The 121896-nt window shown below is 54.0% G+C and overlaps 3 protein-coding genes across 5 annotated transcripts; all 3 read right to left on the bottom strand.

Moving 5' to 3' along the window:
- Positions 1-1604: 1604 nt before the first annotated feature.
- Positions 1605-11214, bottom strand: EXOSC2 (exosome component 2). Its single transcript, XM_047831094.1, has 9 exons — positions 11058-11214; positions 9670-9771; positions 7940-7985; positions 7627-7716; positions 6247-6312; positions 5690-5758; positions 4168-4344; positions 3169-3297; positions 1605-2630 (listed from the first exon to the last, which is right to left on the bottom strand). Exons 1-9 carry the CDS (start codon positions 11177-11179, stop codon positions 2550-2552), a joined length of 882 nt encoding a protein of 293 aa, XP_047687050.1. The 5' UTR covers positions 11180-11214; the 3' UTR covers positions 1605-2549.
- Positions 11215-18997: 7783 nt separating this feature from the next.
- On the bottom strand, positions 18998-33157 carry PRDM12 (PR/SET domain 12). The gene is made up of 5 exons (XM_047831483.1): positions 32935-33157; positions 30878-31068; positions 29359-29514; positions 20766-20877; positions 18998-19407 (listed from the first exon to the last, which is right to left on the bottom strand). The coding sequence occupies exons 1-5, from the start codon at positions 33155-33157 to the stop codon at positions 18998-19000; spliced, it is 1092 nt and encodes a 363-aa protein (XP_047687439.1).
- A 15554-nt stretch (positions 33158-48711) lies between these two features.
- On the bottom strand, positions 48712-99783 carry FUBP3 (far upstream element binding protein 3). 3 transcript variants are annotated; one of them, XM_047829449.1, is made up of 19 exons: positions 99632-99783; positions 87019-87124; positions 75342-75375; positions 72873-72922; positions 72420-72491; positions 71114-71171; positions 68766-68928; positions 67519-67617; positions 64391-64495; positions 63237-63339; positions 62291-62391; positions 60070-60211; positions 56332-56492; positions 55456-55529; positions 55113-55193; positions 54862-54938; positions 52421-52492; positions 51001-51128; positions 48712-50076 (listed from the first exon to the last, which is right to left on the bottom strand). In XM_047829449.1, the coding sequence occupies exons 1-19, from the start codon at positions 99713-99715 to the stop codon at positions 50068-50070; spliced, it is 1719 nt and encodes a 572-aa protein (XP_047685405.1). In that variant the 5' UTR covers positions 99716-99783; the 3' UTR covers positions 48712-50067. The 3 variants fall into 3 exon arrangements, with proteins under 3 accessions (XP_047685405.1, XP_047685403.1, XP_047685404.1); XM_047829447.1 differs by having other exon boundaries at positions 55145-55193; XM_047829448.1 differs by having other exon boundaries at positions 55145-55193; positions 75342-75372.
- Between the last annotated feature and the right edge of the window lie 22113 nt (positions 99784-121896).

Here is a 121896-nt window from a genome sequence, read left to right as displayed (position 1 = left end):
ACCCCTAAAATTTTCTAATACGCGTCTCTTGAACTAATTCATTCAACAAGCATTTGAGTCCCCTGTGTGCCAAGCACTGCTCTAGTTGCTGGCATGCAATGGGGGGCAGGGGGACACTCATCTGTGTCCAGAGGAGCATACCTAGAGGGAGGGACAGGCAGTGAGCAAAACGGTAGCTCAAGGGATTGGTCTCAGGGCTGGAAATAAAGTTTCTGGACCTACATTCTTTCACGAACAGTCCAAGCCACTCTCTATAGATTATTATTCTTTTTCTTTCATTTGAGAGCGAGCATGCCTACGAGCAGAGAGAGGGGCAGGGGGAGCGGGAGTAAGCAGGCCCCATGCGGGGCTCCTTCCCACAACCCTGGCATCATGACCTGAGCCACCCAGGTGCCCCAGTCCAACCCATTCTCTAAAAGGCTGCTTTCCCTCTAAAGCTTCAGCCTATTCCTGATCCATAGGTCCTCCTGAGCTTAATCAAGCCATTTTCTCTGAACTACTTTCTTCACTGGTTAAGTGAGGATCACATCTGCTGGCTGTCAAGAGATCTTGTTTGGTCTTCCACAGGGTGAGATTATGCTGCAGGGGTCAGTGTGGAGGCCACCTGCACCTGATCTAAATGCGTATCCAATCTCCATTTTCCACCGACCCACCTTCTGGTGGTGAACCCCAAGCCTAGACTACAATATTTTCTAGAGACGCACTATGCTCTTTTCTCCCTGTAGAACATTGTAGAATGATACTTTTGAGGACTTAAAACTAAAATCCAGAGCCCAGCAAATGCCTGATAGTCAGAAACCAATGTTGCCAAACACTGAATAAATCCCTTCAGGTTCAAATATTCATTAAAAGTAATTCAGTTCAGTCTAATTTTGTCCTCACTTTTATAAAGCAAAATCAACCCGTGAGTTGCTACAGGAACTAAGTACCAGTGTAAAAATTTCAGCTTATTCCATTTTCTTAAAAACACGCAGTGGAATTAACACTCAACAAGGGCGCCCTCTAGTGGGCCACGGACGGTAGATCAGCCCGAAAAGGTGCTTTCAGACCTTCACCCTATTCCCATCGGGCAGATAATTGCCATTCTGTATATACCGAAGTACAGCATAGGCTGGCAGGCTGGGAGAGACCAAGGGAGACCAAACTTTCAAAGAGCTTACAAACGATCCCCGCCCAAACTCAAAACCAAACCAGGGACTTCGGCTTCCCCCACCCCCTCCCTTCCACAAAGAGGCATCCAGCCTGGCATGTGTTCTGAACAAGATGCCAAGTGAGCAAAACTAAAGTTACAACACAGCCTATGGAACATTCAGTTGTCTGCAAACTCCTCGAACAGATGATACACTCTGGAAAGCCAAAAAAGAGGTAAAATGACACCCCTGAGTCACGTGACAAGGACAAGAAACATACTGTTACTCAAGAGCTGAGCTATAGTTCATAACCGTCAAAGGCAGTGTTCAGTCACTACCGCTGAAACTGTCCTGGGTTTACATTTTCCTAGGCGGCCCAAATAGAGTATTGAAGGCCTCTGTCAGAATCTGTATCTGCTAAACCCTCCTTCAACTGGACTCAGCTCTCGTTACGCAGGACACGAGACCAGAAAGTGATGTTAACACATTTATAAATATATAAAAATAGTTCACTACATATGTGAAATAAAATAGCACTTTATAAAGAGAGGGCTTTTAAAAAAAGTTTCCCCAAACCTGAATCAAAGTACCCTCTTTAGATAGTCATTAGGAAAACCGATGCGTGGGAATTCTAGCATTCCTCAGTGAGAATTCCAGCCTCGTTTTTCGCCCTGAATTATGCCAAAGTTAACGCATCACTACTTCAGCTACAGGATGAAGACAGCTTTTCTTTTCCCACCTGCATTTGTTTCCGTGTTCCTCACGGTACCCAGAGCATTCATTCCATTATCGATAATTCGACTTCTTACAAATCACCCTAAAGGCAGGACAGATTAAGGCAGCCTGCTAGAGATGTACTCGCATCTATCCCCGGAAGCATCATGCAATGGGAAATAACACTCCAGCCAGGCAAAAGGCTGCCTGGTTAACCTTATTCTTCTATTCGACTGCCGGGTTGGCGTCACTAACTATATCCTTCAATGTCGTACTTGTGCTGCAGAGGTGGAAATAGAGGCCAAAACGGACAATCTGGGGGTCAGGGAGGCTGTGTCGTTTATAGGGGCAGTTTCATGGGGGCTTTGTGCCTTGTGAACTGATGGTGAGTAGAAGACAAAAGATTCTCCATTTTATTCCAGGATGGGAGGCCACTTGGCTGGAACACCACGTGCTTTTAAAGGCTCGAAACCACCCCTAGTGCCGGACTCTGCAGGCAACCTAAGGGACTGGCAGTACATTCCCCAGGCTTTGCCTTAGAACAAGAGAGAGCAGCCCTTTGGGCCGGAGGCGGCCCAGTGTGGGTTAAGGAATGAGTTTCACGGTTCTCCGCTGAGCCACACTTGGGGACCACAAATCAGCTTCTTCGGTTTCAAGAACTGCTCCACTCAGGTACACGCAGTCCTGTCCTTCACAGGCCTCTCTTCATCCCTCCTGTTCTAAAAGCCTCTGGCGCGTTTCCATCACTACTTCCTCCATTATTTCTGGCTTTAAGATGTCTTTGATCTAAAGAAGAGAAGGTATTTGCTCAGAAAAGAAATCAACCATAAGCAGCCATAAGCCAATCCAAACGCAGAAACCAAGCATGGCTACCATAAACCCTCTGTACTCCTTTCATCTGTCAGAGGCTAAGTACTGCGAGACAGGATCTGCTACAACCAGCTTAACAAGTCATCAAGAATCCATGGTATACAGTGACAGGAGCAGGGACATTCTCCCGGCATTCACTAACAAGCTACAATTTGGGATGGGCAAGACGAAGTCCTGACAGCTGATGTCATACACTAGTCCCCCCAGGGGCCCCCACCCCGCCCCCCCAAATCCTCAGACTGACACTAGACGTTGAGGACGTTACAAGCATCTTGGGGAAACATCTACCGGCCACCCGGGAGGGCCGTCCGCCAGATCGGGTTCGTACCGACGGACACGGTAAAGGCATCTGGGAGACGTGCTTGCTATCACTGAGGAGACAAGGGAGCAGACGACAGACACGCGACGCCGACTCACAGACCGATGGGGAAAAGGGAAGGCCCGGGCGGAGTACCTGATGCGGAAGGGATGCCTCATAGCAATACAGGATACTGGTATCGTACAACATCATCCTCTGAGTGACCAGCGAGACGATGCAGTTCCGAAGCCGGGAGATCACCTCTCGGTCAGCGAGGGAGACAGGCTACCAGCGGACGCAAAGGGAAAATAGAATCAGAACGACAGTAAGAGGACAGTCCCAGCAAGTCACAGAAATCACTTCTGATTTAAACAGTATCAACTCTGGGACTCCCAACCAACCAAACGGCTAGCTCCGAGGGAGACGAAGACAGATGACCCTTCAGTTGCTGTTACCCTGTAACTTGCTACCTCTGGCGACAAAGATCAAACCCGTTCCGTTCCATCTCTTGAGAAAAAGAACGCATGGGGCGCCTGGATGGCTCAGTCCGTTAAGCATCAACTTCGACTCAAGTCATAATCTTGCGGTTTGTGAGTTCAAGCCCCACGTTGGGGTCTCTGCTGTCAGAGCCCGCTCCGGATTTTCTGTCCCTTTTTCTCTCTGGCCTTCCCCACTGGTTCTCTCCCTCTCCCTCCCTTCCTCCCTCCCTCCCTCTCTCTCTGGCTCAAGATAAACAAACTTAAAAAAATAAAAAGAAAAGGGGTGACTGGGTGGCTCCGTTGGTTAAGTGTCTGACTTCAGCTCAGGTCATGATCTCACGGTTCGTGGGTTCGAGCCCTGCCTCGGGCTCTGCGCTGACAGCTCAGAGCCCGGAACCTGCTTCGGATTCTGTGCCCCCCCTCTCTCTCTGCCCCTCCCCTGTTTGTGCTCTCTCTCTCTCAAAAGTTAGGTAGTTTTTTAACGTTTTTCTTTTTAAATAAATAAAAAGACAAAGAGAAGGCAACAGTGTTCATGAAGACATCTCGACGGAGACCCACACTAACGCGGATGACAGCAACCATATGGTTTAGAAACAGCCAGCCCGCCTGTCCCAGAAGCACAGCGAAGACTGAGCACCGCTCCGCCACGAGGGCAGCAGCAGCAGCGTTTCCTCACCTCCAGGTTTGCAGTGAGGCCCCCTGCATCCTCTTCTTTGTGGCCAGGCGTCGGGTAGATCCAGATGAAGCCATTGGTGCCCAGAATCACCGACGCGCCACACGGCAGGTCATGGAAGTGAGTCTTCTGCCGCTTCACCAGGGAGGGGGACACCTGGACCAGAACCCCCTGACCTAGCTGGAGGAACACAGCACACGCGAAGTCATAGCAGGGTCACCCGCGCAATGCGGGAAGAGCGGACCACAGGACGCGCGTCCTCGCTACGGCAGAAGCAGGGCCGCTCCTATCAGCAGCCTCAGTCACGGTCACTGGACGCACACACACCGGAAACATTCCCGGAGAGAAGGGGACTTTCCATACTCTCCTCCCACCTTCCCGTCATCCCAGGGTCGCCGCGCCAGCAGTCAGAGCAGCCGGAGCTAACGAGGACGCGAGCCCGTGCCTGTTTCGGGCCAAGGCGCACTGTCCCGTTCCACCTCGATCCCAACCACCTACCTTGCCCGTGAGGTGCGTGCCGCCGGGCAAGAGGACTGGCCAAGGGCGGGGTGCAAATCCACCGCGGGTCCTGGCAGGACCGCTCCAAGCCCCCATCCCGCTGAGGGAGGGTCTGCAGGACCCAGTCCCGTGAAGGTCGGCACACGCGGTGCGGCAATTCTACCCACTTCAAGGCTGTGAGCGTGGCTGACCGTGGCCGCTCCACCAGGGAACAGTCTTCTGTTCCACTCAGGAAATGAAAAGGTTCACCCAGATGAAGCCAAGAGACTAGCGAGTCGTAATTTGTTTTAGAAAGTATGCTGTCGGGGCGCCTGGGTGGCTCAGTCGGTTGAGCGACCAACTCGGCCTCGCGTCATGATCTTGCAGTCAGTGGGTTTGAGCCCCGTGTCCGGCTCTGGGCTGGCAGCTCAGAGCCTGGAGCCTGCTTTGGATTCTGTGTCTCCCTCAATCTCTACCCCTCCCTCGCTCATGCTCTGTTACCTCTCTCTCTCAAAAATAAATATTAATAAAATAAAAAATAAAGAAACTATGCTATCGTTAAAAAAAATAACAGCCTCAGTAACGTAACCTCATACAACACCTACAGGAAAAGCAGTGACATTTCATTTAGAGGCTCAGGTGGCAAACCAGCCCTTCCTAATAATGAATGATACCCATTTTATTGACTGGACATTTGTCTGGAGCCAAGGCCATCAGGTTTCAATGCACCACCTCCCCTCGCTCCCAGGACAGCCTCTACCCCTGGCCCCTGCGTAAAGCGGCAGTTCCCCCGGGAGGGAACAGACACAGCAGGGCCTCCGGGCCCACGGTCACAAGAGCTCTCCTGCCGCAACATCGCCTCAGTAGCAGGAGAAGTAAAAGCTGTCGTCCGTTATACTACTGACCCACAAACCAGCCAGTGTGTGGGATGCCAGCCTGTAACGCTTAACTTCTGGGGTTCTTCAGGGCCGAAATCCAGAGCCTTGGGGATTCAGAAAAGGATTTGAAGTCTCAGCTAGCATACAGGAACAGCAAGAGTCCAACTTACTTTTCCGTATTTCAGACTCCTTGTGTGCAGAGACACCGCTCCATCAGAGAACACTGCCTGGACTTCCGCCTGGCCAGGGTGATAAAGGAACACACACTTTCACGTCACCTGCCTTCCCTGTGTCCCTGATCCTTCCTCTCCTCCTTCCCTCCCATCCCCAACAGTCCCACTCGCAGCCTTAGACAGACCCAGAGGACATCAATGGGACCTAATCTCTCTCCTCCTTGGTTCTCGTGAATATCTTGACACGAACAACACCTTTTCTACTCCCCGGATCAAAGCTAACGTGGCCATGAAAAGTGGAGTCTAGCTTAAGGCACGGGCCACCGCAAGTTACAAAACCCACAGAAAGGACTTGAGGCAGCAGGTCTGAATAAGAGCCGGAGAGTCCGGTTGGGTTAAGGAGGTGGAGAAAGACTGCAGCGGAGCCCCTGGCCTTGAGCTAGGATTCAGATCCCCGCCAGGACATGTTTCTCCTGGTGGAGACATAAAATTTAAGCCCCATTTCCCAGTTCCATGTGAAACATAAAGATGCTGTCATGCAAGGTGCAGGATACACTGATAAGGTCCCCTTCCTGCAAGAAACCTCTCATGGCCAGCTCATCTTCCGCAGATCTTCTCCTCTGAAATACACAAAGAGATGACATTGCTTAAGTCAGACAGATCCTGCAGAAAGATCTCTCTCCACCTACTTTCTCTTTCACTTCCTCGTGAGATCTCTGGAACCACAGTATTCAAACACTAGAGTAGGTAACCAGTGTCACTCAAGGAAAACCAGAGCGATCGCCACTACTTCCTGTCTCACGGACCTTCCCACGGCTCCTCTTCCCCTCTCCCGCCCTCCTCTGGATAATATCCCAAGTCCTTCCGCGCTACTGAAAACGCTCCCAATCGTGCCCAGCCCACTTTTCCACACTCACCTTCCGTGGCGGCCCTCCATGCTCCAGTAGGCCCAGACTACCTCCTGCCTGACTTATCTTTACTCACACGTTTCCCATTAGCTCAGATTCCCTGTGAAATTCTATCCATCCTTCAAAGATCAACTCCAGCGCCCCGCTTTCCGATGAGCGTGCATTCCTTTTGTACGAGCGCACGCCTGTTTATCCTTCCGACTGCCGGATATTTAGATCACTTATTTCGTTTCCCCTACTCATCTGTACACTCTTTCAGGAACTCGGCCATGCCTCCTTTATCTTACGTTCTCCGGAGAAACTAGCACAGTGAGCCTCTTTGCAATACATGCTGGACTGAAGAGAAAGGCAAACCGTGGCATTTTACAAAAGGCTGCCCCTCAGGTACTGCAGTTGCCTGGAATAACCAAATGCCATTCAATTCATGAAAAGCTAATCTAAGCACAACTTTCCAAGGCACACATTCACTGTGCAAAGCTGATCCACCCAGGAAAGGAAAATGGGCAGCAAGCATCTGAGAGCTTCTCTTTTGGGATCGCTCCCCATGGCTGTTCCAGATCCTACCACATACCAATTGCTGCTTATTTGGGGAGGCCCGGGCCAAGTAAAAAGCCTATGTGTGGGGCGCGTGGGTGGTTCAGTCAGTTAAGCGTCCGGCATCGGCTCAGGTCATTCTCTCCTCCTGGCTCATGAGTTCAAGCCCCCCATCGGGCTCTGTGCTGACAGCTTGGAGCCTGAAGCCTGCTTCGGATTCTGTGTCTCTCTGCCTCTCGGCCCCTCCCTGGCTCGTGCTCTCTCTCTCTCTCTCTCTCTCTCTCTCTCTCAAAAATAAACAAACATTAAAAAAAAAATTTTTTTAATCTTGTAACTGTAAAAAAAAAAAAAAAAAAACGTGTAATCTACGTGTAATCTAGACAGCAAACAAGACTAAAAGAGGCAACCTCACTAAAAGCAAAGTTCTCTAGTGGAGGAACAGACCCCAGCATTCTTGCTAGCAAACTACAGTACCGGCCTGGAGACCCTTACCAGCTCTCCTCCAGGAAGGTTCATAGAGGAGAGAAGCAAGACTGAATCCAGCCTAGAGTTGGTCTCTACCTTCCACCTCTTCTGTTGAACCTGCAGAGAAATTTCACAGTTGGACAGACTTCAGGGGCAAGAGCTCATATCATAAGCAACCAATAATCCCTACTACAACAAGCCAACTGTTTACCTCAAAGGGCACAAAGAGTCCAATGCAATTAATGCCCACTGGCATCACTACATAGGGAATGACTATCCCAGCCATTCAGTCACCAGCTTGCTTTTATTTTGTAAAAAAACCATCTGGTATCGACTTTACCTCTGTGATTCTCCCCACTACAATGTCTCCTACTTCACCATTATATCTGAAAGATAAAACAAAAGGTCGTCCATCAGTAAAAAGACCTCATCACCAGACCAAGCATCATTCGTGATTTCGGTTAAACAGGATGAGGGCCTTAATTACATACCACATTGAAATATGGTAAATTCATATAACTATGCTTTTTAAATTTATTTTCCCGGAACTGATAACTTCAAACATTCCTACATGTATAAAGTCTTCGTTACTTATTCTTAGACAAACCATTTATTCCAAATAGTTCATTAAGCCTGTAACCCCTACTTTGTTAATTACATGCCACCGATAAGCATGGAATATTTCCTGCTGGGCTCTGGAACACAGATGGCTTCTGCATCAGCAAAGGAGGAGGAGACTGAGATAGGACCCCACCCCTACCAGTCTATACTGTCTCCTTCACCCACAAGGTGCTCACCTCTGGCCCCTGTGTTAGTTCCCTATCCCAATTCTAATGATGAGGTGTTCCATGCTGAAGGCTCCGGCTGTGGACCTCTTCTCTCTTAACCCACATTCACCTCTTGGTGAGCTCATCCAACCGAATGGCTTGAAATACAACCAATGACTATTCCGTCCCGAATTCCAGACTCTACTCAACTGCTGGCTACACAGCATCTCTATTTACGTGACTTAGAGGCATTTCCACATGTCACCAACCTAAAAGCAAAGCTTTCCAACGGCCCCCTCCCCAGCTCCCGTCAGAAACTGGTCCCCTCCCAGTGATCACAGTCTCAGTAAATGGCAACGCCATCCCTACAGTTGCTCAAGTCAAAAAGCTTGGGAGTCCTTGGAAGATCCCTTGATTTCTCTCTCTCTCTCTCTCTCTCTCTCTCTCTCTCTCTCTCTCCCCCTCTCCCTCTCCCTCTCCCTCTCATGCTCTGGGACAAGTCCAGCAGCTGATCCTACTGGCTCTACCTTCAAAATATACACGGAAATAAAAGGCATCCCAATTGGAAAAGAAGTGACACTATCTCTGTTCACAGACATGGTCCTACATATGGCAAATCCCAAAGAATACAAAACCCAACACTGTTACGGGATGAAAAAAACAAACTCAGGACACAAAACCTATGCAGAATCAACCACTACTCCTCACTCCTACCGCCATCTTAGTCCAAGCCGCCATCGCTTCAGATGATGAAAACAGTCCATTAATGTGTCTCTCTAAGCCTGCCCCTGACCCCCTCTCAACACTCCTCCAGAGTCAAGAGAAGTCAGACCAGGCCCCTCTTCTGCTCCACCCCTTCCAGGGGCTTCCCAGATTATACATAGAGTGGAAGATAAAATGCTTACTGTGGCTACAAAGCAGGCTGTCTGCCCACCTCGTCTGCCCCTACGCTCTCCCTTGCTCGCTCTGTTCCAACCCTACTGGCTTCCTTTCGGGAGCTAACCTTTATGGAGCCCTTCTCGGTAGTGCACCCTGCACTAAGTACTTTACATGTCCTATTTGAATGAATTCCAATGAAAATCCTACAAGGTAGGTCATGCTATTATCCTCATTTGCAGAGGAGGCGACCGAGGTTTGGAGAGGTCAAGTAATGTGGGGAAACCTTTGAAGCCCCCACTCACCTATAGTCATCTATACCCCTTTCCACCGTCATGTTCAAAATCGCAGACCTACTGAACCGCAGACCTAAGGCGGGCGGGAATGAGGGGAATGACACAAGAGAATACACACCTTTTGTTCTCACCTGGTTTTCAAGGCTTTCACACAGATCAACTTGTTTACCCTCTCCACGGAGCCAGCCACAGATGCAATGAGCTTCTCTTCCCCCATGTAAGTTCCATGGCCCCTGTTACAAGAGTAGGATACAAAGAGTACGCTTGAGATGACCTCTCCTTCCAAGAACAAGGGTATTCCTAACAGGATCCTCCCACTGTAAAGCCTGGCTTCTCTCTCTGCCCACAACACTCCTTCTTTAGAGAGCTTCACGGACATCTCCTTCGTCTTACTCCTGTCTACTCAAATGACACTTTCTCCATTAGGCCCACCTTGACTATCCCATTTAAAGTAGTCCCCCCACCATGCTGCCACCACCCCCACCATATCTCCAACCACATTCCACTGATGCTGCTCAACTTTTCATTTCCCCCACTGCAGTTATCGCCAAACATACCAACTCATTTGTTGGGTTCATTGCTTATTATCTGTCTCTGTTGAGAGATAAATTCCACTAGGACAGAAGTTTCCACTCTGATCACAGTTGTACCCCAACCACACGTAATTCAAATATATGCTGAATTCAGGAAGGAAGGACTGACACTTCAGATTCCCTAGGTTCCAATAGCCTCAAACTAAAGGGTTAAAGCGCAATGCTATAAATGCTGTACTCCCCTCCTCTCCAAAAAGTCCTACACACCACTGGTGTTTATCTCTGACGGTGACAGAATGGTGAGTTTTGCTTCTTTTCTTAATTATCGCCTCATCTAATCCTCGCTTCCCTATCAAACAGTTACTGTTATTATCACCATTTTACAGATGAGAAATCTGACGATGGAGAGAGAATACAACCAATAATATGTGATGGCGCAGGGCTGGAACCTCAACTGTCTGGGTCAAGAGCCTGCTCTCTTAACTACACATATTGTACTGCCCTCGGATTCGAAATGTATATTTGGGTGCGTGCGGCACAATATATTTCTATGCCCTGAGCCCAAACAACTGCTGATTCCAAAACCGAGCACCTGGCGAAGCGATGTCGCTGAGAGAAGAGGAGACCAAGTCAGAAATGCCCACAGTCCCCTCAATCTGAAAACTGGAAAGAGGTCTCTGCTCCTAACCCCCACCCCCAGGGTTGCAGGTCTCCAACGAAGAAGAAGAGGAAGTCTCAGAGATCAGGGTCTCAGGCAGAGCACCCAAGAGTCCTTGATACCAGAGCTCAGGACAGAAGAGCCTCCAAGGGCTGAGGCAAACGCAGATGGGGACTATTTCCGAGCCCAAGGACTCAGAAACAAGGGGACTGCGATGCTCAGATGTGCCCTGCGTCAGGCGGGTACTTAGGTGCAAGGGAACAGAGGCCACGTGCAGAGAGCCCAGCAGCCGCCCTGTGGGGCCCCGAGTCCCCAAATCCCCACGTACCGCATGAATCCCGTGTCCGTGGTGATCGTGTCCCCCGGAACCACCAGGTGTTTCTTAGTATCGCGGTCCAAGCTCTCGCTAAGGGGCTTGCGAGCGACGGGAAGCCTCATCTCCATCGCCATCTTGGCGCCAAAGAATGGCGCAAGCGCAGTCCGGCCGGGAACCGCGACGTCCGGCTCCGCGATTCCTTGCGGTCGCTTGGAGGGGCGGGGCGGGGCGGGCCTCGGAGGAGCCGCCAATGGGAACGCACAGCCTGGTGGCCATGTTGACTATTGGCAACCATTAGGCTAACATGAAGGGAATGAGGGAGCCGAGTTTCCATTTTTACTATTGGCAGGGCTTCACCTGTGGAACTCTAAAAGCTCAGGTTGGATGGCGTTTGATTTACCAAAAATCTCTCATAATCATCATCCCGTTTATTGTTTACCAGGTAGATAATTGAGAAATGGGCCTGTGAGTTTCCTTCCAACTCTAAGTTGCTAAAATGTGATTCTTGATTCTTTGGTATGAGAGAGCTTAGTAGGATGGGGAGTTGGGACCTCCAGAAAACACTAGCTGGACAGAAAAACGAGGCCCTTTTCATACTGTTCCTCGTAGCCCGGTATTCTACGTTACCGCCTCCTCGTGGGTGCTGGTTCAACACCAACCATCCGCATCTACACACAAACGGTGCTCCAGATGCCAGTTCTGTTCTTTCTTGACTTCTTTTGAGTGAGCTGGGTTACTCTGACTTAAAAGGAAAACCGCCTAAGAAACCTTGCAAGGCAGATATATTTTGCAGGGAGGGCAAGTACATAATATAAAGATCTTGGCTTATATTTTCTCACACAACAAATTGAGCCCTCTCTGGGTGCCAGGAGCTGTTCTAAGGATCCAGTGGTGGACAGAGGGATGTATATGTGGCTTTATCTCGGCGTCTGGTTTCCCAGGAGTGTTTCCCTCCTCCCTTCTCCCTGCCTCCCACCACCCTCTCCCTCTCCCCTGCCCTACATGGTTTATAGCATCCACAGCCTCAGGGAATTGGAGCTGATGATGCTTTATGCACAGGGACCCTAAAGGGGATTAAATGAAATAACTTGCACCAGCCTCGCACACTGCGTTGGGTAAATCAGATCCATTGTCTCCTGAAGAACCCTCAGACCAGTTGTTTGATAAATCTCCGAAAAGACATTTCTTTCTGAGCAAAGCTCACAACTACATCTGTCAAGAAAGCCAATCCTGCAAGGTGGTCAAGGATATACATTCCAGGGCTCGGTGAGTCATCTGCCAAGCGGGCAGGCCACACACGCGCCCTTCTTTCTGGCAGAGGAGTAGAGCTACAGTAGTGGGAGAAGGGTCCATCTGTTGAACCTGGCCTCAGCCATAAGAGGGCAGTGGTGTCCTTTGAACCGGGGTAACTCAGCTAGGGAGCTGGACCTGGGAGTGCCCCTAGGCCAAGAGCAGGGTGCTCTCGACAGCGTCCACTTTCAGGCCAGAAAGGACAGTCGTAACCTCAGTCCCTCCTGTTGTCACATTGTGCTCACACATTCAGCCAGAGCGAGCTTTTAAAAGCGCACCGGGTTAGGGGTGCCCAGGTGGTTCTGTCGGTTAAGCGTCCGACTTCAGCTCAGGTCATGATCTCACGGTTCCTGGGTTCGAGCCCCGCGTTGGGCTCTGTGCTGACAGCTCAGAGCCTGGAGCCTGCTTTGGATGCTCTCTCTCTCTCTCTCGCTGCGCCTCACACTCTGTCTCTCTCTCAAAAATAAATAAATATATTTTTTTAATTTTAAAAGAAAAGAAACAACACGTCAGGTTAACCCACTTGCCTGCTCAGAATACTTCTGGCAGCTTCCCTTTACATCAAGAATAAAATCCAAACTCATCTTCCCCGGGCCCTGTCTCTGATCCCCCCCCCCCCCCCCCGCCCTCCTCCCATCCCGCTTCCTTACTCACTCCACTGAGGCCAGACGTGCTGGTCTCATCTGAGTTCCACACCCACCACACTGGTGGCCCTGCCGAGCCCGGTATGCTTTGGGTGCTCTCTGCGTGGAATTCTCTTCCCTTCAGTCTTTGTGTGACTGGCTGCTTCTCCTCATTCAGACCTCAGTTCAAATATCACCTCCTCAGAGAAGTCTTCCCTGACCACCTTATCTGGAATAATGCTCTGTCGCCTTTTTATCACTCGATCCTTGTCTCATTTCGGGTCACTGCATATCCTTGTTTGTTTACTGCAGACTTCCTCCCCTAGAATGTGAATACTCCCAGAACCAGAACCAAGGACTTGAGGTTTTGTTCACTGTGTATCAGTGCTCGGAACTGAGGCCCCTCCCAAGGTTAGCCGTGGCCTAGAGATAGTGCCCCAAGGGTGTGCCTTTTAAACGTAAACCGACCAATCCGGAGCCCAACCTCTCAATCACCTCCTTTCCAGGGCTCACTCTGGGCCACTACCCACCTGCCCTATACCCCAGGATCAGGTACCAGACAAGTAGGGACAGGCTCTATGTCCCCAGAGCCCGCTGAAAATATTCAAACCAGCCCCCCCTAAGCCTGCCTGTCCTGCCACACCCATCCCTTTCCCTGGAAACTGTAGTAAAGGCCCCTTCCCACACCTTCTCCTTGCTTCCTCTGCCTCCTGATCCACCCCTGTGGACTGTGCCCTGCCTCCGGGTTCCGGGGAATTGTGAGAATAGCAAGCTTCTTCCTTGGTGACAGTCGCTTCCTTGTTTGCGTGTCTTGCTGTGCCCGATCAAAACCAATCCCGCGCGCCCCTGGAATAGCATGCAGTAAATATTTGGTGCGGAAGCGAATAAACAAGCACTGGCTGTTGCCAGCACCGCAGTGCGTGGCAGGGGCTACGGAGCCAGCTGCGTGGCTGCCCCAGCCATCGAGGCGCTCAGCCGGGAGTTCAGGGCGGAGCGGGGCTGGGATTTGAGCCCAGAAAAGAAGCGTTGGACACTTGTGCCCGTTGCGCGGAGGGCCCAGGTGAAGTGAAAGTGAAGTCACCAACAAGGACATCTTGAAGAATGTGACAGCAGAGGCAGCAGGGACTCTGGCCTGGAGCCCACTGGCCACCCCCGGGGCTTCACCCTGTGTTCTATTGCAACGGGAAAAGCAACCGCAGAAACTTTCTGGTCAGAGATGCGCACAAAGATTTCTGCACGAGGATGCCCATCGAAGTATCACTTCTCCTGAAAACGTCAGAAACAGCCTCAATGTCTGCAGCGGTTTCCCTTTTTTTTTTTTTTAATTTATTAATTTATTTTGAGAGGGAGGGAGAGAGAGACAGCACGAGTGGGGGCGGGGGGACAGAGAGAGAGGGAGAGAATCCCAAGCAGCCTCCGCAGAACCCGTCGCGGGGCTCGAACTCACGAAGCCGAGAGACAGCATGAGCTGAGCTGAAACTAAGGGTCGGAAGCCTAACCGACTGAGCCACCCTGGCGCCCCTCCGTGGCGCTAAGCTCGTCCACGAATTTTTCGATGCTTCTTCTGCCCCCTTGTATCTGGGCAGGCTTGAGACTGCTCAGACTGACAGCATATGTCGTCAGTGCCTCTGTGTCACTCTGGGGATGGGTCGGAATAGACCCTGCAGCTGCCAAGGGTTCTCTTGGAGCCCTTGTCTTTGAAGCCCTGAGCCCACGTGCAAGAAGCGTGACTTCCCCAAGGCAGCCACGCTGCAGGAAGCAGTCAGAAGGGGTGCTAACTGTCCACCATCCATAACTCTCGCCACTTTCCGCAGACACGCATCCCAGCAAGCCAGCTCTGAGGTGGGAAGGCAGCTGAAACTTCAGGACAGCTGTTCCTGTTTCAAGATATCCAAGGACAATGGACATAGCAAAGGGTAGGAGTAGAGTGCGTGGACAGCTGTCTCAGATGCCCTCTGCAGGATGCCCAAAGGAGCCACAACCCTTCTCACCCAGCAAAGGCATCCCTGTATTAACAACAGCTTCCGTTTATTTTTTTATTAATGTTTTAATATTTATTTTTGAGAGAGAGAGAAAGGGACAGAGGACCTGAAGCGGGCTCCAGGCCGACAGCACAGAGCCCGACGCGGGGCTCAAACTCACAAACCGTGAGATCATGACCTGAGCCGAAGTCGGAGACCCAACAGACTGAGCCACCCAGGCGCTCCAACAACTTCCGTTTATGGAGCCCTTACTCTGTGCCGGGGACCAAGCCTCATTCATTTACCTGCATCATCCCACGGGATCCTCACGACACCCTTTCCCATCTGAGGAAACCGAGACACAGAGACACTAATTGACTTGCCCTAGGTCACACAGCTAGTGACGGGAGGAGCAGGGTTTCAAACCCAGGCTGGGTGGCCTCTATCTAGAGCCCTCTACTCCTGGAGTTCCTGAACCATGCAACAAGATGAGAAAAAGACAGAAAGGGCATCTTGATTGCAAAGAAAGAAGTAAAACTGTCTTTATTCATAGACAACACGATCGTGTAAATAGTAGTCCTCAGGCATCTACAAAAAAGCATAAAATGAGTAAGCGGGTTTTGCAAGGTTGAAGGACACGAGGTCCATATACAGTGCTGGTCTACACTGCATCCCTGTGGGATAAGCAGAAAGCCCTTTGGACCGACTCCGTGGGTTGCCTGGGCAGCAGTTGGCCTACTGGTCCTCATGAGCATGGTTTCTAGGGTCAGCCGCCCTGGCGAAACGTGCTCTGCCAGTCGTGGCTGGGTGACATGGGCAAATGACTTCTCTTCTAGCTCAGTTTTCTCCTGCATCAAATGGATATTAATAGAGCATCACGGAGGGAAAAAAAAAAGAACATCAGCTTCGTGGGAGGATTCCCGGAATAAATGCATTTAGATCCCTAAGGCCAGAAATTTCTGTGGCTGTGTTTGCAGGCTTTGCGGGGAGGACGGGGTGTGCACTCTGTGGAAAGGGGCCGGAGGCACCTCCTGCAAATGCCAGCACGCTTCATTCAGTACAAGGTCAGCAGCAGGCGTAGCAAATGTGCTGTAGTCTGCAATTACAGCCTGCTGCCACCAGGTGGGTTCCGGAGCCCGGGCTGTGGACCCTGGGATCTATCTGAAGCAGGGACTTCACAGAAGGGAATTAATTGTCTATAGGGAGTGATATCGATTTTTGATCGAGGGCCCCACTGACTTCTCTGAGGTCTGACTTCCCACGCTCCTTCTTTGGGAAGCCAACATTACTCTCTGGGAGGCATGGCATATGGGTCAGGAGGGTGTTTAACTGCATCAGCATCCACAGGAAAGGGGATTCAGCTTTTTTTCGTGGAAACGAGGCTTCTGGGGTCTACAGCGGGAGGAGGGTAATACCGGGGGCCACTGGAAGGATCAGAAGTTTGGTGGTGAGGTTTCAAAGGAGAGGCGAGGTTGGTGACAGGGGGAGAGGAGTACCAAGGGTGACTTTCCCCATTTAGCCGAGGGGAGGACACCCCAGATGGGATGTACATCCCTACCCATGCCCCCATCTACCAGGATACAAGACCAGTCCCCCAGAGTATGGGAGTCTTTCGGAGTACCCGAAACTCCAAATGGGGATGGCCTGAAGATAAAAGTGTGAATTCAAGGGGCGCCTGGGTGGCTCAGTCGGTTAAGCATCTGACTTCAGCTCAGGTCATGATCTCACGATCATGGGGTTCGAGCCCCACGTCGGGCTCTGTGCTGACGGCTCGGAGCCTGGAGCCTGCTTCGGATTCTGCGTCTTCCTCTCTGCACCTCCCCCATTCACACTCTGTCTCCCAAAAATAAGTAAACGCTAAAAAAAAAAATTTTTTTTTTTTTAAGTGTGAATTCAGGGCCGCCTGGGTGGCTCAGTTGGTTGAGTGTCCGACTTGATTTCAGCTCAGGTCATGATCTCATGGTTCATGGGTTGGGGCCCCGCATTGGGGCTCCACGCTGACAGTGTGGAATCTGCTTGGAATTCTCTCTCTCCTGCTCTGTCTGCCCTTCTGCTGTTCTCTCTCTCTCTCTCAAAAGTAAATAAAAACATTTTAAAAAGGGGTGAATTCAAGTGCCTTCAGGTATGTGTGTGTGTGTGCCCATGTACACACGCATGGCTTTATGAGGATGCACAGAAGTATCCCTGTGGGATGTCAGTGGCTTGGAAGCGTGACCCTTGGCTTGCACGTGCTGGATTACAGGTGTGAACTCACACTCCCCAGTGTGCACACGTCCTCCTGGTCGGGAGGTGCTGGAGAGGAGAACCAGGGCCTGGACCTGCACTATGGCCTTCCTGCCCTTTCGTCTTCCTTAGGGAGGGTCTGGAAATGGGTGCCCAAAGCTTTCGGAAATTCTAGGCACTGGGAGGGCACTTGGTGGCCATCGGGGTCCACCCACACTGGCTGTTTGAATTCTTTCAACTTGTTCACAAAATGGGGGGGAAAAAGTGAGTAAAGATTTTGGGCAAGTAACAAAGTGGGACACCAATATCTGAGAGTCAGCGCTGGGAACCACAAAGAATATGCTCAGCCCCGTCGAGGGTCCCGGTTGCTTTGAATTGTGGCCTTCTCTTTAGGAGCTGACACCCCGGTTGTGACAGAATTTTCCTTGGGGAGGGTACAATGGTGACTTTCAAAAGCAGTGAAACAACCCTTCTTCCCACCCCCTCTCCAGTTGCTAGGCGCCTTCCATATTTCCTTTTCCTGCGGACAAATGTGTCGACCCCTTCAGATGCTAAGTGATAAATGTTCCAAGTAATTTTTATTTTAGAATACAAGAGAGGTACAAATGTATTTACAGTTGTACATATACAATCAAATAATATATATCACAGTTTCGTAAATATCCTTTTAGATAAATATTTACAAAGTTAAAGTGACCATTTTCTGGAAGTAGAACACAGTTTCTTGAAAACTCTATACATTTTATACTTTTCATTACTATTATAGTTTCTTTAGTTTACAAAACGCCCTAGGGAATTCTGGTAAAGGACTGCAAGGTGGGACAGGCGACACCAGAGGGCGCCCTCGGCCAGAGTTTGGGGAGACTCGGGAGGAGGCAAGGAGGGTGCGGGTGGAAGGGGCGAACCCCCACCCCGCACCCCCAGGCCCCGGGATCCCGCACTGTTTGGAAGTTCTTTGCCGGCGGAGAAGCCAGTCTTGCCCTCCTCCCGCAGGCGTGTGGCCAGAAGGGGAAGGGAATCTTCCTCTTACCAAACATAAATCAGACATGAAGGAGAGGAGGCATGGCTCCAACTCTCCCATTTTACAGATCGGTAAGGGGTAAACCGGGGCCCAAAGAGGAGGAGGGCCTTGCCCCGGTCCTCCGGTGGATTTCCGTTTGCCCTCGCGCTCAGCCTGCCTGGCACACGCACAGTATTGGTGCTTCGGTCCCTCCCCGGGAGCCGGCTTTGGGACTAAGGTGGCCAGAAGGAGAGAAGGGCCCGCCCACGAGGCAGGAGCAGGTTTCAGGTCTCTTCCGGCTGCCCCCGAGCCCCGCCAGCCCCCAACTCTCAAGGTCGTGTCCGTGACTCCCGACCCTGCGGGGGCACCGGTCCCCAGAGGCAGCCGGAGGTGCGGTGCGCGCACCGGCCCGCACTCCCGCCCTCAGGCCCGGGCCGGTCGTCCTCCCCCCACTCCCGAGCTCCCCGTCCCCGCTGAGGCCCCGCCACCCCCGAGGGATGCCAGCCCGGGCGGCCGGCTCGACGGCAGCGGGGAGACTCGGGGGCGAGGCCGGGCGTGGAGGAGGAGGAGGAGGCCGATCAGCCGCCCGTCAGTGTCCTCACCTGCGAGACTGAACGGAGACTGTTTGCCTAGGGGGTCACTTCCGGGGCGCACCTACGGCGCGGGGCACCTCTGGCCGGAGCGGGGGGGGGGGGGCGCGGGGGCGGGGTCGAGTCAGGAGTGAGCGCGCAGTCCCGGCCCGCGCCGCGCGGGCGGGAGGCGGGAGGCGGGGCGCGCGCGCGCGGCGGGCGCGGGCGCGCGCGCGCGGCGGGCGCGGGCGCGCGGGCGCGGCGGGCGCGGGCGCGCGCGCGGCGCTCACAGCACCATGGCCGGCAGGTGGTGCGCGGCCGCGGCGGCGGCAGCCGCGAGCGCGGGCGCGTGCGCGTGCGGCGCGGGCAGCGCGGGCGAGTGCGTCTGCAGCGCGGCGCTGGGCGGCCGGTGGCGCGCGCTCTTCTGGTGGGCGCGCAGGCCGGCCAGCTGCGAGTAGGCGCTCTGGCACACCTGGCACTTGTAGGGGCGCTCGCCCGTGTGCAGGCGCACGTGGTTGCGCAGAGTGGACGACTGGCTGAAGCGGCGGTTGCAGAAGCGGCACACGAAGGGCTTGTCCAGCGTGTGGATGCGCATGTGCGAGCGCAGGTTGCTGCGCGAGTTGAAGCCGCGGTGGCAGATGACACAGCGCATGCGGCCCGCGGTGCCCGCCGCCGAGTCCGCCGGGTGGAAGTCCTCTGGCCGCGCGGGCGGGGCCCCGGGGGGGGGGCAGGCGGGGAGAGGGCGGGGGAGGGGGGGGAGAGAGCAGGCTCGTTACGACCCGCGCCGCCGCGGCCCGGCACGCGCGCACCCCCCCCCACCCCCCCCGCCCCCCCCCGCCACGCGCGCCCTCCTCCCGGCCCCGCCTCGGATGGCCCCGGGCGGGCGGGTGCGGGGTCCGGAGCAGACCGGTGGGCGGGATGAGAGGGGCGTCAGGGAGCCTGGCTTGGGGTCAGATAGGAGTTGGATCCAGACTGTGCTGAGACCTCGAGGCCTTAGTGACTTCGCCTCCGAAACCTCAACGTTCCCATCTGTAAAACGGGGACCTACTACGACCTCATGGGGCTATGCACAACTTGGCCAGATGATCACAAAAAGCTGCACTTTACCTCCCTTAGCCTGTATATGGGAAGCACGTGGCTCAAAGCAGCCTTCTATAAATGACTGTCTTCCATAAAAGGCCCCCCAAATGCCATTTATTCATCCCACAGATATTTCCTGGGTGCCTGTTATGTACCAGGGAACTGCGCCTCATTGTTCTCATTGCTGAGATGGAAGCAATAATAGCATCAGCCCCAGAAGCTGCTGTAAGGATCAGAGAAATTAGTGTTTGCAAAACATTAGCCGCAGCGCAGGGTCTCAGCTTTGTCCTCTCAAATTAAAGATGACCACATTTCGCGAGGGCTTTAGGAGGACCCAAGTGGGATGATAACCTGTAAAAGGTTTAGCTCGATAAACTTGGCATGAAATAGGTCTTGTGCAAGTGGTCTCTATCGTGATGACCAGTGGCCCCCCACAACCCACGGAGGCAAGGCACACTCTGCCCCACCTTCAATCAACGTGTTTATACCAAGCACCTGCCCCAGGCCCTACACCGGGGACAGAGGGGCACGTACATCGCCAGAGCTGGAAGGCAGTTTAAAGATCATCTCGCCCAACATCTTGCCTTCGCAGATGGAGAAACTGAGGCAAGATGGTGAAGCAGAGCTGGATCTCAATCCGGGCTCCCACTGCTGGGCCCCTTGCTCCTTCCGCTACACCCTCTGCCTCTCTGGCGTCTCCCCACGGAACCTGCCCCCAGATCATTTATTTTGTCCAGGAAACACACTGCCGTTCATGCGGGGACTGCGGGGGGCAGCTCCAGGGGCATCGGCCTGCTTGGGCCAATAGTCTGTGCTCAATACTGCTGGAGATGGAACCAGGATCCCCGGAGGCCAGGAGCCTCCCTGCCACAAAGACATGCGCGCGCGCGCGCGCACACACACACACACACACACACACACACACACTCACTCTCTCATTCTGGGTTCATCGTGGCCTCATGGAGACTACCTACCATGCTTGTTCTTTTTCTGCTCCTCCTCTAGTCCGGGCACACCAGGGATCCCCAGGAACGTGTTGTGTGAGTTTCCATACCACACCAGCAGCTCCTGGTCAGGAGGGATCATCTACAGGGAAGAAAGCAGGAGGGGGTTAGGGAGACAGCGGTCCCAGGTGTGAGACTCAGGGTGTCTGCACATCCCCCCTCCCTGCTCCCCCTGCCCCGGAGCCAGGAGGCAGCTGTCCTCTGCCTGCCATGGAGATGTGGATCCAGTGTCAGCCCCGAGAAAGCCACCCTAGGCGTCCCCAGCGAGCTGCACAAACATAGAAGTCCGGGGGATGCTCCGTCTGGCCCTCTGCTTCCCTCTCCCAGCCCAGGCCTTCTCGCCATCTCTGTCCTGGGGAACACTGCGGGGAACACAGCTGCCATCCAGCCGCGTAAGAGCTCCCGAACTGGCAGCAACAGAACGAAGCCTTGTAGCAAGCAGAAGTTCCGGAAGAAGGTAGGCCAGAAAACTTTTCGTTTCTGACTGAGGGGAACCAGAGTCAGCCAGCCCTCAGGTCTGCAGGGCTGAGGCAGGTGTGCCCCAGGAGCGTGGGCTGCGGGGCACCCTAGGGGACTTGGTTACATCTTGTCTGAAAATGTTCTGGCAACACCTCTCATCCAAAGCGCCCACAAGGCAGCACCACATCACACGTGCTTCTGTCCCTGTCACTGTCTCTGCGGGACTCCTTGCACACGGCAAATGCTAGAAAAGAAGCATTCCGATTGAGAGACACCCTCACCTCAGGAAATACTGGGGCACACGGACCTAAAATCCATTTCTATGGGAGAGAACTTCACAAATGATGACAGGGCCACTCCCCGGGGCGGGGGGGAACCTGCCCCAGGGAAGGGGTGAAGGCCTGGACAGTCCAGGGAGGCTGTGGAAGGCCTGATGTGGCACTAACCATAAACCCCACACTCCGGAGGAAGGTGGGGACATCCCAAGGGGCCCGCCAGGCCTTTGGCGACAGCCAGTTAGCCCCTCCCAATCGGGGAATCTTCAGGCCCCGGCAACTAAGACAGATGAGAGAGATGGGGCGCCTGGCTTTCTCGGTCAGTAGAGCACGCCACTCTTGATCTCAGGGTTGTGAGTTCGAGTCCCATGTTGGGTGTAGAGATTACTTAACAATAAAATCTTAAAAGGGGCGCCTGGGTGACTCAGTCGGTTGGGTGAGTGTCCAACTCTTGATTTTAGTCGTGGGATCAGGCTGCGCATCGGGCTCTGTGCTCAGGGTGGAGCCTGCTTGGGATTCTTTCTCTCTCTCCCTCTGTCCCTCTCCCCTGCTCGTGCTCTCCCAAATAAAAAAATAATAAAATAAAATAAAATCTTAGAGAGGGCGAGAGAGAGACAAAGGAAAGAGGAGATGGGCCCCACCCTCCCAAGCCTGCACCCCCCGAGATGACTTTGGCATTCAGCCCGTGGGTCACTCTCTGACCTTCCCAGAGAAAGCTGGACGCCCCCAGGCAGCAAGTGGCTTGTTCGCCTCACGGGTCGCCCACCATCTGAACGGAGTTGCAGCACCAAAGGTCACACGGAAACCATCTGGGGGTATCTGGAATCACGCAAGGATAGGAGCCCCCTCCCTCGGGCTCCCTGGTGGCAGAGAGGGCCCCGCCCCTTCCGTGGGGCTCTGGCCTGCAGACCCCCACCACAGGCGGAGCCCTTCTGGCCACCACCGCTTCCTTCCCCCGGTCAGAGCTAGGACAACCCTCAGACCAGCCAGCTCTGCTCGATCTGAAAGGAGACGAGTGGGCGAGGGCAAGTGTGTGAGGGGCCTCGTCACTGCGTCCTCCTAAGACTCAGCCCGGGGTCCCCGGGTCCCTTCCCAGCAGCTCCCCCTCCCCGCCCCCACCCATGGGGCATCACGTCAAGCCCTCAGGGTCAGTGAGTGACCAGAAACCAAGCAGAGGATGCCAGGGTTTGAATATGGAAAGTGCAGCCCCCGAACCCCAGGAAAATTAGGTGGTGCCTCAAAGAAGGCAGGCAGACTAGAACTTGGCACCACAGGGACAGTCCTCAAGGTCATTCACAGTCATGGCCGCTGTCCCAGAAGTCAGCGGGACAGCGGTGGGGGCCCTGCTGGAAAGGGGTCAGAGAAGACGGAGGTTTTGTGAGTCCCCCTGGAAAAGAGGAGGTTGGAACTAGAACAATCGAAGATCAGTTCATTGTCAGAAGGCTGCTCTCTGAGGGAAGGTGGGGATAGGCCCTCCGCCATCTGGTCCCTGTGTGACCCTAGGCCAGCCCTTGGCCTCTCTAAGCTTGTCTCCTCAAATGAGGGGGTGGGGGAACATGAGCCCTGAGGTCCCCCAACTCTGACACTCTGATCGTAAGTCATCTCCCACACCGTCCCGACTCCTAGCTTCCGTTTCCAGAATCATGCTTCCAAAGCAACAGGCTCCCCGTCAGACTGTCCCAACAGGAGACACTCCCGCAGAGGGTTCTGACTCAGGACCTGAAGTCACTCTGTCAGGCGCCACCTGGGCTCCCTAGCTGCCGAGCCTGTGACCTCGGGCAGCTTGCCTTCCATCGCCGGGCCTCAGTTTCCTCGACTCTAAAACAGGGACAGCACCACTGCTCTGGTCTCACGGGGTCAGGGCTCCGCGGAGCCCCGCACATAAACCTTGGCGAGGTGGACGGACACAGGAGAGCTTGCTATAATTTTCCCCAAGCCCACCAGCCTCTCAGGAAGCTGGCAGCTCTCTGTGGAGCATCAGGTCCCCCAGTGGCCCCCACAGAGCCTGCAGCGTGGCTCCGGCCGCTGGCACAGTGAAAGCCCAGGATGACTGGTGGCTTTGCCTTCGGTGACCCGACAAGAGCACAGGCTGGGGCCGCGTGCGCCAAGCACAGGAGCCCGAGATCGGGCCACTGCTTCCGGCTTGGCTGGGGCGGGGGCACCGCCAGGGAGGGCAGTGATGTGCATGGGAATTTCAGCAAGCCCCCGGCGGATGTCGCCCTGATCTTTGCCTCTACCTCCAGACTCTCAGTGTAGGAATCAAGTATCTAAGTCAACACCAGCCTTCTCCTTGTAATAGACAATAGCGATTGTTATTAAATCTAAAATGAACACGACAACAACAATGGCGAGGAACCAGAAGCCAAGAACATCTGGGATTGCACAGATTCTGAGTATTATTATTCAAAATGGTTGTTTGGAGGGGCACCTGGGTGACTCAGTCGGTTGAGCATCGGGCTTTGGCTCAGGTCACGATCTCACATCTGTGGGTTCAAGCCCCGTGTCGGGTTCTGTGCTGACAGCTCGGAGCCTGGAGCCTGCTTCGGATTCTGTGTCTGCCTCTCTCTCTGCCCCTCCCCGGCCTGTATTCTGTCTCTCAAAAATAAATAAACATTTAAAAATTATTTTAAAAATGGTTGTTTGGAATATTATTTAAAAAAATTTTTTTTGAAGTTTATTTATTTTGAGTGTGAGCACAAGGGGGGGGGAGGAGCAGGGAGAAGGAGAGACAGAATCCCAAGCAGGCTCCACGCCATCAGCGCACAGCCCCACGCGGGGCTTGAACTCATGAACCGTGAGCTCACAACCTGAGCCGAGATCAGGAGTCAGACACTTAACCGACGGAGCCGCCCAGGCGCCCCAGGAATATTATTTTTTAAATAAGAGCTTCAATATCGACTTTTGATATAGAGTGACGCGTGTATTTACCAACACATTTTTTTAAACGTCCGAAAATTAATTTTACTAGTTAATTTCAGAAATTGAAACCATGATGCAGACACGTTGGCCAAAACGTGTCAACACATAAGGCGGGGGGGGTATATAACGAAAAGTAACTCTCCCTCCCATCCTGGACGGCCAGCCACCGTCACCAGTTTTCTACGCTTCTTTCCACAGAAGGGTTTGTCATTTTGAGACGATTAAAACATGCTGACTTAAGGTTCGTGAGGAGCAGAGTGAATTCTGCTTTCTAGATGAGATAGCGGATTTTTAGAAAAGCAATGAACAAATATTACTTTCAAGCTACATATATATACATACACACACACACACACACATATATATACATATATTTATACGTATACATATACATATACATATACATATACATATACATATACATATACATACATACATAAAAGAAAGAAAATCTCTGAAGAAGAATCTACTGGAATTGGGAACGACACAGCTCGCCGGATCTGGAGAAGCCACCAGCACTAGGGAAGATCGGAAGTGGAGCTCTCAGATCTTTCCCGAGCTCTGGGAAGCCAGCGGCAGCCCCTGACCTGGACGTCTAGTCTCCGTTTGCTCACTGGTACCCTCATGCAATAACCCCAGAGACGGAGACAAGGAGACCCTCAGACCGGACCCATAGCCTCCTCCCTGAGATCCTGGTGCCATTGTCCACAGACTCCCAGGGTCCCGGCAGCTGACCGCCCGAGAGCAAAGAACAGCCACGGTGCCCGTCAGGCCTTCCAGATCCTTCCGTGGTGTCTTATGGCCAACACTCTGGCGTGGCCCTGGCAGGACTCTCCACTGGAGCCCGGAGAACCAGAATCAGCTATTTATTCACTTTTCTGGACATTAGGCGCTGGCTCAGGACACACAATAAAGCAAATAATTCCCAAAGAAACAGAGTCGCGTACCATAAAATCTACGTTGCCAAGACTTGGGGGGAATATCGGGGCCTGAGTCTTTCCTTGACAAATTACATAATCGCTCCACTCATGCTCTTAATTTTTATTTTATTTTAGAGAGAGAGTGCGCAAGGAGAGGAGAGGGGCAGAGAGAAAAAGAATCTTAAGCAGGCTCCGCGCTTAGTGCAGAGCCTGACACGGGCCTCAATTCCATGACCCTGGGACCGTGACCTGAGCCCAAATCAAGAGCTGGACGCTCAACCGACTGAGCCACCCAGGCGCCCCTCTCAACTTGTGCTTCTTAACCTTCCCTATCAGCCCAGAAGTTTTGTTCTGCCCCATTTCTGAATTTTTATTGTAAGTGGAAGCCGACCGGCTTGGGGTTGTTTTCCTAATAAAAATTTATGCCGCACTATTGAACATGCTCCCAGGAGGCTCTGAGGCCCTCCCTCCCTTTCCCCGGGCGGCGCAAAAGCCCTCGTCTAGAAGGATCTCCGTGTCATCTGGACGAATATCAATTTCCATTGTGCCACAGATGTCCTGACACACCAATTAATAGAGTTCCAGCAAATACATATTGGCCAGGGAGGCCCCATGACATGGTGACCAACAGCTTTGCCCTGGAGGGGGGGGGGGCGGTCAGACAGGCCTAGATTCAAATCACAGCTCGCCAACCTCCTGCGATCTCCCTGAACTTTAGTTTTATCATCATTAAAACGGGGACAGTGAGCGGCGCCTGGGTGGCTCAGTCAGTGGATCATCCATCCGACTCTTGGTTTCGGTTCAGGTCACCATCTTACAATCTCGTGGGTTCGAGCCCCGCGTCAGACTCTGCGCTGGCAGTCCGGAGCCTGCTTGGGATTCTCTGTCTCCCTCTCTGCCTGCCCCGCCCCTGCCCGTACTGTCACTGTCTCTCTCGGAATACGTAAATAAACCTTCGAAAAAAATAATAAGATGGGGACAGGGGACAGTGATAGTGTCTCACAGAGCTGAAAGGTCTCGATTCGTAAAAAGTTGCTCAGACCTTAGATCCAGGCCCCCATCCCCTGCAGCAAGACTTGCTTGTTCAACACTGAGTGGTCACTTGCTATGTGCCCGGCGCTTTCTAGAAATGTCATTTTAGGCACCTGACGTTCCAGTAAATGCTTCTGTGGCCAAATCGACGAGGAGAATGGCCCAGGAATAGCAGCCAGATGCCAAACCCGCCTGGGGGTTCTCCACCGACTGGCTGGCCTTGAAACCCCAGCCCCATTTGGAGGGCTACTATTTTGTATTTGTGGGGATTGCGAGGGCAGCCGCCGTGTATGCTGTTTATTGAAGAAAGATGTTCCTTCCCGTTTTGGGGGGCAAGTAATGGGTTCCCGTTACGGAAAATAAACAGCAGCTCTGAGTTGACAGAAAGAGTAAGACAATGGATCATGGCCAAGGCCCAGCTCCTCGGCCGACTCACACACACGCGCAGAACAAATGGCCCACCTATTCCAGAGGCTTCTGGGAGTGGCCCGGGGGAGCAGCAATTTCTTCTGGTGGAGCCTAGAAGGGCCAGGGAGCGCTGGCCTCCGCCCTGAGGCACGGTGGGTGGATCTGGGTGGCTCAGTGGGTCGAGCGTCCGACTTCGGCTCAGGTCATGATCTCCCGGTTCGTGAGTTCGAGCCCCGAGCGGGCTCTGTACTGACAGCTCAGAGCCTGGCACCTGCTTCGGATTCTGTGTCTCCCTCTTTTTCTTTGCCCCTCCCCTGCTTCTGCGCTCATGTGCTCTCTCGTTCTCAAAAATAAACATTTTTTTTTTTAAGTTTAAATGAAAATAAAGTGACATTTTGTGTTTCCTTGTCCCTCACCCAAACAGTCCCCTCCGTAGGCTTGCCAACCCTGGGCAAGCATTAACGGCAAGCCAGTGGTGTTTAGCTCACAGTATCATATGTGATACGATTTCCTTCCCCTTAGCCTTTTCTCTCACCTTAAATCCTGATGAAATGCAGGGTTTTCTTTTTTTGATCTTATACATTCAGATTCCTCCCTGGAGATACCCTTCAGCCACTGTGCCCTCTGACTCGGAATTTCTGTAGAAATTTCTATTGATGTTTCCTGACTCTGGTGAGCCTTGGGCAGGGACACCCACACCGGGAGATGAGACTGAGAGGCCCCCGAGTCTGTCCCAGCCGGGAGTCCTTTGGCCCGAATCGTGTGAACGTTCCTGTTTTCTCTCATGCGCACGCGCGTGTGCACCTGTGCTCGTGTTATGTGTGTGCACGCGAGGAACACGAAGGGTGTGCGTCCCCGGTCTCTTCTGTAGCGGGATGGCCGGGACTCAGTGCCCAAGTAGGAGAATGTGCGAGTGAGGCTGGGAGGGTGGGAGGGGTGAAGATGCAGGGGGTGCTCTCTGCTGGCAGTGAGGTTCAGCCACACCCGAGGCCAATTTGAGGCCAGCCGGGGGTGGGGTGGGGTGGGGAGGGGGTCCTTGTTCCCACAGAGTGGTGGCCCAGCCACATGGTCACAGCGGCCACCTCTGTCCTGGGCCTAGGCCACCTTCACGCAGCCCCATGCTGCTCCCCCTCACTTGAACCCCAGTCCAGAAACTGCACCTGGCTTCACCCTCCTGGTCCCCCTCCACTTCCTGGCCCCCCCACCAGGGGCCACCCTTCAGCTGGGACCCACTCCCGGCCACACCGGTACCCAGGCAAAGACCACCCTGCTGTCATCTCTGGGAGATTTCCTGGAGCCTGGTGACGGAGGGACAACTGGACCCCGGTTCCAGAAGCTGCTAGGCCCCAGTGCCCCTCAGGCCTTAGAAAGACTTGGGGCTCTGAGTCCCGGGGAGAAAATGGACTAACGGGAAATCATTCTCCTTCAGACTCCTCCAAAACTCAACCAAGCCCAGCCCCACCCTAAGGGACACTGCCCCCTTCCGCTAGCGGAGTGGAAGAATGAGGTCCAAACAAGTGTGGGGGGAACATCCCCCTGCTGTCCCCCCCCCCACACACACACACAGCCCTTACCACCAATCTGCCATGGGGAAGGAGGACAGCTTGTTCGACTCCGGGCCAGATGGTAAGCAAATTTCCTACCAAGGGACACTGTCCAGGGAGGGTCCCGACAGCATGGCCATCATGGCGGCCACCAGTTGGCTTGCTTTGTGTCGTCAGCCCCTCCCCACACACCGTCAGCTTTTCTGCCTCTGCCCAAGCGTTTCCCTATTGGGAACACCTCCTTTTCCCATCCTCCCGAACCTTCCCGTGACCTGGGTCTGGCTTAGCTACCCCCAACCATGGGATGTGATATTTATGTGTCTGCTCTCTCTCCCTTTCTCTCGCCTCCAAGAAGTTCCACTCCACACGGGCACTCGCACTAACACTGCCCCTGCAAGGCTCGGTGAGAGCTCCTGAGGCCGTCTGCCACCAAGTGAGACCCAGCTTCCTCCTCGTGGAATCCTCCCTCGTGGAGTAAATGCACAAGGATTATAAACGAGGATGCATACACAGAGCCTAGGAGAAGCCTTGCACAGCAAGGGATCAATACGTGATAGCGGAGACCAGAGTCGTGATCCACATGTCATGAGCATCCCATGCGAGCAGGACAAGGAGCTAAAATGCCGCAGACACAGTGCCCTCCCTCCCATCCAGATGTTTTCCCCAGGCTGCCTTCCCGCGTCTTGCTCTCCGTCTCTCTTGGCTTCTGGACCCCAGGACACCCTAAGCAGCTATCCAAGGACCTCACCGCTGAGGCGCTCGTGACATCCACAAGGGCATCAAGTCACAAGTTCTGTCCTTTCTGATCCACAGCAGGAAACCTGCCACCAAGTTCGTGCTCCCAGGGACCGCGATGCGTGGGCCCCGGTCGTACAGCCTGAGCGGGGCCAGCGGGGCCCGAAGGCAACGCCCTTCCATCCCCTGCGGTTCCCGGGACGGACGCGGCTGCCTGCACACCTTCTCCCGGCCGCCCCACGCTTCCTTACACAACAGGACACACGCTCACCTCAATGGCCTTGTAGAAGATGCTGGTGCCAATCTGGACGACCTCCAGGTTCTGTTCCTGCTCGTTACGTGCGCACTTGATATAGGTCATCCAGCTCCGGTGGTCCTCCTGGCTGGCATCGATGAAATAGCGCACCGTGCCATCCTCATTGAACACCTGCCCGCAGGGAGGCGAGGGACGGAGTGAGGCAGGCTGTGTCGCAGGCGCCACCTGTGGCCGGGCCCAGGCCCGGCAGATCCACACACACACACTCTCTCCCCGTGCTCGCAACAGCCCCAGGAAGGGGAAGCAGCTCTCAACTCAGTCTTCCAGCTGAGAAAAGGGAGGCTGGGAGCAGCGCAGTGACTTTCCGGAGGCCAGGCAGCTAGAAGTGACCAACAGGCAGTCGGTCTCCCGGGCCCCACGGCCCCTGCTGCCATGGGCTCCCCATCTCCAGAAGAGAAGGGTCTCCAGGGATCACTGACTGGACAAAGTGGTATCCAGCGAACCCCCTGGGGAGGCTCCTCAAAGCAGCGGAGAGCACTGGCCAGGACCTCAGAGGGGGGGACTCGGGAGCCTGGAGAGGGAAGACTGGCTCACGGTGACACCCTGGCCTGGCCTAACCCCCCTTGTGGGACCTACCAAGAATAGTCAGAGACCAAGCTGGACCCCAGCTTGCTAACCTAGCAACAAATGGGACCGGTAACTACTGGCCCAGGCCTCCAGGGAGGGAGGAGGTGAGGTCAGGAGAGGCGTCTGGACCATCGCCCTGTTCCCTTCCTCCTGCTCCTGTGACCAGAAGCAAGATGTGTCATATTGGGCTCCTCCAGGGACGGTGAGGTGGGGGCTGGAAGTGGATCCATGGAGGGAGGGGGAATGAGATCAGGGAGAGGGTGCTCCGAACTACCCCCGGCAGCTGCTGCTGGGGCTGCTCCGGAGCCCCAGGAGGCGGAATTGTTTGGGGGAGTGGCTTTGTCCTCCCTGGCGGAGGAGAGAAGGGTCCGAGGGCCTGGGATGAATGGAAGCTTCTCTGGGCTTCAGTTTCCATCGTCTGGTGGAATGTGGGCCCCTGACCTGGAAAGCTGACGCAACACCAGTTTGTCCCTGATCATTTCCAGTTGTCATCGTTCTGCCTGGGCTGAGAAGCCCATTCCTCGGAAGAACCCACAGCTCCCGTGGTTCTCCATGCTGGCCACCCTCACACCCAGGCCGGGTGGCTCTGAGGCATTTTCCTTGCAGCTTCCTCCGGGTTCCCTTCCCAGCAGTCGGCAAAACCCTGGGCAAGCATCGGCCTCTCCTGCTCTCTCTCAGTGCCCTCCTCTGCGAGTTGGGGCCAACAACAGTCCCGAGGGTTGGCCAGGGGGGAGGAGGGTCAGATTTTCCAAACAACGGCCTTCCCGCGAGTGGTTTGGGGAGGCTCCTTCAGGCATACAGGTGCGGGATCGGGCTTCAGGGAGCGCTGGGGCGCCAGGGACCAAGCGGCGGCGTCTGCCTGACTCCAGGATCCCGCCCGAGCCCCTCTCCCCTGGCTGGAACCTACCTCCCACATGAGGTTGTTGTTCTTGCAGATGTCCACATGCTCCGGGGCGATGACGCGGCCGGTGAAGGGGCCCATCTCGGTGCCGGCCTTGATCCACGTCTTGGAGAAGATGCCGAGGCCCTCGCCGGGGATGGAACTCTGCGCGATGATCACCTCCGCCGGCAGCACCAGGCTGGACAGCTTCTGCACCTCTGTGACCGCCGCCGGGGCAGGGGGACCCGGTCAGAGCCTGAGGCAGGGGATGGCCGGCTCTTCCCCACCAGGGACCCAGGCCCGTCCTGCCTGGCCAGACCAACCCCAGGCCTGCCCTGGAATGACTCTGCAGAAGTCACTGGGGTGTGTGCGCGCGCGGAGGAGTGGAGGGCGCAGGGTGGAGTCTCCTCCATTTGCAACCGGGGGACCCTCCGTACCTTCCAAAGCAAGAGATGCTTTGGGGCTCATTTCTAGGGACGCTTTTCTTTCCTTCTTTCCTTCTTTCTTTTCTTTCTTCCTTTTTTTTTTTTTTTTTTTTTTTTTGTCTCTCCACTAATTCTCAAAGCATCCACAACCTCCCTGCCCTCCACCCTGGAAGAGTTCAAGAACTACCGTGCCTGTCGCAGCGCGCGGGTTTACAGATGGGTAAACTGAGGCCAGCTCCCAGGAGGAGGCGGTAGCCAAGCCGAGACCGCCCTTCGGCCCGGCACTCAGCGCTCACGGCGCCTCCCCGCACGGAACCCAGGGCGCCGTGGAAGGACCCCGGAGGCGGCCAGCGGCTCTCACGCTTTTCGGGGTGCGGAAGGCCCCCGCACCTCGGGGCGGACTGGCGACAGCGCTGGAAAGAGACCGCAGGCTGCGGGAGGCGGCGGAAGGTCCAAAGAAACTCGGGCTGCGGCGGGCCGCCTTCGGCGCGCTGCGTGTGACCCGGGGCCCGCCTGGGTCCCCCTCCGCGCCGGGGATCCGGGGCGCCAGAAAGGGCGGCGCCCGGATCCAGGCGAGCCCTGAAGTCGCCCCTCTGGGCGGGAAAGAGCCTGGAGGCCCCCAGCCCCCCCGGGGAGGGGTCCCCCCGCCGGGCCCGGCAGCCGGAGTGGGGGCGGCCAGGCGCACAGGGGCGTTTTCCATGTCTTACAAGGTTCCCCTCTAAGCTACCTGGGAAAATAGCCGGCGAGCGGGCCGGCTGAAAGGGGGGGTTAAACGGTGTCCATTGCGGCGCGGCCGGCAATTTGTCACGCTGTTAAAGTGATAGCATTCATTCGGCTCCATTCGAAAGAAATTGCTAATTCTAAATTCATTAGCCCGGGAAGAATGCTGTAGCAGTAAATTGTAGCTCAATGCGGAGGGGACTTGTTTAAAAGGGGCCGAGGAATTCCCCTTACAAAAAGGGGGGATTAGATGGTTGACATAGCGTGAATGGAAGTGGAATTAGTCTGCACGGTAAATTAAGAGAGGAACAGAAATCGTCACGGGGGAAGAGAGGGCGACGCGCAGAGATGCCAGCGTCGGGGAAAGATATTGTTTGCAGGTTGATGAATGAGGAGTAAGAACTTGAGACATCTTAAAGAAAAGAAACTTTTCTCGCTCTCTCTTTCTCTCCCTCGCTCCCTCCGCGGCTTTCTCTCCCGGCCCGCCCGCCCTCCGCCCCCTCCCCAGCACCCCCCCCCCTTTTAAAGTTCTCGGTTTAAGTGGGAACTTTCGCGGGTCAAGCCCAAGTTAACTAAATGAATTTTAAACCCCTTCTTTTTGAGTCAACTGCTATTACACGCCTAGTAAGGCTTTAAATGCCGGGAACCCGCCGGCTCAAAGGGGCGAGGGGCGGGCGGGGGTGGGGGGAGCCTGGGGGCGCCGGGCCCCGCAGTCTCGACGCGGCCGCTTCCCGCCCCGCCCCGCCCCGCCCGGGGCCTCGCCGCTCGCGCCCCGGTTCGGCTTCCGGGAAACTGAGGCCCGCGGAGCACCTGCAGCGCCCAGGCCGGCGCGAGCGGCCGCGACGCCCCTGGTCCCGGCCGCGCCCCGGGCGTCGCCAGGCGGGGAATCCGGGGCCGCCGGGAGGAGGGGACGCGACCGGCCTCGACGGCGCGACTCACCGCCGGAGAAAGACTGCGCCAGGACCTCGGCGGTGAAGGCCGTCTTGGGGCTGGCGTGGTGGCTCTTGTCCTCGAAGAGCTGCTCGCCCAGCACGTTGCGCCAGCGGCCATACAGGAAGCTGTGCAGGATGTCGGAGGTGATGACCTCGGCCAGCGCCAGCCCCGGCGCCTTCAGCCCGGTCTTGAGCACCAGGGCCTCCGCCGGGAGCACGGAGCCCATCATGGGCGGCCCGGGGCTCGCCGGCGCCGGGGACGGACGGCCGGGCCGACGCGGGGATGCGGCGGGTGAGAGGGGAGCGGAGGAGCGAGAGAGGAGGGCTGTGCTGGAGGAGGAGAAGGAAGAGGAGCAGGGGGAGGACGAGGACGAGGAGGAGGAGGAGGAGGAGGAGGAGGAGGGGGAGGACGCAGGAGGGAGCGGGAGGCGAGGCGGGCTGCGAGGAAAGTGAACGAGGGGGAGCGAGGCGGAGAGGGAGAGGAATCAGCAGGGACGGCAGAGGCGGCGCGGAGGGCCGGAGAGACGGGGGTGGAGGCGGAGGTGGGTGCGGGGGCTGCGGGGCGGGTGGGAGGCGGGTGGCTGCCGAGAAACGGCGGCGAGGGGCTCTCGGACGCGCGCTCGCCTCTCGCACACCCGGCCCGGACGGTCTTCCCCTTGGCAAAATCTCAGCGCCTTTATAGGAGCCGCAGTGACCCTCCTAATTGGTTATTAATGACCCCCTGACGTCGGACAGACTTGTTGTACCCGGCCGGGCGCGAGGAGCCCTCGCCGCGAGAGCTCAAGGGGCGGGGGCGCGCAGGCCGCTCCGAATTGTCCCTCTTCGCTCCTCCCGCCCCTCGCCGGCCCTTCCTCTCTCGCCCCCCCTCCCCTCCCCGCCTCTTCCTCCTCCTCTCCCCGTGGGAAGCGCAGGGCTGGGAGGGAGGCTCAGCCCGCGGCGAGGAGAGGAGGGGACGGAGCAGGGGAGGGGGCGCGAAGAGGCTCGCTCGGATTCCGGGGACCGGACTGGGCCGGAGGGGACGCCTGGCCTCGGGCCCCGCCGGCCCCGCGCTCACCCACTTGTCCCAGGCCGGCTCTGCGCAGCTCCTCCCGGCCCGGCCCGGCCCGGCCGGCCCGGCGCTCCCCTCCCCTCCCCTCTCCTCCCCTCCGCTCCCAGGCCCTCCCGGCCCGGCCCGGCCCGGGCTCTCCGGAGCTCCAGCCCCCAGGACGCAGGCCGCGCCGATCCCCCGCTGCAGACGGCGCTGCTGGAGCCGGGCGCTTCGCTTCAAACGGGCCGCTCCTCCCGCCCCGCTCGCTGCTCGCGGCCGAGTGTGAAACTCTTCCCCGCGCGGAACGGGCTGCGCGGCGGGGCTGCGGCCAACGCTGGGGCCGCCCTGCCCGAAACGGCGTCGTGGGCGACCGGTTCCCGCCTCTCGGGGGGCTAGGGACGGGAAACCCCGCTAGCCGCGCGTTGTCCAGAATAGGCTTTTCTGATGAGCACCGGGGGAGGCGGTGCTGAGAGGGGTCCCCGGACAGTGAGTGGGAGCAGCCGGGCTCCAAAGCGAACGTTCTCCGAAACCGCTGGCAGCCCCAGGCGAGGCTGCGGTGCGCGCGGGGCTTGAGGCTCCGGCCTCCCAGCTTCTCGGCTAGGCTGCCACCGAGGGAGGCTCGCAGCCTTCGGGACTCCTTCCTTCCGGCCTCCTAGTTCTCGTTCTTTCTCTTCTGGCCTCCCTCTTCTCTCCCTTCCTCCCTCCCCCATTCCACCAGGGTGCTTTTTCGGCGCTGAGGTTCCCAGGCACCCGCAGCGCCAGCACGGTGTCTCTCGGCCTCTTTCCGGAGACGAGGAGCTGCTGAGCCTCCGACGAGGCCACGGCTTCCTGCAGGCTCTGCCGACTTCTGGGGTTAGCCTCAAGCCCCGACCCCAGCCCTAGACGCGGGAGGGGCTTCATAGGGACACCTCCTTCCCTCCCTGCAATTTCAGGTTCCGTTAACGGAGCCGAGTTTTCTGGGGGCATGGTTTGGGCTCCGGATTAGCTAGAGGAATGGGACTCTCCAGGCTTCCTCCGCAGCATGGGGGACTTGCACGGAAGGTCGGAGGCCTGGCCTTCCCGTTCGGAGGTCACTGCCCTCCCCACCCCTTGGCAAAGAACTCCTTCCACCGTGGGGTCTTGGCCTTTGCTAGGCCATCCTGGCACCTGACCGCTGTGGACCCCCGGCCTCCGCCTGCCCAGTGCGGGCCAGTGGTCCCCGGCATCCCGGTGTCCGCATCGGCGCTTAGGGTAAAGAAGGCGGCAACCGCAGGCCTTCAGACCCAGGGCCCGGGTGCGCCTGGAGGCTGATGCCCAGAGGAGGCTGCACCCGGCAGAAGGCGCGACCGTCGGGCCTGGCGCCAGCAGAGGGCAGCGCTGCAGAGGAGCAAGCGCAGCTCGCGGGTGAGGTCCCGGAACCTCGAGTCCCTTGCAGATGCTGCCGGAGGGCCACACCGGCTCAGGCTTGAACCGGGGGTTCCGTGGGAGGGGGCCGACGCAGTCCGAGCCTGGGTGCCCTCACTCACGCCTGGACCTTAGCTTCTGCCAGGACGTGGTAGAGGGGGAAACGCGCCCGGGCGTAGGAGACCACGTCGGAGAGCGCCCCGAGAGATGAAAGGAGGCTGAGGGCTTCTGTACGTCCTTGGGACGGCCTTTCTGTCTGGGCCTCAGTGTCCCTGTCTGCACAACGGGTTAAGCTGGACTTTGCGAACTGAGGTTCCTTCCCACCTTGCCCCATTCTGGGTCAGATCACTTTCCTCTGAAAGCCCGGAGGATTTTTGCCAATTCCCCGGCCCCGCCCCGGGAGAAAAGCCCTCGCTCGGGTCTGTGCGTACCTCCAACCACGGGCGCAGCATTTGGGACCTGGACCCCAGCTCCGGGTCAGAAGGTGAAAGGACTGAGGGTTCGGACCGCGCCTAGGGAGCCCGATTCCTTTCCCCAGGACCCGAAAACCCGGGGAGCGGTGCTGGGGGCGGGGGGTGGGGCGGAAGCCGCGCCGGGGGCTGCCTTCCAGCTCGTGCGCCCGCCGGCCCCGCGCGCGCCTCCGCCGTGCGCTCTCAAATTTTGTGCTTCTGGTCCAGCCCCGGGCCCGCCTGAACCGCGCGCCCCAGGGAAAGGGCAGGGCCCACTGGAGTCGGGGCGCAAGGCCGCGCCCCGAAATGCGAGGGAAGAAAGACATTGCACGTTCCGGAGTTTCTCCGCGGATGAGCCGCGTGGTTTTTCGCGGGGCCCAGGCGAGGAGTGTGTCGGCGCCGCAGCCCCCTACCCTACCCTGGCCCGGCCCGAGCTCGCAGGCGCCGCCCTCCTCCCGCCTGCGGGCCGCTGTTCCGAGATCTCTTTAATATTCATGGGCGTTAATAGAGAGGCCCCCAGTATATCGGTCCATTGTGGGCGGCTCGTAGGGCTTGAATAGGCCCCGGCCCTCTTTCTTCGGCGCAGCTTCCCGAGGGGCCGGGCCAGGAGTGAATGGCCCCGCTTCCCGCCCCGCGCCTCCTCCCCCTCGCGGGGAGAACATCTTTATCCCCGCCGCCGCCGCCGTCGCCGCCGTCGTCGCCCCGGCCCCCATTCACGCTCCCGGGCTCCGGGCGGAACGAATCAATCGGCCGCGGCTCTTCGGAGGTCATCCGCGTGGCCTGGGCTCCCCCTTCTCCCGGAGCCCACGGGAGTGGACAGAGGGATCGGCGGCAGGCCGACGGACCTACGGACTGAGGGACACTTGGGTGGTGGGGGGGGAGGGAGCAAGGGCAGGGGAGCCCCGCGAGGGGTGGCCGGCCCGGCGCCGGTGAAGAGGGACCCAGGGTCCCGCGGCCGCCCGAGACCGGCTCGTATCTACCTGTTGCCCCGCACAGAGCGGAGCGTGGAGAGAACGGGGGCCACGGCCCGAGCCCCTCTCGACGCACCGGCGCGCGCCCCTCGGGGCCCGGCGGCAGCACCCCCCGAGACCCGGGACTCGGGGTGGGGGGCGGCCCGGCCCGCAGGGCGCTTTCGTTCTCGCCTCTGCGCCCCTGCTCAGCCCGCGGGCGCCCCGGTCCAGACTGCGCGCTTCGGCGGGGCGTTCCGAGGGGAAGCCGGGCGCCCGGCTCCCGCGCCCTCACTCAGCCGCCCCGACTCGGGTGCAGGGGGGGCGCGAGTCGGCCAGGCGGGGCCGAGCGCCCGGGTCCCCGCCCCTCCCGCCCCGCGGGCCCTCCGAGGCGCAGAAAGGAGCCCATTGTCCGCCGGGAAATACATTTTTGGGGGCCGAGTGAAAGCCCGTCTTTCTTTTGAACTTTAGAAGAAAGTCTTCTGCCCTCGCCCCTCGGAGGGAGAGATTTGTCTCCCCTCCCGGGGGCCCCCGCGCGCCTCCTCCTCCCGAAACATCTGCCGGGGGAAAATCCACCCTGGAGGGCAGATCGCGCTCGCTCTAAGCCCCGCGAACTCATTAAAAAGATATTAGCGGCGGGGGCAGGTCCCGCGCAGGTATCGATCGGCCGGAATGAGCCCGAGGAAGAAAAGGCGAAGAATGCGGTCGCGCCGCGTCCCGACCCCCTACCCGGGTCCCCCGGCCCCCTGCGCCCCAGCCCCGCGGCGGCGGCGGCGGCGGCGGCGGCGGGGCCCCCCGAGCGGCCCGCGCGGCCGGCTGCCTCGCGACGCGGCTCGCCCCCCTCCCCCCCTCCCGGGCTCCCCCTGCCTCCCCGTGCCGGGCGCCCCCACCCCTCCGCGCCCGCACGCGGGGTCCCGGCCCCTCCCGCCGCTCCCCTCCACCGCGCTCCCCCCGCCCGCGCCGCCCTCCTTCTCCGGCGCGCTCTCCTCTTTCGCCGGCTCCGGCCCCCTCGCCGGCTTCTCACACCCTCTCGGCCTCCTCCTCCCATTTCTCTCCCGTGCTGAGTCTCAGTCTTTCGGGTCCCAGTCCCGCCGTGGCCCAGGGAAATTCCTTCCTCTCGTGGGGCCCGCGGGTCCCCCGGCCCCCGTTCCCGCGGGACGGTTCAGGGCTCCAGCGCCCCCGCCGACGCCTCCAAAGGCCCGACGGGCTGCGAGGTGGGGTGGCGGCGCGGGCCCGTAGAAACGGTTTTGATGGACGTGACTCGGGCCTGGCCTGCCCGGGGCTGCCGGGCGGAGCGGCGGCCGCAGCGCCTTGAATAGGGACGGCGCCCCCGCCCCCCTCAATCTAATTAGCCTCCCGGGCCGGGGAGAGACAAAGGCGCGCCCCGGGGCGCCCACGTCGAGCACGTCTGAGCGGAGCCGGCGTCCCGGACGCCAGGTGACCGGCACGCGAGTCTCGCTGGGCGCCGAGGGCAGGGATCCCCCCCCCCCTTCCCTGCTCCTTCCAGAACCCTCCGCCCCCAACGCCCGCGCCCGGGCTCCCAGCCCCGAGGATGCCAGCGCCCAAGTCCGAGTGACAATCGGCGCAGCGGGACCCAGGGGAGCTACAACTCCAGGAGAGGCACGGCGGGCGGGTGTTGGACACAGGCTTATGGAGGGAGGCGGCGAGGGACGGAGACGGAGGGAGACTGAGGCCAAGAGAGGCCGAGATGGAAGGATCCGGATGAAAGTTAAAGTCTGCGACGACGTGGAGACACAGGGACCGGTAGAGATGAGAGGAGGTCGAGCAGGGATTCCCAAAGTGCCTGCGGCTTTTGAGAGCTAGAGAGATGGGCCAGAAGCAGGAAGAGGGAGGACTGGGGAGGCTAGGGACAGAGACATGGGCGCGGGTGTGTGTGGGAGGAGGGGGGGTGCGGTGGGAAGCAGGCTGGCAGGATGGAGAGAGGAGGAGGCTGGCTGGGGAAGGTGGGTGTCTCCAGGCCCTCTGGCATGGCCCTTCAACTCTGACGGCTTTCCCCCTCCTGTGGGTCCTGGGACAGCCCGAAAGAACTACCCGGACCCCACACCATCTTCCTTTCCAGAGACCCTGCCCCCGTGGCACCGGGCCTGCCTGGCCTTCCTCCATTTCTCGGCTGCCTGCCTCCCAGCTCTTACACCTGCTGCTGTCCGCCTGGGATGCCCCCGGAGCAGAGGGGGTTGGGGCAGAGAATGATCCCCTTGGCTGCCATCCACACTGTATCTGGCCTCACGGAGATCCCAAAGGCTCTGGTCATTCTTTTGCCCAAGAAACGTTTATTGAGTGGCCACCGTGTGCCTGCCTCTATACAAAGCCTTGGAGCACCCACGTGACCAGGGCAGCCGCAGTCCTTGCTTTCTCAGACCAGCTTCCAAGGCTGGGTGGGGTGGGGGGCCACCATGGCCAGTCTGGTGGCCCCGATGCCTCTGTCCGCGTGGCTTGGATCTCGTCTGTAAAGTGGGAACAATAACCCTGCCTGTGTCGTAAAGACCTGATGGGCCCAGTGAGTGAGCCTGCGGCTGTCATTCCTAACGACTGCTTCCAAAGACCACGCAACCGGTGGGTCCTCTGGGACCATCTGGATATGCCCCGAGGACCCGAGGATGTGAGTCCAATCCTGGCTCCAGCAGGTACTGGTCTGGAGCCCAGGCACCAGTTCCCCCTCTCTGTACCTCAGTTTCTTCATCTGCAAAATGGGGATAATGATAGAACCTCCGGCGGGAGGGCTGTCCTGCCGAATAAAAGACATAATGCATGGAAAGGTCGTAGGATCGAAAATGTGCTTCATATACAGAAAATATTAGCAACCTCGTTACACTTAAAAGTAACACGTGGCCACACTTGGAAATGTGGGAAATATGAAAGCGCTGGGTGGGTACCAACTACGGCCAAAGGGACACTGAAAAGCAAAACCAAATGCATGTACTCACACCGCTAATACTCCCCCCCGCTCACCGGCTCCAGCCTCTCCCCTCCTGTCTGTCCAGAGTCTGACTTTGGGCAATTAGAGACGATAGGCTCATCTGAAGACCCGTTAAATAAGTTGTAGCTACAACGAAGCGGAAATTTACTGCTTCAAATACCCAGTAGGTCCCAAATTGTATTTATTCTGGAGGCTCCTGGACACTCCAGACTCTCAGATCATCGTGTATTTATTTTAATTATGCGGCTATATTCAACGCACACCCACCGTGTGGCAGGCTGGTCCCTGGAGACTTGAGTTGAAGGTAAAGTAGTTCACCCAGCGTCTCCCGAGCACTTGCCCTGAGCTAGCCCGGTCTGAGCACAGAGAGGCCGCGGAGGACCCACCTGGTATCGATGCTCGGGGTGCTGAGGTTTTCCTGAGCAAGCTGGCGGGTCCACAGATCCCAGGCACACGGTGAGATGTCAGCCAGGGAACCCGAGTCTCAAGTCCTCGTCCTCCAGCTGGTGGGAACGTCCTCCTGCTCCTCACGACTCTCATGAAGGGGGTGCTTAGAGCCACCGGGCCCACCGGGCCCCATGCCGGCTCCACGCGTCCTATCAGGAAGCGCGAAACTGCGCCCTCACGTACCCAGATCGGCGGCTTTAAATGTGTGTCGAGCAGGGAAATGCTCCCTCCAGATGAACTCTTAAGAAGAAATCCGATTTTGGGGCGCCTGGGTGGCGCAGTCGGTTAAGCGTCCGACTTCAGCCAGGTCACGATCTCGCGGTCCGTGAGTTCGAGCCCCACGTCAGGCTCTGGGCTGATGGCTCGGAGCCTGGAGCCTGTTTCCGATTCTGTGTCTCCCTCTCTCTCTGCCCCTCCCCCGTTCATGCTCTGTCTCTCTCTGTCCCAAAAATAAATAAAAAAAAAAAAAAAAAAAAAAAAAAGAAGAAGAAATCCGATTTAGAGAACAGATAGAGGACTTCTAGTTCAGCCCAACATGTCGAGAACTCAGACGTCACCACTGTAGTCCTTACAAATAAGAAAAAGCTGGGGGCGCCTGGTTAGCTCGGTCGGTTAAGCGTCCGACTTCGGCTCAGGTCATGATCTCATGGTTCGTGAGTTCGAGCCCCGCATCGGGCTCTGTGCTGACGGCTCAGAACTTGGAGCCTGCTTTGGCTTCTGGGTCTCCCTCTCTCTCTGCCCCTCCTGTATCTCACTGTCTCTCAAAAATAAGTAAGTGTTTAAAAAAAAAAAAAAAAAGGAAAGGGAAATGCTGGACACACTGAAAACCAGCGATGTTTCCAGGACCCTTTGGAGAACTGAGGTTGAAAGGCAACTGTTACCCAGCGATCTGGGGAGACGGGGAACCTGGCGAGTCACGGGCAGGATGTGTTCACCCGCAGCAGAGTTGCTGGGGCCACAAAGGTGCAGGAACACATCGTGGCGATTTTGACAGATCGCTGGACGCTGAGTGTGGACGCGGGGGGAGCCATGGTTTTTTACCTCCAGGAACCCCACCAGGTTCTCCAGGAGATCTGAGAAGAGACCAGCTAGTGCCCCTGGCACGGGGAGGGGAGAGGCGTCCTGGTGAAATTCACCCAGAGCCTTATCCCAAACTGGGGAGGGGAGGTCTCCTCTCCCTCCAGCTCCCTCCAGACTTCCTATCTCACCTAAGGGAAAACAAATGGACAATCAGACATCATCGGCAGGAGACAGAGCTTCCAAGAATTTGCGGGGAGTAGAGTAGCCGGAGAAGGGAGTGGGAGGCAGGCAAGGAAAAGCTCTTGGACTGGAGAAGCGGCCCTGAGAGCCAGGCTCACTAAGAGACGGACCTGCCACTGAGCAACTGTAGAGTGTTCCAGTCTCCTGGACCTCCCCTCCTCCCCACCGGCAGGAGCTCCAGGATGTGGGTGATGATCCCATCTGTGTGGGGGTGGTGATCCCAGCTAAACGAGTTACAAGGTTCTATCTGAGGAGGAGTGTGCAGGGAAACCCAAAGTCAAGACAGGAGGTGAGAAGAGACACTAAGAGAATTCGAAACCACAGACGCTGGCAACTACAGCAAATATGACATAGCCTCACTCGTAGGCAGACTCATGTATTCCTTACGCTAAAAGCCTGTTTACCTCGGTTCCTAGTCTCTGCTACAGCGGGTTTGGCTCTCAACAGCAAAAAAATCACAAGGCATGCCAAAAGGCAAAAACAAAACGAGAAGACAAAACAAACAACAGACACAATCTGGAGAGACAAAACAATGATCAGAACCAGACTCAGGTATGACCCCAGTTCCAGAATGATCGGACAAGGAACAGAAAATAACTATGATTAATATGTTGAGCACTCTAGTAGAAAAAGTGGGCAAAGGGGAGAACAGATATGCATGTTAAGGAGAGAGATGGGAACTCTAAGAAAGAATCGAAAGGGAATGCTAGAAGTTAAGAACACCAGAAGGGCTCCTGGGTGGCTCAGTCGGTTAAGCGTCTGACTTCGGTTCAGGTCATGATCTCACAGTTTGTGAGTTCGAGCCCCGCATCGGGCTCTCTGCTGTCAGCACAGCGCCTGCTTGGGATCCTCTGTCTCCCTCTCTCTGTTCCTCCTCCCCCTGCTCTCTCTTGCACACGCATGCTCTCTCCCTCTCTCAAAAATACGTAAACATTAAAAAAAAAAGCCACTGTAACAGAAATGAAAAATGCCTTTGGCGGGCTCATCAGTAAGCTGGCTGTGGCGGGGGAACGAATCAGGGGGCTTAAATATGTGTTGATAGAAACTTACCAAAAGGAAGTGCAAAGAGCAAAGAAAAATGAAAGACACAACAAGATAGCCAAGAACTGTGGGACAATTAAAAGGTGTAACAGATGCGAAATTGCAGTCCCGGAAGGAGAAGAAAGAGCGATGGGACAGAAGGAATATCTGATGTGATAATCCTGGCCACGGCGAGTGGTCGGTCGGCTGGAGCCTTGCCTGGCATCTGAGTCTGGAACTCAGTAATGAACCTTGTGGTATGATTTTGCTGGAGGCCCGTATTCAAAGCGCAGTCCAGAGTTAGAACATCCCTCATCGGGAATGTGACCAGCGACGGCATAGCCAGGTGGAAATGGGTCGTGAGCTAATAAGTAGCACATGTTGTGGGTCTACAATGGGTTAAATTACGATTTAGATTATAGATCGGTTGTTCTCATGAATATACACGCAAAAATTCCAAACAAAAATGTTAGCAATTCAATCCAATGATATACAAGAAACATTGATAACAGATTGTGACCAAGTGAGGTTTATTCTAGGAATGCAAGGCTGGTTTAATATTGGACAATCACTGTAATTTGCTATATTAATATTTAAAAGGAGATGAATCGTAGGATGATTTCTTTAGATGCAGAAAAAGCATTTGAAAAATTTGGCCCCCAGTCATGATAAAACAGAAACAGAAAGGAACTCCCTTACCTGATAAAAAGTGTGTATAGGGGCGCCTGGGTGGCGCAGTCGGTTAAGCGTCCGACTTCAGCCAGGTCACGATCTCGCGGTCTGTGAGTTCGAGCCCCGCGTCGGGCTCTGGGCTGATGGCTCGGAGCCTGGAGCCTGTTTCCGATTCTGTGTCTCCCTCTCTCTCTGCCCCTCCCCCGTTCATGCTCTGTCTCTCTCTGTCCCAAAAATAAATAAAACGTTGAAAAAAAAAATTTAAAAAAAAAAAAAAAAGTGTGTATAACAAATGGACAGCAAACATAATTAATGGCGAATTATTAAATGTGTTCCCGCCGAGATTACGGATGAGACCAGCCAGGATGCCCTGTCCTTACTACTTTTGCTGAACTGGAGGCTTTGGACAGGGCAGTGAAACAATCGATTTAAAAAAAAATTTTTTTTTTCAACGTTTTATTTTATTTTTGGGACAGAGAGAGACAGAGCATGAACGGGGGAGGGGCAGAGAGAGAGGGAGACACAGAATCAGAAACAGGCTCCAGGCTCTGAGACATCAGCCCAGAGCCCGATGCGGGGCTCGAACTCATGGACCGCGAGATCGTGACCTGGCTGAGGTCGGACGCTTAACCGACTGCGCCACCCAGGCGCCCCATTCGATTTTTTTTTTAAATGGCACAAAGATTGGAAAGGAAAAAAATAACACCACTGTTATTCGTGAAGGCCATGATTTAGAACAAAGAAAATCCAAACGAATCTACAAGCTATTAGACTTAATAAGGAATTCAAATAAAGTCATTGGAATCCAGGTCAAGAAACTTAAAAACTACTTTTCTAAAACCAGCGACAAAGAAATGAAAAGCGACATTTAAAAAGTACCATTTTCTAGGACCCTGATCACTTAGGGAGGTGGTTTCGTGGTAGGGTTTTTTTCTTACAGTCTAATTAATTACTAAGCAGTATCCTTTCAATTATGATAGTTGCCTGTCTACACGGATTAAAACACTGCAAAAAGAAAAAAAAGTACCCCAGTTATTTATTTGTTTGTTTATTTTTGAGAGAGAGTGTGAGCAGGGGAGGGACAGAGAGAGGGGGACAGAGGATCCCAAGCAGGCTCTGGTCTGACAGCAGAGCCCAATGTGGGGCTCGGAACTGTAAACCGTGAGATCACGACCTGAGCTGAAGTCACTCAACCGACCGAGCCGCCCAGGCGCCCCCCCCCCCCCTGTCATCCTTCTCCCATCCGACTCCCCCGCAGTGAACTGAAGGTACATGGATTTTTCTGGAGTGTCGTGGGAACTCAACAAAGTGGCTACGGTGAGTACAGCTGGGACAGCCTGGGGCTCAGGTCCCTGCCTCCCAGGGGGTCCCGATTAGAGAATCTGATGCGAGAGGGCGAGACACAAAGGATCAAACTCCTTCTCCGTGTGCTTGCAATAGGATTGCCTTGAACATCAGCTTTCAGGCCAGAATGGAGCAGCCTTGATCCGCACCCCCGCGCGCTGGCCAGCCCACACATCTGTGGCACACGGCGATGTGTGGTGTGTGTGTGTTTGGGTGGGGTCCTGGCTTCTCCCAGAGTTGCCCCACCTGCCCACGAAGGCCGCTCTTTCCTAACGGCCTGGCCGCCATGGCTTTGGGGGACCAACAAACTTGATCTGGGGCTCCTAGAATCCTGGGGGAGACCGGGAGAGCCAGAGAGAGGGTCAGTAGCGAGGCTGATGCCTTTTTCAGATCGCACAGTCAGCCCCTGGCACTCGCCGCGGAATGGGAAAAGCCACTGGAACAGTCAGAGGTCCTGGACTCAGTCATTACCATGAGCTGCCATGTTTTGGGTGCTCATCACGAAGCAGATGTCAAGTGCTCTACATACTTGTCATTGAATCCTAACTCAGCCCCTGGCCAGGTGGATAGTTCTCAACCCCATGCTGCAGTTGAGGGAGCTGGGGGCACGGAGTGCTGAATAATGTGCCTTAGGTCACAGCGGTGGGGGCAGTGCTCACACCCAAGCTCGAGTGTCGGTGCATTTATACCCTCCACGCCGCTGCCGCAGTTACGCTCTATAAAGTCTCCCAGAAGCTGAATCGGGGAAGAGGGCACCATCGCTCCCAGGGGAGACACAAGGTTAGGTCCCTTCACGCCTCTGGCCACAGCGTTTCACCCACCGGCACGTAACCGTGTTTAATGCGTGTTTAAAGACACCTTATCTGGAGGCGCCCGGCTGGCTCTGTCGGTTAAGCGTCCGACTCTGGATCTCGGCTCAGGTCACGATCTCACGGTCCGAGCGTCGGGCTCTGTGCCGACCGTGCGGAACCCGCTTGGGATTCTCTCTTGTCTCCCTCTCTCTGTCTGTTCCTCCCCGGCTTGTGCGCTCTCTCAAAACGAAAATAAGCAAACTTCATAAAACAGTAAAGACCCTTATTTGGGGCGCCCGGCTGGCTCAGCCGGAGGAGCGCGTGACGCTTGAGCTTGGGGTCATGAGTTCAAGCCCCACGTTGGGGTGTAGAGATTAAATGAAATAAATAGGTACAAAAAAATACAAACACCTTATTTCATACATATTGTCGGTTCACTGACACCGACTGCCTGCTTGTACTTAGGACTATTGGACGGCACCGTGCTCAGGGCCATTTTCAGCAGCGAAACCACCCACAGGAAGCACAAACGTTGCAAAACCGTGGCACTGAATAGACCGCCAGACGGACACTTGCCTACAGCCCCAGAGCCGTGACGGGCAGGCAGCACGTTGCCTCTGTTTCCCTCGGCGAGAGACCCGTGCGTCGCGCAACTCCGATTGTATTTTTTTGGCCGAGAACATCCACGGAAGCGCGGTGGGTGTTCATCTGGAGATTACACACAACCGTTGGTGAGCAGGGGCATTCGTAAATGCGGAACGGAAGACAACGGTCGGCTGTAAGGGCCTCACAGGGCCTGGCCCACGGTCGGCGCTCAACGCTAACTTTCACGGCCACTCCCCCACCATCTTGGCTGCCTCGCTTGGCGGTCCTGACGCTCCTGTGGGCTCTCGAATGCAGCCCTGGATGAGCACAGCATAGAACTTGGCACAGAACCGGCCCCTCCACTTGTCTGAACGAGGGCAGGGCATCTGGATGACCGCTGAAGTCACGCGGGGCCCTCGGCTGTGAAATGGGAAGGACCCTCCTGTCTCCCCTCCAAGACATGGAGACCTTCATCCGTCTCCTCTGGGAAGGGACCAGAACTCCCTTGCTAGATGCTGCTAGAAGTCCCTCGGGACAAAGGCCAGCAAGGAGCTTTGTTGTTACGGGGGTTCCTCGACTTCCCCTTCCACCCCACGCCAGGCACGGACCCAGGGCCAGCACCCCCCGCGGAACTGAATGTCAAGCCACTTTCTGGCCATTAATCTCTAAGAGTCTGTTAGGACCATTTGCATTAGCCTGTCTAAAAAAAAAAAAAACAAACCCGGCTGGGTCCCCGGGGACCAGAAGTGGGGCTCGGAAAACTGTGCCATCGCAGCCGGCTGGGAGCTGAGGCTCCGTGGCGTCCAAACGCCCTCGTGGGCGGGGTGCTGTCTCATGCCATCTGGGCCCCAGCCCCAACCCGACTGTGGGGGCTGCAGGGCACCATGGACGGTCACCCCTGAAAAGGGACACTGAAAAGATGGCACCCCCCCCACCCGCTGAGAGGGCAGGGACGTCGATGGAGCACGCTGTCGGGAGCACTCCCCACCCCCAGCCCAAACTCTTGGGTCGTTCGGTAACAGCCCAGCCCGGTCCTTGAACACTGCCCTGGGGAGGCGGGCCGAGGCCAAGTCCGGGGGCGTGTGGTGGTGGGTGGGGGGGGGGGGGCAGGGTTCTGGAGTCAGACTGGGCACCCGCCCCACCCCCGCCTCCCCAAACCCAGACTGTCCTTCCAGTGATGACCGTGCAGCTTTCTTAATGGAACGCAATCGCTGAACTTGGTACATTTCGAGCACTTTGGCCTTCCTTCCAGGACACCAGACAGCTGATGAAAACCCTCTTCTGTGGGCGCCATGTTAATGAAGGGCCAAATTTCATATGCTTGCAAACTTTCCCCCCTGCCTCCTGCTGCACTATACCCCGCCTTCCCCCGCTTCAATAAAAGGTTGCATCAGAGACAGAGAGAGAGAGAGAGAGAGAGAGAGAGAGAGATTTCCATAATTTATAGTATGGGCATTTCACTGGGGACAAACGCTAATCTGTACTTACCGATACATTTAAGAAAATGCATCCTCCCGCAAGCCTGCACCATTTACGACTCTTGGCACGAACCGCAATGCTCAGTCTTCAATTAAGGGACACCTTAGGGTTCATTATCACACAATCGCTCCCTGTGAACCATGCCAAATGCTGTTTTGGCACAGAGCTTGGAAGATGAATTAGAAGGAAGTCTTCTCTGTAATGCCCTCTCCCCAATTCCCATTCCCATCATCAGCGTTTATGCCCTCCTCCCGCCCGCCCCTCCTTCTTTCCAAGTGGCTTTTACTATTCAATTTCTCAACGTCAAACTCGATTCTCTAGAGGTGTAGTTAAAGATGCCACATCTTTTTGTCTTCCGGCTCTCAACAGGCCTCCGCACGGCTGCCGTCCACACCCCTTTTCGGCCTCGAGGAGCCACAGATGCTTCCCCCCACCCCCCTTAGAGCTTGGGGTGGAGAAGAGAAAAGGGACCCACACTGGAAACGCACGCACCCCCCCCCCCCCCCCCACCGAGGGTTCTACACGGGGTGCTCGCAGCACCGGGCGTCTACACGAGGCAATGACTCACATGTAAAGCTAGCGGCCGTGGGAGGGCGTTTTCAAATATTAAAAGTCGGGAGCTGTGTTCAGAGCCCGTTGCTTTAACCGACCGGAAAGGAAAGGAGGGAAGGAGAAAGTGGAGTACAAGGCTCCTCTGTCTTCCTCAGTCCCCTCTAGAGCAGGGCCCACACGGTCACGCCCTGTCCTGAAACGGAACCTGTGGGTAAGGACCCCCCCCGCCCCCGCTTTTGTTTCCTTAACGGGAACACGGGAAGAAGGCACATTCGCTGGGGCTTTCCGGGTCTCCCAGCCCCCGGTATCCCTCGGCGGGGCTCGGGGCCCCGGAGGGAGCGGCCGGGCAGCCTAGGACAGCGTGGAAGGCAGGCCAAGGGCACCGGGCCCAGAGCAGCCCTGACGTCCCCGGCCTGGCCGCCCCGCGTGCCCGGGAGGGGTGTGGGGAGGCGGGCGGGTGGAGGGAGGCTGTGTGCCGACTCAGTTTCGGGAAGCGTGCTGATCTGGCTGCAGAGCTGGTCACAACCTCCCTTCGATGAATCTTCCGGCCCCACTTAGCATGACAGCCGTGAGGAAACTCGCTATTGACGTCTCGGTGTCACAGCCCCCCCGGCCAGATGGGACAGGTAAGAGGGGCTGGTGGTGATCGAGGCTCTCCCGTCAGTCAGGCCGTCCGCTTCTGCGAAGCCTTTAAAATAAAATGAGCTTAACGAGCCGGGCCCCAGCTACGTCGGGCTGATGTTCGCGCAGGACGAGCTGGCTACGAACTGCAAGAATCTTTGCTCGATTTTATGGCCGGGGGCAGGGGGCAGGGGGGCAGGGGGGCAGGGGGGCAGGGGGGCAGGGGGCAGGGGGCCGAACGAGCGACAGGAAAGCGAACAGACTAAAAATACTTCGCCCACAAGACGTCTTGTGGAAATTTTATTATATAGAGTGTAAAATGAATTGTCAGTCAAATAAAAAGAACGCTTTTTTTTTTAAACAACATGCATAACATTTTCCAATTGCCTTTTTTTTAATAGTTAGACATTTCAAGCATTATAAGGAAAATAAGGAGAAAAAAAGAGACTGTAACGTCGGTACATTTCAAACGGAATGTCCCTCAGATCAATGAAAAATGCAAGGAAAAACAGCTTCGATTCCGTTTTTCTTTCCTTTAAAAATACATGTTATCTGTACAAGATACACTACGGTAAACGTCGGAGATCATATTATCCCTTTTATTAAATCAAAATCATTTAATTCATATTGTGGTTAATACTAGATTTATTTATTCGTCTAGTTAATTTGACAAATATTAAGAAAATATCTCAAAGGAAAAAGGAAGGAAACACCTTGGAATTAAAAAATAGTTACTACATTTTTACGCGGTTTAATGTGCCACAGTGTTTGTTAAAAGTTATATCGGATTTCTTTTTAATATTAAAAATAACAGTATTTATATTTCTGAGAGAAGAGAGAAAGGTTTTTCGTTTTGTTTTTAAAACCAGCTTGGAGGTCTTAGATACACAGTTGCAAATGGTAATGGAGACACGAAAAAAAACGTATGCTAAACACAAGAACATTTTATATTACCCCTTTAGCACTCTAGAAATTATACAAACCCTATAAAATGCCCCCTCCCAATCCCTGTTGGACAGCAATACAATTCTCTGTCTCAATTCAGAATCCACATAATTAATTACAATACATAATAGTTCAGTTTTTTTTAAAAAATGCAGTAAAACCAGACAGCCAAGATACAAGAAATTAGAAGTAAAACATTTAATGAATTTACACATTTAAGAATATTTAAATACTGTTTAAAAATTTTTAAAAGAATTTGTTACATACCACCTAAGATTTCCAAGCCACTTTCTGTCGCAACAGAAAAAAAAAAAAAAACAAAACACCAAAAAACTGTAAATAAAAAGACGCGCGACGAAACGAAACGAAAACACACCGTGTTGAAATGTCACTGCTCTGAGGCACATTCGGGTGCCTGAATCTGTAGGCACTGCTCCAAAAAGAATCCCAGAGCTTACACGTTTGAAATAACAAACAAGAACAATGAAACAGAAATTATCAGCCGTTTTTAGTAACGAATTTTTCCCGATTTTTAGAAAAGTCCTGTTAATCTAAATATAGTGTTTCACAGAACAAAACAAAAGTTCTTCATCAAAAGGTTTGCAAATCTATAAACCTCTGTTACAAACGGGTTTTCGCTCACAACGATTTCGGGGAGAAGAGCACTGTGGGCCGCCGTCCTACTGCTCCTGGGGAAGGAAGGGGACAGAAGTTAGTCTGTGAGGCCACCTCTCATGTCCTCGTCTCTGTCGGCGGGGGGTGACAGGTCACCCTCCCCCCTCTGGCCCCTCAACAGGCGTGGACACACACACACACACACACACACACACACACACACACACGAGCCAATGTCTCCGCGCCACGGGACCTGGCCCAGACAAACCCTCTCCTGAACAGGAGGTCCTGGGCGGCTCTCCAAGCAAGGGACACCGCGGTGTGGGGCAGGGGAGCGGGCGCGAGAGAGCTGTCCTCGGCCACCCGTCAGCCCCGTCCCCTGTCTCCACGGGGCCCCGGGCACAGAGGGCCAATTTTGGCGGTGAGATGACCGGCGAGCTTTGGGCCCGGGGCCTGTGGTGACCGACACGCCGTCCACAGGGACCTGGCTGGCGTCGGGTCACCTGAAAAATGCTCTGTGGGAGGATCTCGCCACGTTCCCTACGTTAATAAGAAACCGGCTTCTGGCTTCTGACCGGACGAGAGCCGAGCGGGTTTCCGCGCGGGATGAAGGCCGGGCGCCCTGCCCTGTCGGGCCCGCAGACGCTGCGGACTCACCCTCCTGTCTCCCGCCCCTCACCGCTGGCCGGGGCCAAGGGTGACAGTGAGGCCACGCTGCCCTCTTCAAGGACCGTGACCCCCACGGTCCCTACCGTGACACCAAGCCCGCCTCGGGTCCTCCGTCTGGGCGCACTCCCCGACAGCCGGGGAAGCTGAGTGCCACTCGGCACCGGGCGTGAGGCGCCTTCCTCCCAGGGGCTGCCCAGCCAATCCCTCCCCCGCTTGCCCCAAACCCGCTCTCTCCGGGGCGAGGAGGGGGCCGGCGTGGCCGTGGCCGGGCGCACACCCAGGCTCCGGGGAAAGGGGCTGGGGGCCGGGCCTGCTGGCTGGCGACGCACCTGGCTGTGGGCCTGAGCCTGTCCTAACGTCTGCCCGTAGAACGCGACCTGCTGTCTGTAATATTCGGCCCAGGCCATCGTGTAGTCCGGCGGGGAGCTGGCCGGAGGGGCAGCGCTGGCGGCGTGACCTGACCGACAGAGGAGAGGACAGGGGTTACCGGGGGCGGACACGTGGCGGGGGGAGGTCGGGGACACTGCCAGCTTGGAGGGGTCCCTTCCCAAAGGCTCGGGGGCGGCCGGAACAGGCGCTGGACGTCAGCAGGGCCGGGGCCGGGGCGGTCGGGCGCGGCCCGCGTGCCTGCCGCCAAGAAGGTGTCATTAGCCTCGTGCTCCTGGCCCAGCTCCGCCCCTACGGGACCCTCTTGTCTGTCTTCTCTCCAGAATCACCTTCTCTGCACCTGTCTGCCTGCCCCGTCGGCTGCCAGTGCCAGAGAGACAGAGAGAGACAGAGGGAGGGAGGGAGGGAGGGAGGGAGGGAGAGAGAGAGAGAGAGAGAGAGAGAGAGAGAGAGAGAGGCGGGAAGAGGGAAAAGAGTGTAAGTACCTGGCTTGGGTGTGGGGTGCACCTGTGCGGAGGGGCCAATCCCACCAGGGCTGGAAACACAGGCCCACATATGTCTGGGAGTCTAGACTCGGGAGGTCTGGGGAAGACGGGGCATCTGGCCTGTCAGCAGGTGCTTGGGGTGCCGATAACCTCCCTGACCCCCATCGAAGTCCCTGGAAGGGCTGTCCACCTGGTGATGATCCCAAACACCAGGGCGAACATCTCCTCAGCGGCCTCTGACCTGAGCCGCTCCAACCAGCAGGTGACACCCTTCGAAATCAAGGCACGTGAGCCGTCTTCCCCGACAGCCACCGTGGCTCGGCAGTTTCGCAAACACATACAGAGGATGTCGCACGAATTTTCAATGAGTTATTTGGGGGCTTTTCTGGTTGCTGTTCCCAAATCTCTTCCTTCTCTCGTTAAAAAGATGGGTTTTGTTTCTGGCACAGCCAAGAAAATGAGCTTCCTCGAGGCGGGAGGCCAGCACCTCAACACCCCCTCCAATTTTAGACTCCCGCCCTGAGTTTTGTTCTTCCTCTTCCCCACCCGGAAACGACCAGAAAAAGCCGGTCGCGGAAGAGGACGCCTGGCTGGTCTGAGTCCTGGCCAAGTGGTTCTAAAGGGGGCGGCCGAGGCAGGGAGAGCCGGCCCTGAGCTGTCCTCAGGCCCTGTGGCATCCAGAAGGGGTTGGGGGGCGGGGGGGACGTCTCCTCTGACAGACACACAGGGACCCGGGGAGACAAAGGCAGGACTGAGATCGAGTCACACAGGGAAAGCGTTGAAGAACAAAGGTGACGGGGAGGCAGGGCCGACGGAGCCTAAGGCGTGGGGCCTCTGGGCCCAGGGCTCTGCTTGCTCGGAAGGCCATCGCACTCACTCTGTTTTTTGTAATAGTCTTCCCAGGCCTTGCTGTAGTCGGGCTGGCTGCTCTGCGGCTGGCTCTGCTGGCCTGTGCGGAGAACACAAAGGGTCAGGCCCCCGGCGCCGGGCCCGGCTCTGCGCTCGCTCCAGGCCCTGTGGCCCGGGAAGGCGGCAGCAGGCTGGCCGCGGGGACAGGCCGACGGGCCAGACGGGTGCGACTACGGTCCCCGTAAGGGTGGGGCCGGGCGGGACGGCTGTCCCCCCCCCCACCGCGACTGGCGGGACCGGCCTGGACCCTTCGGGCGGAGATCCGAGCTGCAGGGAGCCCCGGGGCCGGGGCGACTGTGTCGGAGGCTCCCCGAATCGGCCGTCAAACGGGACAGAAGATCCAAGTGGTGCTGCCCGCACCCTTCCCCTGGCCCTTCTGTTCGAGAATTGGCGGCTTTCACCCTGGACGAGCAGAGTACAGGGAAAACGGCCCAGAGACTGCCGCGGTGAGGACGGGAAGACGAGGGCCACACGGCAGAAGGGCCGCGGGCCACCCCGTGCGCCTGATCCCAATCTGGCTTCGCGCCTTTCCGGGACAGGAGCGGAGCGGGAGAGGAGGCGCGTGGGGTCGCGTCCAGTGCACTCCCCGGGGTGTGTGCTCTGTGTGGTGCGGGCCGCGAGGGCTGGGCTGCGGAACAGGGTGGCAGCGGCCAGCCCCGGGCGTGGAGGGACGCGAAGCCTGGAGCGGGGCGACAAGTCGGGGCCTTCCTTTCTGCCGAGGTCAGGGCTGGCTTTCGCGTCACCTGCTAAGACCCCTGAAGCGTCCTGTTTTCTGTCACCATTGCAGTTGGCGGCCGGCAGGCAGCACGTGCTATGGTGCCCACGTTCACGGCAAAGTGTCTTCCCCTCGAGTTAATTTACTGCATCTGAGGAGGGGTGGGGGTGGGGGCGGGGCAGTCTGTGTGTGGGGCTCGGGAAGAAGTGAGGTGGGGGGAACGGAGGGGAGAAGACCACCCCCATCCTCCCGGTGGGGCAGGAAGGGACTCCGGACGAGGCCGGGATTGGAATGAGGCAGTTTCGGAGGCCGGGGGGGGGGGGGGGGGGGGGGGGGGGGGGCGCGGCACCAAGGGCTCCTCCGTCAGACCCAGAGGGCTGGCAACGGCGAAGGCTGGGAACGGCGGCAGGAAGCCAGGCCCCGACGGTGCTTTCTTGGACCCGTCCCGCGTGCCTCTGCCAAGCCCTCCTGGCCAACCTGGGCCGAGGCGGGCGGCCGGGCTGGGCCTCCGCGGAACCGTGGCCCCAGGGTCAGCTCCCCTCCGGAGGGACGCCATGGCCCCTGTCACTTGCCCCAAGTCTAGGACTTTCTCAGAGTCTCGGTCCTCGACGCTGGGGCAAATGTGAACCCGACCCGGGTCACCTCCTGTCCTGAGGGCCCTAAAGCTGACCGGCACAGAAGGAAAGAAAACGGGAAGAGGCTCTGGGACAAAGCGGGCGCCGTGAAACCCGGGCCCGGCGGACACCAGGCGGGGCGCACGAGTCGGCGGGACAATTCTCGATGGTATCCCGTGCGTTTGAGACGCCTCACAAATACCGCGGAAGAAAAGGAACGACAGAAGGCAAGCGTGCCATCTCAGACCTCCCGGGTACGGGGGGAATGCAGTCTAAACCCTTCGTGCCACAGACGACCAGACGGGGGCCCAGAGAAGGGGACCGTGCGGAGGGCCGCCCCGAGTCGGCTTCCACGCGGGCTTGTCCAGCCGCGCCCCGGGGGGCGGGAGGGGAGCCCAGAACGCGGGCTCGGGCCCTCGGGGGCAGAGCCGCAAGGACCTCGTGCAGACAGATCACAGGACCCTTTCCAAACACAGGCGGCCGCTTCAGAGGGCCCCACATCTGAGGGTGAGCTTTTTGTCTCGTTCTTGTTTTCGAAGGCTGTACCAGCAATAAAGCTCGGGAGCGACTCAGGAGGCCACGTGGGGGCCGGAGGGCGGGCTGCGGGGGCCCCTCTCTTACAACCAGCTGTCGGGAGAGGCATCACCCGGCACGGCACAGCTCATCCTCCGGCAAGTCCAGGAGGTAGAAAGAACAGCCTTTCTAAGACCGCGCTGGAGACGAGGAGGGGAGATGGTCACCGTGGGGAGCCACGGTGGGGAGTGGGCGGGGAGCCCCGAAAGCGGGCACAGCCTGGGGGAGAAAGGAGGGCAGGGCCAGGCCCAACCCCCAGGCCTTCCTGCCCGGCGGTGGGAGCAGAGCGGACAGGAGTGCGGCCCTGAGAAGGACAGAGCGGAAGGGAAAGGCAGCCCCGAGAGGTGGACGGGAGGGAGCCGGCCGCTCAGCCGGGCAGCCGCCGAGACCCACACACACTCCGTCTCCGCAGGGCCTGCCGGCGGCTCCCCAGCCCGCGTGTCAGACACAGCAGGCCCTCGGCCTCCGCGCGGCGCGCACGGTCCCGCCTCCTCCCGAGTCACTTACTTGGGACCTGCTGGGTGGGCTGTTGCCACGCCTGGTAGGTGCTGCCCCATCCCTGGGTCAGGAAGGCCGGAGGACCGCTGGGAAGACGAGAGGGTCATTCGTCCCAGAGCAGGTCACACCCCCTCCTCCTGGCCTGGGGCCCCCTCCCGCCACGCCGGCCTCGCCCTCGCCCTTCGCTGCTCCCCCGCCCCCTACCGGCAGTGGCCGGGGCCCCGGTGCCACCCGTCCCGACGGAGCGAGAAGTCACCCACCTCACAGGGGTGCTGGGGGGGTTTCCGTTCACCTTAGCAGCGATGCTGGGGAAGCAGGCCGAGCTCCTCGGAGGAAAAGCACTGCAAGAAAGTGAAGAATCAATGAACACAGTGCCTGAGGGCCTGGGCCGGGAGGCCCTCCGCCTCCAGGAAGGCCTCCGGGAAGGCTCTCACCCCGGGACCGCTCAGCGGGCTACGAACAGGCTAGACACAGAGGGGCCAGCGGACAGGGCCAAAGGGATGGGACCTGCCCACACCCAGAACTTCAGGCTACTGGCTGGCCCTCCCTGGAAGCAGCTGGAAAGAGAGAGCCTCTTGAGGCAGAGACCGAGGTGAGACTCACTGTTGATGAGGCGCCGTGGGCGGCTGGCTGAACGGGCTCTGTCCGAAGGCTCCGGGTGCTCCCAGACTGGTCCCCTGTCATGGGCACAGAGGGAGCTCTCACTGCCTGCGGGCCGCACCTCCGCCCTCTGCCCAGGCCCACCCCGAGGCAAACTACCGCTTTCGGGGAGACAGAGCCGAGGGAGGTCAAGACACCCTATGACGCTCACTAGCCTTGCTTCCCCACAGTGGACTTTTTCTGCAGAAACGGCTTCTGCCCCGTGGAGTGACCGATACCACACGCAGCCAACGCTGGCACCGCCACAACGGCCCTAGCGTGTCACCCTGGGGGTCGGGACCAACCTGCTTGACTCTCCCGTCAATTTAGGCTGGCCCATGGCTCTTTCTGCCATTCTACGTCCCCTCTGAGGTGAGCAGTGGCCAATCTGTCCTCCATCAACACTCCCTTTCTTTATCTGCCTTGAGGCGCCTGAAACTAAAGCCAGAGTCAATGAACGCTGCAGGGCCGGCCGCCAGGGCCAGGCCCGCGGGAGTCGGGGCAGCGCCGGGGGGAAGGCTGCTGCCCGGGCTGCTCATCTAAGCCTGTGGGGCGCACGGCTCTGGGCCTGAGCTGCTCAGCTGTGGGGGCCTTGGGGAGACCTGCCAGAGGGCTTCCTTCCTCGCCTGGCACCCCCCCGCCCCGCCCCGGGCCCCGCCCCCCCCGCCCCCCCGCCCCCCCCCGTGGCAAAGCGGGAGGGGTGGCCCTCACGGCACGCGAGGGCCGGAAAGCACAGAAGTACGAGCTTCTGGGGGAGGAGCTTCTGGGGACCTGTACCCGGGACACCCCAAAAGGAAACCCAGCTCTCGTCACGCCAGGTAGGGAGAACCCTGTACGTACACCGACTTTCTCATCTATGAGCTGTCTGGCCACCTCGATCTGCTGAGGGACGCCCCTGATGGTGAATACTCGCAGGCTGGGGTCGGTGCTGGGGGGGGGGTTCCGCTGGAGCTCCACATGCGCTCCCGACTGCTGATTTATGCTTTTGATGTTCTCACCTCCTGCGGGCAGGTGGACACGAGACACAAGGATAAGCGGCAGTGGGGGCAGAGCCGGACATTCTGGAGGATTCCGCCGTGGAGAGGAGGGAAGGGCGGGGCCCGCGCCCCAGCCCTCGCCCGGGAGAGAAGTGCCCTCGGTTTACTCCGAACCGGTTCTGAACACCAGGGCCCTCTCGTCTGCAAAACCGGACTCGTGAGCGAAGCTGGTCCTTCCCTCCGAGCCAGGCTGAAGCAGACACCGCGGGGCGCCCGGATGCACTCGAGGGAGCTCGGCCCTCCCAGGCCCAGGGAAGGCACCCCATCCTCCTCGTACAATGGGGGCCCCCTGAGCCCCGGCGTGGGCCGCCTCGCTGCAGTTCTCCCCCCTCCACAGGGCCAACAGACGGCCTCCGGCTCCAACAATGCCTGGAGCCCACTCGGGCGTCCAACGTCCCATCTTGTCACTGCTCGGGTCCCTGCCTCCTCCGTGGGCGGGGGTGGGGGTGGGGGGGGGGGCAGGTCTAGACAGAGAAGCAGCCGAGATGGGGGTCACAGGGGCCTGGGTGGAGCGAGGTAATGAAAATTTAGTTGGACTCTTTGAAAAACCCGTGAGAGTTCCAGTCTCTTAATGAGATTTGCGTAACAAAGGCTCCAGCAGTGTCACAATGGTGTGATTCTTCTTTAGAAATTTCACAGAACTTACAGATCGGTCCTGCTCCATTGGGGGGGTGGGGGGGGGGGGGGCGCGCGCAGAGTATGAGGAAACTTGGGAGCAGAGTTTTGCGAATATTAGAGAAAGACAGTCTGTGGAAAATCTGGCGCAGGAGACCAGAGAGCCCCAAGTGATGAAAAGCAAAGACCGAAGGCCAGTCTGTGTCGCCCCACCCGGCCCGGAGTCAAAACCGACCTCAGATGACATCTGTCATTTCATGGTAACACGTCCACCATCCTTCCTGAGCTACAACCGGCCCCCTAGCCCGCTGCTGGGGCAAGTAGACAAGGAGGGGTTCCCAAGAGCAGGCCCAGCCTGTGTCTTATCTCGTCCTCGACGGGACGCTGTGGGGCCAGGAAGCAAAGACGGAGCCGGGGTCCCACCAGGCTTCCTGAAGGCGGGCACCACAGGAAGGAAACCAGGAGGCTGATGGCCTTCGGAGAGAGGGCCTGGTGCAGATCGGCTGGTGCCTATGTCAGTTTAGTTGAGGGTGGGCTTCAATTTAAAAGCAAATGAAAAAGCACTCCGCAGACCGACGGGTCGGGACGTGCACGTGAAGTTCTGCTACAGCTCCAGAAAAGCGTCCCTGCGTTTTCCCCCTCGAGCAAAGGGCACTGACCAACGTGGAAGTCACAGCAAGCCTGCCCACAGCGGCTCCCCCGGCCCCCGGGTAGAAGCGAGCCCCTCCCAGCCCCAGAACTGCCGCCCCCCGCTCCCGGGTCGTGAATTTATTTTCTCTGCACCATGACACGTGAACAGCTTTGCCAGTCCTGGGCAAAGTGTCTCTGGGGCGCAACAAAGAGAAGAACGGGCCGAGGCCCTGAGTCCCCCCCAGACGCCGCGGGGTTCTCGGGTTCTGGAGGCAAGCGCACAAACTGCGCGTGTGTCTGAGGCCGAGCCCAGACCGGCTGTCCTCCGCCGGGCCCCGGAGCAGCGGCCCCGCAGGCCCCGATCCCGGAGGCCCGGGCAGCACGCTCGGAAGGTGAAGAGGCACCACAAAACCGCACGGGGCCGGAAGGAGTTAATTTAAGTTCACCTTCCTTCAAAATGAGGTCACCAGCTTGGCACATGGTGGCTGTCTAGAGACGCATTCGGCAGCCTGTCCATTCTTCCACCTGATGGGGGGCAGAAGCGACCCACCAGCGGCCCCCCGGCTGGACGTGAAATCGTAAAGCAATTAATCAAACCTGCTAAAAGGCCCGGCTGACAAGAGCAGGGCTGGCCACACTATCTGTCACCACTGCTGTATTTATCATGGAAATCCAGCAGGGGCCCCGGGAGGCGCAGCGTCTGTCCAAGGGCTGGAGCCGGGGGGTGGGGGGGGGAGCTGGGCCTGGCTGCCCGTGGCTCCCTCTCCTGCCTCCCTCACTCACCCTCACCACGCGCCTCTCCGAAGAAGGCGCGCCCCTCACACCAAGCCCCCGTGTGCGGCGTGCGTGGCGGGGAGAGAGACCCTGCTCGCCGAACCCTGGGTTATCGAGGCTGCTGTCGGAGCCCCGGGACACAGGATCGGTCACCGCCTTGCACTGCTGTCACCTTCCTGGGGGAGTCGCCCAGCGGGACTCTGGCGGGGACACACGACGAGGGGCCGTTTGCCCGCACCCAGGTTTCACGGACTCCGGGGAGCGGTCACAGTAAAGGCGGCGAGATTCTGCCAGTCTAGAGGAGACGCACGGTCAAACCTCGCTGACAAAACGGTTCTCAAAAGGCACAGAAACCTAGATCTGATTCTCAACCTACGGGCACCTACTGGTTTTCATCTCGCAGCAGCCAGGCCGATGGTCCGGGGGGGCGGCTCTGACTTAACACAGCATCTGGGCAGCTGATAGTATCCACTAAAAGCTCATCAGCACGTATCCCCTGCCGGGAAATTAAAACGAACCCACGCCGTTCCTGCCACCTCCGAAAGGTAAACAATCTAAGAGACGACGGGAGATAAACATTTGGCAAGAGCACACACACAAGCGCGTACACACTTCACGGGCAGGGCTAAGCGCAGACTCCAGAAGGTGACCGAGAGGCTCAGGAGGGCGCGCGCAGGCGCACGAGCGCGCGCTAAGGCAGCCTCAGCTCCCCGTTGGAGACGTTCTCGGATCACGCGCCGTGGATCCTTAGCACGTCTCCGACAGGTCAGGGAGGGCTGGTGGTCGCGGACACTGGAGAAACCCTGGGGCGGAGCCTGTCTCTGCGTCCCCCACAGGTTGTCAAACGCGCACGTGCTGCCCCCGGCGAGGCTCCCCCGAGGGCCCACGGACGGTACCCTCACGGAGACACCTTCGCCGCCGCAGCGATGTCTGCCTGCTCTTCCCTTGCTCGCAGGGAAGGGTGGAGAGGGGCCACACCAGCCGCCAACGAGGGTTTCTTGCTAACACTCTCTACAAAGCCCAGAAACCACGATCCCATCAGTTTTCTCTTCCCCTCCGCGGGGTGTCTGCTACTCACGGGAGACGGGCCGAAAACGTAAAACACCATCCTCCCGCGTGTCCACAGGGCCCAAGTGCCCACGCCCGCTAAGGACCGGAAGTGACATGCTTGTCGGACGGCACTCTTCACTTGAGGAACGATCTTAACCGTTCCTCTAAGTTCCTCAGAGGGAAGCGAATCGCCGATCAGTCGATCGGCAAACGCCAAGAGGCCCCTCGCCCACAACCGGCGCCTGCTCTGCTGCCAGTGGGTCTTCCTCGCTGTCTGTTCACACACGGGAGCCAACGATTAGCTCTGCCCGTGTTCGTGAGAAGACCCGACCCGGTCGGGTTCCCGCGGAAGGCAGCAGATGCCCCAGACCCTGCACGTTGGGTCGAGTGCGGCACACAGACCCGCCCGCGCGCTCTGGAGGGACCGTACGGGACCCGTCTGCTGTCGGAGACCCCGGTGCCTCCTCCTTACCTTTGCCGATGACGAGGCCGCACTTATCCGCCGGCACGGTGTACGTTATCTCCTGGACGCCCCCGGGGGCACCCACGCTCCAGTCGCCACGGCCACGGCCTCGTCCTCTGGCCACCGCGAGGCCTCCGAAGCCGTCTCTTTCCTGGGAGGGAAGCAAAGCTCGAGTGACGATTTCTGCCACTGCCACCGGGACCACTTTTCATCTCCGGGGAGGAGGTGAAGTGACGGGATGGAATCAACGCCACGCATTAGAACCTGAGCACCTTTTCACATTTCAGATTCTGAAGTGCTCTCTTAAAGCCGGAATTAACACCAATCACAGGCGCGTTCAGGGAGGACGTGTGCAGGCTAACGTGGGCGGCTACATAAACAGCCCTGAACCATCCAACCAAAACAGGCAGTCAGACATAAACTCCGGTGTCTGAGGCCCAGCGCCCCTCTGCTGGGCAGTCTTTGGGACTGGGCCCTACAGTCCAGGTATCAGGAGCCAGTTTTCTCCTCCACGCCGAGGCCGAGGGAACAAGCCACGCGGCTGGGCCCGTGGTTTGGGGGCGGAGCGGCCTCTGACTCCTCACGCTGCGCCCCCAGCAGAGAGCACATCCCTCAGCCAACACCCTAGGCCAACACCCAGCAGAAGGTTCCTTTCCCTCGGGGGCAGCCAATCTCATCGGAGGTCCTGGTCCTCTGAGTCACTCTGGAGCTGCAGCATTTAAAATCTTCTCTATCTGGTTTGGTTTTTTAACGTTCATTTTTGAGAGACAGAGAGGGAGAGAGCGAGCGAGCAAGCGGGGGAGGGGGAGAGAGGGAGACACAGAATCCAAAGCAGGCTCCAGGCTCTGAGCTGTCAGCACAGAACCCCACGCGGGGCTCGAACCCACGAACCATGAGGTCACGACCTGAGCTGAAGTCGGGGGCTTAACCGACTGAGCCAGCCAGGCGCCCCCTCATCTTCTTTATCTGTTGAGGGCAAACCTGGTCCAGCTGAGAGCTCCTTCACGGAAGGGAGAAGCTGAACAGATGTTCAACACAGCGGACAAACGTTCGGCAAGACCTGCCTCTGCTGACAAAGAGTAAACGGAGCATTCACCCAGAATCTAAACCAGCAGAAAGCGGAGATGATTGGAGTGCCTTTTTCCCTGCGCTCGGCTATTACGAGTCGCAAACAGCGAGTAAACGTGGCGATTTTAGGGACGGACGTTAAACGCGTGCCCGCTCGCACACACGCGCGCGTGCATGCACACACAGAGCCAACTCCCCGGCAGGTATCAGATTCTCGGAGGTGCCGCTTGTGCCTCCGCAGCTCCGGGTCCGTAGACGCTTCTCTGCTAAAAAGGATGCTGGGCTCACGGAGGGATTCTCTTCTGAGATCATCTGATCCTAAGAATCGCCCATAACTCCAGAGGAAGCCCAAGCCCCTCTCCGAGGTGTGCTGACTCGGGGAGTCTGGGGAGGGGGCTATAAACCCGTAACTTCAGCACGGACGCTTGACGGCTTGGGGGACCCCGCGGGCGGCACGGCCCGACGCGCACCCCTCGGTCTGCGGGGGAGAGGACGCGGCCCAGGGAGATGCGGGGACCGGTCCCAGCTCGCGCGGCTCACAGCAGAGCTGGGCTGTGGTGTCCAATCCCATGCCTCTCTCTTCGGCTCTAGGTGTTTTGAAATTTCCCTCAGGGGACATGCCGACCGACCCAGCTCGGCCACAGCGACTCCCAGGGCACTTCACAACCGGGGCGCGGGTGGAGATGTTAACGGTGTCACACACGCCTGCTCACGTCCCCGAGACAGAGATGTGTGCGGAATCCAGGGCCTGAAGGCAGCCCGAAGACCTGGGGGGTCCTGAAGTGCTTTCTGAAGCGAAGATGGGAGTTCGCCGAATAGTCCTGTGCCCAGTGCACCCGATGGCTGGAAACCTGGCGACCTGCACTGTACTTCTCGAGATAGTTCCCACAGCCAGGAACTTACCAAATGAACAAAAGCTAGATCCTGGGACAATAAAGTCAGGAGAGCGAGAAGCTAGCACCAAAAAAAACAGGAAGGCAGGAAAAGGGCAGAGGCAGAGAGGCTGCCGGCTGTGCCCCCAGAGGCAGGCAACCGACAAGAGACCTGGGTTCCAGAATGTGACCGAGAGGGCGCGACTGCTCTGTGGTGCTGTCCCGAGACCCTGGCTGGCACTATCAGCTTTTGCAGGGGACATGTCCCAACTCCAGAGAGCCGGACTCACCTGGGCTGTAAGAATAAGCTCGTTGATGACGTGTGCTGCGTGCTGACACCGATCTGGGGGCCCCATGACTTGTGCGGCTCTCTCCGGACTAACACCATCGTCTGCCGAACAAAGGGAGAGACTGGGTTAGAAAAAGCCCAAATGTAACTTGGAAACAAAGGTCAGTCTGACTTGCGATCGATATTCCTACCAAATGCGCAGAGAAACGTATGTGTCTACCTCTTTTTACACCGTCTATGCCAACACTCACTTCTCATGCAATTCTAGCCATTTTATTATTATTTTTAATCTTTTTATTTATTTGTGAGAGCGAGTGGGGGTGGGGCAGAGAGAGGGAGGGAGATGAGAATCTGAAGCAGGCTCTGTGCTGTCAGTGCAAAGCCCAATACGGGGCTCGAACCCACAAACCGTGAGATCATGACCAGAGCCGAAGTTGGACACTCAACGGACTGAGCCACCCAGGCGCCCCAAGCTATAGCCATTTTAAAAAGATATCATTACAGAAACAAAAAGCAGTTAACGCGGAAGAAAGCAGAGTTGAGGTATGGCAATGTTTCCAAAAATCAGCACACTGCAATGTTTTCCCATCTTCAGGGAAATTAAGACAATGTAAATAATTTTGCTCCTGAAGGCAAATCTACAACATTTAAGGAACTGTCTGTCCTTCGTTTTAAGATATTAGTCCTTTTTCAAATGGTTTTACCTTTAAATGATGAAGTCAAAATAACAGATTTTTTTTTTTTTTTTGAAGGCTTTACTTGACCAAATGGAAAGTTGGAAACGCCATGAGGGCCCAGAGAAAGCTGGACTGGTATTTTGGTAATAGAATAGGGGAGGGGGGCACGGAGAGAACACACGCATGAGCTAAGTACAGAGTCTTTGTCTCGTTAAGCGCGTTTATAATGCTTCGCGGCACTAAGGGTTTTTGAGAGTCATCAAAACCAACCTGGCTTGAACTGAATCCTCACCCCGGCATCATTCTGAATCTTTTTGATCATCTCCCCATTTCTTCCTATTACAATCCCAACAGCAAACCTCGGCACAGACACCTGCGAGCACAGGGAAACAGAACCTGATCAGCGCTGTCTGCAAATCGGTTGTTTCTTAAAGGGCACATTAAAAAAGGAAAAAAGACAAAGAAAAGAAAGAACAGACAACTTGATTTTGACTGTAGTGCCTTCCTGGAAATGATATAATGCAGCACGTTTCTCCCTCTTAGGAAAAGGAAAAATACCATGGTTGACGATGGCATTCCTGCCTCTTAAGTATATTCGATCGAAATAGTTACGAAAATGAAGCAAAGCAAGATAAACCTTATCAAAAAACAGGTTAAAAATGGCAACCTTATCTTCCCAATTCTCTGAAATAAGCACAAATGTACCGTGCACAATGATTATACTAACGGTCCGTGAAACGTTTTCCCAGCCCTTCATTCTTTTGTCCGGTGAAATATACAGAACACAGTCTTTATCATCGTAACCATTCCTAAGTATACAGTTCAGCGGCATTAAACACTTGCAACGTTACGCACCCATCACCGGTCTCTATATCCCCCAAACCTTTTCATCGCTGGCCCCCAGAACACCGTATTCTATTGAACGGAGACTCCTTCCGTCAGCCCTGGTCACCTCTCCTCTCCATTCTGTCTCTATGCACTCGCCCATTCTAGGCACCTCGCGTAAGCGGAATCACACGGTATTCATCCTTTTGTATCTGGCTTATCCTACTAAGCATGACGTTTGCAAGGTCCACCCACGGGGCTGTGGATCTCAAGATTTCATTCGAAAGGAAAGCTTCTCATCCCGTTCTTCCAAGCCAGGCTACATCACGACGCAGAGCACTGAGAAAATCTGGGCTCTGGTCCTCACCTGGGCAGCAGGAACACCTCACAACCCAGAGGAATGGCCCATTTCCCTGCAATGCAGGACGGCTGCTATGCCCCCCACCGCCTGGCTCCTCCCCCTACGGCTGGGTCCTTCCTCACACCCGCCCCCCGGCTGCCAAGGTGAGATCAAAGCGTGGCCTACGATCTGAAAGCTGGGCCCAAAGCTAGGCCCGTCTGCCTGGGAACTAACTAACCAGCCGGCCGGTCAAGCATACCTCTATGCTGCCTCCTCCCACGCGGGCGTTGAAGTCACCGCGGACGCCTCGGAAGTCAGCTTGGTCCTTCTCCCGGATGATCTCCAATACCATTTCCCTTGCTTGCTGCGTAAACACAGAGCAAAGGCATTACGGAAAACAAAACCCTAAGGAAAGACACGACACCAGGGGAAATTTCAAGATCAGACCCTGTTAAGTTGGGCGGAAAGACTCAGAAGGCGCTTGCTTGGCCGTGGGACAGCTCCCTTCTTGCATTACAACAACACGAGACAGAGGAAGGCTAGTGAGGGTCACACCGATCAGATCGTAGGTGATGTGTTCCTTACGTTGCCCAAGATACCCACACGGACCAGGGCCCACCCTCTTTTAAGCCACAGTCGGATCAGCACATTTGTGCTGGGTCGGAGCTTAAGACGGCCCTGAGGCATTTTGGCACACTGTCTCTTTCGGAGAGCCCTGTGGGCAGGTTCCACGGAAGAGAAGACATTACAAGACACCCCATCACAGAGGAGCAACAGGGACACAAAGGGAAAAGGCCAGCCCAGGGAGCCCGGAAAGACCTGCTAGTACCCAGAGATCAAATACCCCAAATACAGGCAAGACTGCCTCCCAGGCCTGGCAATCCTGGAGGCACGTCCTTCCTCTCCCCACAAACGCACTGAAGCCCAGCCGGCCCCACGGGAATCTGCCCTAAGCACCAGCCGTGCAGAACAGCTCAAGGTCATGCGGGAGCCCACACTGCACCCTGGTTCTGGTAAACCCAAACCAAACCAGAAAGTCCCCAAAATAGCGATTAAAGTCTTCTGACATTTGGAGAAATAGGGAGTACAGACAGGCTGTAAGAGGATGTTAGGGGACTGCTGTTACGTTCTTAGGCCTGGTTTTGCGGAAGTTAGTTCGCAGGAGAGACGTGTTGCAGGATCTACGGGCGGACAGTTTTGACACCCGCCACTAACTTACAACTGGCAAGGAAGACGTAAGTGAATAAATAACACACACACACACACACACACACACACGCACAGACACAAGTGTGGTAAAATGACAGGCCGGATGGGGCTACACAGGTGCTCACTCTTCTCTCTTTTCAACGTGTCTGTAAGCTTGAAGTTTCTCATGATAAAAAGTGGGGGAGGATATGGGCGCCGGGGTGGCTCAGTCGCTTAAGTGTCCGACTTCGACTCAGGTCATGATCTCGTGGTTCGTGAGTTCCAGCCCCACGTCGGGCTCCATACTGACGGCTCGGAGCCTGGAGCCTGCTTCGGATTGATTCTGTGTCCCCCTCTCTCTCCGCCCCACCCCTGCTTGTGCTCTGTCTTCTGTGCTCTGTCTCTTTCAAAAATGAGCAAACATTAAAAAAAAAAATAAAACTTTTTTTAAAATGGGGGAGGGGTACCTGGGTGGCTCAGGCAGTTGAGCATACGACTTCAGCTCGGGTCGTGATCTCGAGGCTCATGGGTTCGAGCCCCGCGTCGTCGGGCTCTGTGCTGACAGCTCAGAGCCTGGGGCCTGCTTCGGATTCTGTGTCTCCCTCTCTCTCTGCCCCTCCCCCACTCACACTCCGGCTCTCAAAAATAAATAAGAACGTTAAAAAAATTTTTTTCTTAAGTTGGGGACAGAGAGAAAACAAATGAACAATAATTTATACTAAATATAGCAAAGAGACAATTTTCAAATAAAAAAATGCTAAAAACCTGTTGTAGTTATTCTCCTGCAAATTTCTGAAGCGTTAACAAAATAAGCTCTTTGCTCTGGTATTCTTTTCATAAAAGAACCAGAAGTTCCAACAGAGAAGGCAAGCCCACCTGCAAGCAACTGAAGAGGTGAAAAGCCCTGGGAGGAAAGGCCCCTGGGGGACCTGGGCCCACCTGAAGGGTGGGAAGGGCTGTGTCCCTGACTGGAGCCTACGGAAAGAGACCGTTCTAATCACTGGCCCTCAATCCTGTTTTAAAACCATTATTCTACAGGGGCTCCTGAGTGGCTCGGTCGGTTAAGCAACCGACTTCAGCTCAGGTCACGATCCATGGTTTGTGGGTTCAAGCCCCACATCAGGCTCTCTGCTGTCAGCACAGACCCCGCTTCAGATCCTCTGTCTCCCTCTCTCTCTGCCCCTCCCCTGCTCGCGCACACACTCAGGCTCTCTCAAAAATAAATAGGTGAAGGGGCGCCTGGGTGGCGCGGTCGGCGAAGCGTCCGACTTCAGCCAGGTCACGATCTCGCGGTCCGGGAGTTCGAGCCCCGCGGCGGGCTCTGGGCTGATGGCTCGGAGCCTGGAGCCTGTTTCCGATTCTGTGTCTCCCTCTCTCTCTGCCCCTCCCCCGTTCATGCTCTGTCTCTCTGTCCCAAAAATAAATAAACGTTGAAAAAAAAAATTTTTTAAATAAAAAAAAAATAAAATAAATAGGTGAAGGGGATTAAGAGGCACGAACTTGCACTTATGAAATAAATAAGTCACGGAGTTGAGTAGTACAGCATAGGGGGTCCAGTCGATAATGCTATAATAACCCTGTATGGTGACGGTTATGGACGGTGGAGCCGCCCCTTCAGCTCAGGTCATGACGGTTTCCAGCTAAGCCCCTCCCTGCTTTCGGAAACGGGCTGCCCTCTGGGGCTAGGAGCTCAGGGCACAGGACTCTTGCTACGAGGACACACACGTGCCCGTGGGGTGCTCACCTCCTGCCTGAGCCGGAGGCCTTGCGAAAACGGGCCGAGAGAGAACAAGCGAGGAAGAGCCAAACAGAGCCGGCACCCGAGGGGACCCACAGGCCACCACGTGGAAAACTGCATCCAATCGGTGCAACAAAACCATCTTCGTTTATGGGTAAGTGACCCATAACACAGCCACCATCCTCATGGGGCCCCTGGGCTCTCAAATATGGCCAGCGTGAACGAGGAGCTCGATCACTGAATCCGAGTTCATTTAAATGGCTGCCTGTGGCCAGTGGCTCTGGTGTAGGCAGTACAACCCCCGAGCCCTTCCACCATCACACCTGGTTTGGGACAACGGCTGACCTTAAATAAGGGACCATCCAGTTTTCGAACTTCCCGAATGATGTAAAAGCCCTGCACGTCCTACCAGGTGATACCCCCACACCCGGGGCCTGCCCGATTCACGGTGTCTTTCCTACCTGTACTTTGAACGGGTCCCCGGTGATGCGGAGAGGCTTGTCTGCTCCCGTAGGCAACGGGCCGTCCTGGATCATGACCATTTTCACACCGGTCCGCTCCTGTGGGGGCAGCACGCGGTATGGCCCTCACCGCCACGAAGGAGAATGCAGTGCCGCACGAGGAGCAGGGCTGGGCCACGTCCCACCCACCACGAGGCGCTGTCCCCGAGGATGCCGGCATACAGGCCACGCCAGAGAGCCTCCAAGCGCGAGACGGAAAACCGGTTCCCCAAACCCTCCTCCTTTCCTGGTCCCCAGAAGATCCCAGTTCAGTGAGCAATTTTTATGTAGGGCCCTGCGTGGACGTCCTCTCGCTGGGGCTGGTGTGCAGCTCTGAGAAGCGGGTGCGACCGTTTCTCTCGTTCACTGCTGGGCGGGCTCTGACAGCAAGTCGCCGGGACTTCCAGAGCGGGAGGGAGGGAGCAGCAGGCGGGTTCCGGCTTCCAGAGCTCTGGAGCCCACGCACAAGCGTGCCACCTGTCCGGAGCCTGGGCCACGAGAGGGCACCCACGGTGGACCGGGACCCCTGACCTGCCACTTCGAAAGCCCAAAAGTTCGGAAATAAAAGTCTGCTCCTAACTCATTTGGCAGCAAAGCCAGCCTGAGGTCACGGAAGCCTATTTCTAGACCCTTCCCTCACTGAGCGTGACCGTCATTGTGTTTGGCTATGGAAACAGGCATCGGATTACAGGGTGCGGTCCCGGAACTTGCCGGGGCTGTTCAATTCCGAAACACGTTTGGCTCCCCAGGTCTCTGATGGGGGATCCTGGAACAGAAGCAGCTAACATCCACGGAGCATCTGCTCAGTAGCAGGCTCTGGGCTGGGGTCTTGAACAAACATAAAATCACGAGTATCATTTCAGCTTCTGGACAACAGTGAGGCAGGCACTTCCCTGCCTTTACGGACGAGGACTCCCGAGTCCTCGAGATACACAGAAACGTATTTGAGATCACACAGGTAACGAGGGGGCGTACGGCTGGCTAAGAGCCCCAGCTCTGGACACAGCCTTTTCATCTGAGATGTGGTCATTTGGTGGTAAAATCCTAGCAGAGCGTCACTGCCCCAAGGCCGTGGTTAAGTTCGGGGAGCTGCAGGACTCGGCATCACGGCGGGCCTCAGGCCTGGCCAGGGTAAATGTTCAGAAAAGCATCTGTCCGGCGATGCTGGAAGGTCTGTTTAAGCGCCGCTGTGCTAAGGGCTCACCTACCTGCAGCTGCTTTATTGTTTCCCCTCCTTTGCCGATGACCAGACCCACTTTAGACGCGGGGATAAGAATTTCCTGGATGGTGCTATTGCCGTCTATGTCGTTATGAAAGCCAGGTCCATTCCGACAGCGATCCACAATCTGCCCCAGGAGCCGTTTGGCTTGTCTTTGGGCGGGAAGAGAATCACAAGAGAAGGAGCATTAAATGAATGCGCTAGGCACCCACGAAGGGGAAACAGCACCGGGGGGAAGAACACGAAGGAGTCAAGGCAGCCCTCCATCCAGCTCCAGCTCCTGCCCCCACAACCCGGGAGGTCTCTGCCATCCGCCACGCCACTGGGCTGGAATTTAAAAGCGACCCACACCACACGCCAGTGTTCCAACACAGCCCCTTCCAGCCTGCCCTCTGCTCGTGCTGCTGTCTGGCAGTCACTTCACACACGTGTCTCGTCTCCTATCAGAAATGTCAGCCGCTATGGGGGCAGAGACCACCTTTGCTCCCTCTGCTCCCCAGTCCGGCATGACGCTTCCCCCAGAGTAGACACTCAGGATGACACTGGTTAAATATGGGCAGGAGAGAGCAGCGAGAGACGAGACGGGAGGAAAGAAAGCGAGGGTTAGTAATCACCATCCGAATTCCCAGACTCCAAAGGTGTTCTCCCTAACCAACCTGCTCGACTTTTTTTTTTAATCTTTATTTATTTTTGAGAGAGAGACAGAGTGTGAGTGGGGGAGGGGCAGAGACAGAGGGAGACACAGAATCGGAAGCAGGCTCCAGGATCTGAGCCGTCAGCAGTGCCCGACGCGGTGCCCGAACGCGTGCCCGAACCATGAGATCGTGACCCGAGCCGAAGTCGGACGCTCGACCGAATGAGCCCCCCAGGCGCCCCATCTACGACTTTTGAGCAAAGGCCGTGAACCGCCAGTTTGGTCTCGAGGGGTGGGAGAGGGAGGAGGCAGGACGCTGGTGCGGCTGTAGAGTCACAAACGCCTGCTCTGAGCTTTTCCGGCTGGATTTTCAGGACCCTGCTTTTCCCTGCGATGCTGTCTGGTGCCGGTTTATCTGGAGGCGGGGGAGGGAAGCCGCAGTGTTCAACCAGTACCACCCAACCCACCGAGGCCACCTGATGGGGCAACTGCCTTTTCTGCACCAGAATCTCCCCTGGCTGGCTTTTGTTTTGTTTTCACTGTTTATTCTCTAAACCACCACGTACAACCTATTTTTTGGTTCCTCCAATAGGGAAGAATTCAGCTACTACGCAGGCTGGCTGTACTGTCCTGAAGTTACAATCCTGTTACCCCGAAGGCCCGGGGAGAAGAGACGCAGAACGGTTAGAAGAGTAAGGTGGGAAACAGACGTTGCCTCTGGGAGTCCTGAGCCTCTGTGTGCAGAATCGGCCTGCGGGTCTTCTCAGCTTAGCGGCTTTTTAGTATTTTGCTAGTGTGCTAAATTAACCTGTGTTGGAAGAAAAATGCCGTGACTCCAGCAAAGCCATCCCGCGTGCCCTAGAATGCACACCTGCCGGCAATCTTTATTCTGGTTCGCTGCTTGCAATGCGACGGCAGAACAAGAGAATTTAAACTCATCTGGACTCCCGGAGAAATGGAGACGATGAAACAGCCCTGTCTTTTGAGCCAGACATAATCTCGGCACCCCCGTCCCCAAGTGCGACGCCACTCAGCGGATCGAAAAGAGGGAAGCGAGCAGACTGGAAGTTAGTACCTCCCTGTCCCCTAGGAGGCTGTCGGATCGACGAGGCCTGCATCTGATACGAGGCTCGGGGCTCGGGTGGCCCAGGGGCGGCAAGCAACGTCAGGTGGTTGCCAGGGCCCCGAAAGCCAAGATGCCCTCTGATCAGTCCATACAGCCCCCCGAGTGGAGCCACGGCCACCGAGAGTCAATTCGTTTGGTTCGCAAGTGTCGGAAGGGCAGGGGGACCGGCCCAGGCAAAAGACCTGGTGCCGGCACGTCCCCCTGGTTCCCGAAGTGACGGGCTCACGAATGCAGACCTGCTCGGGCAAAGGAGATAGCGCCAAGGAAGAAGAAGGCTGACTAGAGCATTCGGGTGGGGTGAGTGCACGCTCTTAAGGGACCTGGTGTAGGAAGGAGATGTTAGGACAGCCGCCAGAAACTCTGTGGGATTGGACCGAAACGCGCCACCGCGTGCGTTCAACAGGAAACTCCCCTGGCGTGGCAGCCGCCCGGACCCTTCTCCGCAGGAGCGCCTGCTGTCATGGCCGGGCCGCGGCACAGATCCACCGTGCTCAGTGACAGTTTTGCCCTTCCGTTTCTCCCCACGTGGGGAAGGAAGAAGAAGAGTACAAGGAAAAAGTAAATAAAATAAACTTACTCAATACTTTCTGGGGTTCCGGTAAGTACACAGGGCCTCTCTGGAATCCCAGAACTCTCTATAAGAAGAACCAAGAAGAGGAGGTGTGTTGGTGGGCGCCAGGCCGCTGTGCGCCTTTGCCCCACGTACAGACTGCCTCTCTGGGCTGGCTCCTACGCCGGCCCCACAGAAGCCCGGGTCCCAGAAAAAGACGGTCTGCTTCCGCCCGCGGGCAGAACAGTAAGCTGGGAGTGCCACCCTAGGTTCTCAAAGTCGAAACAAGTTCTGCAGGGGAAGTGGGAGGACATGGCAGAGGTGGCCGAGTGGGCCCTAATGACCAGTCCTGCTTCGTTTCGGACCCGTCTCTGTGCCAAGGAGGGCCTGAGCCCCGTAACCCGCTCTTCCTCAGTTTCTCCGCTCGCAGAGCGGCTTCAGGTCGCCTGTTCCCAAGCGGCCCGGTGGCTCCCTAGCGAGGGATTTAACGGTCTGCACCTCCGGATGATCTCACCGCGACTGCAAAGCTACCCTGAGACGTCGGGGGCATCTCCGTGGAACTAGTTCCGGGCCATGTGACCACACAGGAAAAGCTTGCTTTCCAACACCACACAATGCTTTACTTTATTCCTAAAAAAAAGCTGCCTCTCAAAATTCTCACTCAAAAAAAAAAAAAAAAAAAAAAAAAAAAAGGACAACTAACACCAATTGCTGCCCTCAGGACACTGTAATATGTATCTTTTCAGTGGATAACACCTTCTCTAGCGCACTGTCCTCCTCCAAAGCCCCTCCTCCACTATGGAAAGAGAACAAATGCAAATTCGTCGTTAGACCTATTAATAAAAGCGTTTCTTCCGCAATCTGTCTCTCTCCATGTCGCATGGTCGAAACGGACCCAGCTGGGGAGGGTCCTGGACTGCGTTTAACACATGCTCATTTAGCCAGAACCCCCAGCTGGCCAGGGCGGTCCCACTGCAGGGAAGCTGGTGGGCAGACCCCAGGAGTGATCCCAGAGCCCCAGCACTCATCCGGGCCCCGCCGTCTGGCATCACATCCTGGTGCAGAAAACAGAGATCCTAGGGCAGCAGGCGTCTGGCGGGGGCCACGAGGAGCCACGGAACTGCGGAGGGCCTCGTGTCTGGGCCTGCTTTTGCCCTGGTTTTTCTGGTTCTCATCTGGGAGTCCGGCTCCAAAAGTACAAGGAAAACAGCAATCCCATATACTTACCCAGGCCCCCAGACTTCTAAGTAACGAGCAAAGGTAATGAATCTGGGAAACTTGGCAAAACACTGATTTCTACCAAACTGAGATCTACGAAAAAAAGAAGCCTTACCTGAAGCAATCTGAATTTTGCAACCAGATTCTGCTTGAATCCGTGAAATCTGCTCACCTCCCCTGCCGATAACTGAAACAAATTGAACAAGGTCAGAACGTGCCCCCGGTTCCATCTTTAGCCATGCATGAATGACTTAATTAACTCAGCAAACATTTACACTTGGCTCGCAGCACTACAAATCAGGGTGGCCTTGGTGAGCCCATGGAAAAAAATCACAGGTGAAACACAGCAGACAAATACAGGGTACTCCAGCTGAACTGTAGAGAGGGGTGCGGTGGGGAGGAGGACAGGGGTGGGGGTGGGAAGGGAGGGACCCACGAATCTCTCTCAGCCTGGAGAGAGACCCACAGCACTTCGGGGCTCTGGGGGACACACTGTGCAAAGCATTCTACCACAGTGACAGTCACACCGCAAGGTTAATCAGGGCAAGGAGATAATGCGGATACTTACTAAATCCAACCATTTTATCAGGCACTTTGAATTCTTCTGTTATCACTGCCCTAAAAACAAAGAACATTTTGGAAAAACATATAGAATAAAGAAATTCACAGCCACTTTAGGTTTTCCCCAAATTTCCCGTACGGGCAAGGCTGGAAGATAGAGACTTAAAATGAACCGTGCCGACTGGGCCACCAAGGCCACAGCCCTCGAGAAAAGAGCGCCGTCTGATGGACCCTCTCCGGTCAATCACTTCTCGAAAAGACCCAAGCCTCCTCTCTCCTTGTGTCAGAGGAAGAAACCTCTGATTTTTCACGAAACCGTCAACTCTCCTAACAACTGCCTTTTCTTCTCAGTATTGCCTAACGCTCAAAACATTCTTTGGGGCTTGCAGAGTGAGTTTAGCTTTCTCTTCTGGCCTCCTTTCTGGATACAGATATTCAACATCTCTTCAACATTCCCCGTTTCCCAATCTTCTTCTTGTTTTCTGGCCTCCCTCTAATGTATCTGATGTTTAGGGTGAGATACTCCCAATGGAACCGGCATCCAACAGAGGCCTAATCAGTGCTGACCAGGACGGAATAATCAGGTACTTCCTTCCGTTAAACGCTATCCCGTCCTTTACCTGTTGGGTTGTTTTTCACTTTTTTTTTTTTTTTTTTAAAACAACTACCGTGCTGGTTCTTTCAAACAAACCTTCCGATTTGCCATATAGTGTATTGCGGACAATATCCAATTTGCCCGACGCCCCAGAAAGCAATCAAATCTAAACATTTACCTTAGGAGGATGCTAAATGCAAGTAGTTTCAAAAGAAAAAAGGGTAATAAGCATTTTTAAACATCTCTCGCACAGCTGGATTTTTACCCATCACGGAAAGGATCGAATAAAACGCACGTTTTTAGGGCAAGTGTGGCACTTGGAAGGAACTCAATAGCGTAAGTAGCACTTGCCAGCGTGTCAGTCTGATGAGAGCTAACAGCCTTCGCCTCCCAGGGCTCACCTCCCCCGGTTTATAAGTGTGCAGGGATCCTCTCTGGCTCTTGGGGTACTTACTGGAGCTCAGCCCGAAATCAGGCAATTCCAGCTTCCTAAATCAGTAAACCGCGGACAAAAACGCCAAGCCTCGGCGGGCCCAACACATCCGGAAAGAGGCGCGGGGTCCCCGTGGGAAGGGTTTCCTGGCTGGGGTGGAGGGTGACGGTGCTCCCATACGTGCAGCCACGAGACTGCGGCTCGTGTGCATGGCACCTGCTGTCTATTCCCAACAGGGGTTACTGGGGAATTTACTGACGGGGTTCAACGCTATCGTAATACAAATTGTCGCAAAACTCACGCAGGTCCTCCGCCCTCAGGACGGTGAGAGCCGACCCTCTTTGAGGAAGAAGTGTGTGAAGAGGGGCTGGCTGCTCAGGGCTCCCTGGAGACAAAGCTCCATCTGACTTGCGGGGCCGAAGCTTGTCTAATGCACAAAGTACGGACATCTTGGAAAGTAAAATTCTATAAAAGGCTTTATGGGAGAGTGACGTCTGATACTAACAACGTCGTTTAAACTATCTTAGTTCATTAAAAAACAAAGCAAACCAGTAACACAGCAACGGCAAAACCCAGGCTAAATCTTCTGGTTGACTGGTGCCTGAGGATTTCTAGAAAGCCCCCAACATTTGTGCAGCACACAAGAGGACACAGCTGTATCGTTGCTGGTGAAAATGAAGGATAATGTGTTACAGTAACTGATGCACAGCACAGAATTTCATCCGTGAGGAAAGAGACACTGTCCCAGGCTTTCCTGTGTATTTCATTCTTTTTAAAGGATAACGTTGTGACTGCAAACACTGCACCTTACAGAGACTGGTCTGTTTAAAGCCCAGAGGCCTGTGTATCTCTCTAAATCCCCAGTCTGTAAGGGAAGGCTATGAAGGTAAACTGAGGCAGGGGGTCACATGGGCACTTCTCCAAGGTTCTCTGGCAAGTCCCTGCTGCAAGGGCACGGGGTGGGCCCTGGGCTTCTGCCCTCCCAGGCCCACGACTCCTTGTGAATCACAAGCTTTATCCTGTGAAAGCCCAGTGACTCACGCTTCTTCGGGACGCGTTTGCTCAGATGAAGACGTTAAGGGTTCTCAAAACATGGGGAAAGCCGTCAAATCAGGATGGAAAATTTCACAGTCTCTCCTTTTAAATTAGAAGTAGGTGGACAGAGAAAAAAAAGCAGCTCCCACATCCTAGAGGTCCATTGAGTTTACATACAATAGTGGCTGATTTTTAATACTCCCTGTTCATTTATCCCTCGAGCTTCCAGTGTCTGGGAAAGGACTATTTAAAAAAAACAAAAACAAAAAACAAAAAACCCTGAGCCTTAAAGAAATCTAGCTCCTGGTTTTTCACACTCTCAACCTCTGACTTGCTAACACTCAAGTACAGATGGTGGATCAATAAACAATTAGAAATGATCAATAAATAATAAAACATAACCCACTGCTTACCTTTGATGTACCAAGGCCCCTAACTGGTTACCTACTGTGGCAGAGAGAAAGAGAAAAGAAAAATCAAAGCATTAGCACGGATAAACTAACTCCATCCTTACACAAGTTCTTACCATTTCGGGGGCGGGGGGCGGGGGGGAGGGAAAAAAAGGCAGGCAGAAAGAAAGCAAACAGTAATTTAGGCTCAGTGGCTGCAATGAACGCGTTACATGATACGAAACAGGAGGGGACGTCTTGATCAACACAGTCTCTAACCCAGTGTCCAGCTGAACGCAGGATAAGAAATTGATCTGCGTGTCCACATGCTGAGAGGCCTGGGAGAAAATCCCGCTCGCCTAAATCCCTCTCCCTTCCCACCTCCCTCCTGCTCGGGATCCAAACTCAATGTAAAGATAGTGAGGGTTCCCTCTTTCTCTTTTTCAAACAAATGAGAAGATTTACCCTCCGAGCCCGGGAGCATTGTTAAGGACGGCTCCACGGCAGCTGTGGTCACTGAGAACGTGCACATATGTTCCCGCCGGCCACGGGGCGGCCCCCCACCCCACCCCCCAATTCTCCCTGCCCTCCCGAAAACATGCGCATCTCAGGGAGAGGAGCTGGCATCTTCCCCCCTTGGGCCTCTTCGTTAACCCACCGCCACAGTCCACACGTCGTGGACGCGAAGAACGGGCAAGTGTCCGTCCGGCCCATTTCACAGAGACAGCAGTACCAAACGGCCCCTTACTATGAAAACCCACTCTGCAATCACAGTCCCACAAAACCACTTCAGCCACGCTTTCTGTTCGAGCTTCCCCTCTTTTAGCTACTGACGAGCGGCTCCCTCACCAGCCATCAGCAAAAAGGAGTCCGTGCTGTCTCTCTTTTGGAAAACGCGGCCCGGGAAACACGGTCAGCAGACACTGAAAAAGTACATATCCTAAACATATCGCAAGGAACTGAATGGACCTTATGATGTGCTAGTGAGACATTCAAAAATAGGTCTCTGGGGAGAGTGGTGCGGGGGACAGACAGGAGGGAAGTGGGGAAGGGTCCGTCACATCAGCTTCAGAACAAAGAAGGAACTAGTCTGACATCTCGAGTCCAGGGCTCCCAATTGCTTTTTTTTTCTGCGTGAACTTAACCCTGTCCTTCTGACTGGACAGGAGCTGGTCATAAGAAGAGGAAAAGAAACCAGGTCGTGATATGTATTTTTTAAATGTTTATTTTTGCGGGAGCACAAGTGGGGGAGGGGCAGAGAGGGAGGGGGACAGAAGATCTGAAGCAGGCTCCCGGCTCTTAGCTGTCAGCACAGAGCCCGACGCGGGGCTCGAACTCACATACCGTGAGATCATGCCCTGAGCTGAAGTTGGACGCTCAACCGACTGGGCCCCCTAGGTGCCCCCTCAGGTCATAGTTTAGAAGAAGAAGAAAAAGCATAAAGAAACAATGTTAGCAAAAAGTAAGCGAGGCTACTGAGTCAATACCGGATCTCTTCCGGATCGATGGCAAGATAATGGTTAGCAGCCAAAATATTGACACGATAAACCATTAATCTGCTTATCTCAGGGAGAAGAGAATTGTTTTTCATTGAATCTTAAAATTCTCGTTTGGCATTTCCAGTTTGAATATGACAAATGCTCTCTCTCACTTGGGATGGGCAGTGCTCACGATTCCCAGCAACATGGAGACTGGACAGTTACAACCTTGGGCAAGGAACCCCCATCACACACTCAGCCCCTGGGTGTCGCGAGAGAGGAACATCCGTCATGGAAGGCAGTGGGTCTGAAAAAAACAGGCTGAAGAAGAATAAAGAAGAACGCCCACAAAAGAGTGCCCATGAGTTTGGCTACCTGTCCCTCCTCAAGGGTCCAGCTCAGCCTCTCTGCTTGCTGTCAGAATTCCTCTCAGGGGCCAAGAATAACATACACTGAAGACAGGGACGCTGAAGACTAAGATGGCCTGAAATGCCAAGAACACAGAGAGATGCTTAGTCCCCAAACAGGACAACACAGCTGGACCCTGGCTCCTGGCCCGCTGTGCTGTTTGGTAAGAGATGTTCAAAAGGCGGATGATCTTCAGAGATTTGGGCCAGAAAAGCCACAGAAACAGGGTAAAGGGCAACGCTACCGTAAAGAAGTTCATGAGGTTCACGAGAACGTTCAGGAGGCTCTTGGTCAAAAGCCATTTAAAATTTTGTGCCTGTCACAAAAAAAGGAAACTCCTCTTGTCGGTAAGGTTATGTGTCACAGGTGTTGCACACGTGCACACACGCACGCACGCGCGCGCGCACACACACACACACACACAGTACGGCCATATGCCTTGCTGACACAGGGGAGGCATTTGCAAAGATTGAAACCAGAAGCACACACACCATCATCCCCGAGACATGGATGAGAGCCACACCGAAGAGTGAGATCAGGGGTGTCTGGGTGGCTCAGTCGGTTGAGCGTCCGACTTCGGCTCAGGTCACGATCAGGTCTCGTGGTTCTTGAGTTCGAGCCCCGCATCGGGTTCTGTGCTGACAGCTAAGAGCCCGGAGCCTGCTTCAAAGTCTGTCTCTCTCTCTTTCTCTCTGCCCCTCCCTCCACCACTCAGGCGCACACACGCGCGCGCGCTCTCTCTCTCTCTCTCTCAAAAATAAACATTGAAAAAATTTTTAAAGAAAAAAAATGAAATCAAATTCCAATCTGGACTCGAGTTGGACTCTTAGGAAGGACACGCAGCCCCCTTCCTCCATGCAAATACCGCAGTCCTAGGCTGAAACACACGATTTAAAGTTTCGGTTCCTGCAGAAGAAACATTCCCATTTGAAGCCTCAAAATGAAAACCAGCAGTTAGATCAGGGACGCTAGGCACTCACACAGCAGCCTGGTAACATCTGACTCCACGAACGGGGCAGGGCAGGGGGGGGTGGGTGGGGCGGGCTTCTCTTGGTCTTCATGATGAAGGGGGGGGAGTCAAATAAAGGAGGCTTGCGGGAACACCTATCAAGTTCAATTCAATAGTAACTACAGTCATTTTGCTGTAAAAAAGGCAAAATACTGCATACCGTCAGTTCTATTTCCTGTTAATGGTGCGTGCTGGCCAATAACGCTTCATCTCTCCTCCAAAGTTCAGCTCAGCCCCATTCCGGCATGTGTGCATGCATGCACGCATGCGCACGCACACAGGCACACACACACACTCATGCACACACAGTGTGGCTCTCATCTACTCTGGCACCCGGCGTAACGGGAAGCCATCTGGGCTAGGGGAAAATGAGCTTCCCCATAGAAAAGATTCACGCCGCGAAATAAGACATTCTTTCCAAAGAGTAGTAATACTCTGCCAATTTCAATAATGATCTTTGAAGAAAAAGAAGGCACTGGACACATTCCCGCCCCGCCCCCCTGCCGTGAGGAGAAAACCGGCTTCCTTTCTCTTCTCCGAAAGAAATGCTACCAACCATCACTGGGGAACATACCCAACTTTTCAATATGCATGCATTTTAACAGCCGACCCCCATTCCCGAGGAACAGCAGCACCCACGTCCTCCTCGCAGGTGCGCAGAGCAGCAGACCAGAGGCGGGGGAGCGGGTCGGCCAGGACAGAAAACATCAGCACCTTTTATATAACTGACCAAACAAATGAATAGACCAAACCTTCTGCAGACTTGGGAAACAATCCTGCACCCGTGCCTGGATTCCCTGGGACTCTGACCGATGCCCTTCCAGGCCTCGGCTCCCGTCGGTGATACCTGCGGTCAGCTGCAGGGATTTCTCCCATTTTCAAAGCGTTTTTAAAACGCTTTTCTCCCAAGGACAGCACGAAGGCTTCCCGTGTTCTAAGGAGGCAACTCTCCCCAGCCAGGGCCACAAAACACAGACAGGCTGAGGTCAGCTGAAAGTCCCTAGGCAAGTAATCCCTCAGGACTTCTTGCAAATCGTCATTTGTAAAAGGTGAGAGCGAACCCAAGCTCCCCCAAGCTCCTCTCAATAAGGGCGCCGCCTCTTGTAGGTGCCTCACCCGCTGAGTCCACTCAGGCCTACAAGAGCCCAGGGGGGCAGACGCTTTCCCAGTAGGCCCCGTCTACTGACAGAAGGTGAAGGGCCCAGGTCAGGGTCTGTGCTCCCGAAGCTGTGCTCCACCCAGGTCAGGCCTCTCTGGCCCAGGCACTGGGCCAGTCCCAGGGTAACACGGTGCACCAGGCCACCTTGGCCCCAAGAAGCAGAGTCTTAGGAGGGCAGGAGAAAGCTCTGGGTGAGCAGTAACCTGACCTAGTCTCCAAGCCTGCGGGGGTGCCGGGAACCCCACCCGCACCCCTCCACAGTCCAAGCACCTACCCACTGCCCGACCCAAGGAAAAACAAGTCTGTGAAACATGTTTGGAGCACTAGGCCTTATTTTCGTTTAAACCGGTGGCCATGAACTCAATATTGGGGATCACGAGCAGCTTTGTTAAAAACGAAGATAAAAAAACAGCGTATGATATACAGTAAAGGTACGTATTCCATAAAGCCTTTTATTTCAGCTACACGGGTTTTAACGTGCGTGTGCTAACTGGTTCGGATGGAAATACTGTGAGCAGTGTTTTAAAAGTTCAAAAATAACTTGTTATAATCCTTAGGATAACCTCACGAGGTGGCTATCGTCCCCATCTCACAGGTGAGGAAACAGAGGCTCGGAGAGGCTGGGCAACCTGCCCAAACTCACACAGTTAACAAACGGCAGAACTGGGATTCACACCCTACTCTCCCACTTCGGAACTCCCCTTTGCAGGCATGCACCATCATGGCACAGGAGACAGAGATTCAGGTTCAAGTCCTCCTTCTGGCACTTCTGGGGCATCTGCCCTGGGGCAAACCGCTTCTCCAACATCAGTATCCTTATCTACACGAAAGGGAATTCGGGCTTCAGGGTTCCTGATCCAGTAGCGATCTTTCCTTACTCTATACAGGGGCCTCCCCACCCCGCCATCTCTAAACCCTGGCCATCACTCAACTATTCTCCATCCCAGAAACGTGATATAAATGGGATCACACGGTATGCAACCTTTTGGGATCGGCTTCCTTCATCCAGCTGAATTACCTGGAGATTCACCCAGGCTGCCGAGTGTATGAAGAGTTTATTCCCTTCACTGCTGAGGAGCGTTCCGTGGCACGGATGTGCCATTTTGTTAACCATTCACCTGCTGAAGGAAACCTGAGCTGTTACGAATAAAGCCGCGACAGGTTTTTGTCTCTGGAGGACAAACTGGTGTAGCTGTGTGCTGAATGACAACGTGCGTGCCGAGTTCTGTACGTTCTCTAAAGAGGCTGTGCCATCAGACGTGCTTTTAAAAGCTCGTTGGGTGGTTCTTGCACCCGGCCAGGGTAGAGGGCCAGTCTGGGTCACCCATTTCCTAGAAGGATTTTGAACAGCTATAAATCCCCTTTCAACGTGACCTCTAAAATCCTGTGTACGAGCTTCGGTCGTCGACGCCACAGATTCATTCATTCATTCCTGTGGACGATGCCGATCTACTGTGTCGTATCCAGTCGGCTAAGCCAACTGTCGAACCAGTCAGACCATACTTTGCCAGGAAAGAAAACAAGTCTCACTTCCTCTTTCCAACTCACACATACATGTTTTTATGCAGCCGTATGACTACCACTCACTTCTCAATTCTAATCCTAAAACGGGTGGATGAATGGAGGGGAGGAGGGGACTGCCTGAGCCTCTGCCGGAAGTTGCTACCTGAATAGAACCAAAATCAGATGCTTCCCCATCAGTGTGTCTTAGGAGGATTCTCATGCTTTGTCGCCCTGGGAATCCCCGTCCAGAAATCTGGACTCCTGCCTCTTGAGGGACCCGGGGACGGTGACGTGCCTCCGTGAACCGAGGGGAAATGTGACCGGGGACACGGAAAGGAGAAGGGCACGGGGTCTCCGGCACAGACACAATTCTCAGAGGGGTGCGTTTTAGGGAAGAGGGTGCACACGAGGGGAGGAGCTGGGAAGGGCTCCCTGAGGGCCACCCCCCTGCCCACCTCACCCCGGGGAGTCTTCACTCCCCCTGCTGGAAGACCAACCACTACTGGACGCTCTTGATCCCCACCCCGCCCCCCAGGCCTCAGGCACTACGGGGGAGCGTGGGCTTTGGGGACAGTGCGAGCGGGCGTGTCTGAGATTCAGTTTCTCTCTTTCCAAAGCAGACACCCCGGTCCCCGCGGGCTCCTGCCAGAGGCGGTGCGGGCCGTGCACAGCGGCCCACATGCCCATGCCCCCCGGCAGCAGGAACCCCGGGCCTCCCCGCGCCCCAGCACTGACTGCCGCCTCTCATCCCTCTTCCTGCTCGCCAAGTCCGGGTTTGAACAGATCTTTCCTCCTCAGTCTTCTTTCTCCCTCCTCTTTGTCCTGGGCCACACGTGCAAACACAAAACTCAGCCAGGGCCACAGAGATGCTCCATCTCAGTCTTCCTGTAAGTGGTTCATGTGAGAGCACACCCAAAAATTCTACCTTCGCACCCCAAGAACACCAGCATGATAACGTGAGAAAGTACGGCACTGGGGGCGCCCGGATGGCTCAGCCCGTTAAGCGTCTGACTCTTCATTTCGGCTCAGGTCATGATCTCATGTGTCATGAGTTCGAACCCCATGTCGGGTTCTGTACTGACAGTGTGCAGCCTGCTGGGGATTCTCTCTCTCCCCCTCTCTCTCTCTGCTCCTCCCCTCTCACGCACGCTCTCTCTCTCTCTCTGAATACATAAATAAGCCTAACGAAAAAGAAAAAGTACAGTACTATCTAGGACGATAGTACATAAACCTCAAAGACACCGAGGGCCCGAGGGCCAGCTGCACAGCCATGCTCCTGGACATCCAGAGCTACTTTTAAGCTCTGATGGCAGAGCTGAGTAGGTGGGACAGAGCCCATATGGCTTGAAAGTCTAAAGCAATTTACCGGATGGTCCTTTTGGGGGAAAAGAAAAAAAATGTTTAATTTTGAAAGAATAAACATCTTACGGACTGTGGGATCATGAGCTGATCGACAGCTGGATGCTGAACCGACTGAGCTACACAAGCGCCCCCTCCCCGAATGGTCCTTTAAGAAAAGTTACGCCAACCCCCGATTCTGAGTAAATCTGCACCTCTCAAATCTCTTAGCTAATACTACTCTCTTCGATTTGGAGCTTGCTTTCCGTAAAATGTTCTAAGTGCTCATCTTGGACCTGAAAAGGAAGAAGTGAAGCATCACGTGATTTATCCACCAACTATCCACCCACTACACTTATCCACCAACTACATAAGGGAGGTGAGGAAGAAAGAGCCCGTCTCCATGATCGTAGCCTGCAGAGTTCGGCGGGAGAAGCGCCTGGTGTCTGCAGACGTGTGCCCTGGGGAGGGGACACCGGTTTAGGACTTCAGAGCAGCGTGACTGCGTGTGTGGAAAGGGGGAAGCAGGGAGAGGGGAGGGAGGGGAACAGGGGCCAAGAGAAGATAAAGAAGCTAGGGAGCACCTGGCGAGGCACTGAAGGGAGTCAAAACGGGTCCCTGGGAGGATGTCCCATCACTTCCCAGACCCAAGGACTGACCGGGACTTGGATAAGGTAAAGATTCTTCACTAAGGTAAAGCGCTGGGAGGGGGGACGGGTTTCAGGAAGAGCGAAGACAAGAGACAGGACCTGCGGCAAGGATGGGCAGAAGGGCAGGCAGGGGAGGGCGGGACCCCCTGGGTGGCGGAAGCTGCCACAGGTCTTAGAACAGAGGAGTGGAACTGGTCAGACTGGCTCCAGCCAAGTGGCCTCGGGGGCAGCAGAGAGAAGGCACTGGATAGAAAAGCTGTCACACAGAGAGCAGCAGGAAGAGTCCCGAGCTGGCAGGGTGCACCTGCCAGAAACTAGGAGGTGTGGGTGCTGACTGAAGACGTGGAGAGGTACGATGACCTGAGCCTGACCTGAGCCGAGCGGAGGGCAGGCTCTGGAAGCCAGGCTCCGACCCCTCTTGAGTGGGCTCACACAGCGGTGGCCCGACAAGCTCAAACCGCCCTGGACACGACTGCCCTGGTCCCTTCCTACAACAAGACCAAGTCTCATCCCTTAGTTGACTCGTTTTCGCGCTCCTATGCATACATCTGTTTGCAAATCTCAAGGCCCGCCTAAACCTTCTGCCGAGGCCCTCCCTCCGCCTGACTTCTGGGTTGAAGCACTTTTAAACACGCCCAAGTAACACCTCCAAAAGCCTCTAGGGGACTGAGCTTTAAGCTCCAAAGGTTAAAGAACCCGGCTTCCCGGGAAAGGCAGAGGGTTCATGTTGCCAAAGAAGTGATCTGGTGAACTTCTGTCCAAAAAAAAAAAAAAAAAAAAAAATCAAGCCAAACCAAACAAACAAAAAACTGCAAGCAAGCCCTTTGGAAATCTTTGTTGCTCAGAAAAGAAAAAAAAAAAAAGTGCGGCAATTCCTGCTCGGCGTTCGTCTCTGCTCTCCCACACTCTCGTCGCACAGGTGGTACAGCCATGACCCTTCGAGAAAGCTGTCCAGTCACCACGAACATCACCTTCCTTGACGGGTCCCGTTCGTTCACCAAACTCATTTATCCAAGAGAAGAGAACTGGCCTAGTGACCTTGCCACCCTCGTCAGAAGACGATCTCGGTGTGCTCTGAACCTGCCCCCAACTCCCAGAGTTCTCTCTAACCTCAACAGCGAATGCCACAGGTGGAGAGCTGAGCTGGAGGAAAACAACTGGCCTAATTCTGTTGTTTGGAAGGTGCTCAGCAGAAGAGGATTAACTATCGAGCCGTCCTGCCCAATGCAAAAAGCCTGGGGGAAGTTTCTGGTTCTTCACACACAAGTGTGTTACGTAAGACGGACAGCTGGCCCGAGACGGGAAGGTTCGTCCCTACTGTAACCAGGCTTCGCGTTCAGAAGGAAGAAGAAGAGAAACCGTGTTCGTTTTCTGATTCCAAGGACTCAATCCCGCAAAGGCAGACACGGAAAAACTTACCGTCCTCAAAACGAGAAGTGACCTCACACGGCGGCAGCATCCAAGTGAGATTCTGGGCTCACCAGCTGCACCTGCCTGCTCTTCGTCAACAAACTCAGCAGCTTTTACAAATCTCTTTGAAATATGGGCGTCCAGCGGGCTAGCAGGAGAAGGCAGTCTGCCAGGGGACACTGGTCTCATTTGCAAACACCTCGGCGCTCTTTACGCAAAGGACACAGCGACTGCCTACTCTGCACACAGTTTGCACTTCCCCACCACGTGGCGGGCGCAGGCAAGGCAGAGCGCGGTGAAAGGTATTGATCGTGATTTCTGGAAACAGTGGGCCGGGGAGACTGGACTGTCCATTACTGGGGCGTGTGCTCAGAGCCAGACAACTCAGTTTTATTTCTGTATTGACGTCCTGTAAGAAGAGGTGAAGCACGATTGCCCCGAGAAGGGAAAATGGTTACTTCACATCAGAGCTTTTCACGAAGGCGCAACTGCGGAAAACGCCATCCGTCATATTTGGTCTAAGAAATCACTAGCACCAGCCCAACAAGATCACAGGGGACCGTTTTGGAGGAGCCACTTAAAATGGTCACCGGGCGCCTGGGTGGCTCAGTCGGTTGAGCGTCCGACTTCGGCTCAGGTCATGATCTCGCAGTCCGTGGGTTGGAGACCCGCGTCTGGCTCTGTGCTGTCAGTTCAGAGCCTGGAGCCTGCTTCGGAGTCTGTCTCCCTCTCCCTGCCCCTCCCCTGCTCACGCTCTGACTCTCTCTCTCAAAAATAAACATAAAAAAAATTTTTTTTAAATGGTCACCTAGGGGGCGCCTGGGTGGCTCAGTCGGTTAAGCGTCCGACTTCAGCTCAGGTCATGATCTCGCGGTCCGTGAGTTCGAGCCCCACGTCGGGCTCTGGGCTGACGGCTCAGAGCCTGGAGCCTGCTTCCGATTCTGTGTCTCCCTCTCTCTCTGCCCCTCCCCCATTCATGCTCTGTCTCTCTCTGTCCCCAAAATAAATCAACGTTAAAAAAAAATTTTTTTAATAAATAAATAAATAAATAAATGGTCACCTAGTTACAATGGGGCAGACCTTGCCTGGGTGTATATTCATAAACAGTATCTTGGGGTGCCTCGGTGGCTTAGTCAGTCAAGTGTCTCTCCTGATTTTGGCTCAGGTCATGATCTCACAGTTTGTGGGTTCAAGCCCCATGTTGGGTTCTGCACTGGCAGTGTGGGGGCCTGCTTGGGATTCTTGCTCTCTCCCTCTCTCCCTGCCTTTCCCCCACTCGCATGCTCTTTCTCTCTCAAAATTAAGTAAACTTTAAAAAACAAAAACACGGGGCGCCTGCGTGGCTTAGTCGGTTGAGTGTCCGACTTCAGCTCAGGTCATGATCTCACGGTTCGGGAGTTCAAACCCCACAATGGGCTCTGTGCTGACGGTGCAGAGCCTGCTTGGGATCCTCTCTCTCCCTCTCTCTGTTCCCCCCCCACTCGTGCTCTTCGTCTCAAAATAAACTTACAAAAAAACAAACAAACAAACCACAAAGAAGTTTAAGCAGAAAGGAACTTTTACACCAAAATGAGCCACAGCCCCCTTATAAAGTTCCCAGCGTGAACCTATCCAATTATTCCAAAAAGGTTACCAACGTAACCTTTAGATGTTTAACACCTAAAAACGATGGCTGATGGGCACCGAGGAGGGCACCTGTTGGGATGAGCACTGGGTGTTGTATGGAAACCAACATGACAATAAATTACATTTAATAAAAATAAATAGATAAATAAATAAAAACAATGGCAATCTCCCCTTTTGGAAGACACTGGAGAAATCAGTCACACCAAATTACTTTTTCTACATACACCAAAACACGCTTCTTTTTTGGAAAAGGAAATTGCTCTGTATATACTATTGAACACCTTGATTTTTTTCCACCTAATAAGACAACATAGAAACAAGTGCATACACATGGCTGGGTAGGCATGCAGACCGACAGAGGGCCAGAGAAGACACTGGCTGACCCACTGCGTGCATATTCGTGTACAACCTAGTAAACTTCAGACTCCCTCTTCCAGTCCTACTCTGCAGGACACCCAATGTGATCAAGGAGGTCCAAGTTCTCTGAACAACCCCATCTGATAGATACTCTTCGCGGAGGTGCCGGGGGACAGGCACTTCCACGTTGGTCTCAAACTCTTTGGGGGGCTGAAGTGGGGTACAGAACCAAACCACCAAATAACACAGGAATGAATGAGAGATGGGTGCTTCTAGAGAGAGCCTGTCAAAAATGGGAACGGTGAAAAAGGGAGCCGACCGAAGCAAGGTCACACCCTCCCCCGCCCCCACCTTCTCTTTCTCTAAGGTCAGGATGTAGCCGCGGGCTTCCTAAGAGTCAGGCATCGAATCTTAGCTTTTCTTTGGAGAAGAGTGGGAGCTTCAACCCCCACGCGCGTGTTGGAAGCACGAAGGGCCACGTCACACAAAACCCTCGAATCAGTCGAGTGACTTCCGAACTGATGCGCAAAGGCCTCGTCTTTACCTCCGAGCCCAGCTGTAAGCACTCTTGCATCATCAAGGCGACTAAGAGCTCAAGGGCCGGAGAGTCGCGGAGAAACATCAACCCCACGCGGTCCCCTCGACCGCACCTCCTCAGGAGGACGCTGGTGGCAGCTGTCGTGGAAACGGCCGACACGCGGCTCCGGCCTAAGTGGCAGGTTCGCTACCATCTGAAAGGCAAAGACGTTTCCCCGCAACTTACCTCCGTCATCCAAGGGCCGTTTCTGGACTCCGTATCCATACACTGAGGGGTCCACTAGAGGTGTGGAATTATTCAAGTGAGGAATTGAATCAATTTTAGCAGCAATCTACAGAGAGAATCAGATTTAAAGACTCAGTAACAAATCCGGGCTCCGTTCGAGGGAGAAAGACGAGAGCGCTCTCTTCAAAGGCCTGTGCTACCCCGCTTCTCCCCCTGACCTAGGTTAGCACGAGGCAGTGTCACCGAGGACACTTTTCATTGCTAACTGAGTCTTCTTTCGGCCTCAGTAACAATGTGTCTTTAGAAGTAAATACTTTTGAACATCAGTCTTCTACAAATCAGTATTTCTAAGCCACCCCTTGAAACACAGGTACGCTGCATTCGAAGAAAACAGGCAGGCCACCGACATGAAGAACTCTGTTCAAAAGGTTTTATTTATGGCAGGATTCCCTTAAGAAACCAATCCCCCGGTACTGTTTAAAAGGCTGTGTTTGCTCAAACATGACCGCGCGTTAGGAAAACATCCATCCCATAACTTGAACGCCTGTTAAGTGATGATGTCATCGCTGCAGACATAGAACAGCAAGCCGCTCCCCACTGGGAGTGTCCGAGTAGGGGGGAGGGGGGGGAACACGGCTGTGTGTCCAAACTACCTCAGAAGGATTCCTGCGCTGGACCAAGCGAGAGACCTCGGAGAGCGATTTCGATTTTTAATATTATCAGTTAAAAAAAAAAAAAATGATCATACAGCTATCGAAGTGTTTCTCCCCAGAAACAAACGCTGCGCAGAAAGTTCTGTCTACTTGGTTCTCATTGGAAAGTTCAACGGGATCTCCCTGATAAATCAGCTCTTTATCATGTCATCGAAGGAATATTTACAGCCACTGCTCTCGACGTTAGTCCCTGAGTTAAGCTTAAGAAGTAGGGGTGGACTAAGGGGCAGACGGAAGGGCTGTCCCACACAGCGGGTCTTCGGTGGGAGTTCTGGGCTTGTCCCAATGTGCCCGGCTTCTGCGACCGACATGAATGACTTGAAACAAACAAAAAACCAAAGACAAGCATGACACTGAAACCCCAAGGCAGGGCTCAGATGTCAGGGATCCAGGGGTCAGGTCTCTCCCTCTGGCTTCCTAGCCCTGTGGTGTTGGGCAAGCCCCTCTCCCCTCCGCAGGAGATCCTTTGGATGTACCACCAGCAGCTGCACACTTTGGGGCAAGCTACCAACACACTCTCAACACAAAGGAGCTTTGTATGCTAGAAAGCACTTCACAGCACGGCTGTTAAAATAAGGCAACTTGTCCAACAAATGCCGAGTGCCTACTATGTGCGGGGCTCTGTTCCGGGCACCGGGTTCCTGTGGTCAACGAGAATAACCAGGCCCCTGCTCCGTGTCAGCAGTCAGTGGGGAGTGACGCGGTCTGCGAGCTGACCAAGAATCGATCGTTTCAGCTGGCGATAAGCATTATACTAATAAGAGAAGATAGTGAATTGTGCTAATGAGAAGGTAAGTGCTTAGGAGAGCTACTTGAAACACGGTGATCAGGGAAGGCTGCTCTGATCTCTTTAGATCATGGGATCTAAGGCCTATCTGATGAGCAGTTGGCTATGCAAAAATCTGAGGAAGAGCATTCCAGGCAGAGAAAACAGCCTGTACAAAGGCCCTGAGGCAGGAGCCAGCCTGCCTGGCAGGTATGAGCCTAGAAGAGAGAGAGGTCAAGGTCACTAGAGAAGAAAGAACTGGACGTGTTCCAAGACACAGGCAAGGGCCGGTTCGCCAGGGCTTGGATGTTACAGGAAGGGTGACAGAAAGCAACCGCAAGGCTGAGCAGGAGAAGTGGCATCCCCTTGACAAGGAAGACAGCGTCTAAGGAGACGGGAGTGAGAAGACCATTTAGGAGATGTTCTGGGTCAGGGGTCAGCAAAGCATGGCTGGCGAACCACCTGCTTTTGTAAAGAAAGTTTTACTGGAATACAGCCGCGTGCGTTCTGCGTTGAGGAACCGAGCGGAGACCGTGTGGCGTATGATGCCCGTACATACCATGCACTATTTGGACCTTTAAAGGGAAAAGTCTGCCGGCCCCTGTCTAGGCTAGAGATGATGGCACCCTGGATGAGTGCTTGCTTAAAAACAGTATTATAAATAACTGATTACAATACTAAGACTGCTGCTAGAAACCCAACCTCCTATGTCCAAGAGGCCATTTGCTATCACACGAAACACTGTACAAACCTTGCCTCTACCACGGACTCGCAATCTTGCTTTCCGTATTTGTTTTGGATAAGCTTGTGGAGGTTGGCTACTTAAGATCCAAATGTTACTTTGAACGACCCAGCTGGCAAAACAGGTGGGTTAAAAGGCGAGGATACTGCAGTGGCTGGTGCCCCAAGGAGACCCTTGCATGTGCCATAATAAACCGAGTGGCAAACGACTGACGTGGGGGGTTTTGGGATTACTGGCCCAGTTGCTTTCACAGATGGCCCCAAGTGCTCCCAGCAGACAGTGAAGATGACCCCAAAACACAAAGAAAGGGGGACAAGGGCTCATGATTCTCAGTGGAGTCCCCCAACAGCATGCGTGTCAAATCACTCCCACAACACAGAACCCCAAAACAGAAACTCGACACATTAGGCACGTTCCCTGCTCCTTTCGGAGGACACTCTCAGCTTCCAGATCTTTTCCCTCCCTTCCAAAGTAGCTAGAATGTGTTCCTGAGTCTTTGGCCTTCCTTATAATTTCTACGGTTAGGTTTCACATGTTGCCGGAATGTCATTTTTTCCCAAAGCCGATACGCTAAAAATGTTACAATAGTTTCCTGTTCCTGAATTTGATTAAAGGCTGAGGCTCTCAGATTTGTTCTTAAGTCATGTTTACTTCAGTTATCTATAATTTGGGAAATTTCCACTAAGAGAAAAGCAGTACAGAATACTGGTTAAGAGGGGTAGCCCTGAAGTCAATGGGCTGCACTTGGACTCTTGGTTAAACAATGTTAAACAGGAGTTTGACAATACAAGATACAATTATATCACTGACAATACGTTGTAGATATAACAACATTCTATAAAGAGACAAGGAACTCTTTCCTTCATACAAATGCAACCTTGTTTCAAGAAATGATTTTACATGTCCACTAAAATAAGGAGTTAAAACTTAGTGTTTACAAAGACCATTTTAAATTCGCTACCTCATTTGTTCCTCTCCCCGATTCTCTAGGAGGCTGGTAGGATTTCCATTTTAAAACCAGGAAAATTGAGGCTCAGAGAAGATGAATGCTCTGCCCAAAGTCACACATCTCATAAGCGGAGGCACTGTATTTAAGCCTGGCCTGCCCAGCTCTAGTCTGTGCAATCGACCACAGCGCTGGGCACCCCCCTTCGTCCGCCTAAGACTTTCTCAAGTATTTCTCACTTCCCAAGGACCTGAGACCTAATGATTTCCAGGGCACGGAGCTGAAGCAATTCCTCACGTCGTAACGGACCGTTGACCGGTAGCTGCTTAAGGGAGGTGAGGTACATTCTCAGCTAATACTGGTGCTGGCCAGACTATAAGAGAGTCACTGAAGCCAGGATATTCCAACAAAACCAAGGCCAGTCCGGAGCTTATCAGAGAGCCTGACCTTGAGGGGACTTTGCTACTGATTGTTTTTACCACTCGACCCCCTTCTCCCCTCTTTTGGAGGGAGGCAAGGAGGAAAATCAGTTATCTTGCTACACGTGCCATTGGAGGCACCGTTATAGATGAAACACTAATCAACGTCACACATGTGACCCCGACTCTGAATAGCTGGCGGCAATGAGGAGAGGGGGAGCGCTGAACTGGGAGGCAGTCAAGAGTCCTGGTTTTCCAGCCAGCTCTTCCAGGGTACGACCCCCAACGGCCTTGCTCCTTGGGGGTACTCACCTGTAAAAGGCACGGACAGACTAAACCAGTGTTTTCCTAAGAGGTACGCAGGCATATTTGGGAGACGCACGGATAAATGGTTTTAAACTTCTGTATATATATATTTCTTAGTTACCTTCCATGCATGGCAAAGGTTTTCACTTCTGACAGTGATTAAGTTTCCTTTTAGAAATATTCTAAGTAAGTCTGAATTTTAAAAAGATTTAAAAATACTGGGGCGCCTGGGTGGCGCAGTCGGTAAAGCGTCCGACTTCAGCCAGGTCACGATCTCGCGGTCCGTCAGTTCGAGCCCCGCGTCAGGCTCTAGGCTGATGGCTCGGAGCCTGGAGCCTGTTTCCGATTCTGTGTCTCCCTCTCTCTCTGCCCCTCCCCCGTTCATGCTCTGTCTCTCTCTGTCCCAAAAATAAATAAACGTTGAAAAAAAAAAAAAAAAGATTTAAAAATACTAAGTAAACTTCGAGGGGGTCGGCGTTATGGCGAAAATCATGAAGGTGATATGCAAATCATTAAACTTAGGAAACAGCCATTAATGATCCCCAGGGCACACGTCTGCGACTAAAACTCTCTGACAAGGCTCATAATCCAAGTAGCTCGCCTTGTAAACCCAAAGGGGAAGCCGTGACTATCTCCACTTCACAAGGAAAACATTATACCGACCAGGAACAGACCAAGCCACCTGAAGACCCAGTCATCCACACACCGTGCCCATGCTAGAGCCGCTGCTGATGGTCACGGACCCAGCAAGCACAGGCCGCAAGCTCCCGCCACCTGCCAGGGAGCAGGAACCCAACTTGCCTCCCGGGAACCCCTGCTCCACGGTCCCCTGAGTGACCCCACCCAGACCCTGAGAATACGTGGGCTGGACCGAAAGCCGCTGCTTCCCACAGCAAGAAGAAACGGCGTGTCACCCAGGCAGTGGAGCCCAAGGGCTAAGACCAAGTCCCAGACGGCAGGTTCTGGAGTAGACGGCAGGTTCTGGAGTCAGGGTGTGCAGGGTCAAGTCCCAGTGGTACTTCCCACGACCCAAGAGAGTCCCAAGGAGAGCAGCAGGTGTCTCAGACTTATCGCCTGCTAAGTGCCTGATGGTGCCCCCATTCCGTCTTCACGGGGACCTTACACGGTAGCTACTCTTCTCCTTACCTTGGGATTGGGAGCGTCTACCTGGAACTGTATCCACCGGGATAATGAAATAACAATGTAAAGCACCCAGGACAACGCCAGTATTTTACTGAATAATAATAATAATATAGAGAAGGACACGGATCGTAAGTTTACAGCTCGTTGAACGTCCGCTTCCTAAAATGCCTGTGGCCTAGGGTCAAGATCAAGACACAGAACATTTCCGGCACCCCTGAGGTCTGCCTCATTACCTCCTTCCGTCACTACCTACCCCCACCTCCCAAGGGGGACCTCCTAACGTCTAATATTAGCTATTAAAAAAAATTATCACAACCATCAAAGACCTCCATTTTCCAGACGAAGAAACTAAGACTTAAAGAAGTTACATTGTGTGTCCAGTCACTAAGCTGGCGAGTGGCAGAACCGGAACCTGAACTCACACGGTCTGAATCCGAAGTCTTAACAGGCACTTCAGGCCCAGCAGCACCCCCTTATCCACGGGGGATACATCCCAAGACTCTGGAGGCCTGAAACCACAGGCAGCACCCAACCCCACGTATATCGTCTTTCCCTTTACATACGTGCCTGTGAGAATATTGTTGACCTTACTAGTTACGTACAGCAAGAGATGAACGATAACTAAAAGGAAAATAGAACTGTATAATATACTGTAAAAAAAAAAAAAAAGTTATGTGAACGTAGTATATCTCGTACTGGACCCGCTCTACTTGTGGTGACGCGAGGTGGGTGGCGGAGGCGTTGTGGAGCAGCGTTAGGCTACTACTGACCTGACAACGTGTCAGGAGGACCGTTTGCTTCTGGACTGTGATGGACCAAGGGTGACTGAAACTCTGGAAAGCAAAACCGCAGATGGGGGGGGGGGGGGGGCTACTGTACTACCCCCTGGGGTTTTGCGACCATCAAATGAGAGAACGTATATGGAAGTCCTTGCCTGGCACCCAGCACGACAGGGGCTCCATGAATGGTGGCCATTGTTGTCATGAGACGGGGCCCCAGCTGATCCTGCCCTATTTACTAGCATTAACCAAAACAAGGAATTCTATAGGCCAAATAAGGTACAGCACTTCGTGGTGGCTTTCCTGACAACCTCATAATACCCACATTGGGGCAGAATGGAATACTCCCTTCCCTGTGTTCGCAAAGCACCTTATAAACTACCTTTGAATAATGTAACTCACTGACAAAGTTATTGGTCCTGTGGGTCTCCCCACTATAGGGAGCTCTCGGAACAGACTTGTCCCAAGCTTCTTAGTACCGCCAGGACAAAGGTTGTTTGACGGAGAACTTCAGGGCTTGGCTTTAGAGAATTCACGAACCTCCTGGAATCACACACAAAACTACTTAAATATTGCTGTGGTGAGGTTCAAAGTTTTCACGAGTCTTAAAAAGGCCCCTGCTCCCAGAAGGTAAAGCGCAACTCCCCTGGTGCATAGCAAAGTGCTCGCCACATGGAAGGTACCCCTCAAAGGCTTGCCAGGTTGAAAGCAGATCTGGAGACGCCCACTGGCGGCCACAATGCTAAGACGACCAGGCGAAGCTCTGAGCTGAAATAACGCTCCAGCCGGACCGTCCAGCGCAGGCCCTGAAGAGGGTAGGTCCGTTCTCCTCCTACCCTACGTCCCAGTGAATTCCACCAGCATCCTTCGATGCTTTGTTCAGATTCTGAAGTCTCAGAGATGGAAAATTAGCCAGCGACCGCTGCGAAGGAACCAAGCCCTTAGAATGCAGAAAATGTGGGCCCAAGAATGACGGCATTAACTCTTTGCGTGCCTCTGAGAAAACGGCTTTATTCTCCTTTGGCTCATTATTGTCAAATACACGATGAGAACGAGAACCCTCGTCCCGGCTACTTCACTTGCTCACGGGGAGGACTGAGCCCACAAGAAGACGAAACCAGCCGCAAGCTGTCGTAGCTTCGTGCTGGCCCAGCATCCAGGCAAGAGGCCCATGGAGTCAGCAGATCCTCAAATAAGGGCAGGCAATTCGAACCACATCACTACTTTTATTAACACTACTCAGTCTTGCAAGTGATTTGCTATCATCTGGTGTGAGGATCAAAGCATAGTAGATGTCTCCAAGAGAAGTATCAACTATTCTTTCCCAAGTGTCTTTATAAGAAAACTCCAAATGCGAAACACTTTCAAAAGAGGTGACTCTTAACAGAATAAAAGGGTTGCACAGGAAAGCTGGGGAGAAGGGGAGTCTGAATAGGTGCCCGATATAACATAATACAAAGCAAAAGAACCAAAAGATATGATCAATTTTTTTTCAGCTCCAGCTAGATGTCAGCTCTCTGAACGTTCGCAGGCTTGAAGGAACTATTGAGATTATGTAGCTTAACATTTCCTGAAACGTGATCTGTAGAATGACTTGGTTTTATGAAAAGAAAGTATGAAATTACATTAACTTCAGGATATTTACAACGCACACGCCGAACTCTTGTAGGACTTAATACACACAAGCATATTAAAGGTTCGGAGAAATCCGGCATTAAAAAGTCAATTCACCTTTACTTAACCCTGTATTCCCCAAATGTTATCTGTCCATGACCCCTTTCCCATGGAAGATCTATGAACAGCCTGTAGATCAAATGTTGGGAATGGCTCACCCAGCATGAGGTCATATAGCTACTTGCGGGAGACCCAGATCTCCTAAATCTCCATACACAATTCTTTCCATTAGAAATTTCAAATAAAGGGGGCGCCTGGGTGGCTCAGTCAGTTAGGTGTCCGACTTCGGCTCAGGTTATCTCGCGGCTTGTGAGTTCGAGCCCCACGTCGGGCTCTGTGCTGACAGCTCGAGCCTGGAGCCTCCCTCTCTGTGCCTCCCTCTCTCTGCCCAACCCACTCTCATTCTGTTTCTGTCTCTCTCAAAAACAAACAAACAAACAAACAAACAAAAATCTCAAACAAAGGTGTGCCTGGGTGGCTCAGTCGGTTAAGCTCAGTTAAGTCCGACTTCGGCTCAGGTCATGACCTCACGGTTTGTGGGTTCGAGCCCCGCATCGGGCTCTGTGCTGACAGCTCGGAGGCTGCAGCCTGCTTCGGATTCTGTGTCTCCCTCTCTCTCTGCACCTCCCCTGCTCATGCTCTGTCTCTCTCTCAAAAACAAATAACAAAGACATTTTTTTAAAAAAGAGTCTTTCCTTTAAAAGAAAAAAAAAAATTTCAAATAAAAACCAGAGATAGACTCACAATTTGGAAAGGGATGAGGAGAAAACAACTTGTTGACTAGGCATCCCAATGGCAACCCAGAGAGCCGATGCCCCGTGTGAAAGGGCAGCTGCTACTCGGCTCCTGCTGAGTACTGCCATTCCAGAATGTGGGAGCAGTGTGGCCAGACTTTTTCCAGAAAAGCTAGAAATCTCAAGTTTTCCTGGACGTCATTCTAGTTTCCGAGCGTTGGCACTGTGTAGGTGAAACAAAGCGAGCCTGCAGGCCCCCTGTGAGCCTTCTCCAGCCCGTGGGCCACCAGCTTGGGAACTGTGGTCTAGGCAAATCTGTATCTACAGAACAAATGGGACTTTGGAAGAAACCAAAGTTTTTTTATGATACATTTGGGCTATCAGATTTTAAGAGAAAGGTAAAGAAGTCTCCGTTGAAAACGAGAAAAACCTTAGAAACATACAGTGGAACGCAGTGTGCATTTACGATTTACCTTACAATAGCAAACAGGAAGCTCAGGGCTTCCGTGAAAGCGGTGACCCAAATACATGGTCACATCACCTAAATAAACCCTTGAACAAGGTCTCACTCTTTGCAGGGTACTCTACTGGGTCCCACCAAAGATACAGCAACAGGGTTTGAGGGAGCAAAAATGAACGCACATTCAGTAGTCAGTCCCTCGTGACTGAGGGACCTGAGCTACGCAAACCGGGCGTGTGTGAGACAGTCTCGGCGGAGTCCGGCTTAAATCGATGGAGACGCCACACACTTGCCGTGAGTCAGAAACATCACACGTGAAGGAAGCAAAGGCAGTCTCTCTCTGGGAGTGACCAGGGGCCAATGAGCAAGGGCTCTGTCTTTTAATGGCGGATGCACATTCTCGTAAAGGCAACGCAGCGCCAGACCTTCTGCTGAGGCTCAAAGCGTGAGACAGCAGCACGGCATGGCATCTTCCGGAGGACCAAGGAAATTCTGAGGCCCCAACCCAATGAACCTTTCCCCCCAAAAAAGTACTGTAAAGAACAGGCGCCAGGCCTACGGAACTGTCCAAAAGGCTGCTTTCTTACTGGTTCTGCATCGGCTCAGTCCCGTTCGTTAGGGCGCAGAACCGTCATGGTGCTCAACTCCGACAGGCTCCGATCACACTGTATTCATGCGAACGGAACAGTCGTGGAGTTATGCAACACACAGCACTGACTGCGTCTAGGTCGACACAGGAGCTTAAAGTCCCGGAAAGCACTAGCCGTCAGGCAAGAGAACTTCTATTCGGGTGATGACCGACAGACAGCCGGCCCAACCTGGGGAAGGCGGCTGGGAACCTGCAACACACACACTGTGGCGGTCACACTGTCCTGTGAACAAGCAAACGTGTGCGCTAGATGGCGGAGGCTACTGGATCCCCAGTAGCAGGGGGCTTTGGGGAAGTATTTTCGCTTTTAGAAAAAACCAACCAAACAGAAGGGATTCGTATCTAGGTATCCATCATCTCCACGAAGACGTCTGGGAGCCCAGACAGTCAGGGTGAAAACGCAGTGTGGCTGCAGGGCAGGATGGCCGAGCCTGGTCTGGCTCTGGGTCCACCTCCCACCCTTACGAGGACCCTACTCTCTCTAAACGAGTGTAACAAATACTTTATTTTTGCTGACCCGCCAAGGAGTTAGGAGAACTGAACGTGCTTTTTCAGTACCCAGCAGGTCTTAGATCTTCACCAACGGGACCGAGTCAGACCGCGCTTGGACACTTGGATACTTCCCTTCAGAATGGTCGTACGCTATTAACTCGCTGCTGGGGAAAATTTTAAATCTTACACAACTTCAGAGACTCCCTTTTGATCGAGGAATACCGTGTTCACAGTGAACTAACAGTAACAAGGGGTTGGTTCCCTCTGTTGGAAAGGGTCCAGAGGATACGCAGGAGGCTTCAAGATGCCAGGCAGGAAGCCTAGTGGGTTTAGGTACTGGGCTCCACAAACCAGACTTAATAGAAACAGGAGGTTCAAATCCCAGCAGGGTTAATTGGGACTTTATTGTGGTTTTCTAGATAAAGTGAGCACAAGACAGCTTGCTCCTCCCTGACAAACTAGCGAGGGCTTTATAGACCGTTGCTGGTGTTTATGAGGGCATGTCAGGGGGCGAGGGGGTGGAGGGAAGCTGCGTAATCATTTAAATAAATAAGTACACTGTCTTTTATTTCCAGTTACTGGAGAGAAAAAAAGCACATCTCTGCAACATGCTGTGTATACAATGAAGTAGAACCATCATCAACCGGATGCCCAAATTAACAGGAGACCCTTTGAGGTAAGCTCTTCTATAAAGCACACAACAGGACGCCTGGGTGGCTCAGTCGGTGGAGCGGCCGACTTCGGCTCAGGTCATGATCTCGTGGTTCGCGAGTTCAAGCCCCACAACGGGCTCTGTGCTGACAGCTCAGAGCCTGGAGCCTGCTTCCGATTCTGTGTCTCCCTCTCTCTCTGCCCCTCCCCTGCTCACGCTCAGTCTCTCTCTCTCTCTCTCTCTCAAAAATAAATAAAAACATTTTTAAAACATAATAAAAAATAAATAAAGCACACAACAGTTTCAATTTCTCACATTCCATTCTTGCTCAATGCGAATCTGGAAATAAACCTAAAATTACCCACAAACCTGTTTTTTTCTTTAGATTTTTAAAGGCCATCAAATCCTTGGAGATAGTATCGACCTCCAGCTGTTAATACTCAGAAGTAATACACTTACAGCACTGTCTCCATTGGGCTTATTACTGCTCCAGTCAATGGCGCATTTCAGAGCTGGGAACTTTTCCAATGAAGTTCTCTTTGCTAGTAGGAAACACCACTGCTTCAACAATCCACATTAGGTCAGCATTTAACAGAGGGTCTCCCTCCCTCTTGAGCAGGTTGTCCAAGAATACGAGTTCAACCACTGGCTCAAGAGAAGCAGAAAGTCTTCTCAATGGTTCAAAATTCATTTTATGTTCAACTACAGGCCTTCTGTAAACTGAGGATCTGAGCTCTTTAGGGTAGTGACTATAATTCTTCCTGGATACAGAGGGCCACCAGGTCGAGGGTCACATATCAGCCACAAAGCGAAAGCCATTACATATTAGTAGCCAGTGAGAAACAAAGTTCAGGACCCTGTACTGTAGAGGAGAGCAGTGCAACACGCCGGCAAGCAGACTGGTGGAAGGGGAGCTGGATGGCATCCATTACAGCCACTGGTTGGCTCTGAAGTCTAAGTAAGGTGGATACTCACTATTGTACTGGTTGATGCCTAGGCAGTAAGTAACAAGCCATCAGACACAATTTTAGGTGGAACCACAGGTTTGGAAAGTGCTGGGATCCAATATCATGTCTATAGGAGCATCGGTATTAAAATGAAAAGTCAGTATCGGGGACACAGGTAGGGTTCCCTCCCCTGGAATACCGGAAAGAGATGTAAAGACCATATCTTCAAGCGACCAAGTGGAGACCTTCTTCTAATACAATGAGTCCTGTGGCTTTCTGTTAGGAATCAAGCAGTAATTAGTTACAGCCCAACTTTTACACTGTCAGTTAGTTATGCCTACAATTAAATAGGAAGAGACGATGCCTGTAACACACTCAGCAGAAACGGGTTAGGTGTTAGAGCTAACCTGTAAGATTTACACACGATACAAGGACACGTTTTGCTCTAAGCACCCTGCTAGAAGCCAGAGTATTCCTGGCAGGTCCCCATATTCGTTCTCCAGGGAAGCCCGCAATCTCTTAAAACCCAGCTTAGTTAACTCTGGCAAAATGCACGACATTGTCAGATGGTAAAGTTTCACTGCTGGGATGAGTCCATCTCACATTCTCCCCGAGAGAGAGGAAAACTACTGCCCGTAAGGGATTACTTCTACGTCCTGGGGACCACCCACACCTATTTAACATCCTCCTCTCTCCCCTCTCCAAGAGCAACTTCAAAAGTAAAGTACCCTCGAATTCCTTCCACTCCAGTCTTGGAATACAGGAAGTCCGAAGACGACGTTTTCCAAGTTTTAAGAAGCTACAGGGCCCGAGACGGCCGCTCTGTGTCTATACCCGGGTCCTCACCGGGAGCTCCCCAGCCCCCTTCCCCTCGCGAACCCCAGAAGCCCACGCTGGATGCCCTGCAGGCCCAGCCCGGGCGCGGGGGCGCGATGGGGCCAAGCGACCCCGGCAAACCGTTTCCCAGCGGCTGCACCTAGGAGAGCCGCCCGACAGGCTGGGCCCGGGCGTCGCGGTGGCGCTTCCTCCCTCCGCTTCCCCGGCTGCAGGCGCCCCAAGAAAAGGCCGAGCCCGGCTGAGGCGTCAGCCCAGGCTGCCTCCCGCCGCCAGGCCCGACCCCCTCCTCCCAATCGGGCCCGGCCCGGCCCCGCCTCGGGCTCCCGTGCTCCCGCCAGCCGGCCCCGCCCGTACCTGCCGGACCCGGTGCAGGGCGTCCACGAAGCCCTCGGCTTTCATCCCCACCGGAGCGCTCTGCCCCTGCACCAGCTCCGCCATTACCGCCCCCGCCGCCGCCGCCGCCGCTGCCGCTCAGCTCCCCCGTCCGGCCTCCAGCTCCGCTTGGGGACCCGTAGCCGGAAAGGGAAAGTCGCCCCACTTCCGGCGGAAGGGAAGCCGGGACGCTGGAAGCGAGAGGAGCCGTGTCGGGGGGGGCGGGGCCAGGGCACGTGATCCCAGCCCGGCCGGAAGTGGGGGCGGGGCCGCGGGCGCGGGGGCGTGTCCAGCGCCGGGGGCGGCCGCTGTCTGGCCTCGAGGAACGGGGAGCTGTTCCCAGGCCGGATTTGGGCCAGGCCCGTCGCTGATGTCGTGACAGGCCCTTGAGGCTCGGATGGGGCCCGAGGTGTCCGGCTCTCGGCTGTTTGGAAACCCAGAGAGGAATGACATGGTTTTCCCAAGACAGCCCCCCCGAGCAGCCCTGGTTCACTAAAAGCCTGACCCTGGCAGTCCCTCCCAGGAATGGCCATTGGTTTGGAATATTGGGACCGAGCTCTTGGAAATGGCACCGTTGAGGGCCCAGAGGGAGGCTGGAGGGGGAGGGGGCAGCGCCGCAAAATGTCTGTTCCCCAACATTTGCAAAGAGCACCCGGCCGGGGTCCAGGTGGCAGGAGGACGAGGCTGGGCTAAACCACACCTGGGATTACCTGGCGACACAGCTCAGGAAGGACGCTCCTGCTGGAAAGCCAGCATGCTGTCCTCTTACACATTCCTGCGCTAACTCTGGGGCTCTGGGGAAAGAAGAGATAGGACAGGACCATCATTGTTTCCAAGCCTGCTGACTCAAAACCGTCTTGCCAGAGGGCTTCTTGGAATGCTTAAGTAACTTTCTCCTAATGGTACTCGCTAGGTGTAGATACTTCAAAGCAAGGGAAAGAATCTTCGTGCTGGAACACACGTGCGCCTTTGAGATGGCGCTTACAAATGAGCAAACAAACCCGCCAGAAAGGAAACCAGGCTTAGGGGTTTTGACCCACATCTTGCTGGTGGCAGGCCCAAGCAGGGGCTCCCATCTTTTGATTAACACGATTGCCCTTAGGATTAATATTTCCCAAGGCCTGTGGTGCCAAGGAGTTGGATTTTAATGGAGAGTCACGTCAAGCATTTTATGTGCCTCTTGAAGTGACGAAGGAAGAGGAGCACCAGAAAGGAAATTAAGAAGTAAAATACAGTGTGGTTTTCCTTTGATGATCCTTTGCTAGGAGAGCTTTGGGTTTTAGAAAGAAGTGTGTGTAGTAACTGGCCAATCGAAGAGAAGTTCTTCATTTGTTAGTGACTTTGCGACCAGACTGTGAGTTCCTTTAGGGCAGAGACGGGGTCTTAGTTTTCCCTGTATCCCTAGAATTTGACACACGGTAGTTTTCTGCCAAGAGAAGTTATTTTGAATCGAATAATGCCAAATTGGAATAAGTCCCAGATTATGGCGAAATATAAGAATTTGGCAGACTCGTCACAGTGAAGGTTATCACTTGCAGACAAAATGTTTCAGCCCGTGGAGAAAAGCGCAGAGTTGACCACGGTTGCTGTTACTGGTGAAGGGCTATCATGAGGCAGAACCAACACATGACCTGGCATATCTATCCTGGACATACCGGACCAACACATGCTAACATATCTATTTGTGGCCCATCCTGGGTGTGTTGAGTGTTTTAATTTTGCCAAGTTTGTAAAACTCAAGGTAAAGGTGGCATCAACCTTCAGGAATGGGGATGGTTCTACCGCCCCAATATCACAATGCTTGTGTTTTGAATATTTTTAAAAATCTGAGGCGAGTATGTTAATCCAAATTCCAGCTGGCTCTCCCTATGAGTATAAACAGTGAACACAGGGCTCTTGGCCCAAACCTAAGGCGTTTTCCAAAGACTACAGAGTGTCTAAGTAGGAAGACAAAGTTCGGATTCTTCCTCTTTTACTGGTTCAGTAACTTTGGGCAACTGACTTATTTCTGAGGGCGCAGAAGGGGAAGACGACCCAGACCCGATCAAGTCCAATGGTGTATGTGCTACCAGCACACTGGATTTCAACATCTTAAAATTTATAATACTTTGTTTTATTTTATTTTCATTTTTTAATGTTCATTTGAGAGAGAGGGAGAGAGAGAAACCGGGCATGACCACGGGAGGGGCAGAGAGAGAGGGAGACAGAATCTGAAACAGGCTCCAGGCTCTGAGCTGTCAGCACAGCCCAATGCAGGACTCAAACCCACCAACCATGAGATCATGACCTGAGCCAAAGTCAGACACTTAACTGACTGAGCCACACAGGTGCCCCTATCACAATCGATTTTAAATCACTGTGTAATTATTTGTTTATTATTTGTTTCTTCCACTATAACAAAATGAACAGTTTAGCTAGTTACGGAACTCTGGACTGTAAATAATTTTTCTTTAAAATATTGGAGGCATCACTCACCGTCTCTAGCGTCCAGTATTTTTTTTTTTACTGTTTTGTTTTTCTTTTTTGAGACAGAGAGAGACAGAGCATGAACGGGGGAGGGGCAGAGAGAGAGGGAGACACAGAATCGGAAGTAGGCTCCAGGCTCTGAGCCATCAGCCCAGAGCCTGACGTGGGGCTCGAACTCATGGACCACGAGATCATGACCTGAGCTGAAGTCGGACGCTTAACCGACTGAGCCACCCAGGCGCCCCTAGCGTCCAGTATTTTAAAACAGCTTTATTGATAAAAACTTGATATACAATAAACTGCACATAAGTAAGGTGTATACTTTGATATTGTTTCACATATACATACAACTGTCAAGGTCATGAACATATGCACCACCAGCCATCTTACCATTCCACGCTTCTTCAGCCTCCACCCCACCAGCCTCTCCATCTGCAAACAACCACCAATAGGTTTTCTGTCACTCTAGGTTAGTTTGTGTTTTCTAGAATGTTATATAAGTGAACGCAGACAGCATGACTCTTCTGCCTGAGGTGTTTCACAGAGCATAATTATTTTGAGATTCATCCATATTGTGCCGTGTATGAAAAGTTCATTCCTTGTCATCGCCTAATAGTATTCCATTGAATGGATATACCACAATTTATTTATCTGCTTACCTGTTAGTGGATATTTGGACCGTTTCTGATTTGGGGGATATTAGAGTTAAATTTGGCTATCAGTCTTTATATGGACATACACTATTATTTCTCCTGGGCAAATATCCAGGAGCAAAATAGCCAGACCTTGGGCACCTGGGTTGCTCAGTAGACTAAACGTCTGACTCTTGATTTCAGCTCATGGTTCGTGAGATCAAGCCTCAAGTCAGGCCCTGCACTGACAGTGCAGTGCTGTCCCTCTCAAAATAAAGAAATAAACATGAAAACATTTTAAATAGCTGGATCATATAGCAAGTGAACATTTACAGTGAGTTATTGCTTAATGGGTACAGAGTTTCCATTTGGGAAGGTGAAAAAGTTCTGGAGATAGATGGTGGGGATGGTTGTACAACCAGGGGAACATTCCTGATGCCACTGAATTGTACACTTAAAATGGTGAGAATAGTAAATTTTTATGTTCTATGTATTTTGCCATGATAAAAAACCTAATCACCTAGGAAATCAAATTTTGAGGAGTCAAAAAAAGAGGGGGAGGCTCTGTTGGACTGACACATGGCCTTAAAGGACTGGGGTTGGCAATGGAGCAAGCCTGGCAGGTCAGGAAGTTCTTCTCTCTCTCTCTCTCTCTCTCTCTCTCTCTCTCTCTCCATCTGTTGCCTTGGTAACTGTCTTGTGCCTTTTTTGGCTTCATCCTTTCTGGTGGCCAACCTGCTATTTCTTCTCAGACTGGATGATGGACTATTGGAGCAGACAGTACTGGGGTTTACACAACATCACTTCCAGCCACCTGAAGAGAAACTGACTCCTATATCTTGGCTCCAGGTTTAGAATTCTAGGGCACAATTCTGATTGGCTCAGAAAGGCCAGGTGTCCACCCCTAAACCAATCAACTGCGGCCAGGAGTGGGGTTCATCATCACCCTTGCAGTTGGATTGGAGGTTGGAATGGAATGGAATGGAATGTTTGTTGGGCAGACAAAAGTCAGTGACTGTTATAGTCACACGAAGAAAGAACTGGCTTCATATTTGTTTGTCGTCTTCCTTTTGAGGAGCTGAAATTACTCTTATCTCTCACCCTCCTGGCCTTCCCATCATCTTTGTGAGGCACCATAGGTTAGCATCAGATTCTCCATTTTATAAGCGGAGAAAGTAAGGCACGGTGAAACCAAATGACATACCCAGGTCCCTAATAGAAATTGCTGTATGTCTGTACTCCCAACACCCCTTCTCTGTAAGTGACAATGAAGTGTAATGGGTGGATAAATCCCAGTTTATCAAATCCTTAAGTATTATCACTTGGGTGGAGTTCCCCCAGATGCTCTGCTAGAATTGAAGTGGTGTCATTGGGTCTATTCAGAGCTATCCTTTTCCTTGTGGACAGTAGGACATTTTCTCTAGCTCATTATTCAGCCCTCACCACTGATGATGGATAGACTGGCTGGATATAGAATTTTAGGTTGGGATAACAATTTACAAGGCAAGGCATTCTTTTACTACCTTCAAGCAACCGTCATTGCTGTTGGGAAGCCTGACGCTATTCTGCTATATTATCCTTTTGACCTTTTCCCCCTTCTCTCTGGAAATCTTTTTTTGATCTTGGAATGAGTCTTTTTCCATCCTTCATGCTGGCCCTTTTTAGTTGCCCTTTTGATGTGCAAATTTCTGTCCTTCAGTTCTGAGAAATTGTCTTGAATTATTTAATTGAGGATTCCCCCCAGCACTTTCTCTATTCATCTTTCTAGAGTTTCTATTATTTGGATATTGGATCTCCTACAGTGGTCCTCTAATTGTCTTCTATTTTCTACTTTCTGTCTTTCTTTTTACTCCTCTTTCTGGGCTATTCCCTCAATTTCATCTTTCAATCTTTCTGTAGGGTTTTTCAGGTATGCTGTCCTGTTTTTAACTCACAAGAGTTATTCCTTACTCTCCTAACAATTCTTTCTTTGAAAAATCACATCATTTCCCCACAAATACGTGGCCAACTGATCTTCAACAAGGCAGGAAAGAGTACCCAACTGAGAAAAGACAGTCTTTTTAGCAAACGGTGATGGGAGAACTGGACAGCAACATGCAGAAGAATGAAACAGACACTTTCTTACACCCTACACAAAAACAAATTCAAAATGGATGAAAGACCTACATGTGAAACAGGAAACCATCAAAATCCCACAGGAGAGAACAGGCAGCACTCTTTGACTTAGGCCACGGCAACTCCTTACTTGACACGCCTCTGGAGGCAAGGAAAAGAAAAGCAAAAATTAACTATTGGGACCCCATCAAGATGAAGAGCTTCTGCACAGCAAAGGAAACAATAAAACTAAAAGGCAAGCGACAGGATGGAAGAAGATATTTGCAGATGGCATCTCAGATTAAGGGTTAGTATCCAAAATCTATAAAGAACTTACCAAACTCAATACCCAAAAAACAAATAATCCATGGCAGAAAACATGAATAGACACTTTTCCAAAGACGACATCCAAATGGCCAACAGACGCATGAAAAGACGCTCAACATCATTCATCATCAGGGAAATGCAAATCAAAACCACATTGAGATACCACCTCACACCAGTGAGAGTGGCTAAAATGAACAACTCAAGAAACAACAAATGTTGGCGAGGATGCGGAGAAAAGGGAACGCTTTCGCACTGTTGTTGGTGGTAATGCAAACTGGTACAGCCACTCTGGAAAACAGTATGGAGGTTCCTCAAAAAATTACAAATAGAACTACCCTGTGACCCAGCAATTGCACTACGAGGAATTTATCCAAAGGATATGAAACTGCTGACTCGAAGGGGCAAATGCACCCCAATGTTTATAGCAACGCTATCAACAATAGCCAAATTGTGGAAAGACCCCAACTGTCCATCAACTGATAAATGGATAAAAAGACATGGTGCGTGCGTGCACGCGCACAGACACACACACACACACACACACACACACACACTGGAATGCTACTCAGTGATGAAAAAGAATGAAATCTTGCCATTTGCGACAACATGGATGGAACTGGAGGGTATGATGCTAAGCGAAATAAGTCAGCCAAAGAAAGCAGATATCATACGATTTCACTCATACGTGGAATTTGAGAAACTCAACAGATGAACACAGGGGAAGGGAAGGAAAAATAAGATAAAAACAGAGAGGGAGGCAAAACCATAAGAGACTCTCAAACAAAGAGAACAAACTGAGGGCTGCTAGAGGTGGGGCAGGTGCGGTGGGAGGATGGGTTGAATGGGTGACGGGCCTTAAGGAGGGCACTTTTGGGGATGAGCACTGGGTGTCATATGTAAGAGATGAATCACCGGGTTCTACTCCTGAAGCCAAGACTATGCTGTATGTTAACCGACTTGAACATTAAACAAACAAACAAATAAATAAAGGAAAAAATAACATTCATTCCTTATTTTGGGGATGGAATACCTTCCCTTATCTGAGGATTATAGTACTTTTTTTGAGGATTATAGTACTTTTGAAGAAGTTTATTCTTTCTGCATAGTGTATGTTCCTTATAGCTCACTGTTCCCATTTATTTTATGCATCTATGTATGTAGGTAAGTGGGCTTTATGGTCCCTATATTTCATGGTACAGACTTTTCTCAGATGCTGGGGAATCCACGGTGGTCTGCTCATGCCTCTGGGTAGGTGAGGATTGTAGACTCTCAGCTTCACTGCAGGAAGGTCCACCTGGGGTGTTTTGGGGCATCCTCCAACGTCAGCTTCTTTAAGCTGTTCCTCTTGGGCAAGTTAGATTCCCTACAAAAATTTATCCCAGTCTCCTTCCTGGAAACCAGAGCACCTATCTTAGTTTAAGTTATATCTTCATTCACCTGATTCTTTGACTAATACTTGTCTCCCTCACATGACCATGAACTTTGGAGATGGAGGTATTGTGTCCATATTGTTTGCTATGTATCTCCAGCATCGAGCACATAAGATGTGTTCAACGAACAATTATTTCTCTAAATTAATGAATGGAGTCTGTTGACAATGTCCCATCATATTCTTTTAATCCCCGCTTTATTATTTTGTATTATGAAATAACATAGGCATATAAAAAAGTATATAGACTAATGTGATGGACAGCCATTTATTTACCCAATACCAATATAAGAAATCAGCACTGCAGTTACTAATGAAAAACCCTGTGCTGGGGTGCCTGGGGTGGCTCAGTTGGTTAAGCGTCTGACTTTGACTCAGGACATGATCTCACGGTTCGTGGGTTCGAGCCCCGCATTGACAGAGTCATACTCTGTCTCTCTCTCTCTCAAAAATAAATAAAACATTAAAAAATTTTTTTAATTAAAAAAAGAATTTGACTATCTAGGTACTTCATGTAAGTGGGATCATATAACATTTGTCCATTTGTGCCTGGCTTATTTCACTTACCATAAAGTCTTCAAGGTTCATCCATGTTGTAGCAGGTATCAGAATTTCCTTCCTTTCTTTGGGAATGCAAGTTGGTGCAGCCACTCTAGAAAACAGTATGGAGGTTCCTCAAAACACTAAAAAGAGAACTACCCTACGACCCAGCAGTTGCACTACTAGGCATTTATCCACGGGATACAGATGTGCTGTTGCGAAGGGACACATGCGCCCCCATGTTTATATAGCAGCACTCTCGACAATAGCCAAAGGATGGAAAGAGCCCGAGTGTCCATCGATGGATGAACGGATAAAGAAGATGTGGTCTATATAGAAAATGGAGTTATTACTCGGCCATCAAAAAGAATGAAATCTTGCCATTTGCAACTACGTGGCGGGAACTAGAGGGTATTAGGCTAAGTGAAATCAGAGAAAGACAAAAATCATATGACTTCACTCATATGAGGACTTTACGAGACAAAACATATGAACTTAAGGGAAGGGAAACAAAAATAATATAGAAACAGGGAGGGGGACAAAACAGAAGAGATTCATAAATATGGAGAACAGACCGAGGGTGGCTGGAAGGGTTGGGGGGGGGTGGGGGGATGGGCGAAATGGGGAAGGGGCACTAAGGAATCTACTCCTGAAACCACTGTTGCACTATATGCTAAGTTGGACGCAAACGAAAAAAATAAAACATAAAATTAAAAAAAAAAGAATTTCCTTCCTTTTTAAGGCTGAATGACAGCCCGTGGTATGTATACGCTACATTTCATGTATTCATCTGTGTACAAATATCCATTTGCACAAATATCTGTTTGAGTCTTTGCTTTCAATAAAATGAATTTTAGTGTATGTTCTTTTCATGGGATGAGCGCATACTAGCTCCCTAGGAAGAGAAGTCCCTTCGGGGCTTACCTCTCTTCCCCTCAGCACTTCGTATACAGTGAGTACTTAGAAAAATAAGGGTTGGCTCACTGGTGGAAAGAGGTCGTATTTCACCCTTAGCCGGTCATGGTTACCATGTCTGATGCATGGGCCACGCCATGATTATTCTCGGGGAGGTTCTGAGATAGAGTCTCACCAAAGGTCACATCTCCTAGGAACAGGAATTGCCCTGTGGGCCACACTCTCCAAGCCAGGACTCACTATTCGGGGACTGGTTCCTATTCTAGCAACATAGTTACCAGTTGAGACAAGAAGGGCTTTATTCATCAAAAGAAGGGGGTGAAGCCATAGCACACAGCCAGATACAGACCTTTGACCTTCGCTGTTCAGGTTTTACAAATGCTCAACTGGCAGCCAGGGGAGGCAGGATCTGATCTGCTTGATGGTGGAGGGGACAAGATAAGGACACCAAGGCTCAGACAAGTCAAGACACGAGCCATGACCACTTAGCTTTCCGCCCTCATAAGATTATATTAGTTTTCTATTGTTGTGCAACAAAGGACCACAAATTCGGCAACTTGAAACAATGTATTATCTCACAGTTCTGTGGGTCAGAAGTTGTGTCACAGTGCAGCTGGGCTCTTTTCCTGGGGTCCCGCAAGGCCGAAATCAAGGTATTCCCGTGGCTGAGGTCTTATCCGAGGCTTGGCGTCCAAGCTTGCGGGTTTTTTTTTTTTTTTTCAACGTTTATTTATTTTCGGGACAGAGAGAGACAGAGCATGAACGGGGGACGGGCAGAGAGAGAGGGAGACACAGAATCGGAAACAGGCTCCAGGCTCTGAGCCATCAGCCCAGAGCCCGACGCGGGGCTCGAACTCACGGACCGCGAGATCATCGTGACCTGGCTGAAGTCGGACGCTTAACCGACTGCGCCACCCAGGCGCCCCGCGTGGGTTTTTTTTAATTCACGTCTTTGCATTTGCAGAATCAAGGAGGCTGAATGTTCCTGACTCGTAAGAACACAGCTCTCTGACACTTTATCTCCTTTCGGAAGGCTCAATTGATTATGTCAGGCACACCCAAGATCATTTCCCTTTTGATTAACATAAAATTAACTGATTAGTGGCCTCGTGACAGGAATGATATCCCATCAAATGCCTAGATCTCATCTGCTCTCAAGGCAAGGGGATTATACAGGATTTCTACAAGAGGCGACAGGAGCTTTGCACCACAGAAATCAACAGAAGTTTCTTTTCCATGTAACCAAATGGGATTGGTGGGTGTGGGGGAGTAAGGAGGGTGATCAACCGATCAGATTAGCCTGGGAAGGAAGGGTTTCAGGATGGGGGACTTCGGGTAGTAAAACCAGGAAGGTCGTGGGAAAATTGGGATAAGCTGGTGATTCAAGATGTAGAAAGAACAGACGCATGAAACCTCACCCTCCTGAAGGCACCAGTCTTGCTACTTTGGACATCCCTGATTGTTGCTTTGGACTTTCAGGAGGGGAAGACGGTTGAAAGGGTAAATAAAGCAAAGTAAAAAGGTGGGGAGGGGTGCCTGGGTGGCTCAGTCAGTGGAGCGTCTGACTCTTGATTTCAGCTCAGGTCATGATTTCATGGTTCACGAGTTCGGGCCCACACTGGGCTCTATGCTCACAGCTCAGAGCCTGGAGCCTGCTTCGGATTCTGTGTCTCCCTGGCTCTCTGCCTCTCCCCTTGCTCATGCTCTCTCTCTCAAAAAGAAATAAAAATTAAAAAAAAAAAACAAAAAACTCTGTGGGTGGAATTAAATCTGATAAATACACTCAATTGTTCATTCATTCAATGAGGTTCAAAATCTTTTTTTCTAAATATAAGAGCAAAAGTTGCTTCTGTAGGTACAGCAGTCTCAATGCTTCATGTAGAAACTTAAGTTCCCCTTGCTCCTACTTCCAGAAATCTCTACCGATACAGTTTCGTAAAATAGTGATGATTATGAGGTCATTACAAAAAATATATGTTAAGAGATAAAATAATATTCAGCACCCAGAGAGGAGGAAGTCACTTCAGGCTGGGCACAGAAACAACGGGGAGAGACCAAGAAAAAATGTGATGGAGAAGGTGGCATTTCAGATGGGCCACGTGGACATTTGGAGATGTGGCAGAAGAGCATTCCTGGTGAAAGGAACAGAATGAGCAAAGGTATAAAGTCAAGAAGATGTGGGATCTGTGTGGACAACAGTTTGACCTCTTGAGGCAGGGGCTCAGACAGCATCACTGGGACCTGTTTTCTCCATTGCTGGGCTCTGTCGGCTTCCCTATCTTGAATCCATTCTCAGATTAAGCATAGATATGGCATCCCCTTAGGCTCATGTCCAGCCAGAAGGAGAGTCTGGTTTTGTCTCAACATTCCTAGAAAATGATCCATTGACTTGACTCCATCCCATATTCCTGCCTGAAATAATCTTGTGACCACGGTAATGAGATTTACTAATTAGTGTAGATCCCGATTACATGCCCATAAAACACACCATTAAGAAAATAGAAAGGTGGGAACACCCCTAACCACTTTCAGTTTGGGCCTACCCAATTGGAGTCAGTTTTTGCTCAAATAAACTCTCAAAAAAAAAAAAAAAAAAGAAAAAAGAAAAAAGAAACAGAAAATCAAACCACAGACTGAAAGTATTTACAAAACATACATTTGACAAAGGACTAGTATTTATGATATATAAAGAACGCCCACAACTAAATTTAAAAAAGGAGGGGGGCACCTGGATGGCTCAGTCAGTTAAGTGTGTGACTTCAGCTCAGGTCATGACCTCACCCTTGTGGGTTTGAGCCCCAAGTCGGGCTCTGTGCTGATGGCTCAGAACCTGGAGCCTGCTTCAGATTCTGTGTCTCCCTCTCCCTGCCCCTTCCCCGCTCATGTGCTCTCTCCCTCTCTCTCTCTCCCTCCCTCTCTCTCTCTCCCAAAAATAAACGTTAGAAAATAAAAAAAAAAAAAAGAAATATGCAAAAAAAAAAAAAGTTTTTTTTTTTTTTTGGACACATCACAAAGGAAGATGAATGGTCAATAAGAACAAGAAAATGTGCTCAACATTATTAGCCAGTAAACAAATGCAAATTAAAACCTCCACCCACCCACCTGAATGGCTAAACCTAAAAAGACTGATAACACCAAATGTTGACAAGATTACGAGGAAGGTGAAACTTTCACATTGTTCTCAGGAATGAAAAATGGTACAACCACTTAGAAAAAAGGAGTGGCAATTTCTTTCCTTTTTTTTTTTTTTTTCAAAATTTTTAAAAGTTTACTTATTTTTTTAGAGACAGAGACAGAGCACTAGCTGGGGAGGGGCAGAGAGAGAGAGAGAGAGAGAGAGAGAAAGAGACAGAATCTGAAGCAGGCTCCAGGCTCCGAGCCATCGGCACAGAGCCCGACGTGGGGCTGGAACTCGTGGACTGGGAGATCATGACCTGAGCCAAAGTCAGACACTTAACCATCTGAGCCACCGAGGCACCCCAAGAAAGCCTCCTTTTAAAGGGGAGTCAGGAGGCTGGAAAGGGGAACTCTCATGTCCTACCACTCATCGTCAATTACAGACGCCAACAGCAAGAGACATACCTTGGATTCCCAATGAAGAAGCCTGTATTTTACCACCCCACCAGGATGCAGATTTTCTTCTTGCCGGTCAGCAGCCCACCCAGTGAGAAACTGTTACAACTTGGCCAATGCAGAGCAACAACACTTCCAACTCCCGGTTTATCCCACTGGACTTCTTGTTTATAACAGTCCCGCTCGGGGCACCTGGGTGGCTCAGTCAGTTACGGGACCACGATCTCATGGTTGGAGAGCTCTGCGCTGGGGAGAGCAGAGCCTGCTGGGGATTCTCTCTCCCTCTCTCTCAAAATAAACGTCAAAAAAAAAAAAATAATAATCGCAGCCCCTCTCGATCGCCCCCTTCCCTTTATAAGAGAGAAGTTCCCTCTGCGTTGTTCTCTGGATTTAACTGTGGTTTTGCTGTAGCTTGCATGTCCCAAATGGTAATTGTCTGCTGTTCCTGAATAAACCCATTTTGCTGGTAAAACAACAGGATGTTTTATTTTTAAGGTTAATATATAGAAATTTGACAAAGAAAAAAACATGTAAACAAATATCGGACTCCAGTCAATGATACACGTTTGGGAGGAGAGGCACCTATGTCTGCAATTTACTTTCAAAGACACCAAAGACGAAATGGATTAATTGCAAGATAGAGGGATGGATAGAGGACAGACATGAGATAAAGCAGGTGCGGTAAAAGTGTTCATAGTGGAATCTAGGTGGTGGGTTAATGGGTGTTCACTGTGAAATTCTTTAGTTTTCCTCTATGATTGAAAGTGTCAAAAATACATTAGGAAAGGAAGATGCCATGAATCATTTTTGGGGGAAGGAATTTGAGCTATAGATCTCAACCATAGAGTTCTGCAGTCTCATAGATCTCAGCAGTCTCAGGGCCACCGATCTTGAGTGTAGTGTGAGCGAAGGGACCAATTCACCAAGGGAAAGAGAGCTGTCAACAGAAGAAAAATGGATGCGGTGGCAATAAACAACTCTTGACCACTACAAATATTCACGGGTGGGGAAAAGAAACAGAGTTGATGGAAGAGGATGAATTCAAAAGGGTCATGCGCACCCTGCATTCAAAAATATGTGTGCTTTTGTTGGACACATTTGTACTCCCTCACCTCTACCTAAGCACTGGGCAGACATATCTTCTTCCCTGGCTAGACTGATACAAAACCATTTGGTTGTCTGTGAAACTGTGTCCTTTCCTTCTTCACAGAGAGTAAAAAATGCTGGTAGGGACTATTGTACTAAACCCTCTCGCTTCCAGCCATCCATCCATCCATCCATCCACCTGTCCATTTGTCCATCCATTCATCCGATCGTCCATCTGTCCATCGATTATCCATCCATCCATCCATGCAATAAAGGCTCTTCTGTGAATGGATTATTGAGGCCAGGTTCTCTGAAAGGCCCTTGCCTACAATAACCCATTCTTGAGATCAAGGCATGACATCAGGAGAAAGATAGCTAGCATGGAACCGGACATGAAATCTAGGGAAGAGTTGCAAAGGACACGAGGTAATAACCAAACCATCAAGAAAGCTTACCACTGATGTCTGTGACTGGAAAGAGGCATGAGTCAGTAGATAGAAATGGGTATGTGGGTGGGGGGGGGGGGGGGAGCAGTGATGAATATCGCACTGAATCAACCGGGCGCAGAGGCCTCCTTGCTATGAAGGAAAAGGACATGGCAGGGATTAGGGAACAGTTACTGTTAGAACACATGCTCTATTCATTACCCAGAGATTTCTAGAGATTCTAAACTTTCCTGGCTTCTGGTCCCCTAAATTAGGGATGTAGTTAAAATTGTCTGTGTGGTATAGACTGGGTTAAGGCTGAGTGTATCTGGAATGGACGAGAGGCAGGCGGGCTCCCCTCTCCTGGTCACATAGGTATCCCGTGTCTGTCTCCCGTTCATTTCGGGAACACTCGTTTTCTGCTCTGCGGCTTGGCTGTTGTGGTTGGCTCAGCTCTGATCCTGGAGGCCAGGCTGAGGGACAATGAGTACTTCACTGAGAACGAGGCTGCCACGATGCAGGAAAAATGGGAGGCTTCCAAAGAAAATTCCATCCTGTGTGACACCAGGGAGGAACCTGGCTGCAGTTTCACCAAAATGTCCCTCCTGGCTAGGGGTGTTTTATCTCTAAGAAAAAATCAGGGGCTGGGATAGTCCCCAGAGTCCAAAAATCTGAAAGGTCAGGTTGTGGCTTATCCTCTAAAGCCCAAGTGCCTGGGGCAGGGTCTGCTTCCAGGGCGAAATCACTGATCGCTTTTATTTATTTATTTATTTATTTATTTTCAACGTTTATTTATTTTTGGGACAGAGAGAGACAGAGCATGAACGGGGGAGGGGCAGAGAGAGAGGGAGACACAGAATCGGAAACAGGCTCCAGGCTCCAGCCATCAGCCCAGAGCCTGACGCGGGGCTCGAACTCACGGACTCACGGACTGCGAGATCGTGACCTGGCTGAAGTCAGACGCCTAACCGACTGCGCCACCCAGGCGCCCCCACTGATCGCTTTTATAACACTCACTCGGGTGTGTAGTCCATGCTTCATGGTGACACGTGCCTTTCTGTGTCTTCTGGTTGGCTATCACGGCTTCCAAAGACTTGTGGCTCCAGAAAAGAGGCTTTGATGACAGGCCTGGGCCTCAAAGCCCATAAAGAAGAAACAAACAGGGGCGCTTGGGTGGCTCAGTCGGTTGAGCATCGAGAGTCGGTTGACTCTCGATTTGGGCTCAGGTCATGATCCCAGGGTCGTGGGTTCGAGCCCCACGTCCCACTGAGCCTGGAGACTGCTTCGGATTCTGTGTCTCCCTCTCTTTCTGCCCCTTCCTGGCTCGCACTGTCTCTCTCTCAAAAGTAAATAAACATTAAAAAGAAAAAAAAGACACAGACAAATGCACGTGCAGTGAAGTGCGAACAGAGACTACCTCTGGAGGACAGGGCGAGGGAAAGCCAAGGGGGGAGGGGGGAAGGGAAGGGGTGGGGGAGGGGAAGGGGGAGGGGTGGGGGACGGGTGGGGGAGGGAGGCCCGCAAAACCAGCAGTCAAAAGTCTTATGTATAGGGGCGCCTGGGTGGCTCAGTTGGTTGAGCGTCTGACTTCAGCTCAGGTCATGATCTCACTGTCTGTGAGTTCGAGCCCCGTGTCGGGCTCTGTGCTGACAGCTCAGAGCCTGGAGCCTGTTTCGGATTCTGTGTCTCCCTCTCTCTCTGACCCTCCCCCATTCATGCTCTGTCTCTGTCTCAAAAATAAATAAACATTAAAAAAAATTAAAAAAAAAACACCAAAAGTCTTATGTATAATGTTAACATTTAAAAACAAGTACTATGTATATGTATATATTTGCTCACGCAATTAAAAATCAATTAAAAACTTTTTTTTTAATGTGCATTCATTTTTGAGAGACAGAGACAGAGCGTGAGCAGGGGAGGGGCAGGGAGAGGAGGAGACACAGAATCCGAAGCAGACTCCAGGCTCCGAGCTGTCGGCACAGAGCCCGACCCAGGGCTCGAACCCACCAACCGTGAGATCATGACCCCTGAGCCAAAGTTGGGCGCTTAACCGACTGAGCCCCCCAGGCGCCCCTAAAAATCACTTTTTAAGAAGATCTTATTCTTCGGTGCATATCAAACTGGGTGAAAAATGTTTTATAGATCAGATAAAGGAAGGATGGCAATTAACATTTGCCTATTATCTGCCCCTCATTACAAGTAATAACTGGGGGGGGGGCACGGTGCCTGGGTGGCTCAGTCGGTTAAGCGCCCGACTCTTGACTTGGGCTCGGGTCATGATCTCGCGGTTCGTGGGTTCGAGCCCCGCGTCAGGCTTCACGCTGATAGCGTGGAGCCTGCTTGGGATTCTCTCTCTCACCTTCTCTCTCTGCCCCCGACCCCTTAAAAGAAATAAACTTTACAAAGCAAGCAAACAAACAACAAGTTGTAATGGTGAGGCTGGTGATGACGACGTCGGGTGATTTAACTCTTCTCATGTTACAGATGGGGCACCTGAGGCTCCGAAAGAAGGGATTTGCCCGAGCGTTAGTATGTGGCAGAGCTGCATTTCAAGGCCGCGTCTGTTGGACGTCAGAGCCTCGACTTTCGCCCACAATGTTCTGCCATCTCCTGCTGACTGAGACTCCCTTACCCACCCCTGGGGGGTTCAGTCGGCTGAGCATCCGATTCGGCTCAGGTCACGATCTCACGGTTCCTGAGTTCGAGCCCCGCGTCGGGCTCTGTGCTGACAGCTCGGAGCCTGGAGCCTCCTTCCCATTCTGTGCCTCCCTCTCTCTCTGCCCCTCCCCGGCTCATGCTCTGCCTCTCAAAAAGAAATAAACATTAACACAAATTTAAACAAAGAAAGAACTGCCTGTGGCTGGGATTGGCGTCGCCAGTGGAGCCGAGGGCTGGGTCCCAAGGACAGAGCGACTTCCACTCCGTGGCCGAGGTACGGACAGTGCATGAGGCAGGCAGCAGGAAGGTATGCCCACCCCAGCCAGGCCTCCGGAGGGTTCTGAGAGTGGGCGAAGGTGCCCCGAGGGCAGATCTGTCCCGGCCAAGGCCCAGACGGGGACGCCATCCTGCAGGAGAGAGGGCCGACTCTGCCAAGGCCTATCTCTGCAGCAGCTTCCCCGTGGATCACACAGAAGTGTCAGGGGGCTGAGAAGATCCCCTGCGGAAGGTGTGGATGGAGGCAGTCCAGGTTGCTAAGCCCTGGGGTCTGGCTCTCACCACGCAATCACAGGGCTAGCAAACGATCGATCGGCAGACTTTCCCTTTGGAGGCGATCAAGCCAGGCTTTTGCGGGCACCACACAGCCCTGAGGTTCCAGGCTGGAGAACCGTGGCCTATGAAGGCGGATCTCCCATCAGTTCCTGCGGGCAGGGTTCGCGGAGACAGACAGCGGCAAGCTAAGGGGGAGACGATTTTGGTAACCAGTTTCCCTGCTGCAGAATGGCCCCTTCGCCCGTGTGCCGGTTACCTTCACGAAATAACAAATTGACCCAAGCGTTACCACTTTAAGACAACCGTTTTTGTCTTGGTCCCGATTTGCCAAGTGGGGGGATTTGGGAAAGGCTCAGCTGGATGTTTCTGGCTTGGGGAGATCACTTGCTGGCGATGTGATGGTGGGTGAACTGGAACGGTGGGGGGAGGGGCGGAAGACGGTTGGGGGCGGGTAGGTCTGGAACTGCGGGGTGGGGGGGCTCACTGAGCACCCCTCCCTCATCACGAAGTCTCAGGGCCTCTCCACATGGGCTGGATTGGGCTTCCTCACTCCGTGACGGCCTCAGGGCCGCTGGCCTGCTCCCACGACGTCTGAAGCCCTCACGAAAATCCGGCAAGCAGTGTAGACACCGCTTTGCCCTTAGGATCTTGCCTGGGAAATCCCGTTGCCTCTTCTGTCGGTTGCCACAGTACCAAAACCCCAGTCAGGTTCAAGGGGAGGAGGCACAGACATCACTTCCTGATGTCTGTGTCAAAGTCCCCTTGTCCATAAGCCCTGGGATCGGGGACACTGTGAGAACTCTCTCTGGAAAATACGACCGCTCACCCCCTGCCATGTTCCCAAACCATAATCTCAACCCCCCTCTGCATTTGGCCACCTGCTATAATGCTCAAGGGAGCGACCCACCAGCGGCAGGAGAGATTTGGGACAGAGGACCACTGATGGTAGAACCCCATCAATTTCTTTTGAGAGGGGTTGGGGGCCCAAAGGGTTGGCTCTGTCCGAGGTGATGAAAATAGTAACCTTGGGGCACCTGGGTGGCTCAGTCGGTTAAGCATCCGACTCTTGACTCCGGGTCGGGTCATGACCTCCCGCTTCATGGGTTCGAGCCCTGCATCTGGTACTTTCCATTCTCCTTACCGTTGGCATGAATTGAACGACTCTGGGTATGGCGCGTACGTGGCATCACACAGCATTTGTCCTTTTGCGTGTGGCCTCTTTCGCTCGGCATCATGTCTTCGAGGTTCATCCACGCGGTCACACGTATCAGAATTGTTTTAAGGTTGAACGATATTCTGTGGTACGGATAGACCAGAGTTTGTTTATGCCTTTCTCCACCCGTGGGCCTTTGGGTTGTTTCCAGCTTTTGGTTACTGTAAATAATGCCACTATGAACATTCACCCATAGAAGCTGACTTTGGGGCCATTGCCGGGGGGGGGGGGGGGGTAAGAACTCCCCCTACTGGTTCATTGCTGGGGAAAATCGGGATCGGGGGACCACCCGTTGGCCAAGACCTTATTACCTCTTCTGCAGATGAGATGAAGCTCAGAGAGGACAAACAACCTGTCTGAAGTCACACAGCCAGGAAGTGGAGTCAGCGTCCAAACCCAGAACCGTGGCGCGAAGCGCGGCTTCCCAGGACCTCCGCCACCCTTGCCCACTCTCTCCTGAGGCCCGGGGGCCAGGCCAGTGCCTGCTGGGCGACAGGCCTGTCAGCGGCCCAGAGCAATCCTGGGGAGAGCCGCTCCTCAGCACCGGACGAGAACGGGCTGCGGGAGTCTGAAACCCACTTTGTTCGTTACGAATGAAAAGCAGATGTGATCTTAAGTGTCGTGCTTCAGCTGCCGGTGCTGGGTAGAGGAGAGCCCCCGTGAGCAGTCACACCAAATCAAACGTATTATTTAGGAGTGATTGGAAGGCAGACAAGCTGAAAACATTGCGCACGGAAAGGCTACCGTCACCCGCCCACGAGCAGCCACATCGCTTTCCCCGGCTCAGACGTGGATTCACATTTAGGGCAATTTCCCTCATGGTAACGCAATTCCGTGAGCGGGCTGGGGCTTGTGGACAAGCGATTTCCCAGCCGAGTGACTTCCGGCCCCGGCACAGAGCACGGGCGCGCGGCGCGGGGCTTGGCTCCCCTGCGTCTGCCCCGGGGGGACGTTATTATCCCAGAACCAGTTCCTTAGTGCTGGAGATTCATCTCCCCAGTTTCCGCTGGGACGAGAAGGGTGGGCAAAACCTGGATCCGGCGTGTTGGCTGAACGTTTCCCTCTGTGCTCCGTAAGCAGCGGGCTGGGCCGAGGAGCGGGAAAGCGGGAAACTGGGGCTCCGAGAGGTTAAGGTGCGCGTCCGCAATCACACAGCTTCCCCGAGGAGCTCCTGAGCGTTAGGAAGGCGGGGCTGGCTAGCAGGTGCAGTCCTGTGTGGGGCTGGGGGCGCTGAGAGGGGGGAGACAGGGGGGTACTGTCTGGGTTACGGTACATGACTTGGGGGGGCGCTCAGGCCCTCTGAAGGCAAACACGAGGAGGGCTCCAGAGGCCCCGCGAACACTGACCCAACTACAGACACAGGCACACGAGGCACCTGGCACAGATTCCTAAGCACCCAGGATGCACCAGGCCCTCGGAGCTCACGCTCCGGCTGGAGGTGGCAGGGCCATGACTCGGATCAACCGTTCGCCCAGGCTTACTAAGCAGAAGCAGGGCGGTGAGCACTTTGGGAGAGAGTCACTCTTCAACCTGCTGAGAGCCTGAGGGGGGAGGGGGTGCATTCATAAGAACAGCCTCACCGTCTTAACACATGACCCCACGATGGTGGGGGGGGGGCTCATCCCCGCTCACATCCCAGTCCAGCGTGAGATGGGATGTCCGGTGGGGGGACTCTGCCCAGGAGGACGCAGGGCGGAGAGGGCCCGGGAAAGAATAGCCCAGAAGGTTTTGGGAGACACTTCCTCCTGCAGTCCTGGGGACGGAACTCAGGCCTGCCGGGGAGCCTGGGGATTGCAGTGTATCTGGGGGTTCCTGGGAAGAGAAGGGAAAACCGTTTGGCGGACAGCAGCCAGCATTCGCCACGGGGAGAAAATCCTCGGATTTTGTCTGGAGGAAACCGAAGCTCAGAGTGTCCAGGAGCCTAGGCGGGAGGGGGTGGTGCTGGGATCCAGCGGTGGGCGCTCCGACTCCAGAGAGCATGCCCTTAACCACCAGGCCACACTGACTTTCTGGCGTGAGTGCTGAACTCACAGCAGGGCCCTTGTGTGTGGTGAGGGGGGGGGGGGGGTGCGGTGTGTGTGTTGAGAGTGAGGACGGCCCCCAAATTCCCCAGGGTGGGGTTCATTCCCTGACTCTGACTCTGACCTGCTGTGTGACTTCGGGCAGGTCACGTAACCTCTCTGTGCCTCAGGTCCTCCACTCCTGGAGGAGGACCCTGCCCTTTCGTGGGTCCTTCCCTGCTCTCTCCCTGGGGCTGCAGGGGCAGGAGGAGGGAGGCAGGACCACACAGGAGGAAATCGAGCTGCTCACAGGGGACTATGGGTGGAGCAAAGAGGAAGACAGGAGGCTGAGAAGTAGGTCCTGGCCGCCACCTTGACCGGCCCTCCATGGTGATGCTCCTTTGGTGAGGACGGTCCCAGGGCCTCTGCTGTAGTCTCTGCTGTCACAACCTGGCTGTGGGGTGGGGCGTGTCCCAGAGTGGACATACTGTCACTCGGCCGCGTCATTTTTATAAAAATGTTTATTTTTATCATAAAAGAGAGCGAGTGGGTGCCAGTGGGGGAAGGAGAGAGGGAGAGAGAGAGTCCCAGGCAGGCTCTGTGGTGACAGCAGGGGCTTGATCCCATGAACCAGGAGATCACGACCAACAGTCATGACCTTTTGAGCCAAAACCAAGAGCCGGAGCCTTAACCGACTGAGTCACCCAGGCATCCTCAGCTCCCTCATTTAAACCGTGTTCCATATCCAAGATGCTCCATGAGAGCTGTTAACCTGGGGGCACCAGGGGAAGAGCTGAGGAGTCAGGAAGGACAGGCCCCATCGTAGGCCTTGGGACCTGCTGATGAGGACAGCCAGGCCAGGCCAGGCCCCTGGGGTGTGGGTGCGGGAGGGGAGAGGAGGGGAGAGGAGGGAAGGGGAAGGGAGAGGAGGGGAGGGGAAGGGAGAGGAGGGGAGGGGAAGGGAGGGAGGGGAAGGGAGGGGAAGGGAAGGGAGGAGAGGGGAGGGGAGGGAAGGGGAAGGGAGGGGAAGGGAAGGGAAAGGAAGGGAAGGGAGCGGAAGGGAAGGGAGGGGAAGGGAGGGGAGGGGAAGGGGGGAGAGGGGGGAGGGGGAGAGAAGGGGAGGGGAAGGCAGAGGAGTGGAGGGAAGGGAGGGGAGGGGAGGGAAGGGAGGAAAAGGGAGGAGAGGGGGGGAGGGGAGAGGAGAGGAGGGGAAGGCAGAGGAGGGGAGGGGAGGGGAAGGGAGGGGAAGGGAGGGGAAGGGAGGGGAAGGGAGAGGAAGGGAGAGGAAGGGACCCTCTTGTGTCTTGGCTGCTTCAGGCTTTGCCTGTAACCAGGGTGAGTGTTTAACAAAGCTCATCTCATGCCACCCCTACCCGCCCTCCCCCCAGTCCCCACCGTGTCCCCGGTTCTGCAGGATCTGGTCCTGCCACTCCAGCCCCACCCCTCCACCTCGAGGCACCCACCTGCTGTGTGACATGTAGGCCTCAGGATGGGCCGTTTCTCGAGTCCACACAACGCTGTTTGCTGGGGCTGCTGAAACAGAGTACCGCAAACTGAGTGGCTTAAACCACATTAGTTTCTCGTCCCACACAGTTCTGGAGTCTGTGCTCAGATCCCTGCTGGAGGCCGGGAGGCCCTGCTCAATACCCCCCCAGCTGCTGGGGCGTCCATCGGCTCCTAGAAGCATCACCCCATCTCTGCCTTCATGTTTCCTTGGCCTTCTCCCTCCGGATGCCTCTCTGTCCAGTCGCATTGGACTAAGGTCCCCTCCTGCCCCGGTGTGACCCGCAAGGATCCTACAAAAGGTGCCGTTCGGAGGTCCTGGGGCCAGCACTTTAACACGTGAATGGGGGAGGGGGGCCCCAATTCACCTCAGAACATCAGCCCTCGCCCATACTGTTCCCTCAGCCTGGAACTCCCCTCCCCGAGTTGTCCAGGAAGCAAGCAAGCATCCACTCGCTTCCCAAAGTCAGCTCAAGCACCGCTAAAGGCGACCCTTGGTCTGCTGCCCCCGGCTGTCCACGCACAGCCACTGGCCAGCACTCCGAACGCTTTGTGCCAATCTCTCTGTCCCCTTGTCTCCCCGACCTCACTGGACTGTCACCTCAAGGGCAAGGGTTGTGCCCTAGGCATTCGGGAGTACCTGTATCCTCCCCAGGGGCTCGCGGTGGGGGCGCACCTGTTGGGGGGGATTGGGGCAGGGGGGCGGAGGGGAGGGGTAGGTGGAAACCAACAGGGCCAGGCCCAGCCTCCCACAGGAGCAAACCGCCGTCCTTAAACACTCCCCCAAACACATTTATGATGTAAATCTGGTTTTGAAATAATAACAATAATGGT

This window comes from Prionailurus viverrinus, chromosome D4 (assembly GCF_022837055.1).
Source record: "Prionailurus viverrinus isolate Anna chromosome D4, UM_Priviv_1.0, whole genome shotgun sequence".
Lineage (NCBI taxonomy): Eukaryota > Metazoa > Chordata > Mammalia > Carnivora > Felidae > Prionailurus > Prionailurus viverrinus.
The sequence above is the reverse complement of the archived record's forward strand: the minus strand, read 5'-3'. Positions and strand labels throughout refer to the sequence as shown.

Coding starts and splice junctions, on each gene's coding strand:
- EXOSC2 (XM_047831094.1), bottom strand. CDS start 11,179: ATGGCGATGGAGATGAGGCTTCCCGTCGCTCGCAAGCCCCTTAGCGAG. Junction 9,772..11,057: donor ACGGACACGGGATTCATGCG/GTACGTGGGGAT, acceptor CTCTTGTAACAG/GGGCCATGGAACTTACATGG. Junction 5,759..6,246: donor AGGAAGGGGACCTTATCAGT/GTATCCTGCACC, acceptor CACCCTGGCCAG/GCGGAAGTCCAGGCAGTGTT.
- PRDM12 (XM_047831483.1), bottom strand. CDS start 33,157: ATGATGGGCTCCGTGCTCCCGGCGGAGGCCCTGGTGCTCAAGACCGGG. Junction 31,069..32,934: donor GGCGCAGTCTTTCTCCGGCG/GTGAGTCGCGCC, acceptor CGGCGGTCACAG/AGGTGCAGAAGCTGTCCAGC. Junction 19,408..20,765: donor GCAGAAAAAGAACAAGCATG/GTAGGTAGTCTC, acceptor CCGCGCGGCCAG/AGGACTTCCACCCGGCGGAC.
- FUBP3 (XM_047829447.1), bottom strand. CDS start 99,715: ATGGCGGAGCTGGTGCAGGGGCAGAGCGCTCCGGTGGGGATGAAAGCC. Junction 62,392..63,236: donor GAGGATTCAGTTCAAGCCAG/GTTGGTTTTGAT, acceptor TTTGTTCGGCAG/ACGATGGTGTTAGTCCGGAG. Junction 54,939..55,144: donor TCCCCAGCATCGCTGCTAAG/GTGAACGGAAAC, acceptor TCGTCTTCCCAG/CGGTCCTCCGGCCTTCCTGA.